General features: G+C 42.8%; 1 protein-coding gene across 1 annotated transcript; it reads right to left on the reverse strand.

Moving 5' to 3' along the window:
* Positions 1-3,307: 3,307 nt before the first annotated feature.
* Positions 3,308-109,135, reverse strand: NTSR1 (neurotensin receptor 1). The gene is made up of 4 exons (XM_048820281.2): positions 108,161-109,135; positions 34,088-34,289; positions 12,290-12,380; positions 3,308-5,491 (listed from the first exon to the last, which is right to left on the reverse strand). The coding sequence occupies exons 1-4, from the start codon at positions 108,836-108,838 to the stop codon at positions 5,242-5,244; spliced, it is 1,221 nt and encodes a 406-aa protein (XP_048676238.1). The 5' UTR covers positions 108,839-109,135; the 3' UTR covers positions 3,308-5,241.
* Positions 109,136-119,275: the final 10,140 nt, after the last annotated feature.

Here is a 119,275-nt window from a genome sequence, read left to right on the forward strand (position 1 = left end):
TTTATTCTCTCTACCGATTGAAGAATGGATAATCAAGCCTGTTTTGGCAGGTTGGTATTTACCAGGAATATTAATGATGTTTAACATCTCAAGAATGATTTGGTGCAGTGTGGGTGTTTCAAACGCACCTGAGTTAGGTTGATAAGTCCCACTGAAAGTCGACTGGACTTGTTCTAACTTCCCTAGGCACTTTTGAAACCCCACCCTTAAACTGTGCAGCTCCTGTTAGAGGTGTGGTTAAAACAATCCGGAGGCCACTCCCAGGATCAGAAATATGGGCTCTTGTCCACTAGGTCCAGAGTTCAGTCTATGAGGTTGTGACTCATCTTCCCTCTACTCAAAAAATGTAGATCTTTTTTTAGATCTGCAGGCTGAGTTTGGTGAGATTCTTCAGGGAATATGGCCACAGCCAGCGTGCACATTACTTGCTGCCATTCAGGTTATTTTTGCAGCGCTCTTAATCAGCTGGAAGCAGCTTCTAACGATGCTGGCATGGCTGCGACACATCCTGCTACTGTATTATCTCTGCCTATCCCTGGGGTAAGGCCCAGCTGCAGGCCTGGTGACATTCTGTCTACCAACACTGTTAACGTCAATGGGAATTCCATGGTAGCTAAATTTCCATGTTCTGTGCTGATTGCTGAAATTACAGAATTATTTTTGTCTGTATTCATTTTTTTCCTAAGCATTCGAGGCGAAAAGACTGATCAACTACAGGAATAGAATTCTCGTCCATGAAATGATACAGACAGACAAACAGCAGGTATCCTGCTTGGATCCTGACCTGCAACTTCTGCAGTCTGGACTTAAACAGGTCTCTTTTATGAGAGCAAATAATATCTTACTGTCAGTTATTTCTGGGTGCAATTTAGCTCCTTTAGACATTAAATTACCTGCTTTGGTAGCATAAATTATTTAAATTGTTCATGCAGCCAGAATTATTTGCAACTCGAAGGCCCAGTTAGGCTGAAAATTTGGTTCATTAGGCTCATTTCTGATCTAAACCAGACAGGTATCCATTACTGTGTGACTTGAAAATAATGATTTAAATGCAAACTTCTTTGAAGCTATATGTATTACAGACCTCACGGAAAAGCTATGAAGATTAATTATTCAGGGTTTTCAAAAGCACCTTCCAGAGTTCAGCACTCAGCTACCCATTGAAAGTCCTTATATTTCTATTGGCTAATGGGGATTTGCTTTTCTTTTCTTTTTTTGAATTGGGCCTGATCTCTCTTAGCTGCTTTTAAAAATCTCTCCCCTAATGTTTGTACATCATTTTGAAACTATAAAGCATTGTTATAGAAAGTTTCTTCAAGTCTTCCAATGGTTTTTTTTAAACTTTCATAAAATATTTTCTTACCTATAATGGTCACACTTTATATTAAGGTTACCTTTATAAATAGTTAATAACGGGTTAATGAACGATGAATGGATATTTCAATAAATGACTGATCAATTGTTAAATACTGTTACATAATCCAACAGGGCAATAGCTTGCTTATCACTTTGGCTTATAACCATCCATAACATTTTCTACTGATGTCTAACACATATTGCTCATGTTTGTAACACGCTTATAATATCTGTTGATTATTCATAAACCATTTATAAATGAAACCTTCATGTAAAGTGAAACCACCCTACCTTTTGGTTTTTCTAGGTAAATTTAATAAGTAGTGCTTCTAACTAGATGGAAGCCCACTGTATGTACAATAAAGATGCTCATTTAGAAGTAATTTTTGCACGGCTTCTGGGATTACCATGGGAATCGAATAAAAAAAGAACGCAAAACAGAGCAGCGCTCACATTTTGGCAAAGTCAAATGAAACTAAACCCAGAAAAATTTCCATTCTAAACTTAGAACCCTTGATTTTCAAGTGGATTTGTATAGCTATAATTTAATAGCCTTTTGATAGCTATGACTTGAAGCTGTGCACGCATTAACTCTGTCACCTAAAGCATATGGGACCTAATCCACAGGACACTAGTCCTGTACTAGAAAAATTCAGTGGTGGTCAGACTGACCTTTATCAATCCGGTGGGAAGTTTAATTGGGAAAGGGAGACTAATTTTCAGGAAACCTTTTGGTTCTGTAAAGTTAAAATGGTAAGCCTCTTTCATGTAACAATTAATATTGCAATCAACTGGCTAGTATATCTATGGGTGTACCTCTGCCATTTACTCAGTGGAGTCAGGGCTGTTCAGCTGTGTCTCATAGCCCCTACACTGCTATGAGCTATTGGAGATTCTATTTTATTTCACAGGATAGGGGATTCTGCTTTTGAAGCAGAGGGACATAAGTTCTGTTCTCACTGCCACAGGAAATTCTGAGTGGCCATGGTGTGCCAGCATAGCAGCACCTGTTACCACCAAGAAATAATAGTTTCTAAGTGACACTGGACTAGTTCAAGAATTAACTTTGCTTGGAATACCAGACAGTCAGCCTCTCTTTTTCTAATATGATGTGACCCTCTCGTTTTTAAGAACAAATCTGCAATTTACTTCCTTCTTATAGCCCATTCAACCCAACACAATTAATCTAAGCATCACTTAAAGACGATCAAAACTTTAGCAAATTGCACTGATTTTCCTAAGATTTAACTTTGTCTGACTGGAATTATTGGTCTGCTTGTCAGGTTTCTGATATAACCATTTGCCCAGGAGACATGATAGCCACACCTGGCAATGTAAGTGAATTTGGCTATGTGCAGGTGGGCCTGGACAGTATTGTGTTAACTTGTGCATAGGTATATACTAGAATATGATGTGGCTGATCACAAGAGCTTGCCACAAGTTGCCCAAACCCTTGTGCTTGTTCCATTTCACTCAGCTCACCCGTCTAATAGCAGAGTTACTCCTTTAGCTTATTATGTGGGGCCTGTGTTTTTGGTGTATTTTGTTGCATTAGATGGTTGGCTGGTAGAGATGGGAGCATTAATTCAAACCCTAAAGCTACACAGCCCGTTCGGATAAAAGGTTCACAAATCCGAATCTAGGGTTAGATCTGATCCAAGTCCCACTTTTCCTCTGACCATAGCTTTGGTTTGCTGCCTGCATGCAGCCATGGTTGAATACATATTACCCCTCAACAGCTGGGCTGAATGCCTGTATTAAGCATTCATTTAACCAAGAGGATTTATGCCACAAATTGGTTTGTATGTACACACCTCCTGTCAGAACATGACTGACTAACAGAGCCAGTCACCTCCTGAGCACTTCTTTGTGGCCAGAGGTCACTCTCTGGTGTCTGGCTACCAACTTCTCCCCTATTCAGGCCTGTTAATAACTCACCATTGACAGGTAATTACAGCATTCCCCTTCTGGGGTCCCATTTATTGAGTTCTTACATATTGGACCTTCTGGTCCCAACATTAATTCAGTCACACTCTGCTAGTCAGGGTCTCTAGTAGGAACTAAGCCTCATACTCCCAGGCTTTACCTGACTGAACCTCAGCCCTCTGGTTCTGGCTTCCAGGTCCAAACCCTTCTCTCAGTCAGGATCCCTATTAGGAGCCTCCGGATTACTGCTTCTCCTCTCTGTCATAGCTCCCTTAGATTCAGAGTCTTCCTTGCAGAAACCTTTCACTCACTGCCATTCCCTCTACTCCTACTCCTCTTTCTACTTCATTTTGCCCTCTTGCTGCTCTTTATAGGGCAGTCACCCTAATCTCTCCCAGGAGTGGCTCATTCTGTAATCAGGGTTGGCTAGCTCCAGCCCTTAAGAGGCAAACCATCCTATTACACTGGCCTATTCAGACCCAACCATTTTCTCGGCTGCCCTCTAGTCTGGTTTTGGAACTGGGAATCCTGAATTTAAATCATCTTGTTTTCTGTTAATTCTTCAGTTGTGTTATCTGCGGCTAGAGATTGGTAAAGACACCAGTTAAAAAATGACAGGAAATACAGATAATTCAGTCACAGAATAAGCAAATTGCACTAAAGTCTTTTGTGGCCCTTGTACCTTGGACTTGAGCTTGCCCTTTGGGATATCAGCAACCTCTCTAATAAAACAGCTGCAAATTGAGGAAAAACTGGAATAACAGTGGCTAAGAAATCAATCAATTATCTGTGGCCTGCAGAATTCATGCAGGTTGCTCTATGCCTCTCCTTCATCCATTAGCAGCCCTCACTCATCATGGTCCAGGCATTTGCTCACCTCTTGATATGGCTCAATAACTTTTTACCTTTTTTCAGTGGTAAAAATGGGATTTGGCTATGAAGCTAAATGTAAGATTGCCCTCTTATTTGTTTTTAACAATAAGATTTGCCTCGATTTTAGCATTCTAGCCTTTGTCATTATTATTATTATTATTATTTATTATTTTATGTATTTGTGTGATGACCTTGCTGAAAGGACTCAATAGGTATCGAGGCCCCATTGTGCTGGGCATTATACACACACCTAACAAAAAGATGATCCTTGTCCCTTGCTGTAGCTCACGAAAGCTTATGCTCAAATAAATTGGTTAGTCTCTAAGATGCCACAAGTACTCCTTTTCTTTTTGCGAATACAGACTAACACGGCTGTTACTCTGAAACTTGTCCCCTAAGAGCACTGAACAGTGTTTTCCAAGGTGCCATCCTAATCTAGGTAAGGCATTATCATTATTTTGTTATTTAATATAGGGACACTAAATTGGGTCTCCTGGACACCCTGGTTTAATTAATCAGAATTCAGAATGAGTTCTATAAATAGCCACCTTGCTCCCTGAGTGCTATATTCCCTATTGATTCCATTATTTTCATTCCTCTTTCTTTTATCACCTCTTGGATTACTACTCCCCCCCCTCAAAAAATATCCCTTTTCACTCAAAACTGCCTTGCTCCTCATTAACGTCTCAGCTCAGTGCCACCAAGAGAAACAATGTTGAGCTCTTCAACTTTAGCATGGCATCTCTGCATGGAGAAAAGGACGAAGCACAATATGAGTTGCCTAAGCTTGACATTTATAGGCTGAAGAAGTGCTGTGGCTTCCCAGGTTACACTGCATCTGAATCTATGCCGTACCGAAGTTACAAAAATGCGTAGACATTATTCACAAGAGGCAAGGCTGATGCTTTAAAATAACCCCAAAGTTACTGGCAGAATGAAGCCTATTTGTTCCAACAAAAATGAGACTGCTAAACACATTCGTGTTATGGTGAATTTAGAGACCATGCGTTAAGGTCGCAGAGGTCTCTCTCATGTCCTAAATCCATGCTGAAACACATTCTCCCTTCCTTTGACTTCATTCGGGTCTCAGTATGTTGTTTCCCTAGTGACTTGGCTGGAAAACGTATGGTTGCTAGAAATGCTGTTGGACTTCCTGGTGAAGCTGGGTCTCTTTTTCTTCTTCCTCCACGGCAGGCACAGGAATATGAGCGTGGAGAGGAAGATCTGGCGGAAGTTTGCAGACACCAGGTTGTAGAGGATGGGATTGATAGCAGAACTGACGTAGAAGAGGACATTTGTCAACATGTAGAAATAGTGGTAGAAGTTATAAAGGAACCTGATGGAACAGAACAAGAAAAGAGGAAATTTGAGTGCGGGAGGAGAGTATGAATAACTTACAATTGCAGGGTTAGAGAAAATGGAAGCCAGATTTTCAGCGGATGGGGATTACCATACTGGATATCACCTGTGGGCCATCTAGTCCAACAGTGGCCAGCACCAAATACTTCAGAGGAAAGTTAAAATCCGTCAAAAATCCTAACAGTAGATAGATGTGGGATAATCACCCCCTCACAAACATCTCAACCTAATCCCCTAATACTTAGAAATTGTTTTAAACCTTGAAGCATGTGATTTTTATATCCCACCACGATTTGCCTTGTCTATAGACACACCTGAAATTAAAAAGGCTAGACTGAAACGTTGCCCTACATGATGCACAAATATATGCATGTTTACCACAAAGGCTGCTTAAGTGGGGTTGTCTACACTGCAGTATCTATGGCAGAGCTAAGACATCATAATATATGCTGTCACCTCCTCTCTCAAGCCAGTGAGAACTGCATTGATGCATTGAATCAGTCTCTGTGGTAGAACGAATATATATTTTGAGGAGATACATTTTATGAGGAGATGTCATTTTATGGTTGACAATAACAGGATTTTTCAGTGAATTCTGGACATGAAAGATACAAAATAGAGTTTGAGGGTTACAAAATAGAGCTGGTTGAAATTTTTCAGTCCCAAGTGTTTTTTCAATGAAAAATGGCCTTTTTTGGAAACAAACATTTTTGTGTGTCATTAGAAGATTTCCAGATTTTCAGTGAAAGGCTCCAAATCTTTCAGCTTTCAAAACTGAAGAAATGTTTGCTTTTTGCTTGTTTTTCAGTTTTCAACTACTGGAAAATATTCAGTTTTTGATTGTTTTCAGATTTTGAAAACCAGAACATTTTTAGTTTTTCCACTGAAAAGCTAGAAAATTTCCATGAGTGTTTTTTTGGGGGTGGGACGGGAGGAGGAGGGGAGAGTTTTGTTTCTTTCAAAAAATGTTTGCGGAAAATATTTAGTGTTTTCTGTCCACCTCTGTTAAAACAAAGTTCTACATAAGGGCCCTGATTCAAAGCCCATTGACGTCAACAGAATTATTCCTATTGACTTCAATGGACTTTGGATGTGGTTCTTGGGAACAACTTTGCTATCTGATGAGGAGCTTGTATCACTGTGATAACATATCTAGTGTTGGTCAATATTTTTTGCACAATTTGTTCATTTTTTTAATGGCCTTTTTCTGAAAATGAAACTTTTTGCTGAAAAATTGACATAGAATTTTTTTTTAATTTTTCCTCAGCATTTCTCATCAATATCCTCACAGACTTTTTTTAACAAATTCTTTTCAAAATCATTCTTGAAAAATTTCATTGACCAAACCCCCACTTTTCAGTCCCAGAGTAGGAAAGACAAGGTAATATCTTTTGAGGGAGTAACTTCTGTTGGTGGAAGAGACAAGCTTTCCAGCTGCACAGACCTGAAGATGAGCTCTGTGCAGCTTGAAAGCTTGTCACTTTCACCAACAGACGGTATGTTAAAAGAGATTACCTCAGCAAACTTCTTAGTGAAATTGTCGACCTGTTTTTCAACCAGATCTAACTATAACCCATACAGGAGTTCCATCCTGTTCCCATTTTAGTCAACTGCAAAACTTCCATTGCTTATAGGTATGTAGGAACCAGACTATGGCCAGGAACTCATCAGCTTGATAATAAACAGGTGGTTTTAGTGTGATGTGCAAACACTGCAAGGGTAGAAGGCACGGCAATGTCTACAGACTGAAGAACTGTGTATAAGATACTGCACTGCCTTCTCTAATTACTTATGAGAGTTGTCATAGGTATATGCCAAACTTTGTACAGTCAGGACAGTTATTTTTAGTGGCCTGAGAGGTTGTGCACCATTCTAAGGCTGTCAACATGATAGCATGAATCCTGATTATAGGGTTTTGCTCTGTGCAAAAGGCTTTTAAGGGTTATGACACACAGACCTCCAGAGAAAACCACAGTCTATTGCAGAACCCACGTCAGTGTCTCTGATTTAATGGCTACAAAGTGCTAGGATATGGTGGCAGCTGAAGGCAGCCAGAGGTGCACTTGTTTGGGAACGTGCACATCTTCCAGACTGAAAGAGCTTGTCACTTAGTTCCTGATGGTGTTAATAATTATAAAGAAAATGTGAAATTCGAGTAGCTTGCAGTGCTGGTGCCCTTTGTTCTGGCCAAAGGAAGTACTGTGAAAGTAAGTATCCTTTCAAGCAGTTCCTTTCTAAAGATCAACAAATGTTAACTTTGGTCTATTCAGTCCTCTTAACACACTTTAATAGTTTCTTTACTGTGGTTTATCCCTACAGAAATATACAAGATTTCTGACTCATACACACAGAAAATCTTCACAGGTTCCTCTTCACTAAGGCCACAATTTTCAAGTGACTAGCGATTTTAGGTGCCTTAATTTTTGACTGCCCAACCTGAGACATCGTAAAGGGACTGTCTCAAGGCAGGTACCCACAACCAAGTCTCTTCTGGAGAAATCTTGGTCTCTAAAATCATGAATGCTGTCCAGGATCATACTTCATATTGATTCCCTTTATAAAGAGAATAATAAATGATGAATAGATGTTTTAACAAATGGATAATCAATGGTTATAGATTGCCATAGAGTCCAGCAGGACAATACGTTGCTTATAACCCTCTATAACAAATACTACTCATGTCTATAATTTGCTTATCATTTATTAACCAGTTATAAACAGCAATTTAATATGAAGTGAGAGTCTCTGCTTTGTTTTTGTTTCCGTAAACATTAACTGAAAAAGGACCCTGGTTCATCTCAGACTAGGTTCCTCTTTAGAGCTGGTTTCAGGCTGCTACAGGAAAAAGGATGGATGTATTTAGACAAGCACCATTTGATCATTCCCACAATAAACTGAATCGCAAGATCATCTGAATTAAAGGCACAATCATCGTGCTGGGCGGATGCCGCCAGGGTGCAAGCCAGGTTAGAAGAATGCTGGGTGGTGTGTTCTGACAGGGTGGAGTGATTCTTGTGGAGCAGGGGAATAAGCTGATGAGAGACAGCATTTTCAGTAGGAAGGGTCCAGCCACTGGACTAAAATCCCTGGATTACTAGGTGTGAGCAGGTAGAATTCATAGGCATAAATGGCTACGTCACACTACGAGCGAGGGGGGTGAGCCCCTTGCTCATGTACACATGTTTGCACAAGCTCAGTGAGATCTAGGGTGGGTGTAAATAGCTGCGTAGCTCAGCAGAGCGAGCACATACCTCCCAGGTTCAGAAGGGTTTGTACTCAGCACAGCTCCCTCGCGCCTCTGCTGTCACAACCAGGGCCACCGCAGCTACGCTGCTATTTATACTCACGCTAGCTCTCAGCGAGGTAGCATGAGCAGGGGAACCAAACCCCTAGCTCATAGTGTAGGTGTAGTCTAGGTAGTAGGGTACTCATTTGCAGAGGTACAGAGAGCTCCACTGATCTTAATGGGCAGTACAGATGCTCAGCATGCTTGAAAATCAGACCTTGTGCTCTTCTGCCTGATCACAGATAGACCTGTGATGTTTTAGCAACCCCAAAACACAGACCTTAAACCCTGTGTGGTAAGAATTGGTGGCCCGTTCCAATCATTACAAATACATCGTTGGTCTGTAGCTATGAGGTATTAATTCAAAAGAACAAGATTTCTCTTGTTCAGACATGGGCATATTTGTGAATGAACTTATGTCAAACCACCATAAGCAATTAATTAATCAGCAATATTGGTAGCTCACCATTCATAATATATCTGTAATTGCAGGACTTCCTTAAAATTAATCATCTCTTTTAAAAAATGTTAAACTGCAAATGGAACACATCAATCTATGTTAACTGCAGACAAAGTTGTCTATTCCTTTTGCTCAGAGCAAATGTTATTGTTACATAACTGCTTGCTGCTTTAAGTGCTTTTCTTATAGTAAAGTAAACAAGAAATAACAGTTTGCTCCAATGCATGCCTACGAGTCTATTTTCTCTATTAAATCTAAAATCCGGTTGTTACCATGGCAGGATATACAATTTGTTTTGGTGGACTGCTCTACTGGAAATCACTGTTTCTTGTGCTTGGAATTTATGACATTTTAATAATATCTTAGTTTAGCTGCATTTTAGCATTGTAGAAATGTCCTCCGCTCCCCTCCTCTCCTATTCACTGCGGGAAACAGAACTCTTTTCAGAGAAGGAGGATGTAATATTGTAAAAGAACTATCTGAGTAATGGTTAGATCCTTCGCTGAACACATCTCCTGTCATCTTCACCTCAAGGAATCTGGGGCTAGATTTTCAAAAACTTTAGGTGCACAATTGCATGTGCAAAACGTATGCTCTATTATGTACCTGTTCTGCACATGCAGTTGCCATGACTATGGAAAAAACTGGATAATTGCATGAGCATATAGCTAATAGGATGTATTTGCATGTGCTATTGTCATCTTTTATGTGAGCAACATCAGTACATGTGCATATAAACTAGGTGTGCAATTACAAGCATAACTGCCCACCTAAACTGTCTGAAAATCAGGCCACTGGCCCCTGCAAATGGATGATGATTCCTATATGTTAATTCTGTCCTTTCACTGCTAAACTTAGCAATTAACCTACTCCACTCTTCTCATAGACTTTAAGGCTAGCGGGGACCATCTTGATCATCTAGTCTGACCTCCTGCACACTGCAGGCCACAGAACCTCACCCACCCACTCTGGAGTAGGCCTATAACCTTTCGCTAAGTTACCAAAGTCCTCAAATAATGATTTAAAGACTTCAAGTTACAGAGAATCCACCGCTTACACTCATTAAAACCAGCAAATGATTCGTGCCCCACGCTGCAGAGGAAGGTGAAACACCCCTATGATTTCTTCCAATCTGACCTAGGGGAAATTACCTTCCCAACACCAAAGATGGCAATCAGTTAGACCCTGAGCATGTGGGCAAGACCCAGCAGCTGAACACCTGGGAAATAATTCTCTATAGTAATTCAGAACCCTCCCCTCTAGTGTCCCATCTCTAGCTATTTGCTAATATTTGCTAATAGCAGTCACAGATTGCCTACAATGGCCTGTGACCCATCTCATCAAAACATTCCCTCCATAAACTTATCAAGCTTAGTCTTAAAACAAGTAATGTTTTTTGCGTCCTTTACTTCTCTTGGAAGGCTGTTACAGAATTATACTCCTCTGATGGTTAGAAGCCTTTGTCTAATGTCAAGCCTAAATTTATTGATGGCTAATTATATCCATTTGTTCTTGTGCCAACATTGGCCCTTAAATAACTATTCTCCCTTCTGGGTGTTTATCCCTCTGAGGTATTTATAGAGAGCTATCCTGTCTTCCCATAGCCTTCATTTTGTTAGGCCTAACAAGCCAAGCTCATTGAGTCTCCTCTCATAAGGTACGTTTTCTATTCCTCTAATCATCTTTAGTAGTCCTTCTCTGCACCTATTGCAGTTTCAGTTCATCTTTCTTAAACATGGGAAACCAGAATTGCACGAAGTATTCCAGATGAGGTTTCTCCTTGTATAATGGCTTCCTTATCTCTATAGGAACTACCTTACGTGATGCATCCTAAAATAGCATTAGCCTTTTTCACAGCTGCATTGCATTGTCAGCTCATAGTTATGCTGTGATTGACCAATACACTCAGGTCTTTCCTCTCCTCTGTGGCTTCCAAATTCTTGTTGTTAGTCCCTAAGTACATGACCTTGAATTTTGCACTGTTAAATTTCAGCCCATTTCTATTACTTCAGTTTCCAAGGTCATCCAAATTTACTTGTATGATATTCCAGTCCTCCTCCGTATTGCAATACCTTGCAATTTTGTGTTATCTGCAAATTTTATTCGCATTCTCCCACTTTTTTGCACCAACTTCATAAATGGAAATGTTATATAAGATTGGTCCCAAGACCATTCCTTGAGGAATTCCACCAGTAACCTCCCTCCAGCCCAACATTTTACCTTTCAGCATGACCCATTGTAGTCTCCCCTTTAACCAGTTCCTTACTCACCTTTCAATTGTCATATTAATCCCCATCTTCTCCAATTTAACTAATAATTTCCATGTGGAACTGTGTCATGCTTTACTGAAATCCAGGTAGATTAGATCTACTGCATTTCCTTTATTTAGAAAATTGGTTATCTTCTCAAAGAAAGAGATCAGGTTGGTACCTTTTCTAAAACCAAGATGCATTTGTATGTTGAAATGATGCAGCTATTTTTCTGTCTGTGGATTCTCTCCTATCACCTGGAAAATGTAGCTTTTTGGAACTAAATTGTGTTTTGACATGAGATGCTCCACCTTACACCTAATGTCTCTGGGTCTTAGATGCATACCAACAATCCACTTAGGATGGATAAAAAATGATCCAACCAAGGATTTTTTAGGGACTGGCAGAGGTGAAAACTGGTCACTGTACTAGTAACAGGTGGTAATTTTGTGATTGCCAACATGAGATAATCGGATGCTGTTTGAATGAAAGCTAATGTTTCCCAGCACATACATCTTTGGGATCCAGCTGTTAAAACCTGTAATAAAAAAATCAAGCTGAAGACAATTTTGAGACCTTCTTAAGTTCTTATTTTCCCTGTAAAACTTCAGGGCCAGATTCTGATCTCCTTATTAAATATCACCATACCCACTACTGACCCCAAAGGTGCTAGTAGTTGAATAACATGGTACTCAGGTGAAGTAAGGGGAGCACAGTCTGGCCCCTAGACCTCTGCAGTGACATGGTACAATTGCATTCTACTTCAAAATAATGACTCACTCTGTCCAGTGATCTGCTGGAACATAGCAAAACATGAGACGCCGAACATGATAAGGAAGCCAGCAGACCACGAAGGCAATCACAACAGCACCTGCAAGGTACAAACATTTCCATTATTTTTTTACTGGAAATAAAAAAGCGATCAGTTTTTGTGAACGTTTAACACTGTGTTCGTTTAAAAGCACCAGAAAGGTCCTATGTGCCATTGTGCTATTAACAGCCCCAGAGGGATAACCGTGGCTTTTATCTTTTATGATGGAACAAGGGTAATGGAAATAATGGAAATTGGTTACAACCCATGGGGGAGTAGCAGGGTATAAATAGAAGAAAAGAGGTCTAATGCATGAGAAGGCAGTAAAGGAAGCCTCACATTGTCTAGTTCAGACTCTACATCAAGCAAAATCTGTCTCCACGTTGACTGTATTTATATTTTATCTAACAGAAATAACCCATAGCACTTTTTTCATCCAGCGGCACATAGAATAAGGAATACCACAACCTCAGTAGTGCATAGCACATACCTGTGTCCCATGTGTATAAAGCCATTGAATTATCAGGAGTCCCATTGTGTTACTGATCATCAAATGATTTCTAAGGATGATTTAGCTCTTTGGGGCAGGACCCATCTTTTTGTTCTGGTTGGACAGCACCTAGGGGTCCTGGTGCATGACCACAATCCAAATAATACATAATAATACTACTGATAAAATCAATAATCAGGTGTATCTCTCAATGGTAATGTTTTATTCCTGAGGGACATCTTTTCAGCAGGAGTTTGCAATACACCAGTCACCACACACTCCATTAGATTTGTCAAAGTAGAAACGGTGACAGTTCTGCTGGAAACCTTGTGACATGAATGCAGTGGCATAGGTGGAGTCTCTTTCTGATGAGCACAAAAGTCCATTTTAAGATGTGATCTTTCAATATGTTATTGTAGCAGGAATAAAATTTTTATTCCAGATCCACTGATTGACTGAGGGAGTTCTATGGGTGTAACCCTAACAGCATCCTAATGCAAGAGGCTCATTGGTATCTGGTAGGGAGTTTCAGCTGGCCTGACCAGTTCAGTGTACCTCAATTAATTAATGTCAAACTGTATCTGGTGTGTCATATAAATGACCATTGGAAAACTAATCACACTGATCATTAATATTCTTGCATGGTGTATGTACAGTAAATGCCCAAGGGACCATACAAAGGAAGGAAGGAAATGTGGAACTAAAACATGTTTATCAGACAAGTCTGGGGAGTGGGGAAACAGGTTTCTCCCAGACAAAGGACAAGCCTATTCCTCCAGCCAGGTGTCATCAGAGTCAATTAACAATCACATGGCAAGTGGCCATTTATTTGCATCTAGAGGGCAGGAACAGATCAATTTACATTTTAGCAAACACCAGCATGGAAAGAAACCAGCACAGAACTTCCTTCCCCACCAGACTCCATGTCTCCTTCCTCATAGCTGGAATGACGTTTATTTTGGGTGGGAACCTTCAGAAGAATTTATTTCAAAGGTTCACTGAACTATACAAGAGAGAGACAAAGAACCCCAAGTTGTCCTTCACCTTGGAAGACAAGGGGAACCAGCACCCTGTACTTCTGTGGAAGGTCCTAATTCAGACACTGTCAGCCAGGCTGGACAAAGAGTGATTGGTGAGAGAAACCATCGTAAATAAAGGCTGTACCTTGCTAGATTAAGTTTTAGATTTTGATGCATGTTCTTCACTTTTATTTGCTTGTAACCACCTCAACCTTTATTTCTTTTACTTGGCATCACTTAACCTATGTCCTGTTGTTAATAAACTTGCTTTGTTTTAATTGAAACTAATCCAGTGCTGTATTTGAATTGAAGTGATTATTAATCCAGTTAATGAGGCAAGCTGCTGGGTACTGACTCTTTGAAAAGCAAACAAATTATTATTCCTCTGAATGGCTCAAGAATGGGCTGGACATTGCAGAGCACACAGTTTGGGGGAACTCTGGGTTTGGGGTTTTATTGGAGTCACTTGGCTAGTAGTAACCATTGCTGGTAGATACCAGAGTGGGGCTGGGGTGTAACAAGCAGGCTGCAGGAATAAGAGCACTGAGTCAGAGCTGCTAAACACACAAACACTCAGTGCTCACTTATTTTCTGGCTGTCAGCATCCAGGCTGTGAGCCACAGCAGCAGAACATTTAAGGCACCCAGAGTCACGGGGCAGGCAGTGACACAACTTCTCACTGGTCTGGATCGCACCCAAAATGCGACAACAGTATATTACATTTGTCTGATATTCAAGAAAATGCCTCTAGCTAAAAGGGAAATCCTAACATGGAGTTTAGAACCTCTCTAGCAACATCTCTACTGATGAGAATGAAAGTATGTGTGAAAAGCCGGGGGCTCTCTACAATCAGAATGCATTTCATTATACGGTGATCTAGGGACAATTCCCAGACAAACCAAAAAAATTTCCATCAAGAGACACAATTAAGGCTACAAAGTACTTTAAAAACAAGTTTAATAGCATTTTAGGGCCTAGGTCTCCCCTCACTTTAACTGAATTACTCCTGATTTACACTGGTAAGTGGGACTAGAATCATGTCCTTGGAAGTTTTCCAAAATAAAGCAATCAGACCTTCCTGAAATTCATGAAAATTGCAATTCAGATTCCACCAGTAGCCCTGACTGTGTTCCCCAAGTCAGTTAAAAATGCTTCCATTTAGACCTGATCCAAATCCCACTGAAATCAATGGGAGTCTTTTAATTGACTTTGATGGGGTTTGGATCAAGCCCTTTATCACATGTCTGAAATTATTTCTTGACATCAACCCAGGACCTCGGTAGCTTGGTATTTTGTTTTATGAGGCACAGAGTTATGGCTGTTAGTCAGTCAGTCCGTGTTGACTGCACAAGTGCTGAAAATGACACGTTTCCTATCAGTCCCCAAAAACGTTCTTTCTTCCTACAACTTGTTTCAAGCATATGACAGGAAAAATAAACGGAGAAACTCCTTCATGCCAGGAGGATGCAGCAGTGACTAATTCCTTTGGTCTAGCACAGTTAGTTCTCCTGCTGCTTTGAAGAGTCTTCCAAAGTGGAGTTGGTCTGTCTGCAAGATGCTAATAAAGTTCTAAGGTTAACCGGCTCAGTTTTGATTCATTTGGTTGTAGTCAGAGAACCATGATCATTCTAGTGAGTCTAACCTATAAACAAGGGTAACATAAGTGTAGCTTGTGACACCCAAAAGCTTATGCCTAAATAAATTTTTTAGTCTCTAAGGTGCCACAAGTCCTCCTCGGGTTTTTTTGCTGATACAGACTAACACGGCTACCACTCTGATAAGTGTAGCTGTTAACTGAGCAACTTTTATATATTGAACAATAGGCTCTCACAGAGTGAATAGATAAAGCTGCAGGAGGGACCAGGAAACCAAAGTGGCTGGGACTGCTGGAGTTCTTGAGGGTATTTCCTCATTGAACCAACATTCTCTCCTCTAGGAGCTGAGACTGCTCCAATGGAAGCCAATGGGGAAACCCATTGACTCATCCAGAGTAGCATCAGGCCCACAAGAGCTATGGCTCAGATATCGTTGCAGTTGTATCTGGGCTATCTACAGTTCTGTCAGAAATACAGCTTATGTCTGAGGGTTTTTTCGAAGATACCTTATGGATTTAAATGCTCAACTCTCATTCATTTTAATCTCAGGCTAAATGTCAATCGTTAGGCTCTACAGTCATGACATGGCGGTGAGGGAGGCACCTACCTTTAAATGTTCTGAGCAATTGATTCAACACAGTTTAACCACTTCCAAACATCACCCTCTCCAGGCATTGAGACTTCCACAGTAGCTTCTCCTCCCCTCCCTGGTGCCAGCAATTCTCTCCAGTACTCCTCCCAGCCTCAAATCCTCAGACAGCTTTGGAGTGGAATAAGAATCACATTGCATTCCACACCTAGGAGATAACCTCTGTAATGATCAATGATAATCTTTCCCCACCAACTGCTGAGGGATAATTCAGAGGGCCTGATCCTGTCACGTGATGGGTGCCCTCCATACACCTTTTTGAGGAACCTCATCAGATGAGACACAAAAGTCAGAGGCGGAAGCTGGTAGAGCAGCTGCAGAAGCAGCTGTAGCAGGGACTGATGGATGCTGATGATTGACTGGAAATTGTCTCCCCTCTGCTGTGTGCTCCAACCCCCCTCCTTCCCAGTCTCCTCACCTCAGCCTCATTCCACACCTGCCTCTCTTATCCTCTTTCTTCCTGCCTTGGCCCTGCCACCTCCCTCTCTTCAATGCTTCCCTCCCTTCCTTTGTCTTTCCATCTACTAATCCCCAGCCCCCCGAATCATGGTACATGACATCTCTCAGTTCACTCTGCTTGTGTGTTCTTCCCCCTCTCCCCTTAATGTCTGTCCTGCCTATTTAGATTGTAAGCTCTTCAGGGCAGGGATTGATTCCTACTCTGTGTTGGGGCAGTGCCTGTCACAATGGGACCCCGATGTTGGTTATGCTCTAGTCACTAGCATAATAAACATGATTAATAATTTTAAAAAGTGAGCAGGGAAAGAGCTTCTTTTCCTTTCGAGGTTTTAGCCAAGACACAATGGAAAATAACATGCAACATTAACGAATCATGGACGATAAAGCCCAGTTGGTGGGTGGCTTTGTTAATCTAGATTATTTTAAAATCAGGGAATCAAGGGAAAGATTCTTTTCTTACAATGCATATTTCCAGCGCTGAAATGATAGGTGTCTGGCAGAATCCCAGCAGGAAACCTCAGTCAAAACAGCATAAAATAACAGCCATGGAGAAAAATCAGAGCTAAATATAGCCATCATATTGCTTTTCATCCCAAATGTGCTTTACAGATGGTAAGGGCCAAATTGTTCCTGGCCTTTATGTGGGCTCCTATGGGGATGGTAGACAGGAAAGATCCCTTTGAGGCCTATATAACAGCCAACTGCAGTCTGCAGCCTCTGTATTCAGGGAGGCACCCCTTTTCCCTGGGTGTGAACAGTGCCCCCAAAGAGTGGGGACTTGTCCCCAACCCTTTCCTCTTCACCAACAGGGCTGGTGCACAGAGGGGAATATGATGTGCCTTATGAGGGGGCATAGCAGCAGCCATGTTCCTCCTAGAGCAGTGGTTCCCAAAGTAGGGGCGCTGCTTGCTCAGGGAAAGCCCCTGGCGGGCCGGGCCGGTTTGCTTACCTGCCGTGTCCACAGGTTTGGTCGTGGTTCACCGTTCTAGGCCAATGGGGGCTGCGGGAAGCGGCGTGGGCTGAGCCCTGGAGCACCCATGGAGTCGGTGCCTATGGCTTGAGCTGGGGATAAGTTGGCCCTCAAGTATCTTCTCAGTGTATGCGCAACGGGCCTCAGGTGGCACATGACCAGGATTCATCACCGAATTTGGATCATTTGCTTCCCTAGCCCAGGACAGGTACTGACGGGGAGAACGACGTGAATGTCGATCCCCTCCCACCCCCACCCCCACTCCCACTCTTGCCTATGAGCTGGCATCAAGGCTCAGAGGAGATGATGTGCGTTGGTTGGAGGCATGTGATTTTCTTAATTAAAAGTACAGCTACATGATGCACTGAGGCTGGAAGAGGGGTACATTTGCAGAGGCTAGCTGTATTCCCCTGGGGCATTTGAAGCCCTTTCACGGATGCTGCAAAAGCCATTAATTTTGATAAGGTTTTTGGAAAAGGTAGGGTGTATGTTCCTGAGAGAAAGCTAGAGGATCTGTTATTGCTCTTTCGGCTGAATGAATTCATTATTTTGATGTGATTATTTTTTGGCTGCTGTGTGGTCACTGTTTGCAATTGTAGCTCTAATGAACTCTTAGGGCATCTAGAGCTTTGTGACTTAAATCTAAAGAAATAACAAAATTAATAAATTCAATGAGGGCCTGATCCTGCCTTACTGGATCCTGACCATAGGAGCTTTGCCATTTACTTTGGTTGCTGCAGGCACAGACCTCAAATGAGACAAGGTGAGGGAGAAGTGGGGCACTCTAGCGTCTTTTTAAAACCATCTTCAAAGTCTTGAAGAGGGTGTGAAGTCATTTCTTCACAGTGGGAGGCAACAGGTGTCAGTTCCTCTCAGCCATCCTGCAGCACACACAAGAAAAGGATGTTTGAATAGTTGCAAAGTTCCGAGTGACATTGATAACTCCCAGGGAATTCATAGGCGGACTGAGACCCCATCTTCAATTCCTGCTGTGGTAAGAGTTAAAAAAAAATCCAGTAAACACAGATATTTCTGGTTTCAGAGTAGCAGCCGTGTTAGTCTCTAAGGTGCCACAAGTCCTCCTTTTCTTTTTGCGAAAACAGACTAACATATTTATTTGAGCATAAGCTTTTGTGAGCTACAGCTCACTTCATTGGATGTAGCTCACGAAAGCTTATGCTCAAATAAATTTGTTAGTCGCTAAGGTGCCACAAGTCCTCCTTTTCTTTTTGCAGATATTTCTGTGAGTGAAAAGCAACACACATCAGCCAGACCTGCTTTCTCCTGTAGAGCTGGGGCTATTTCCCTCAGCTGTGCCTTTTCCTTTACTTAGCAAAATTCACTAAAGCATGAATCACAGTTACTGCTATGCTCCTTCAAGTTTCCCAGTCATTCTGGATGGTAGCATTCAGCCAGCAGCAGCTGTCCAGGACCAGCTGTATTGTGGACTGCCCTTCACAGAGCAGAGAGAGAATTAGACAACAGGTGTCCTCAAGGCTCATAACAAGATGGACCGAAATTCTGTAGCAAAGTGTCTGGATTCCACAACACTCTAGTGTAGCAGACTGGACGTTTTGTGACAGCTCCTCTGAATTAAAAAAATGGAGCATTTTTACTGCATTTGAAAATAAATGATTTGCTCATTTATGTATCGTCTGTGCGATTCATTTTGATATTAAATCTAATGTATTTATGCTGCCCCCATGTATACTAACACTATATATAACACCATTGTAGAAGCTGCCAGGAAGAAAACAGAAGTTTTGTAAAGGGCCTCCAAAAGGTGTTACTTGTATGTGTGCATGTTTTTACATACACACACAGTTTTCAGGTGCTAACACAGGGGTGGGCAAACTATGGCCCGCAGGCTGCATCTGGCCTGCGGGACCGTCCTGCCCAGCCCCTGAGCTCCTGGCCCAGGAGGCTCACCCCCAGCTCCTCCCTTGCTGTCCCCCCTCCCCTGTAGCTATGCCGCCGCGCGGACAGTGGGGCTGCGAGCTCCTGCCGCTCTGAGAGGCATGGTAAGGGGGTGGTGGCAGTGAACAAGTTGGGTAGGCGGTCCCGGGGGGCAGTCAGGGGACAGGGAGCGGTTGGATGGGGCTTGGGAGTCCCGGGGGGCCTATCTGGGGGTAGGGGAGGGATGGATAGGGGGCGGGGCAGTCAGATGACAGGGAGCAGGGGGGGGTTGGATGGGTGGGAGGTTCTGAAGGGGGCAGTCAGGGGGTGGGAAGTGGGCGGGGGCCAGGCTGTTTGGGGAGGCACAGTCTTCCCTACCTGACCCTCCATACAGTTTCGCACCCCGATGTGGCTCTTGGGCCAAAATGTTTGCCCACCCCTGTGCTAAAAAGTGCTTTAAAAATGGTCCCCAATAGATGCTTTTGGAGCAAGGTTTAACACTTGTGCACACACTGGTTTTATCCTTATTAAGATATTCTTACGGTTTGATTTTAAATACCAGATATGCAGCATCTCAAAAAAAAAATGTTTTTCTACTGTGCTATTTATGATGTGTGGCATTGTGCATCTCAGCTGAGAAGGCCCTGCCCTGTATTTGTCACCCTTAATACTTATGTTTCAACTTTATTATCAACTGGATCAAGAATACATAGGGTGGCAAGCCAGCCCATCTCCAGCCACTCCCTGGGGTCCAATTCCAAACAGGGGCACATGTCAATTTTCATCTAAAAAACATTGAGTAAAAAACCTCCCCTTTTATCCCCTTCTCTTTCAGAAACCTAATGCCCCTTCTCTTTTCTCACACCTTGTTGAGCTAGGTGCTTACCAGGGAAAAGAGATGGGTTGTAAAAGGAATGCTGGATAAAGTAGATATTTAAACAATTTCTGTTGGATCAAAGACAATCATTTTGGTTCATTCAGGGATTTCTTCTAGAGGAGGCAGAGACTGTTGATTACATGTCGCAGTTCAGCTTGGGTGAGCCCCCACCGTGTTGTGTTCTCAAAGAGAAATAGATGCGGTTGAGAGAGTTCATTTAATATCACAGCAGAGTAACAAGTGCTAAAGCAGAACACACGGGATGACAGTGCCCTGGGGACTGACTCAACAGGAAACATTATCTTCTGCACCATGGTGTTGATCTGAAGCCCATTAAAGTTATTGGGCACCCTTCCACCAACTTCTGTGGGCTTTGGATCGGACCCCCTGGGTGCCTACATAGGGTACACTCAGGAATAAAAGGTGGGCAGGTTTCACAGTCTTGTGGGGAAGGTGGATTACAACAACATTGAATCAGCCTGTGGGTGACCCGCAGGAATGGTGTTCACGGGCCTGGAAATGGATTTTCTCTCTCTGTCATTTTTATGTTTTTAAAGATGGTCTGTCCTTTATTCCCCAAATTGCTATTTCCTTATTGAAAGAGACCGGGCCCATTATCTCTGCCCCTGAAGCAAAGGTGCTCCCAGCTGAGTCACACCGACACAGCGAATGCCCATTTATCACATCGAAACAAGCACCAGTCTTGTTCCTAGTGAACTCAAGGGCTGCTTTTAAATTGAGTTTGATAGGGACAGGATCGGGCCCATAAAATGCAGCTATTTCCACATATGAAGACAATATGCTTCAACATCTGTAAGCAGAGCCACGGTGAACCAGAGCGGGGAGAAGCCAGACACAATCCCCTTGGAACTGAGAACGCCTGGCTTTGGCTTTTTATTTTCTTTCTACCCCATTTCTACATCTAACTTATTATTGAAAATCAGTTCAGTCCTTAAATGATTGCATCCGGGGTTTTCTGTTCTTTCTTAAACTAATTACAGCTTTATTTTTCCATCTGTTTAAAATGAATTACAAGAGTTCAGTGCTACGGCTGCTGCAATATTAGCTTTTAGCCATATTTTGCCTCTAATACTTTGGCTGATTTTTTAAAATTAAATCTGCAATTTTGAAAGTGACCTCAGGGGGATTTAGATGGCCAATTCCTATTAACATTAATTACACCCCAATCCCTTAGGCAGTTTTAAAAATCACAGTCTAGAAGTTTATTAAACCCTTTAAGCAAACTATGAGATGAACACATAAAGCATCCATACAAATCTGCATTTGACAGTCAGACTGAAGGTCTAGTAGAGTATTGTCTGATAAATATTCAGTGAATGAATGTATACAGAATGTAGCAAACCTTTGTTCTGCGTTGTGAAATCTAAACTGTTTTGAGACACAGTTATACATTCTATTCTTCATTAGAATTTTAACTTTGTAGTAGGGATGCCCAACAAAATAAAAGGCAAATATATACAGTACTAACTCACGTATCAGTTGTTCTATTGAAACATATCCTACTAGGCAGTGGAAAGACAAAATAAATGTTTAGAGGAAGAAAGCGGCAGACAAACAAAAGAAAGCATAGGTTGTTTAGTGTGCAGGAAGCCCTGCAGAGGAAGCTATGAATTTTGATGGATTTTTTTTTTATTTTGTAAAAGAAGATTTAAAAGATGCCAGTCTTGATTTTCTCAATAACATGCTAAACTAGAAATGAGGTTAATTTAGGGAGATAATTGTATTCGCTTACACACAGTATTTTATCTTAGCCTGTTTATCCTGCAGTGACAGGGAGATGGTCTAATGACCTAGCAGGGTTTTTCCATGTCTAACTTCTATGAGTACTCACAGTGTGTTAGTATAAACCTGGGAAAATCCAATGGTCTCTAGAAAGGCACTGACCGACATGCAATGGCCTCCATTCTCAGTCCGTGTGCTGAGGGCAGGAATTACAGGAGGCACTTTAAACCACCTTTGTGCTCCACGTATTCTGGGGACATTTGGGAGCTTGTGTGGCTCCCAGCACTTGTTAAAGCAGTCTTGGGGGTGCGCTAACTGATGCTCTGAACCTAAAAGGTTCACTATTGGCCCTGGGAAGCAGAGAGTTGTTGGAGAGGAGTGTGTTTGGCTGGAGCTCCTCCATAACTCACCCTGCCACTCTCAGCTCAGTTTGCCCCCAAACTTTCTGCATTGGGGGCCACAACTCTACAACCTGCTTGTGCCAGGGGTATTCCCCAGGGCTTGTTTCTGTGCTTTGACTGGCCCTTTGTGCCACCACCGCAGTATAGAGAGGCCTTAATGGACTAGAGATCCTGCCCCTAGAATTTTGTTTATTACTCTCCATTGCTGCTAATGCCTTTGCAGGAGCTCAGTGCTAGTTTTCTTTACTGATTCTGTTCAGCTGATGTTGGCAAACCCTGAGTATTTTCTCCCGATCTTTTTGAGCAGAGCGCTGAAATGAATGTGGCTGGTGGACAGTTGAGCAAAGGCAGAAGCACTTTGGCTACACAGCCATTTTTCCCAGCCTTATCTGAACTAAACATCTCAGCCTCTGGAGGGTTAGCCCGTCCGTAGCCATCCATCTCCAACACCTCTCAAGGAACGTGGACTCTGCTAGGCAATGACATCTCAGACTGTGTAATGGGGCTTACATTAGGGATTTGCTTCAATGCTGAGTTCTGGAGAGGCGGCTTTTATGTAGACCCGTTTTATATGCTCATTTAGCTGATGCCTATGGAAAGTGTGTGTTACAGGTCCCCCACTGTGCCGACCCACATGGGATATGAGTTGTTACAGCCCCCAGCTACAGAGCCGGGGCTCGTTAACTCAAGCTGTAGCAATGCATGCTTTTAGTTCTGGAGGTCCCCAGTGTGTCAGCCAAGACGGTGGCCACCATGCCATGACAAGAGAAGATGTCACACAAAGAACAACAAACGGTACCATGTTATTTGAGATAAAAGACAGTTGTAAGGATTAGTGCCAGCAGTGGCTAGGAGGTCACTGAATACCCCAATAATTCTTGGAGAAGAGGTCGCGCTAACTTTGTGCAGTACATTACATGCTTTGTGTAATATTTACACAATTATATTAATGTCTGTATGGGCATGATGCCAGGAGGAGCTGAGACTAGCAGCAGGTGTCAAGAGCTCTCAGCTCCCTTTGAAGTCAGTTGGAATTGAAGACACATGGCATTTTACAAGAGACAACCTTCTGAAGCTGCTATAGAGGATGGCTCACTGGAGTCAGCATCAGGTTTGAAACCTCTAAGTACTCTGGAGCTGCTGATTTCAATTCCAGCAGGGTCGACTCATTCCTTCACCCTTCCAAAGTAGATAAACTGAGATAATTGTTTTGCAAAAAGAAAAGGAGTACTTGTGGCACCTTAGAGACTAACCAATTTATTTGAGCATGAGCTTTCGTGAGCCACAGCTCACTTCATCAGATGTGTACCATGGAAACTGCAGCAGACTTTATATACACACAGAGAATATGAAACAATACCTCCTCCCACCCCACTGTCCTGCTGGTAATAGCTTATCTAAAGTGATCAGCAGGTGGGCCATTTCCAGCACAAATCCAGGTTTTCTCACCCTCCACCCCCCCCCCCGCCCCCACAAATTCACTCTCCTGCTGGTGCTAGCCCATCCAAAGTGACAACTCTTTACATAATCAAGTCGGGCTATTTCCTGCATAGATCCAGGTTTTCTCACTTCCCCCCCACCCCCATACACACACAAACTCACTCTCCTGCTGGTAATAGCTCATCTAAACTGACCACTCTCCAAGTTTAAATCCAAGTTAAACCAGAATATCTGGGGGGGGGTAGGAAAAAACAAGAGGAAACAGGCTACCTTGCATAATGACTTAGCCACTCCCAGTCTCTATTTAAGCCTAAATTAATAGTATCCAATTTGCAAATGAATTCCAATTCAGCAGTTTCTCGCTGGAGTCTGGATTTGAAGTTTTTTTGTTTTAAGATAGCTATCTTAAAACAAAAAAACTTCAAATCCAGACTGCAGCGAGAAACTGCTGAATTGGAATTCATTTGCAAATTGGATACTATTAATTTAGGCTTAAATAGAGACTGGGAGTGGCTAAGTCATTATGCAAGGTAGCCTGTTTCCTCTTGTTTTTTCCTACCCCCCCCCCACCCCCCAGATATTCTGGTTTAACTTGGATTTAAACTTGGAGAGTGGTCAGTTTAGATGAGCTATTACCAGCAGGAGAGTGAGTTTGTGTGTGTATGGGGGTGGGGGGGAAGTGAGAAAACCTGGATCTATGCAGGAAATAGCCCGACTTGATTATGTAAAGAGTTGTCACTTTGGATGGGCTAGCACCAGCAGGAGAGTGAATTTGTGTGTGGGGGGGTGGAGGGTGAGAAAACCTGGATTTGTGCTGGAAATGGCCCACCTGCTGATCACTTTAGATAAGCTATTACCAGCAGGACAGTGGGGTGGGAGGAGGTATTGTTTCATATTCTCTGTGTGTATATAAAGTCTGCTGCAGTTTCCACGGTACACATCTGATGAAGTGAGCTGTGGCTCACGAAAGCTCATGCTCAAATAAATTGGTTAGTCTCTAAGGTGCCACAAGTACTCCTTTTCTTTTTGCGAATACAGACTAACACGGCTGTTCCTCTGATAATTGTTTTGGTGTCTTTTAGAGAAGACCTTTGAATCCAAGGGCCCAAACCTCCTCAACCAAGGAGTGCCACTGATTTCACTGGGACTGCTGGGATGGGTAAGCTTTTGCTGGAATTGGGCTCCAAGTTGCCGTGTGGGATTATGTCACACCAAAGGACCACCTGTTCTTCCTAGCATCCTTAAACTCAGTGTCTCATCTCTTCACTGTTGTGCACTATGGGCCTGATCCAAACCCTGATGAAGTCAATAGAAAGACTCCTTCTGACATTAGTGGGCTTGGCATCAGGCCCTGTATCAATGATCTGTGTGGCTGTGGCCCATCACCGCAGAGGTAGCTGCATTTCAGTGGGGGAAATGATCCCTATACATATGCAGCTTACAAAAGAAATAATAAGTAATAATAATAATAATTAATAACCACCACTCATTGTGACACAGAGGCCCATTGGTGGTTCACTACTCTGTGTCAGCAACTTTTGTCAGACCTAACATACTCAGTACACCTAACACTCTGTTGTCATCATATATACCCAAAAGGTGGCATGTAATATATCACTGGAATACTAATAACTCACTGATCATTAATATTCTTGTGTGATGTATATACAAGGTTTGTGCAAAGAATTGTGGATAGGTGCTAGAATTATATCCTTATAATGTGTTTGGCAAGCAAAGCATAAGCACAGTTTGTCTTAGACAAAGGAGTGTGTATTTGCTTGTCTGACCAGCCTGGTCATCAGGCAGAGACAATTAACGTACATTTATATAAAAGGTAAACAAAGTCATTGAACTAGCAGTATGGGAGAATAGCCCTATCTTCATAGATAGGGGACTGAACCTAATGATAAGCAATTGAATCAACTGCTTGTATACAATATTACAAAGTGTATCAGGTAAGGTCCTTTATGAAAGCCTGTGACACACTGGTGATTAAAATCATTGTGAAATATCTGCTTTAACTCTATATGAGGAATTATAGCTTCTCATTGACATTATGCTTTAACATCGGTGACCAAACACAGGGAAAAACAGGGGGAAAGGCAGCTAACTACCTGTCTCCAGTGTAAATGAAGCAGAGTGGAACCAAAACAGAGGACACTCTATTTACATACAAATCAGCAAGGGGACGGAGACTGCATTCCGAGGAAGCCTTCCTGCCTTTTGAAGCAGGGTCAATGAATTTTGGGAAGACAGCATGGTGTCTACACCCCAGCAGCTTTTTACTTCGGCTCTGAACAGGAACCAGGTTGTGACCCTCAGGGTCGCCGTCTGGATTCTGCCCTGCTCCTGGAGCAACATAACTGCATGCTGCCCCTTAGCTTTCTGGATACTAAGGTTACCCTTCCAAGCCCACTCTGACTATGAATTCTACACCCTGGACACTGGGCTGTGTGTTTGCCCTTTTGTGGCATGCTGGTGAGTAATTACCTGATCGTGCCATTTTACCACTGACTTCACTGCGTGAAGGATCAAGCCCTAAAGGCTCAAACAAACTCTCTCCAGGGGCACTTCATCCCACGTTTGAAAATATTTTCTCATTTGTAACCATCCACTCTGAGACTTGGAATTGAAATATGATAATTTTTTATTGTGTCACGTCCACCTGCTACCTGGTTATTGTGGCATTGATAACGTTAGGAGGTCTGACAGTGTCCCTGGTTTGTTTTAAAGGGACAGGAGCATTTGCTTCATTTCTCATCCAGCCCTAATTTGGCTGCCCCCAACCTGCATGTCTAGTATCCAACGTAGGGCAAGATTTTATCTGTGTTCACTGGCATGTTTTAAATATTAGGTATTAAAATACCAGTTGTTCTTGTTTTTTAAAGCATATATTACTGTGTGCATCAGTCGGTATGTAAGTACTTTTCAAATATTGAAAACATTTTAAAATACTTATGAATGAATTAAAAAAGCAGGTACTGAATGGTGAAATGTGAGAATTATTTGGCTTGTTGCCTGACTAAATTGGCTAAATGTATTTGAAAACAATTGATGTTAATTTTTCTTTAAATGCTTGCACCCAAAGGAAACCTGCACAATACCTTCAAAAGACAAGCCTGCGAACTTAAACTCATAACACTACTGGACACCAAAACTCATGGACTCAACAGCGACACTGGTTTCATGGCTCATTCTAACAATTTGTAACAACACCTGCCTGCTAACCCCTAATAACCCACTTCAAACTCCTTTTGTGTCACTGTCCAACCTTTATTGCCTACTCCATTTCAAGTGGCCTCTACAACTTGTGTTACCCCTTATGCTTAACAATCTGTCCCAACTTGTCTGTAGCTCAGCCACTCTGATTTCCTTCCCAAGCCCTGAAGAAGAGCTCTGTGTAGCTTGAAATCTTGTACCCAGAGGTGAAAGTGAGCCGGTGCGCCCCGGTACGGGGTACTGGCAAGAGCCGGTGCACCGTACCGGGGTGGATCGGCTTCCCCAGGCACAATTTAAAGGGCCTGTGGCTCCAAGCAGCAGCTGGAGCCCTCAGCCCTTTAAATTGCTGCCGGAGCCCTGGGGTAGTGGTGGCGGGGCTGGGGCGGTGATTTAAAGGGCGGGGCGGTAGCCGCGGACGAGCCCTGGGCCCTTTGAATCGTTCCCATAGCCCCGCCGCCGCTTCCCCAGGGCTCCGGCAGGCTCCAGGGATGATTTAAAGGGCCCAGGGTGGTAGTGGCGGCCGGAGCCCTGTCCCTGGAGCCATCGGGAAGTGGTGGTGGGACTCCAGGGACGATTTAAAGGGCCCAGGGCTCCGCCCGCTGCTACCGCCCAGGGCCCTTTAAACCACTGCCAGAGCCCCCAGCTGCCGCTGTTATCCCGGGGAAGGGGAAGGAGGCACTTGCCAGTACTGGGTGGGCCAGGACTGGCTCTGATCTTCCCCAGCCCCACCCCTTCCGGGGGCCAGAGCCGATCTCAGCCCAGCCCCATACCGGTCAGTCCCTAGACGTACTTTCACCCCAGCTTGTACCTTTCACCAAGAGAAGTTGGTCCAATAAAGATATTCCCTCACCTATATTGTCTCTTTTAATGGTTTCTGTATGAGAAGAGCAAATAATCAGCAGATAACAGATGGCAAGTTTTTACACACTGCAGGCTATATATTAGGAGATGTTATGTACATATATGCATAAAAGACTCAAGTCTTAGAAGACCGTAAGCCCTGGATTCATGAACCACTTTACTGTTGGCAGATAGTGGATTTGTTTAGGCAAAAGGTTTCTTACTACAGAACAAAGTCAAATGAGCAGAACACCAGGAACCACAGCTGCACAGAAGTTTCACACTTCTTGGGACATCATTCAGTAGTAAAGAGGTTAAGCTCAGCACTATTTAATAATTAACATTAATCATAATTAATAATCAGAGAACTGGAAGGAAAATTTGGGGCAGGGGAAGGCAAAACTGTATGCATTCTATTCATGGAGATTCAGAGTGAACATGCTGACACACAGAGGCAATTACCCAGAACTGTCCTCATAAGATACTGGCAAGAAGCCAGCTCTTTGAGCTCTTTGAATTTTGATTCTCACACCCACACTGACATCTGGGTAGGACTAAGATCAGAAACCCACAAATTTAATGAATTGCCAGTCTGGTCTACATAGCAGCCCAACTCATACCTTCTTTGGCTCTGAACTTCCTCATTATTTAGGACACAACTAAAAGTAAATGTAGCCAAGAAAGGATGTAAATGCTAGCAAATAATGTGTTAATTCATGAGCTATTGATTCTGAGTGCCATTAGCCTCTTTTGGTAACATACTGCTCTAATTTATTGTGCTGAGTGAATTCAGAGCTGCCAAGTCTAGCCTATGATATTCCAATGGTTGGATGAAAACATACTTTCTGAGAGCGGTTAGGAATCTTAAAGCAGTGAAATTAGAACATAAGAATGGTCATACTAGGTCAGATCAATGGTCCATCTAGCCTAGTACCCTGTCTTCCGACAATGGCCAGTGCCAGATGCATCAGAGGGAGTGAACAGAACAGGGCAATTATCAAGTGATCCATCCCCTGTTGTCCAGTCCCAGGTTCTGGCAGTCAGAGGTTTAGGGACACCTAGCGTATGGGGTTGTGTCCCTTGACAAGCTTGGGTAATTACATGATATGGAGTTACTGTACCAATGAGGAATGGATGCTGCACACTCCTATGGGTGGTGGAGCAGGTATTTATATGAACTCTTGTGCACACTGCCCCCTGGTGTTGCTGCCGAAGCAATGCTGAAGCGCTTTGCTTCACGGCCACACTCTGATCACGGCCACACTCTGATCCTGACTTGGGGAGTCTAAACCAACGTAATTTGTACTGAAGCCCTAATCATAGAATCATAGAATATCGGGTTGGAAGGGACCTCAGGAGGTCATCTAGTCCAACCCCCTGTTCAAAGCAGGACCAATCCCCAACTAAATCATCCCAGCCAGGGCTTTGTCAAGCCTGACCTTAAAAACCTCTAAGGAAGGAGATTCCACCACCTCCCTAGGTAACACATTCCAGTGCTTCACCACTCTCCTAGTGAAAAAGTTTTTCCTAATATCCAACCTAACCCTCCCCCACTGTGACTTGAGACCATTGCTTCTTGTTCTGGCAAATGTCTAATGTGCAACAGCTTTCCTGAGCATTGGCACTAAATCTTCAAGGTGAAAATTTGCCTAGAAAAAATAATAATATAATAATTAACAAAAGCTTCTTTACTTGGAGAAAAGACCCATGTCTTACAGTGTCTTAAAGAGACACCTATTTGTGAATAAATTCTTTTATAAGGGAGTCACTCTTGGGGAATGAGAGGTATAAATTTAGTTTTTTGCATTGTTATTCATGAAGAAATCTATCTTCCTTCATCTAAAGGATACAACTCAGTGTCAGGACAAAGGTGTTGGGGCTGAGCGAGAAAAGACTGACACTTGATAAATAGAAATAGGCAGAAGTATTAAAAATAGAATAAAATATTAATCCATTGAGGTGCTGATATGGCTTCCACCCTTGTAATATCTAAATGCCTCCCAAGCATTAATACATTTATCTTCATACTAGCCCTGTGAGGTATTATTATCCCCATTTTGAGATGGTTAAGGAAGGCATAGAGAGATTACATGACTTACCCGTGGTCAGACAAGAAGACTGCAATGAAGCTGGGAACGGAACAATGCCTCCTGGGTCCCCAGTGAGTTGCTTAGCCACAGGATCATCTTTTCTCTCACTAAGTGCTAGACAAGATAGTGTTCAGAATGCCTCAGCCTCGTCTATCACAGCCTCCATCAGAGCTGTGGTGCTGCACTCATTGGGAATAATGGACCTGAAAAATCCTAGGGTGACATCCTGGCGCCATGGACGTCAATAGGAGTTTTGCCATCAATAGGGCTAAGATTTCACTCCTGGGTAGACCAGGTCGAACAGACATCATAGCAGTGAAAGCATTTCAGCTTCAACCAAGGTAATGATGACAGTGGCTGTATGGAAAACCACCAGAAAAACTGTCACACTGTACTTTATACCAGCGACTGTCACCATATAAAACAGAAGAGAAGCGTCTTTTATTAGAATGTTTTCTGTGCCTTTTTTTAACTGATTCTGTTCTATCACCTCCCAGTTTATTCTCCAGATTCCTTTGCTTTTCCCTTGTCCCATTAAGTTAAGACATCAAGTTTGCCATAGGTCAGCTCTATTTCCAGGTTCGAGATCTTTGATTTGACCTGTGTCTGAACCACAGCTCTGCACAGAAATAAAGGGAACAAAGCAATCTCTGCATTGCCTCAAATGTTATTGACTAAACCATTTTTGATTAAAATTCTGTCAGCAGTTTTGCTCTTGGCTTCATTTATAAACTCTACCACCAAGAGTGTGTACATATGAGCATATGTGCTGAATAGATTTATGGACTCTGTGTATAGAAAGCAAGAAGATAAATCGTGTTACCCACAACAATGGGCAACCAGAAACTCTCAGTGTCACTTCAATAGGCACCCACAATAGCCTAATTTCTCCAGGTAATTATCCTGAACGCCCATGCAAATGGTTGGTTAGACAACATATGCATTCTGTGACGGGGCAAGGCCAGATGGCTATAGAAAAGTAGTGGGAGATAGATATATTAGCTCCAGGCTAAACAAATCCCTGGTACCAGGTTAAGTGAAATGGAAGCTGCTCCAGGTCAATTAAGACACCTGGGGCCAATTAAGAACTTTCCAGAAGGCAGGGAGAATGCTAGGTTGATTGGGACACCTGAAGCCAATCAGGGGCTGGCTGAAACTAGTTAAAAGCCTCCCAATCAGTCAGGTGGGTGTGCATGTCAGGAGCTGTGGGAGGAAGTTGTGCTGTTGGAGAGGCTGAGTAGTACACACCATATCAGGCACAAGGAAGGAGGCCCTGAGGTAAGGGTGAAGTGGAGCTTGAGGAAGTGAGGGCTGCTGTGGGGGAAGTAGCCCAGGGAATTGTACATGTCATGTTTCTAAAAGGTCAGCTACCATAGCTGATACTATTAGAGTCCCTGGGCTGGAGCCTGGAGTAGAAGGTGGGGCCGGGCTCCCCCCTCCCCCTTTGCCCCCTGATTAATCACTGAGACTGGGAGACAACAGAGACTGTGCAAGGAAGGATAACTTCTATTCACCTCCCTCGCTGGCTTATGATGAAAATGGCTCAGTAGACTGTGACCCTTGTCTCTAGAGAGAGCAGGGTTACGTGGAAGGTCACAGTGAGCCTCTGAGGCTAGTGAAATCCACCAGGAAACGCAGGACCCACAGAGGCAAGGACAGAGCTTTGTCACAATTCCTAGTTATGGCAATGGTCTGTGCAACCGCAATAACTGTGTGTGCAAATGTGAATCCATTATTTGCCTGGGCATGTTTGCAAAAGCTGGGCCTGGATGTCTCTCTGAACCATATTTAAATTATTCAGAAGTTTGGGTTGGCTGTAGTTCACTGAAGCCCACAGTTTATTCCTGTGAATGGGTGCACAATGTGGGCTGGGGGAAAGATGCAAAATGCAGCCTCTGTGCAGCCACAAATGCAATCTTCATGCTTGCCTGAGCACATGGAGTGCTCGCTGCTCCAAAGGAATGGAAGAGGATGGGTAGGACGTGTGGTCCATTACACTGAAAAGGTAAATTCCACATGTATCCTGGGCAGTTCTGGAAGATGTACTAAGCTGGGTGCCCTCTTGGACAGCACGACTCAGGAAAATCTTCAGTGCAGGACTGTACTGATATGGCACAACTGAACCTTGAGTGGCGTTAGTGTAAATGTGCAGATGGAACCATTCCTGCTGCTCCACAATGCAGTTCCTCCTTCTCCTTGCTGACATCGAGTGAATGCTGGAACTCGGCCCAGCCACAGAACCCATTAACATGGCCTCCGGAGCAAAACCTCAGCAGCTCTTCACCACTGCCAGTGAGCAGTAAACGGAAAAGAAAATAACCCTGTCCCTCAGAGAGAAATGATAACACTGTCCAAACCCTCCCAGGTAATGAAAAACACAAACAAACTGTCCTCAGGGACTTAAACTGTCTCCTTTGAAACCAGTAGAAACCAGTGAAAAAATGGGCTACGTGTGTTCTTGGTGAAATCAGTGGAGCTGGTTGTGACATTTTAACGTTATTGTTTCAAATGTGCTGTGAAAATGTCAATTTTTGCAGGGGGAAAATATTTCATCAGAAGTTTGAAGGGATGGAAATTCATGATTTTTTGTCTGAAGTTTAGGATTCTGCCATTGTCACCAACAGAAATGGTGAAATGGCAAAGTTGAACCCTGGATCAAAGCTGTGAATATCTGTCAAAGACGAAGCGGGTGAGGTGATATCTTTTGATTCTCACCATCAGAAGTTGGTCCAATAAAAGATATCACCTCACCCACCTTGTCTCTATAGTATCCTCGGACCAACACTACATACAATATCTGCCAAAGTCTCTTTTCACACACAGATACATTTTAAGTGAAAAAACGAGTCTTCTGCACAGCTCCAATAAAGTAAAGAATATTTTCACAGCAGCTATTGACTTTACTGTGTGGTAAGGAAAATAAATTGGACTAGAAAATACCAAGGGATGGATTTTGAGAAGAGTCTCCATGCAAAAACTGAAGTGCATTTGCATGCATAATTACTGTGACTGCATACACAAACAGCGTTAATTGCACATGCAGCTGAGATCATTATGCACATGTTTTCTATTCACTGTTGTGTGCATAAGGTAGTCAAAGTACAGATCCAAATCTTTGACTATACAAGTTATCCTTAGCATCTTGCTGCTTAGCTCTTGAGCAGTTGGTAAAACCACAAGTTATAATTAAAATGGCTTCAGTATTTGGGCCCTGACTCAAGAAAGCTCACCTATTTGGGATGGCACTTTAGCACATGCTTAATTTTAAGCACATACTTCAGTGTTTTTCTAAATAAGGATGGACTTAAAGATGGACTTAAGTGCTCCCACAAATTATCTTGCAACTGTAAAACCTTAAATTTGTCATCCATTCACTAGTGATGAGACACAAGACCAGTAACATGTTCGATTAGAGTCAGTTAAAAATGGAAAAAAACAATTCTTCAGGAAATTCAGAAGTTGTTTCCACTTTAGAGTTTGAATAATTTTTTGATTATAATAATAAGTATAATAATATTGATTACTATAATAATAATTTTGATTTCCCCCCGAGGACAATAAAATAAGTGATATCCAGGAGGTTGGGTTTACTTATGTTATTCCAACTTTTCTAAACTACTCTAACTTTTGAATAGCTTCTGAGTAGCAGTCAGAGAATTTCATTTTTCTGTTTGTCACTCTTCGACTTTTCCAAGGCTGAGGATTTGGAAAAGTTAGAGTGTGGCAAATGGAAAATGAAAAAAAGAAAAAGAATGAAAAACTCCCCAAACCCTAGATAGCATTTATTTTACTGCATTCCTTGGCAAACATGGGGAAAAAAGGGGAAAGGAAAAAAGAAAAAGGGAGAAAAACAAAACAAAAAAATGAAAATTTGGGGGTCTGAGGAAAAACTGGAAAATTTCGTAAACCAAAAACTTTCTTGTGGAAGTTTTGGCCTTCAAAAGAGGCCATTTTTCATTGGGAAAAAAAGATTTGGAGAAAAACTGCAACCAGATCTACTGCTGGTGTCTGTAATTCTACCAGGTATGTCCCAGAACATGTTGCTAACTCATTCAATGTTTAACATCACAGGTACATACGCAGGACTCTCACTCCGTGCTTCAGAGCTTGCACACGGCTGGGCTCCATGGACATGCTGAGCATCGTCTGCTGCCCTCCAATAATGCAGACCTGGTTTTCTTGTGCTGCTTGCTTGAACATGATGATGAGCTGGTTGGCGATGATACTATTCAGAACAGAAATGACGACCATTGGAAACACAAAGGAGATGAACGTGTTGACCTGCAGGAGATACAAATGGCAAACCCACATAGGATTTCAATCAGGAGATCATATTTTATTTCACATGATATCAGATAAATAGCATGCAACGGAGACCTACAGGCTACACCTTTAGCTTTTGGAATGCAGGACTTATTGCACAGAGGGGAAACATAAACAAAGGTGAAATAAGTTCACTCAGGTGGCAGAAAATTGGATGCAAGTGGCTAAATCAATTTTTCTTCAGTTTATAGTGCCTTGTCCCTATATCAATGCAATATGTTGATTGAAATAAACCATTGATGTTTTTATCCACATGACCAGCAGGATACTTCTCAGCTTTCATAGTATACGGTAGCTCTTATCAATGTTTTCTGAATAATAGTTTCTTATTGTATTCTTTTCTTACCATGGGCAATTCTTGGGCTTAGTTTTCTTCTGTTGCATTCAGAATACTGACCTTTCCTTGTAGATTTAATGATAGTTTTTTGTTAGCTGGTGATCAAATTATCCAATAACCATTGTACTCTAAGAATGAAAATTGATCGGAATAAAAAGTGGAAGTTGTATTGTTTTTAATAGAAATTATTTGGTTCCTGGGGTTTTGATAAAATTAAATGGAAGATCAAATTAACCAGTGATTGCCTCAAGTGGAAGACATTGTTAACATCAAACAGAAACATTTGTGCATTCTCACTGTAGTATCTACAAACTCAGCCAGGAAGTGAGTTTAACAAGCAATAGCTTCAAGAAAATTAGAGGCATCTACATCTTGAGGATGCACTTTTAATCCATGCCAAGACTCAGTGTGATAAGGTCGCAGCCACTTTATATTGCCACTCCAGTGTCATAAAACTCTGGTTCATCTGCACAGCACAGTGAGAGAGAGAGCAAGAGAGAGTTAGGAGAGAGAATGTACACTGGCATGAAACTCTGAGCTGAAACCTGACGAGCATATATCAGACTAACAAGCCTCTTCCTCCTATACATTTGAATTGGAAAGCTTATTATGTATTTCCCACCATGATTATTATGGCCTGATTCAAAACCCATTGAGGTCAATGGGCGTCTTTATACTCCTAGACTCTGGCGACTGTACATTTGTAAAAAGAACGAGGAGTACTTGTGGCACCTTAGAGACTAACAAATTTATTTGAGCATAAGCTTTCGTGAGCTGCAGCTCACTTCATTGGAATGCATGCAGTGGAAAATACAGTAGGAATGTGTGTGTGTGTGTGTGTGTATATACACACACACATATTATATATATATACATACACACACACACATACATATTATAGATATATATATACAGACAAAGAACATGAGAAATGAGTGTTGCCATACTAACTATAATGAGAGTAATCAGTTAACGTGGGTGTTTCTCCTGCTGATAACAGCCCACCTTAACTGATCACTCTCATTAGAGTTGGTTTGGCAACACCCATTGTTTCATGTTCTCTGTGTATATATATCTTCCTACTGTATTTTCCACTGCATGCATCCGATGAAGTGAGCTGTAGCTCACGAAAGCTGATGCTCAAATAAATTGGTTAGTCTCTAAGGTGCCACAAGTCCTCCTCGTTCTTTCTGCTGATACAGACTAACACGGCTACCACTCTGAAACCTGTACATTTGTAGGAACTGAAAGTATTATAGGTCTAGCTGTAGGTAGTTAGCATTTATATTTAACCCAATATCACTGGCAGTATTGCAAGAGAAATGTGTAGTTAAGTGTCTATCACTCTTTTGAAACCTTTGTCCAGAAAGCTCAAATTTCTAGAGTGGAAAATGAGCTACAGTGATTGCAAGGAAATCATTTAACTAGCGGGTTCTGTGGACATCATAAACTACAAGAGCAGTGTCTGAGTAGTTTATGATATCCACATGGAATTGTTTCCATCTTAGTCGTCCATGAAGCACCACAAGCCATAAGCCTTAAAAAAAATTAATGGATGCAACAGTTTTAAAATTTCAAAACATTTACAATATTTAAGCCATTTACTACAAGTGTGTGAAACCATTAAAACAATTTTGTTAAGACTAAAAATTATAGGGATTTTTGCCAGAGTCAAAATTAGCATCTTAACAGAGATCATTCTAACTTCATTTCCCAAAATGGCCAGGTCTCCATCACATCTGAATGGTCTAAAACAATAAATCAAAATCCATCGTTTGAAAGTCAAATAAACAGATGATAACTTATTAAAAGAATGGTTTCGTATGCTGTTATTTCCACCAGCTGTGTCTCAATCTAATTCAGACATGGTGACTATCCACTTGGATGATGAGTACATTATAAATGTCATGAAGGAATGGATAGATAGATACACACCAATTAGTTTTATGAATTATTTATACCAGGAGCAAAAAATAAGTACTACACAAACATTTGGATAACAGGCACACTGCAGTTACAAGTATTTACCTTTTTGGTTCATAAATCTAAGAAAGATGCAAGTCTAGTTTTGGAGAAGAGAGAAAGAATTGTTGTTACCCACTTTTTTTTAGCTAGACCAAAAATTAGTATGTAATGCATAGCAGTTTGCTCCAGAGCCTGATGTACTTTAACAAAATAACCAGCTGTGTTCCATCCCTCGCTATCCATATGATGAATAGGTCTTTTTTGGCTACTGCTAGCAATAATAATGGAAAAAAGAAAAGGAGTACTTGTGGCACCTTAGAGACTAACCAATTTATTTGAGCATAAGCTCTCGTGAGCTACAGCTCACTTCATCGGATGCATAAATAATAATGGAGTTCTTCTATGGTCAATTTCTTGAGGAAACTCCTGGATACACTTCATTAAGACTATCTGCTAATCGCTTTTGTTCTGAACATTTTCTAAGCAAGACTCCTGTATGTTCTACAAAAAAGACATCTTACCTTGTTCGTACATTATACGCTGCTGGGCCTTAAAAATGCCTCATCTTTTTAAATCCACCCCAAAACCTCAAAGTGCTCTGTAAATATTAAGGGTCAGATTCTCATCTGGTCCAAACTGACACAGTTCCATGGAAATACATGGAGCTGTGCAGATTAACACCCACTGAGCATCTGGATCTACCTAGATAAACTTCAAAATACACCTCTGAGGTAGGGATAAACTTGTGACATAGAAAGGTAAAATGACTTGCCCAAATTCACACAGCAAGCCAATGGCAGAGCTAAGAGAAGAACCCAGGGGTCCTGACTCCCATTTCTGTTTCTCTAACTGCTGGATACACTTCTTCCTTACCTGATGCATAACTACTGCACTCAATAAAGGGAAATGTTAAATGCTTTACCTGCTCCCCTGTGTTTCAGCGTTAACTAACTTTCAGCTAGAAACTTTTGCCCCACCCGTAAATTGGCCACACGCCCAGCAGTCACACAGGAATCATGCAGTATCCTTATTGAGCTCTTTAAAGCCCTGTTTCTTTGCTTACACCTCATTGCTATTATACACTCTTCAGAAATCCTGAGAGACTACCTGGAAACTTATTGACTTTCCCTTTCAAGAATGTATAGTGACAAAACATGAAAAGCAGATCATGGTGGAAGGCAGTTACCTTGAAAGACTTTTTTTTTTCCTTTCTCAATTTATACCCAGGCTCTGATGATAAAAAAAATTATAGACAGAATCAATGCTTCTCCCAGAGGCAGAAGGTTTTCATTGCTGTCCAAAATTATATACAAGCACATCCCCCTGAAAGCAATGAATGCTGCTAAAAGCCCATCTCCTTTCTCCTAGCCCCAATTATTCTGTGGTTTTATTCCAATCGGGTTTCTTTTTAATCAAATTCTGTGAGCTCAGCCCCAAAACTGAGCTGAGTGGTGGCCCAGCGCCACCTGATTTTCAGGAGAAAGAATGATGGTGCTCATAATGCCCGATCCAACTCTCATTGAAGACAATGGAAAACCTGCCATTGTCAGAGATGCAAATCTGTATGTATCTGGCTAGCTCGTGTGCATGCATGTTGGGGTCTATGCATCCAAATCATGCTTTGGGCATGCATGTTGGTGCTGACACACAAGGAAAGAACCCTTTGAACATTTGGCTATAAGTGATTTAAATATTTCTACATCATCTTTAGGGGCATGATGCAAACTGCAAAGTTCTCATTGACTCCAACAGAGGTAGGATCAGCCCCAATCCATGATACCGATGAACGCATGCACAGCTCAGACTAACTCTCAGATGCATCAGCAGCATTTGTACCACCATTCCTCCAAGCTCTGTAAACATACCAGCAATTGAACTTCCATACTTCCCCACCTCTGCAAGTTGGTCTGCTAAACATAAGCACCCTTTTATCTGAGCTCGCGCAAAAGTCTCTCATCAGAACAGGAGCAAATAAAACAAGCCTGGCCTACCAAGTTTGGATCTAAATTGAATCTTGATTCAAATTTACTCCCAGCTTCAGTCTTAGCCTTGTTTTGGCTCCTGATGGAAATGTATGGTCCTCAATCTGAACTCCCTCAACATTCAGGTTTGTTTGGGTCTAGAGTTTAGGTTCACGGGCTATGCCTACCATTACCAGCAGTGTTCTGATCAGATCCTGCTCTTGCTTACATTGGTGTAAATCAGGAATAACTCTACTGAAACCAATGGATTTGTGCCCATGTGAGATCAGAATCATATCCAATGTCCCTACTCAGTACCACTCTCCTAGTGACATCTTGGCTAGAAAGTTTTCCACAAGCACAAAGCAGGTTCGGCTGATCGCAAAGCGGTGCGGGCTGAGGGATGTGCTGGCTGCCCTTCCTGAAGCTCCATTGGCCTGGAGCAGTGAACCACAGCCAGTGGGAGCCGTGATCAGCCGAACGTGCGGATGCGGCAGGTAAACCAACCGTCCCGGCCTGCCAGGGACTTTCCCTGAACAAGCGGTGGACCGGCTTTGAGAACCACTGATCTAGGGTACAACAAATTATTCTATTGAATTGTTTTCCTTCCCAAAGTTGCATTTATGGCCTATGATTTCAATGGGAATTAGGCACTTAATCTGTTTAGGAGCTTTTAAAAATCCCAGGTGCCAATTTGTATTTTTAGGCACCTAAATATCTTTGAAAATCTGGCCCCTTTTCTTCCTGTTTGTACAGAGCCTAACACATGGTGCCCCAATCTGACTGGGTCTTACTGCGGTTCAAATGGCAATGAAGTGATTTGTTTAGTCAACCCTTTGCTCCCTGACCTTTAGGTGCACTTGAAATTGACTTTTTTGATAGCTGATTTCCTTTTAACTCCCTGTTGCCAAGCAAGTTCTTAACTTCCACATAAACATCAACACATTTAACACCTACCAGCGGATTGACACAGAAGATGGATGGACTGGGTTGGGGCTTCATATGCTTAGGAGAAATAAAACAGATGGAAATGTATAAAAATTAAATTAAAAATAATTCATCAGCCCCGCACAATCACCTCAATAAAATCAGGCTTCTCTGAAGTTTCTCTGAAGTCTGTCCATGCAGCTGTGACTGTGGGTTTCATAGAAGTCACGCAGTAATGCTAACAAGAGACTCGCAAAACCACAGAAAAACTAAATCAGAGCCACATCCATCTTGAGGGAATTTTTCCTGTGATTGTTAGTGTAACTCTCACTCTTCTGTATTCAAAACAGAAGCTCCACCAGTCCCTGCTGAAGTTTATTCTGAAGCATTGTGCCTTTGCATAGTCTTCCCCTGAACTGTTCTGCTCATGTGGTCTCCCCCTGGATACCATTGAGGCAGAAGTGAATTTATTTGCAACATCAAGATAGACATATCACTTCATTTAGCAACTCTGGGGAGCGCTGAAATGAATTTTGTAAATTAGAAGCCCTGAAAGGTTTATTATGTGACACCACCCCCCCCAGTCCCAGGAGCAACACACTGTAATAGCAGGGCCACCTTGGAAGGATTCTTCATTTACTTTGGTGAGCTCCTCACACGAACTCTGTGTTGGGCTTTTCTATTTTTGAAGGAGGGGCTAAAGAAATCCCTTCGCTTGGACATATTTTGCATGCATACACATGACGGAGGGTGCAGTGGGTTACATTTCTACATCAAGGTAAAAAGCGGATGGGAACCTGATCCTGCGTTAGTGGAAACGCTTTTGTGTGGTTACCATGAATTACATACTCCTATCTGGAGGCAGGACTAAAACCTACAGGGGGAGTGTGCAGCTGAGCATCTGTCCTTAGTCATCTGCCCAGGCCCCACCCCTTTTTTTAGGAGTAAGAGAGAAGCACACAGAGGGTTTGAGAGTTTCAGCTGTTCAATCCAAATACTACTCCTAGTGCATAGCCTGACTCACAGCCACATTTAATTTACACTGGAATGGAACAACCTTGCAAAAGAACTTGCAAGACCATTGTCTCTAAACCAGCCACATGGGTGACAGCTCATTCACAAGTTGTTTGGCTGACTGCCCTAAGCAGCACGGGAACCAAGCAATGATGCGCTCCCAAGTGCGCTCTGAATAACACTACCAGGACAAGCTGTGACACAGAATGTTTATCCCCCATGACAACACTTAATCATTGGCCTCACAGGTGACTTCTCCTCTTGACACATGTATGTGCCAAAGGAAGAGAATGCCTCTGCATGAGGGAAAAGTCAAGGAGGGTAATTTTCAGGCTCTAGTGGTTGCAGCCAAAAGAGACACATTACTGTCAGCATTGAGGATTAGTCAAAACCACGGAAGAGGTCGGAATGGAAGACGGTAATTCACATAGTCACTTGTCAAGGCAATCGGTAAAGGCACCAATGGATTATGCGGTGGATTTGTTTTGCAAGATATTGTGTGTTCCTTCCTATGTGCTCAGAATCTGGTCCTAAAGAATCATATCTCCAGATAAACCTGTCCAGCTATCATATATTTTCAACTGCACTTCATTTTCCCTTTTAACAGCCTGCAGCCACAAAGCCTCTGAACTGACAATCCTGAACATTAAGCACTTTTTCCACTGATGCATCAAATGGAAGTTCAAAGCTGATATTCAAAGTGAGAGGCATTAGCAGTCAGTGGAGTTCTTGGCTTTCACCTTAAGCCATCCTCCTCTTTATTTTTGTGACGTTTGGAGACTGTTGTTGTTATTTTTAAAGAACGTCATTGTCCTGCAGCTGTTTCAGGATATGTAGAAGACCTGGAAGAAAGATTGTGATCTAATTGAGATAAGTCACCTTCTCGTTATGTTTCAGAGTAACAGCCGTGTTAGTCTGTATTCGCAAAAAGAAAAGGAGTACTTGTGGCACCTTAGAGACTAACCAATTTATTTGAGCATAAGCTTTCATGTGCTCTAAGGTGCCACAAGTACTCCTTTTCTTCTCGTTATGGAAACTTCATACCAATGTGACAACCCAAGTCGCTTGAATTGCATTTAAGTGACACATTCCAGAATCTCTTAGTAGCGATATACAGTCTTCAACAGTTCCATTGGTTTTGATTTACAATTTCCTTCCTCACAAAATGGATCTCATAAGTCAACAGACCACATAAAACCAATCGTATTTTTAAACAAAACCTTCAGAACGGATCTGCAGTTCTTTGCAAATACTGTTTGCCCGAGGACCCTGCTTATTTACAGTTCAAACCATTCTGGTGTCATTTAGATATGGAAAGCTGAGGCATTCGAAGTATGGGTGAGAAAAACCAAGAACCATGAGCATAAAAGCAAGTTGGCTTGAGCAGAAGCATAACTGAGGGATAGTTGAAAATAAACAATTGTCAAAATGGACCAAGATAGATGGCTAATTGGAGCCTCAAGTTATGATAACTTTATTCTGGCAGAGACAGAGGCTCCTATCAAGTCACAGTACAAAGTTCAAGTGTGACTCAAAAGAAAGATTTCCCTCCCCCTCCGACCCCTTGTTACATGATGAAACATGGAGGTCACAGCAGAGGCAAATATTTCATTTTTCAGAGATGCAAAAGCTATGCCTTCTAAGACAAGGACACAGCTGCTTGCCATGTCAACTGGCTGAAAATAAAAGAGGGACTAGAAGTGGGAAGTGGCCAAAATGAGGGATAATTTACAGCAGTGAGTTCTGGGACCGGGAGAAAGCCAATTTTCTTTCTTCCCTCTCTGGATGTGGGAAGTCTGATGATTGAAATCCAGAATATGCTGCAGAGGCATGTGGAAAACAGTGAGCTGCTAGGAACTGACCTGGACAGACGGCTTTTTCTATGCTCATATTTCCTCACATCAACTATCCCTTCAGGAAACCTTCAGCTTTGAGCTGAAGCACACGTCTTGAGGTGTGAGAGCGACACTGGCTTTGAAGCTCTTGATTTTCTGCTGGTGAGAAAGTTTTAGCACAGAGATTCTCTACCAATACATCAGGGAGGATGGTACAGTGGTTAGGGCACAGGGCTGTGGGAGACCGGGGTTCACTTCCTGCTCCAATCTGGTGTGACTCTGGACAAATCTCTTATGGCCTCTCCTGTACCTCAGTTTGGGGATAATAAGTGCTTCCCTACCTCACAAGGGTGTTGTGAGGGTAAATGCATTAAAGATTGCGAGATGCTCTGATACTACGGAGATGGGGCCATATAAATATCTAAGATAGATAGGCCCTCTTGAATTCCAAGAGCACCACTTGAGAAATGGTCATTAGAGACTCTGTGTTTAGGGACTTCCTGGAATGTGATGCTAGAAACTTCCAATAATCCAATCAATCATTCATATTTTGTTTCTTAGCAAACCAATTAAACCCTATATCTGAGATCTAACAATCTACCACATTCTGGCTCACCTAATTTCCAGTGGAAATTAGAAGTAAATTATTCTCCTTCTGATAGTGGAGACATTTATTGTTAGTATATGTCAATCAGAAGAGCACATTCTGCTAGATCTGCTAAATTTGACTGCTAAGAATCTTGATAATTTAACTAAATGAATTTTACAAAATTTCCAGTTCTCACTCATTAGTCATAATTATCTTTTTTTTTGAACTGGTGGTGATTATTTTTAGCCCTTAATAATTAAAACACCCCTAGCAAATTGCAATATTTCATGCTCTGACAATCAGAGTATGACAAGCTTCAGAAAAAGGAAAATTACACAGGAATTACAAAGGAAAATTCATTTGAGAGTGTAGTGATTGTCTCATCTCACCCACATAGTTGTTAGTGGGGCATTTATTGCACTGGATAAGGTACACCACATATTGTGATAGGCATGTGTAGGTCCCATTCATCTTGAAAGGTGTGTTGTGGGGCATACTGATCATCAAAGGAACTCACACAGAAAAATGATAAAAAGACAAAAACACCCTATCGCCGATGGGTGAACATTTTTCAGAAAGTGATTACTCCTTATCTGATCTCTCAGTCGTCATCCTCAAAGGAAATCTGAACAACACCTTCAAACAACAAGCCTGGGAGCTTAAATTCATAAATCTGCTAGCCTGGGCAGCGCATTGCATAGGCTGTGGAAAGCTGTGCCCCCCTAAACAGCATGGCATGGCTCTGCCCATGCTTCTCCCCGAAGCCCTGCTTGCCCTTCCCCCTTGGCCCCAGCCCAGCAGGCTGCTCCTCTTCAGGAAAGCAGTGTGCTGGGGCTAGGGCGGCCGAGACTTAGGGTGGCTGGGGCTGCCCTCTGTTAGGGGGCACTAGGTGCTGGGGCCGCGCTGCTGTGGGGAGAGGTGGGGGGTCTGGAGGTACTGGGGCTACCTACCCTGTGCTTGGGGGGCCTGGGGCCATGCACTGCCTGCCCGCCCTGTGCTTGGGGGTTGTGGGGGCCTGTGCTCTGCCCACTTGCCTTGTGGTCGGGGGCTGGGGGAAGGCTCCAGTGAGGGAAGGGAGGCTGGGCCAGCCGGGGGCTAGCCTCCTCCAACTGGCGGTTCACCCGCCGCCCATGTCTGCTAGATACTAAAAATCATGGACTTAATAAAGACATTGGATTTATGGGTTTTTACAATAATCTATAACCCACTCTCCCTCTACCCTTTTTTTTGTGCCCTGATTGTGTAGGTGTTAGTTGGCCATTTCTATGATTCTATCCTCCCTTTTGGAACAGGCACATAATTCTGCCGCTATTTTGTTGTGTGATCTAAGAAAAAACATCCAACAGCTTTGTGCCTCAGTTTCCCTACGTGTAAACCAGTGGCAATAATACTTTCCCATCTTTCTAAAGCACTTAGAGGTATAGCTGCAAAATATTATTGTTAATACAATCCGATAGGTACTAAGATGCTATAACTAAAAAAACCACATCAGTAGTGTGCATATTTTGCATCCTCCACAAGACTCTTCGGAGAGCTTGAAGTTCTCTAGAGGGATCTCGCATAGTCCAAAAGCTCTACTCTAAGGCCTGGTCTACACTGCGGGGGATCGATCTAAAATATGCAACTTCAGCTACGAGAATAGCAGAGCTGAAGTCGACGTATCTTAGATTGACTTAGAATCACTTACTTCGCGTCCTCATGGCACGGGATTGATGGCCGCCGTTCCCCCGTCGACTCCGCTTCTGCCTCTCGCCCTGGTGGAGTTCCGGAGTCGACAGCAGAGCGATCGGGGATCTTTTTATCGTGTCTACACTAGATGCGATAAATCGATCCCTGATAGATCGATCACTACCCACCAATCCGGCGGGTAGTGTAGATGTGGCCTAACTGTTTTGCTCTGGGAATGATATGCATAGACCAAGAGGGTTCAGGAGCAACTTAATTCCACCCAAGCAAAACCTTTTCAACAGAGTGTTAAATATCATCTGGAGATATTTAAAATAAAGGTTATAATGATGTGAAACACTGTTCACATGCACAGCTATCTGATGTCAAAATGTTATGGTCTGCTATGAATTACAGATGTAACCTTTGAAGTTAGCACATGACACAGCAGTGACCATAGGGGATATATGATAGCATCAGGCTACATATCTGAAAGAGGCAGGAAGGGGAAATCAGCACTAGTTTTGTTTTTTCTTATTTTATCAGTAGGAATTAGTTAAGGAACCTTCACATAATTATGCAGCAAACTTCAGAAAATGTTAAACTAAGGGCCTTATTCTCTTATCACTTACACCAATGTAAATCAGGAGTAATTAATTCCCTTGAAGTCAGTGAAATTACACTAGTGTAAAACTGATTTAAGTGAGAAGAGAATCAGGCCTCAGATGTCTACACCTCAAGCAAAGGAAACCAAGCAAAAAATATGAGTGTTCCCTTTCCCTAGCTAGATGCATCCTCAAAACTGTAGGGGTGGGGAAGCTCAGAAAGAACTGCACATTCGTGTGCTGATTCAGATCCACCTCTATTTGAACAACTCCATAGGCTTCACTGATTTAAACTGGTGTAAATTAAAGGAGCACCAGGATGAGTATGAATAGTTGTACATCTCATATTTCAACAGTGGTTCCATCTTATTTCAAATGGACATTTACAGGCCGTTAGCTAGGATTTTAACACTAGACATACTTCCTTATACTCCTACGAGGAGAGTTTGTCTTGACACAGCAATCGATATTGACAGTCACATCCCAGCCACTTCTATAGAATAACTAAACAAAGTCACAGCTGGTTGAAAGAAAGTTTTTAGTAAGATGCAACACGTGTTGCACTTCAGCACACCCTCGTGACCAGTTTGGGAATGGCATCACAGGCTCATTAGAGGCTTCTGGACAGTCTCAGCCATGGAGGAAGCAAACTGATTGTAATTTGTATTTGCACAGGGGAGGGGCAGCACAGTGGCTTAGATGAAGGAGTGGACAAAAGCCTGAAGACCACCTGCAATCTGAAGTTACTGAGTCACATCCTAGTCCCAGGGATTTTAATGGAATGACTCTCACTGATATCAAAGAGCCCAGGATTTGATCCATTGTCATGCAAATATAAGTGAAGCTTCGCCATAGGTAACTCCATTTGCCAAGTTCATTCTGCTCACAAAGAGCCAGTACTTCAGTGATGATGCAGGCACTGATGGATTGTTAACATTTTTTCCAACTGAATTTACATGGTTTCATCCGATGAAGTGAGCTGTAGCTCACGAAAGCTTATGCTCAAATAAATTGGTTAGTCTCTAAGGTGCCACAAGTCCTCCTTTTCTTTTTGCGAATACAGACTAACACGGCTGTTACTCTGAAACATGGTTTCTACCACATTAACAAGTCTCATTTGCATTAAAGATGGAACCGGATTTGATGATCCTGCTTAAAATATCTGAAGTAATTGCGGTTTTATGAGACTGAAGATATACTGTATATTCACTAAAAAAGAAAAGGAGGACTTGTGGCACCTTAGAGACTAACCAATTTATTTGAGCATAAGCTTTCATGAGCTACAGCTCACTTCATCGGATGCAGCCGATGAAGTGAGCTGTAGCTCATGAAAGCTTATGCTCAAATAAATTGGTTAGTCTCTTTAAGGTGCCACAAGTCCTCCTTTTCTTTTTGCGAATACAGCTGCTACCTGTATATTCACTCTGGCTGGTTGCTTATATTAAGATATGTTAGTCTTTTCTTGTTGGTTGATGTTTAAGTTTTATTTAGGTTTTATTTACATAAAAAAATCGATGTGTCTCTGTGGAGTTTAATGGTGTCATGCAATAATTCCAAACCTCACCTACATGCTTTAAGACCCATAGCAACTACCACTTAGAAGACAGGACATGCTGCACAGTAGGCCCTGTTCTATATGGTTGGAGATGCAGGGGAACCCTGGACTAGGGTGACCAGATGTCCCATTTTTATAGGGACAGTCCCGTTTTTGGGGACTTTTTCTTATAAGGGGGCCTATTACCTCCCACCCCCTGTCCCATTTTTTCACAATTGTTATCTAGTCACCCTACCCTGGATGGTTAAAGACTCCCTAATCTGCCATTCAGATATCTACTCTATTGTCTTCCAATTGCTGACCCTAGGCAACAGCTCTGCCTATGGTTCCCACATAGGTCAGCTCTGTAAGTGTTTGGCCAGAGTATCCAAATATTAAAGGGTTAGGGGAGTACAACAGGGTCCAGTGGATAGAGCACAGGATTGGGTGTAGGGTGAACTGGATTCCCTCCCTAGGGGTGCTTCTGAGCATCTGCAGTCTGTGACCTTGAAAGAGGCACTTTACCTCTCTGAGCTTTCTATAAAATGGGGATAAAGGCTATCGAGCTGGCTTTGTAAAGCGCGGTGAGGTAAAAACCGCAATATAAGGGCTACTTACTGTTAAATGCTACAGACACTGCTACTGTGCACATGCGTGGAGTCTGCTGTACACTCTATCTCATGGGCACAACAGCTCTCCTGAGAAGCATTTTTCATGACAGAAATGGAAGACACCATAACAGCATTAGGGCCCAATCCTGCTCCCATGGAAGCTGCAATTCAATTCACAGCATCAGAAACTGAATGCTGGCTACAAAGAGTTTGCAAACAACCCATTTGGTGTCTGTTTTCCACCTATTTGCTCCACACATATTAATTGCTTTGGGGTCTGCGTCTGATCCACTGGTGAGATCTGATGGGTCCACGTAAACTGCATTTTCATCAGTATGGCTTCTTTGTTGCAATATAGTGTTGCTTTATTGGTTACTGTAGCTTATCACTTTATACCCATGAGCCACCAAAGACGGAGTGACTGGTTGGTTCCAGATGGGATACTGTTTACGAATACACAATGTGGAGCATTTTCAAGCCCATATGCATCCTACTTGATGAGAATGCAAAACAGTTAACGATCTGGAGGTGGAAAATTAATCACCCACACATCAGGAGTTAATCATATACAGAGCAGATAGAAATGAACTGCTCTCCCACAAAGGATCCAACATGTGTCGATGATGAACACATTCTGCCAGCCTTCCCAATTGTAAGTCTCCCTTCACAGAGAAATCACTTGCCCAGATGAAACAGCAGCTGGTGCAAAACAACTTCAATGTACCTCGTGCTAAGCAAGAGATTTGCAAAGCCATCACGGCGCTGAAAGGTGGTAGCATTCCTGGGCTTGACTGCATACCTGCTGACATCATTTCCTTGCATAGCTAAGATCTTGAGGTCTGAAGTATTTCCACGCTAATCACAGGTAGTGGCAATATTATGCTAATTATTATTATTAATCATAAATGATGGTAATATCTGAGCTACATGGGTGATTAATTAAATTGACCCTATTTTGCTTGCAAATAGGAGCGAAAACTATAGGACATTTCCAATCCGTTCATTAGCCCTGACTTTGCTTCTCAAGGTCTTGTTGTTGATTTCCTTCCATTTGTTGCATCATTTTTGGCTGAACTGAAACTTACTTGAACATTTCCCCTTGGACAATGAAACCCTTTGTTGCTACAGCTTTTTCTTTTTTTTTTCTTTTTTTTTTTTTTAACAAACAGCCACACTCTAGTCGGTGGTGGGGAGGAGGAGGGAAATAAACATGAAACTTCAAATGACAAGTTGAAATTATGTTTTAAATAATATATCAATGCAGTTGGCTTTCACTTTTCAAAATCTGCTGGGATTTTGGTCTGCGCTCGCTGTTGTAAAGGGGCTGTTACTCATCACCCGTCACAATTCATTTAATTTTCTATCCTAACGCTGCTCTTTGCTTGCCATCTATATGTTTTAATAAAAATGTTCCTCCTGTAATGGCCAATGCTCATGGCATTTAAATAATCTAGTCTTACTCCACCTCCCTATGGGCGGTGGAGTCATAGGGCTATTTTACATCTTTCCTTTCTTCTTTCTTCCCTTTGAAATAGATGGAGAAAACCCGTGGCATATCAGATGGTGGCCACTTGTCAAAGAAGGAGCTAGCCTGGTTATCATGCTCCCCACGGTTCTGACTGATTCTGCTTTGCAGATAGAAACTAGTGATGCCTTTGTCAAAACTGAGAAGAAAATCATCACACTTCCTAAGCCGTTAGACATGACTGTAAGCTTTCAGTGCAGCTGACACACGTTTTTCTAGTGTGGACTTTGTAAACTGAGATTGGTTAAGAAAGTGCAGCCATTCTCGTCTTAATGAGAACAGTGCAGACTTGTTACATGTTTTAATGGTGTGCAATTGTGTAAATAAATCATAGCAGATGTTTCCTGAGGCCAAAGCAGGGATCTCTGCTTCTTTAACTTCTGCTTGGTATTCCATGGTTCTTCGATTCATGCTCAGTATATTCATTGTAGTGAATGTGAATCTATTATGCTTGAATATTTTCTCACAGAGCAAGTCTGAATGACCAGGATGCAATGACAGTCAATTATCCTTATTTTTTCTCTCTCATCATCTGGGAACATCAAATCCCTTCAAGTCCTGGTGATTGCAGCTCTGGCACTTGTATGCATGCGTGTTAGAATATTTAAAGGGCCCACACATGTGCTACAATTATAAGTCAATGTTTGTGCTGCGAAGCGAAGGAACGGAGTTTGTGCGTTCAAGCAGATGCTGTGTAGATCCCTGAACGTTAAGAGCCAGGGAACCGTTAAACTGGAGGTGATGGTAGATTTCTTTCAGAGTAGCAGCCGTGTTAGTCTGTATTCGCAAAAAGAAAAGGAGGACTTGTGGCACCTTAGAAACTAACAAATTTATTTGAGCATAAGCTTTTGTGAGCTACAGCTCACTTCATCGGATGCATTCAGTGGATTTCTGTCACTTCCCTCACTTTTTTAGAGATCTATGATAGATGCACTGTATAAAAGGCAAAAATAAATATGGACTGCACTGTGGCCATGTGGAAACATTAGGAGGAGTAAGACCTGAGTCCTGGCATTTAGGAGCAAATTGGCGCTATATACCTGCTACTCCTCACAAGGAGGAGAGCAGGTCAGGGAGTGGGGGAAGCTTTGGCTTTGCCCTTCACATGCCAGCTCTGCGGCTGAACTGGTTCGAGGTCAGGGGATGGTGGGTAGTAATCTGCTGTTGAAATAGATCATTTCCTTGGGCATACAGTAAAACCACAAGTAATTAGTAAGTAGTAATTTGCTGCTGCTGTGGGTTATTTCCTTACACTAGTTGTACAGTAAAACCACAATCTAGCCCTAACCACATAAACTTAATTATTGGTTTCACTCCCTTGTCATCCTCAGGGCCAGAATAAGGTATTATAAGACCAAGCCTAGACCCTCAGTTTGGGGAGTCACTTGATGAGATCAGAATTTCTGGATTCATTAAAACATTAACATTAAAAAAAATGTTTCTAGCTCTCAGAGCAGCAAAGAAAAGCTTGAAAACATGAACTGAAGGGTAGCCAGTGCCTGCCTGAGTGTGCACGTGACATGAAACAATCGTTTCAAGAGGTATGCACTGCCCCATTTGTCCTAACTCTGAAACTTGCTACTTCCCCAAAGGGTGAAGTGTCCTGTGTGTGTGTGTGTGTTGTGGTGGAGTGCATGAGATATGTGCCTAGATCCCTTGATTGCTTTAATTTGGCTCTGGTCAGTCTGCACTGGTATAGTAAATCAAGCTTGTGCCTAAATCCTTCTGCATGAAGCTGGATGCAGAGATGCTAAAGAGAAATCCAATCAAAGGGAGGTCCTGGTGGAGAGTTAATAAAGAACAGAAAACATAAAAATTGACACTGGGCCCGATTCTGATCTCCCAGACCCTGCTGCAATGAAGAGGTTACTCCAGTGCGATCAGTGGAGTTGCACCAGAGTCAAACAGGTATAAATGAGATAGGAAAATAAGAAAAAGGTGAGATCAACACCAACAATACCAGGGACGATTTATCTGTTGGTTTGCCTCCAGGATGAAGCATTTTGAAGCTACTTGAAATGGTTCACAGATGATTAAAAGTTACATTAATACAGCTGGTAAAATACCATCACATTAGCTTAAAATAATTAGCAGTTGACAAATAGTTTGAATTTTGAAACCACCAGGGTCTTTGGTTAACACTAATAAAGTTTGATTAAAAGCAGCTATTAATACTCAGCCTCTGTGGGGCTATACACTTTGCAACAGATATTTAGAGTTTTGCTCGACTGACCTCAGAAGTTCCACCAGTTCTTGACTGGTTTGTGTTGCCAGGCCCTGCCATAGCCAAACTGAACCTCTTTGTTTTTTTACAAGAAAATTGCTCCTGGCTTGGACAACTGGTTTTTAGATGGTGCAAAGCCATGGGCCAAGATAGGTGCGTGTTCTACTCTGAGGCCAGGCCTACACTGGAATCTTTTGTGGTACAGTCATGTAAAGGAGGGTGATTTTTTAAATATTTCTATACTGGCAAAACTCCTACTGTAGATGCAGTTATACCAGCATAAAAGTGCTTTTGCCAGTGTAGCTTATTTCATTCGGAGAACTGGTATAAGCTATACTGACAATAGCAGTCTTTTGTGGGTATAAGCTGTGTCTACATGAAGCAGGTTTGCTGGTATAGCTATATGTATAAACCTTTTCTAATGTAGAGTAGGTCTCACGACTGTGTTGAGAGCCCAGTGCAAAACTCACCTTCCCATAGAAGCCTGCCCACAAGAAATCTATACATGATTATCTAAGCCCTAGAATGGAAGAGCAGAGTCGATTTCAAATAATTTTATTCTTATCTCAATATAACTCTCAGTGCCTAGATACTGTGGTGATTGGCCCCCTATAAATACTTAAGGCAGATAGATTTTGCTACAGTATTTGGTGATTAGTTATAGCCTGGACTATGGTACTAATCACTATGCCAGGGAAATCTGTGTGTAACTTTAGGATAAGTTAGCATTTTAAAACTCTCTTAAGTCAATGTTTCCATGATAGTCTTTCCCAGGAGGATATTCACGTAACTTTTCTTGTCGGGTCTCAGCACTATTTAAGAGAGACCTGTCTTTTCTTAGAGCTGTTCCGTAGCTTTGAAAATGTAACCGGCCTCTCGAAAACAAATAAGTGCAAGTAGCATTCACTGATTGTATCTCACCTGAATTACTTTCCCACAGCTCTGCAAGTCCTGACTATGCATCTCATAACTGCAGTGATTGGATGAGCTACCAGGAAGAAATCTTTCAGATTATTGCTTGAGAAAGAGGCAGAAATTGACCTGCCTCTGTTATACTTGAACAGTGTTGTCAAAGACAAATCAAGAGGTGCTTTTTTGCTTATAGGCCTGAGACAGCTTGGTTTGCTTAATTGATTTATGAGCATGGAACTATCCCTCAACAAGGGGTCTCTGGGGCTTGTTATGCTCTTATGGAACGTAAGAACACTGCACCTGCTTCTGCAGAGTGATATTTTTGAAGGAGGAGAGTCCAGTGGGGTACTTAAATGAGTGCCTCTCCTATTCAGACCAAATCCTGCATGCCTTAGCCATACAAGAAATACTGCTGCAGTCAAGGAGTGAGTGTGGGGAGTAACACAAAACAGGGTTCAGAGGAACAGCCGTGTTAGTCTGTATTTGCAAAAAGAAAAGGAGTACTTGTGGCACCTTAGAGACTAACCAATTTATTTGAGCATGAGCTTTCGTGATGAAGTGAGCTGTGGCTCACGAAAGCTCATGCTCAGATAAATTGGTTAGTCTCTAAGGTGCCACAAGTACTCCTTTTCTTTTTACAAAACAGGGTGTGATCTTTCTGGTATATTGTGTGCTAATTGCTAACTGTATGTCTTCAGTTAATTACATTCCCTCCATCACGCTTATAAAGAGGAAAGCCGGAAGGACAAGCATAGGAATGGCATGAATTGTGAAACAGTTTGTTCTTTACTGGTCCCAGCTAGCGGATTGTTATTGGCAAGTGCATTGCTGCATTGTTCTATTACAGTACACTACATGTTTTCATGCCTGTTCCTGTTCCTGCTGACTTTAGGGGCAACTGGATTGGGCCCTTCTTGATCCAACACATTTCTAATAGCAGCTATTTAATAAACAGAACAGCAGGGAAGTTCTTAGGGGCACATCCTAGTTCCTGTGCTTAGTCATGGGATTGTTCACATGTGGAAACCACTGAGGTCAAAAACAATCGTCCCCCACATCACAGACCTTGCAATAATATCAGAGATGCTCTGCAGCTGATCCTGCATCCTCAGGACTGCAGCAGTCCCCATATCTCTTGCACTATACCCTGCTATGCATGGATGAGCAAGTTGGCCAGACTCCATAACTGCAGCATAGTTTGTAGCTGATCTTTTCTCTCTGGAGCAACATTTAATTGTTTTGCATTATTTTAGATGCTTTGTCACCCGAGCTTGCACTTTGACAAACAGACTTCGTTCAGGTTTCTCTGCAACTTAAGAGAATCAAGTTTACATTGTAACTTCCAGTATTCCAGATAGTGCAATAGTGCATTTAATGCAAAGAATGTTCTATTAGTACAGAACATACCACCGGGGCCTGTCCAGCTGAGAAGAGTCAGCCTCCGGCAAATAGTTGTTGTGATAACTGCGCCTACAAATTTACCCTAATTGTGAGCGCAATTGGAAAAAGTGAGTAAAAATTCCTAAAATGTCACAGTAACCTATAATAACAAATGTTGATGGGAAAAGGTGCAAAAAAGAGGCAGAGAGGCTGAATTAGTCCAAACAAAATGGCCTAGTGATCTGTCTCAAGGACTGTGTTATGAGTGTGCCTGGTAAACAAAAGAAGTGTGGGATCAGAAACCAGTGAACCAAAACTGGTGTGTTGGAAATTAGGCCTACTTGGTACACAAACTAACGATGGGATGGGTTATTCCATCCATCACTCCCTTCTGGGGTCCTCAAAAAAGAAACTTTGGGTAAAAAGCTAACGGACCGTGACGCTCACTGGCTGATTCAAAGAAGAGTAAGGAGTGAGCGTCACCATGATGTCTGCCACCCCCTCTGTCCCCTAGGACTGCAGACCTTCTTTATCTTAATCCTGGGAAATGTCCTGACCAGACTGTGCCAGAGAGAGGGACCCAAATGACATCACAACCTCCACCAGCTCCAGCTAAATCCCAACCACCACCTGGTAGATAAGGCTTTGCCCCCTCCATCCATGTGTCCTTTTCCTTCCCTACCTTATTTCTTCTCTTTCCTATCCTTTTGCCTTCTCTCTAATTAGAGTCTGCCTTAGACAGCCAAGACTGCATATTTTGAAACACTGCTGTAAGCCTGCGACCAGAGAGGCAGCTAAACGGTATGCCCTAATCAGCCTGATGCTTGAACAACTTTGCCAAGTCTCTGAATGGCTGATAAGACTGTTACTGGCCCTGTGTTTTTCCCAGCAGTGAGGCTGCAAGGGAAAGTCAACATGTGAGACTGATGCTGCATTTTCTATCTTTGATGCTGTTTTCTCTCCCTTTTTGAGAGTGTTTGTCCTGCTTTGTCTTCTAGGAAATGGGACTGCACTTTAACAAAAACAGCGATGACAGCTCCAGCTCATCTCTACTAACTTCTCCTTTTCTCCAAAAGGACAGTTATGACCATCTCTAATACCATCTAAGAGACTATCAAACAAAGGGCTATTTCCTTCTAACGACTCGCTACAGCAAAAGGAAAAGGGAACAAGGGATGTTATTGAAATGAAAGCCTTATTTAATACTTTACATTTTAAATACTTTAAACTGTTTCACCTTCTGTTCTTTAATAAAAGGTTATCAGGATTTTAATAGTTGATGTGTTGAATGGTGTGCCATGGTACAAAGCAGACTGGGGTCTCTGTATGCCAAACCCCTAACTTCGTTTAAAACTATTTAATGTTGGACAGTAACTGGATTATGGTACACCTTTGGCTCATATATTCCATCTAAATTAATGCAACATAGAATACAGCATGTACAATATACATCTGATGCTGGATATATTGAGAAATGGATGAGTGAGGAACTGAATATATCTTGGATATTAGAGACTGGGGATGTAATTTAAATGTTATTGTTGCTAGTGATGCACAAAGGCGCAGAATGTGCAACCACAATCTTACCAATGGATGTGGTAGGCTCTCCATCACTTGAAGTCTTTCTCAAAGATCGTTCTAGTTTAGCCACAGGTTACGGGGCTCAATGCAGAAATTACAGGGTGAAATTCAATGGCCTGTGTGATGCAGGAGGTCAGGCTAGATTGATCATTTCTGGTAGAAATGGGTGAATTACAGATTTTTTTTTTTTTTGGTTCCCTGGCAATTCCACAAAATAAAAGAATAAATCTTGTTTTGGGTTGAAAAGAAACTGAAATTTTTCAAAATCTTCGGTGAATCAAAAATTTTTTAAAAATAATTAGTTTTGTGTTGCATGAAACATTTTGTTTGACCTGAAACAAAACATTTCATTTGTAATTCAAGCATTTATTACTGTTTTAAATTAAAAACTAAATTAAAGTAAATTATGAAATGGAAAACCATTTTGAGTAAAAAAAATCACATTTTGTTTCAAAAATTTTGAAATGAATTCTTTTTTTTTTTTTAAGTTTTATTTCCAACTAAAACAATTTGGCAAAATCAACACAATTTTGTGAAATGTTTCAGCGTTGTTGAATCTGCATTCTTCTCCCATTTTATCTCCCGTTTTATAGGATTAAAGTGCAAATGGCTCTGACAAAAAGCAGGAAGGAAAGGGTGAATGCACAAGTGTTGGAGAATGCACAAGGTCCAGGTACAATTGTGCACTTATAGTTAAGTGAGTGATTACTGTGATTGAGGGTGTAAAACAGGTGGCTGCACATGCAAATAGACACTTAAGTGTCTATGTATCGTTTGCATGTGAAATAGCCCGATCTGCATATGCAACTGAGATAATTACTCATGCAAATGTGCACAGACCTTAGGCCTGCTCTTTTGAAAATGTGCCCCGTTGGTATTTTATAGTAATGTCAATGTACTCTCCACAGCTGCTCCTGCAGAACCCCAGAAGATGTCAGCCAATGGCAGGAAAACTCCTGAAGAAGCTGTGCTGCCCTAGAGATGTTTCAGAGTAACAGCCGTGTTAGTCTGTATTCGCAAAAAGAAAAGGAGGACTTGTGGCACCTTAGAGATTAACCAATTTATTTGAGCATAAGCTTTCGTGAGCTACAGCTCACTTCATCGGATGCATCCGATGCTCAAATAAATTGGTTAGTCTCTAAGGTGCCACAAGTACTCCTTTTCTTTTTGCCCTAGAGATGGGAGACAGGTTGGTTGTGTAGAGGCTTAGGATCTCCGTAGATCTTGGATTACCTACTGAATTCAGGGCCCTGAGCCCCTTCCTCATTCCGGAGCCTGTCCTCTTATTGAAATAATGAACAAGAAATTCCACAAGTCACCCTGCAGGAAAGCCCACAAATGGTACAGAATAATATGGCCCTATGATTGGAAGAACTTGCTGACTGAACTGGGGGAGCAATCGGAGTGTGCACATGCGTGCGTGTGTGTTTCAGACTCAGCAGTCTTAAACTTGGCCCAAACTGAGAAGAATATAAACTAGACAGCCAACCCAGGGCACTGGAAAATATTTCTGCTTCTCATCATGATGATGATGAGGCAGTGTTAACTGGTTAATAACCTCCTGCACTGAACAGATCCGTTCCAGTGGGAGTCAGAGCTACAGATATGATGGCTTAACAGGTAGGTAGAAAGAGTGGGAGAGGAAAACAACAACACTGGAATCCTTCTGAGGTCTGAAGGAGATTCATCATGCTTTAAGTTAGGAAAATAAATCCAATGCAAAACATACACCAGTAGCTGTATAAGGTATCATCAATTAACTGCAAATAATAATAATAAATATAAAATAATAGTAAACAATAATAAAATAGGTTTTATTCTGCAGTCATGATCCTGCTCTCATTTTCCAAAAGGAAGTGCTTTTTTAAAAAAAACATAATGCATAATTAACCCATGGAACTCATTGCCACAAGATATCATGGAGGCTGACCGGTAGGATTTAAAAAAAGATCAGACATTTGTATCCACATTATAGGATAAAACATTTATATGAGATATAAGCCCTCTTGCTGAAGGGCATAATCCAGCTATTAACTCCCTGGCATTAGGAAGAAACTTCTCCTATAGGCAGGTTAATTTTTCACTGCAGAATTTGCATCTTACTCTGAAGACTTTTTGCACCTTACTCTAATCATAGCCATTGTTTGAGATGGGGTACTAGACTGGATGGACCACCGTCTGATACAATCTGTCACTTCCTATGGTCCAATACTCCACTGAATTCAATGACAAAAGCTCAACAGACTTCAATGGTGTAGAAATGGGCTCTTGTGAGAGAAAAGGTAACTTGTTTTTCCTAAATTAATTTTAATTTTTAATCTGTTTAAACTAGAGATGGAGCAGAACTCATCCTCTGATGCCAAACACGCCACAATTTAGGCAATTTTAGAATCAGAAGCCAAACACTGCAGCTCATGCTTGCGTGGAATAGCTATCAGTGCTGTGTAAGGGCCTGGGAAGCAGCTGTAGAGAACATAAATCATCCTTTATTTCGCAAAGTGAGGTGTGACACTACACTGCATATTCTTCATAGAAATATTGTTATGAAATTAATATGGCATAACTAAAATATATTTTATGCAAGATGGGTCATGTAAGGTATCATTGGAAAGGTTATGATTTACTGAATATGATTATCCTATTTGCATACATGTATCTTTTCTGTAACTGAAGTTAGGAATATTGATTATGTAACAATTACAAGAGGGTGTGTACTTGGTGGAACACCCACCAGACAGTAAGCAATCAGCCTGAATGGGGCATTTAAGAAGGACAATAGAACTTTGAAGATACTAATCTCCCTGAGAAGCTTCCTGGGATGTTGCTTTGACACTGCAGGGTCATGTGATGTCAACCTGGTACGGAGTACCACCTTGGACACTGCTGGTATTTTTCCACTGGAAACAAAGGATTCCCGCCTTATGTAAGTCCTAATTAAGGCTGGGAAATGAGTCAAACATGGCTCTTCTCCATTGCCTCCCCGCCCAAGAAGGAAGACTGCTGAAAGCACCTGAAGAGACAAAGGAACTAAGCTGGGGAATGGCAAGGGCTGAGTCCAGGCTGAGACAGGGGTCTAGCCTGCGAAGAGAAATAACTGGAACTCTAAGCTGCAGAAACTCTGCAACCTGACTAAAACAACATTCAGGGTGAGAAATTACTATTTGTAACCTTTGGTTTCAGAGTAGCAGCCATGTTCGTCTGTATTTGCAAAAAGAAAAGGAGGACTTGTGGCACCTTAGAGACTAACAAATTTATTTGAGCATAAGCTTCGTGAGCTATAGCTCACTTCACTGGATGCATTCAGTGGAAAATATAGTGAGGAGATTTATATACACACAGAACATGAAAAAATGGGTGTTATCATACACACTGTAAGGAGAGTGTGTATGATTTGTAACCTGTTTCTTTACTGAATTAAGCTTAGGTTGCATGTTTTGTTTTATTTGCTCAGTAATCTGCTTTGTTCTGTTTGCTATCCCTTATAACCACTTAAAATTTACCTTTTGTAGTTAATAACCCTATTTTTTGTTTATTTCAAAACCCAGTTTGTGCAATTCATATCTGTGAAGCGGGGCAAAGCGCTCTGCATATCTCCCTCCACAATGAGGGAGGGGGAGATTTTTATGAGCTTGTGATGTGCAGATCTCTCTCTACAGCACAATACAATATTATTTTTGGGTTTACACCCCCCAAAGGAGGTGAGCACGTGAGTGCTGAGCAATCCCCCAGCTAAGTCCTCCCACAGGGAGCTGATCGCAGGCTCTGTGTGATTCTACAGCTGGGTGTGTCTCTGTGTGTGCGCGCTGGAAAGGGGCTTGAGAGCTTGTCACAGCAACACAGAGTAAGGGAAACTCAGGCTTCTGGGACATGTGCGTTCAGGGGGACCCCAGCACATTCAGTGGCACCCCGAAAGGGGGGTCCAAGTCGTTACATGGGATTCTGCACAGACTGCAGATGGCTGCAGTTTACAGAAGGCCCTTGTTGTTGTGTTATATAATATATAAATAAAAATAACATACTTTTTAAATACAAGCTTTAATACAAGGGCTCATCTCTAACTAAAACAATGGCTTCCCCAAAACAGGAAAATTTTGGAGTCAGAACCCTTGTGGAGAAGAGGTGACCTAGCACTATCAAGTATGCAGCCAGGCTTTCCCAGCTAATTACTTAGCTAATAAATAAGCAACCAGTTTATTTTTTAATTAAAACTAATTGTCATCTTCTTAAAATATTTGGCTTAAAGGGTGATAAGACAAAAGTGTTATTGTTCTGGGGAACTTTCTGAAGACCAAAGATGTTAATTTCCCAGTTTTATGATGGGTAATCAAGAATCATTTCTCTGATTTATCTTCTAAAGGAAGACTTTACACTATTTATGACATTTAAATTACTTCAGATTTGCAAGTCCAATATTGTCATAAATATTCATAGCCCAAAATTGTCTATTTAGGCTTTTTTTTTTTAATTAATTTATTTTCTCCAACTAACAACTAGTTTCAGGGCATGCAAATACAAAATGGAAATGCCTTTGTTTGTTGTCTTTGTTGCCCCACAACAACTAGCTCACAAACGATATTTATGGTTTTTGTTATTATGTATCAGACTGCATGCCAAACAATTGATGGTGACCATTTCCCTGATCCCCCCTTCATTAAGACCATTTGTAAAAAGCTTGTCCTATTTGGATGTTTCTGGATGGCTTCACTGTAATTTTAGTGTTTGTCAGATCCATTACTGAGGGAAATGAGAGACATTCAGTGCCAATTTCTGCAAACTACAGGTGCAAATCAACACAGAGCTGATAACAGCCAATGAAAGAACCACAGCCGCAGGCTATACTGTGGATTGCCCATTCTATTTTTTACTATTGGCCAGTGATAGCATGTTAGCTTCCTCATTTACATAAAGAGGAGGGTTTGGATTTGACAACACAGCCTCCGTGGGCACCAAATGCAGCTTGGCAAAGATGACCAACAATATTTTGGAAAATTAGGAATTGTGCCGTAGCTACGGTTACAAAAGAACTTGCAAAAGTGTCCTTAAAACCTTTGTCAGCGTAGGCTTGATGCTGAATGGTGATGAACCTTTGCATCTCCCATTAAAGTCGATGAAGATGCAGTTGCAAAGCACTGCCTGAGATCAGGACTTCTCCTCATCTTCCAAAGCGCTTTACAAACTATGCGCCCAAACCTGAACTTCTCAGGCAAAACTCCTGTTGACATCAGCAGGACTATTGCCTAGATAGGGATTGCAGGATTAGCCCATTACTGACACGGTACCCCTGAAGTACAGCCATCTCTGGAGAGGGTCTGCATTCTCCACATGCCCTAGTCTAGTTCTGTGAAACACGGCTTGGCTGGGCGGCTGGAGAAGGAGTGGGAGTGTGGCAATAGGATCTGCTGCTATCCAGCTCCTCAGGTTCTTCAGGTGTACTGGAGTGTCACTCAAGGGAGTTTCAGAGGGTATAGCTGCAGGTGCCATACTTGGACGTCGGGGCCTCAGTGAGTGGTGGGTTTGGGCTGTTTGTCTTCAGGAGGACTGGTTGGCTGGGGTTTTGGACCCCTGAACAGGCCAGGTGAGAGAGGACTGTTTGTTCATGTCTCCACATGGCTAGGATACTTGGGTTTCAGATCAGACCCAACGTTTGAAGTCCCCGAGTGGTGAATACCTCCCTGTCAGTGAGAGGGTGGAGCTAAACAGTGAGACTAAGTAAATAAACCAGTTGTCAGGTGAACCCTTTAAGAGGGGAACAGAAGCACCAAATGGAGGGTGTTTCCAAGAAGGGGTGTGATTCCTTCCATTTAGGTATGGCTGCACACCAGGCAGCAGATACGGACAATGAGAGAAAACTTGCTGTGAACTATCATGGATGTGCCAAGTTTTCCTTTCTGCTGGAAGACAGAAGAGACTTCTGGTGTATGAAATGCAAGCTGGTGGCCATATTGGAGAGAGTACGGGGCATGGAAACCCAAATTTCATCACTGTGTAGCATCTGAGAAAATGAAGAGGTCTTGGACAACCAGATTCAGAAACTGTTGCCACAGATGCCACAAGAGGAAGTATCAGTGATACAGGAACTAGAGAGAGTAGAAACTGAACAGCGGAAGGGTGATTTGTGACCAAGAGGGGAAAGAGAGCCAGGAGGCATTAAACCCAAATCATTTAATCAAATCATTATCAGATATCCAGCAAGTCAACTACAACTGGGTTTGGAGGAATGAAACTGAAAGCTACAGGGTGTCATAGGTGTCATTATGGTGCAAAGCAAGTAGCTACCAAAAGAGGTTCTTCAACTATCTTAGAAGGCAAGCAATCACTCTACACCAAGAAGAATGGACAGACAATTTAGTAAGGGATACAAAGAGGTGCTGTCTTTCTGGAACAAAAATAAAAGATAATAGTAAGATTGGGTGGGACTGTGAAGTCATCTGACAAGTCTCTACTGGAGATGATACACATTAGAACCAATTAATGGCATCATGTGGAACTACACAGACTACAGAAGACATCAGGGATCTTGGAAGGGAGCTGAAGAAGAGGAAAGTCCAAATGGGTCTTCTTCCCCTTCTAGTTCCATGAGGAAGAGAAGGCAGAAAATACTGGAGGTGACATTGCCTGCACAACTGATGTGAAGCTGAAAGGATCGGTTTTGTGGAACAAGGACCCATATTCCAATGGAAGATGGGGCTTATGAATGGGACTGTTTACATCTCACAAGGGGAGGGGCACTAATCTTCTCAATTGGAGACTAGCTAGAGAAGCCAGAAGGGCATTAAACTAACAACGCAAGGGGAGGACCCTCAAGAGGCAAATGCAGTACAACCTTCAATCCAGTCACAAACAAATTGAACCAATGCGGAAAAGAATGTGAAGAGAAGAAAGTTTCCATTTGCTTCTATTCCAATGCTAGCAGACTGTGCAACTAGCAAGATGAATTTGAAATTGTCATTGATGAGAAGAAATTTGATATAACTGGCATTACTGAATGACTGGAATGTTAAAATACCAAGTTATAACCTATATAGAAAGACAGGGTGAGTAAAAGTGGTGGGGAGGAGGGCATTTTACATTAAAGACACCTTTACCTGCTTTAGTTATTGATAACTCAGAACCATGAGATCTTTAATGCATATGAATCAATGAGCTAGTTAACAAAGCCCAGGAGAGTGTACTGGGAGAGATCTGTTACAGACCACCAAATCAAAACCAAAACCAGGAAGATTTACTCCCTAAGCACCTGTCTGTAGAATGTGGAAAGAAAAATTATGTTGTTATGGGGATCTCCATTTGAGCAACATAGGCTGGAGACCCCGGGCAGCCAGTAGTAAAAAGTCATTAGTTTCTAAAAATTATAGATGATGATTTTCTAACACAAAAGGTATTAAACAAAAACGAGGTAATTCTATTTTGGACGTCACTATGACATAAAGCTTAATTAATCACTGTACTAGAAGTTGGTGGTTGCCTAGGGAATCGTGATCATGACCTGATTAAATACGAAGTAACACGGGACAGTCCTAACTTGTAATACATATACTTGGTGCATCACAAGGACTAATTTCTCAAACCTTGATAATATCTTGATGTCTTCAAATCAAGACTGGATAACTTTCTGGAAGATATATGTTAGCCAAAAACAAGTTGTTGGACTTAATACAGAGGTAACTGGGTGAAATCTAATGGCCTGTGACACACTGGAGTGAGACTAGATGATGTAAAGATCTCTTCTGGCTTTAAACTCCATGAATCTATGAATTCATCCCCCATGACATGAGGGCACAGGAATGCCACGAGATACTACACATCCACTGAATGGTACTAGTGTTTATGCATGCAGGGACTTTAATGCCACTCCTGCGTACTCCAGGCAGGAGCGTGTTTGCAGCGTGGAGCTGGCGTGGTCAGCTGGGCAGTTGCTCAGTGAGCTCTCTACACTGAGAAAACAGGATATGGAATTTAAAAGGGGATGGGCGTGTAGCTGTGTACCTGGCCACTGGGTAGCGGAATTCAAAACCGTGACCAGAGCAGTCACAGTAGGGCATTGTGGGACATCTCCTGGAGGCCTCTAAAGTCGACATAAGTAACTTAGCATCTGCACTGACACAAAGTGCTACATTTCTCGTGGAGGTGGAGTAATTAAGACTGCATAGTGGGTGAGTTATATCAGTGGGAGCCACATTTTAATGGAGATGCTAACAGAGTTAGGATGACATTAGCTGCCTTGTGTTGACCTAACTCTGTAGTGTAGACCAGGCCTAAGTAACTAAATAGCAACTGCTGTAATCCCATGAATAATTCAGAGCTGCATTTCTGTATCTGTACTTTGACTATCTCATGCGTCTGGTATCTTCTGCACTATTTCAATGACCAGAAATGAGTGACATTTCTTATCAGAGCATTTTTAAGAAGAGTTCATTGTACGCTGGGTTATTAGAGAACTGGAGTCACTTTTCTGAACATGAAGAGGCAAAGAATTCAGACTGAACAGCTGAGATTAGTGAGATATCTGTTTAAACTCTATCAAAGGCAATCCAAGTGAACCGGCCAGGCAAATACCTTTGTACACATCTGTCTCAATAAAGTGCAAATTGGTTTTCCAGTCAACCTTTCTTCTTCTCATTTTCCTGCCTGATCATTTCATCAAACTTCATTCTCTCTGTAAAAATATCAAAATGTAATTAATTTCACTGTTTTTCTTCCCAAGAACAAGACCGGAATGAAAAACTGACTGTTTTCTTTTTCATTTATCTAAAATGTACCTCTTTTTAAAAAGGCTAATAAATTGCAAAAAGAAACAACACTCAGAGTGGCCCCTTCTGCCCTTAAACTGAGCAATGATTTCTAAGCCTAAGAAGATATTGATGCTACTAGGAACTGTCAGTGCTTTATCTAACACAAGAGACATGTAATCTAATGCCAATGTATCATAAAAACACTGCAGACTCACCATTTACCCCTCCTGTCACAAGAGGGGAAATCAGTAATGAACCACAACACGAGTGATAGACACCAGCCATCCAAATTGGATCCAGGTTTGGCTTTGGATACCGAAACTTCCAAACTTCTGGGCATCTACTGACCTGGACTTTTGGGTTCAGCCCTCCCTCTACCCAAAACCAGGACAAATTCACCTGGGGGTGAAATCTTGGGCCCACTGAGGTCAATGGAAAAGCTCTCATTGATTTCAATGGAGCCAAAATTTCACCCTGGAAGAGGCTGGCTGGCTGATGTCTGAGAACCTTTTATGAATCAGGGAAGAGTTTCAGGTGACTTTCTGATTTTGGGTGAAAAACAGACAAAATTTGGTGATTTGATCAGAATTTCACATTGGACATTTGGAGTCATTTGAACCTCAAGCTCAAAGCAAGATACAGAAAGTGAGAGTGCCACAGTCTTCAAAACAAAAAATAAAGGATGTCAATTGAGCTCTGCTGATTTACACAAGCTGAGGATCTGGCCCAGTATATACACACACAAAACAATGTAGCAGAAATAGAAAAGGTCCTGAGAAGGGCAACAAAAGCAATTAGAGGCTTAGACAAAAAATTTCTGTATGAGCAGAGATTTAAAATGTTAGGAATAGAGCAGATGAATACAGGAGAAATCTGTTCACAGCTAGTCATTGAAAAGCTATGAGAATGGTTAGAGGATTGGAAAATATGCTTAATAATAGGTTCTTCAATCTAACAGACAAAGGACAAAAATCTAACAGCTGGAAGTTGAAGCTAGAGCAGAGGTGGGCAAACTATGGCCTGTGGGGCACATCTGGCCCGTGGGACTGTCCTGCCCGGCCCCTGAGCTCCCGGTTGGGGAGGCTAGCCCCCGGCCCCTCCCCCCGTCCGTCCCCCCCGTCCTCCCTCCCCCTCAGCCACGCTGTCGTGTGGGCAGCGCTCTGGCCCGCCACTCCTGTCGGGCAGCGCAGCGGGGTGGCTGGCTCCAACATGGTAAGGGGGTGGGGAGTAGGGGGATTGAATAAGGGGCAGTCACGGGACAGGGAGCAGCTGGTGGTTGGATGGGGCGGAGGTTCTGCGGGGGGGGGCAGTCAGGGGACGGGGAGCAGGGGGAGTTGGATGGGGGTGGGGTCCTGGGTGGCGGTGGGTGGTGGTAAGTGGCAGGAGGTCCTGGAAGGGGGCGGTCAGGGGTCAAGGAGCAGGGGTGGTTGGATGGGTCAGGAGTTCTAAGGGGGGCGGGAAGTGGGAGGGGGTGGGGGCCAGATTCTTTGGGGAGGCACAGCCCTCGGGCCAAAAAAGTTTGCCCACCCCTGAGATAGACAAATTCAGACTGGAAATAAATTGTAGATTTTGAACAGTAAAGGTATTAACCACTGGAACAATTTACGAGAGTCCTGGTGGATTCTCCATCATTGGCTATTTTTAAAATCAAGATTGGATTTTTCCTTTTTTAGAGATATGATCTAGTTAAAAAATAATTACTTTGGGGAACTTCTATGGCTGGTGTTATACAGGAGGTCAGGCTAGATGATCACAATGGTCCCTTCTGGCTTTGACATCTATGAATCAAGGCATGCACTTAAGGACTTTGCTGGATCAGGGTTTTTATATGCCAAAGCAGACTTACAGTGATCAAATTAATTTGACAACTGTGGTTCAGGCTGCTTTTGATTATCTTTCAACCACAGAACTTAATGCTCCTCTATGATTTGAGGAACCATAGTGAAATGTTGACCTTTCAGATACCATGACAAGAATTGGTTTGCATGGATTGTGTCTGAACCCCAAGTTTTACTTGGAATAATAAAGACGCTAATCCAGAACTTTCAGGTTTTGATTCCACCTGTTTTTCTAGTCAACTTGTCCTATGGGTATGGAAGGAAAACAGACCCCGGATCCAATTCTGCTAGCAGAACATCACAAGACCCTTTAATTTCTGAATCAGTAAAACATATTGAGAGCCTTTCAAGTGACAAGTTCTCATAAATAATTCCACCTAATGGAAGATATTTTGGTAATTGCAGCATTTTAATTTCAACCTTCAAGTGTGGAGAATTCTCATTAGCTCATGTATTCAGAGACTAATGAATTTGCATGGAGGATATGTAGAGAATGGAGATACAGACTGAATTTATTCAGCACATTTTGGACCTGGATTTCCAACCATTCATTAAGCAAGCTTCACCACTTCCTGGGAATGAGATAAATGTTATTATCCCCCGAGGTACAGAGAAGCTAACTGAGCTAACAGAACAGAACTCGATCTGGTCAAAAACATTTTTGTGCAAAAGATTTCACAAATATTTGATCCAGTTTTTGTCAAAATTTCATTTGAAAGAACATGTTCAAAATGGTTTTAAATAGAGGAGCCCTGAGTTCCAGTGTCGTGCTCTAATATCTAGGTAACACAGTACTCCTAAGAGCAAAGATAAAGCTAACAGTTCAGAAAAAATATAACACAGGCAAGCTGGACATACAGATAACAAAAGTTGATAATGCAGATTAGCCACAAATCCGTATAAGATGCAGATGAGTATATGTAGAAGGTAAGTACCATTTCTTAAGGGGTGGCTAGAATCTGGCCTAGTCTCAATTTACATGTTTTTTAAATGAATAAGCAATAGCTCAGATTTCAGAGTAGCAGCTGTGTTAGTCTGTATCCGCAAAAAGAAAAGGAGGACTTGTGGCATCTTAGAGACTATCAAATTTATTTGAGCATAAGCTTTCGTGAGCTACAGCTCACTTCATCGGATGCATACAGAGATGTGTGAATAGCTCAGAGATGTGTGAATAAGTTCTGTTATTCTCAACATGATGTTAATTATGAAGCCTAATGATGGGAATTTAAATATCAGCATTATAAATTATTTCACTGTTATTGTGTTCAAGTGTAACCCTTCTGCCCGTCAGAGTTGGCAGCAACAAGGGCCGGGTTCAATATCTAGGGGATCCATTCCAATAACACAATGCAAACCGGCTCGAGCCCCCACCCAGTGACCTGGGACAAATATATACCACCCCCGCTGGGCGCCTCCAAGAGGCAATACTTCCCCTCTCGCAAGCACATAGTCTGAGTGTAGCAAAAAGCCTTTTAATAACAGAGAGAAACAATGTGGCATTATGTTGGGGAAACACCACCAACAGGATTCATAACACAACCCATGATCAAAAAAAACCACCCCAAGCAAATTGGGGCATGCCCCTTTCCCTTTGGTTCTTGAGTCCAGCAACCCCAAATCACCCAAAGTCCCAAAAGTCCAATGACCCAAAAGTCTCTGTCCCTGGTCAGGGCAGCCCCAGAGCTCGAAAGTTTATCTGCGGAGCTTTACCTCCCAACCTCGGTGGAGATGGGACGGGGGTAAGAGGCACCTTACATGATCTGAAGCTGACCGCCCCACAGCTCCATAGGCCTTCGCTTCGCTCCGCCAGCCGCCCCACAAACTCCTTCGCTCAGCTCCGCGGCCTACAAGCAGCTCCCACCGTTCCACGAACTGCTCGACCAGCCTGTCCACAAAGCACTCCAGCCTTCCTGCAAACTGCTCCACAATATATCTTCAGGCTCCCCCACTACTTAACACAACGCTCAGTGATTTCAGCTCTTAGTCAGTTCAGCTCTTTGGTGAATTCAGCTTGTAGCAGGGGAGCCTCAGTGCTGGTGCACCATTAGCCGAAAGTGAGCTCAGCAGCCTGTAACTAGACTCCTAATGGAATCAAAATTAGCTCTGATATTCCACAGTGGAGAGAGGAGGAAGTGCAATTAGCATGTAAGGCCCTCACCAAGGAGCCCATGCCACCAAGTATTAATACTTGTCCCCAGCCTCTCTCAATTCACAGAGTTTTAAAACCCATGACCCTTGCCTAGAGAGTGCTCCTTAGTTGATGGTGAGTCCCTCCATCATAACAAAAGGCCAAGTACAGTTCCAAGCACAGTTCCCATAATCAGGGTAATAACAATTTATTCTTCCTGCCCCAATAACAGAGACACTGGGGATCCCACAGCAGCCAAAGTGACCATTTGGGCAGCTATGGCCTCATTCTAGGCAGGGTGGGTGTACCTATGCAAATGAGATCAGCCCCTGAAGTTCTTTTCCACAACTTGCCACACCTCACCACCAGATGTCAGGGTGGAACTCATCCTGACACTGCTTACACAAGAAAGAAGAGGGCCGCTGATCAGCTGATATCACTGTATGCAGAGGGCGTAAGGAAGAAGAGGGAAATTTGTATTGTGAACACTTGTACCATCTACTGTAAGTAGCAGTGGTTTGACATCTCAAGATGGCAGGGCTGGGTTTGTGGGTGTGGCTTGTTTTCTGGGGCAGAGCGTGGGAGAGCAGCACTCCATTCTCCCCCCCACAATTCCACCCTTTCATTTAATATCATTTTGAAGGTGTTTGCCAGATCAAAAACGGAGGTAAATAAGCATGGAATTGCTTGTCCCATAGATGCGCCTACACGGGACTGGTGTGTGTCTAAGGTAAGACTAGGGGGAATGGCAAGTATTGACATGAGTCATTCCCTCTATTTAACTTCTATGGAATTACAGGCTCAGGGAGCCATGACTTTATTTTGTTTGAGACAGGAATTAAATGTTTTTGAGACTCAGCTCCCTGCTGGCCCCTTTGTTGCTAATCAGCCTGTGAGTGATATTGTCAGAGAAGAGGAAAGACACCAAAGCAAAGACAAATTTGTGCCAACCCATGGGAATTTTCCGTGCATCAGTTTTACTGCTTCTGACAGCCTATGTCTTTTAGGTGCTTTTCTAGTCATTCTACTGTCTCCCTGCTTACACATACAAAGAAGTGCAGCAGAATCACCCCACTCCAGACAACGTCACTTCAAGAGCCACTTCAAACATGTCCTTTCTCTCTAACCACTTTCCTCCACGTCCTTGATGGTCTCATGGACTTTGTCTCCACTTCCCTTTCTCCTTATCCACCTCCAGCCTCATCACTGTCCCTTTACACTGCTGAGGCAAGATCCTGCTCCTCTGCAGCAAAACTGCCACCCCAAAAAGCCTCCTTGTACCTCACCATGTCCATTGAATCTAATCTCATTTGAAAACTTCTCTCTTCACCCTGGCCTATAGCTCTGATGTGCTTTCCCCCATGCAAGGCATTGTTTAACTCTGGAACAGCATATAGGACACTGGAGCTATGTCCATTTACACCAGCTGAGGATCTGTTCCACACTTTGTATGAAAAATGTGTTGTATTTTCTTATATTGAAAGATGCATGTTCGTGGCTAGTGTCACAATAACCCCTTTCCCTGCATGCCTTCTACAATTCATGCAAATGCCTGCTCATTGGTACCCACCGGAAGCAAAGGCAGCAGGCTCTGCGGTAGCCTTTCGTATGTGATCTGAAAACTCATACTCAGAGCTTTTCTCCTCCTGCATGAAGAAATGCCTTTTTATTTAGTGTTTGCACATGCACATAATGCAAGCCATCGCCGTGATCCTGAAGTTGGAATTAAAAGCTAAATCAAAATGCATTGAAACCTTTCAAAGGCAGGAGACCTATTTTCGGCCCATCAAAAAGACATTCACAAGTCCTGCCCTACACCTCACCACTATCTGGAAACCAGGGAACATACAGGAAAAAAAGGGGAATGATGACTAATGTAACAATAGAGGTGGCTTTATCCCCCGACAATTTAAGAATAAAAATAAGGGCCTGATCCAAAACCCACTGAGGTAAACGGAAGGACTCCCACTGATTTCAGTGGGCTATGGATCAAGCTGCTTCTACTGCTGTGTACCTGGATTATAACACTTGTGCGGTGGTTTGTTTGAGGGTGTGGGGTTTGTTTGTTTTTTTTTTTGCTATGAAAAATGGGGTTTCTGCAAGGAAGAACCGGAGAACTGTTCATACTAATAAATCTCTCTAGCTTATGTATATAGTGGAGACAAGCGAAAGTGTTTGGTTGTCAGCAGTGGAGAAATATGAGCAGAGAGAGCGACACACTAAGACTGGTATTTTAAACAAAAATTAAATGACAGCAAATGCAAAGTAGATTGCCGCTAACTTTTAAAGTACATTTTGTACCTGTTGCCACTTAGTTACTCTTTTGGCAAAAATACATTGTTAAAAAAAGAACTTGACTCCCTTCCATCTTATGTTGATCTTAATGATGCAGTCCTCACCTGAGCTCTGTGATCCAGCAAGAGATGGGTGTGAAATAGACCTGCCCAAGTCTTTAGACCTATCTGTATTAGGAAATTTGTAAGGAGAAAATTACATCCTGTCCTACTGTAATATGAAGTACAAATGGGTTTGTTTATATACTGCACTGCAGGCATAAAAATACAAGACCTGACATACATCCATATATTATAAGAAATGGAGTGACCCTAACTGGCATGATTAATCGGAAGAGGAAATCTTGTGTCACCTAGATCCTGAATTGTATTGACATACTTGTTATGCCTTGTAACCCACCGGTCATACTATGGCCAGAGAGGATAAGAGTTTGTTCCAGGCACCAGCTCTGGAGGTCCCTGGTTCAATCCCTGGTGTGTAAGCCAAGATGACAGCCATCAACAACAGGATCTACTAATGGTTACTTGATAGACTGAAAACTCAGTATTCTGCCCACCTCTAGGTACGTGGAAATACTTTGGGAAGAGGTGAGAAAATGCTGACTTAGCATTAAATAGGTGTGCTGGAGTGTTAGGAACACAATGATTTTCATGGACACATAATGGCATTTCATAACCAAGCCTTTTTGCAGATTTTCCTATTGCAGTCTTGTTTTCAGGATCTCGTCCTTCATTATCTTTTGGTAGGTGACTGTTGTAAGAAGGGCTTAGATTTGGGAAGACTTACAGTTCTACTTACATTTAGAATTACCCTTTAAATGGCAAAAGGTCTAAGCCAGATATTGATTTTGGCTCTTAGGCTGTCTAGACTCCTGGAGAAATATAGAGTAAACAGACACCGCTGCTCCTCTCTACTGTGAGTACCACTAGGAAGGTACTAAAACAAAAGCCAGGATGAATTTATTTGAATACAAGGGCCAGGAAAGAGAACATTGGCAACTAGCAACAAAGTATACTAAAAGTTCAGAAGAGGGGAAGAATTCTGTGCCCCAGTTTCTGCTCTACTCTATAACAGAAATACAATGGTCTGAATTAAAATTAAGCAGACACCTCTATAGAAGCATAATGCAGGCAGATGACAGCTGACTCCCGAGTAATGATAGCCTTACAGACAATCCCGACAACCAAACAAAACAATATTATTTTATTGTTTAATAAAAAAGAAGTGGCACATTTCATTCGATGAATTTTACTGATGAAGCATTAGGTCAATTTAAAGGTATAACTTCCACAACTAGACCCTTCTAGAGGCAAACCTCCAGGATCTCAGTCATAAGCCCTGGTTGATGGCAACCCCAACTGCACCTCTCACAAAGTAGCACTGACTTACGCTAAAATATTCATGTCAAGTTTGTTTTGTTTGATTTAATTTAAAACCTATGATATATATATATATATGACATAAATGGGTGATCTATCAGTTTAGTTCCTAACAGAAACAGCACGCAAATCAAAATAATCATAATTCAAACGCCCACAGTCCAAGTCATAAAACCCACCTTCACGATTCACAGTGTCATCTGGTGTTGCAGGTGAGAGACTAAGATTTCATGGATCTGTGCATTCAACTACCTCTGCAGCTTTAGAGGTATTCTTTCGAGGAGGCACAGGGATCGGAAGCCAACAATTTACATTGATCTTTATCTGCGGTCTATCAATGTGGCACTTTTCACAGCTGCTAAAACCAATTAAAAATGAAGGGCCAAGATTTTTTGAAAATTACTGGAGAATTTAGGTGCCTCAATTTTTGGGTGCCTATGTTGAGACACATTAAGGAGACTTGATTTTCAGTGGTAAATCAATAGTGATTTCTGAACATTTTGGCCATAAAGAGGAATTAATGAAAAATAATGTTAGAAGAAAGAAATTGTGTCTGAAGTAAATGAGAAGAGAAAGAAATTTGACTTGTCCGTGTGAGGGGTTCTGAGAAGGCAGGTCCATTTGAAACTTTGTAGTTTATAGACATTATAGGGCTCAGAGTAACAGCCGTGTTAGTCTGTATTCGCAAAAAGAAAAGGAGTACTTGTGGCACCTTAGAGACTAACCAATTTATTTGAGCATAAGCTTTCGTGAGCTACAGCTCACTTCATCGGATGCATACTGTGGAAACTGCAGAAGACATTATATACACAGAGACCATGAAACAATACCTCCTCCCACCCCACTCTCCTACTGGTAATAGCTTATCTAAAGTGATCACTCTCCTTACAATGTGTATGATAATCAAGTTGGGCCATTTCCAGCACAAATCCAGGTTTTCTCACCCACCCACCCCCACCTTTTTTTTTTTTTTCCAAAAACCACACACACAAACTCACTCTCCTGCTGGTAATAGCTTATCCAAAGTGACCATTCTCCTTACAATGTGTATGAAAATCAAGGTGGGCCATTTCCAGCACAAATCCAGGTTTTCTCACCCCCCACCCCCCATACACACACAAACTCACTCTCCTGCTGGTAATAGCTCATCCAAACTGACCACTCTCCTTACAATGTGTATGATAATCAAGGTGGGCCGTTTCCAGCATAAATCCAAGTTTAACTAGAACATCTGGGGGGGGGGGTAGGAAAAAACAAGGGGAAATAAGCTACCTTGCATAATGACTGAGCCACTCCCAGTCTCTATTTAAGCCTAAATTAATAGTATCCAATTTGCAAATGAATTCCAATTCAGCAGTTTCTCGCTGGAGTCTGGATTTGAAGTTTTTTTGTTTTAAGATAGCGATCTTCATGTCTGTAATTGCGTGACCAGAGAGATTGAAGTGTTCTCCGACTGGTTTATGAATGTTATAATTCTTGACATCTGATTTGTGTCCATTTATTCTTTTACATAGAGACTGTCCAGTTTGACCAATGTACATGGCAGAGGGGCATTGCTGGCACATGCTGGCATATATCACATTGGTGGATGTGCAGGTGAACGAGCCTCTGACAGTGTGGCTGATGTTATTAGGCCCTGTGATGGTGTCCCCTGAATAGATATGTGGGCACAGTTGGCAACGGGCTTTGTTGCAAGGATAGGTTCCTGGGTTAGTGGTTCTGTTGTGTGGTATGTGGTTGTTGGTGAGTATTTGCTTCATGACACTGAGAAGGATTCTAAGCACTGTCTAAAGCCAGGGATACTTACTTTTCCATGTGATCTGCCTGCTATTCTGAGAGCAATTATATTATGTTACTATAGCATCTGTGCAGCTCCTGACATTTGTGACAACTCCTCTTACCAACTATATAAAAGCCCCTCTATAATTTCATAACTTATCTGGGGAACTTAATCAAATTTGACTGAGTTTAGTACTCATGAAAATGAGAGGCTGATTGCATGGCAACTACCGCATCTGATATAAGCTCCTTAGCTTCACCTTCACCTCCCATGACAATTTAGCTACAGCCTCTCTGTTCTTATCTTGTTTCCTTTTGCTCCATCGTTAGTCCCCATGGCTCCACCCCAGCCACTGAATTACTAACCCCTTCTATAGCCTTGTCCTATTTTCATCTCCATGCAAACTCCAATCCCTTTCCCTGAGCCTATAGCTCCTCCCTCTCCTTCATGTCCATCCTTAAAGGCTAAGAAGGAGGGAAAGGGTTCTCTTTCCCCAGGGAACAGCACTGTTCTTCTAGGTGGCTTATAAACCTGGTCCTCCACTCCTAGAAGTGTTCACAGAAATTTAAATAATGATTATACAACAATCATAGCCCTATATGGTGGTGAAAGAACACTTGAGCCTTTGTCCACACTCAGCCTCCTGCACAGCTCCCTTGGTAGAGATGCCCATAATTTCCCAGCACAGATGCAAGCAAAGCCCACCTAGCAAATTTCTGTTGCTGTATAATTAACCACGGACAAGCAATAATAGCAGCATTGGAAGGAACCATGTAAACTCTGCCAGTGCACAGGGATGAAAATCCTGGCCCTATGAAATCAATGACAAAGCTTTTGCTGACTTCAGAACCTGGGGGAAAGCCTAACCCCACCTATTTACAACCCTCAAGCAGCCCCACTCCCCCAGTTCATAGCCTCTCCTGATCTGAGACCATCCACTGTCCAAATGATCAAATGGTTTTTTTTAAAGCTTACACTGACAGATATCCAGTGGAGATAGGTTGAAACCCTCTATCTGTGAAATAATACAGATTGCATGACTGAGTAAGCTAACTCAAAGCTCACAACTTCCATAAAGCTGGTTGCAACTTTGTTTTGTCTGTGCATTCCCAGTGCATTGTCTCTTCCCACTCTTTGCCTAGTACCAAATTAAAAATAATCATTTTAAAATAGTAGTTAAAAATGGCAAACTTAGTCAATCACTGAACGGTCTCTGCAAACTTAGTCAATCACTGAACGATTCAAGCTGAGAAATCCAGCATCTTTTTAAAAAAGTGGGGAAACTGGCTGTAAAATAAAGGACATGGGTATCTAACTGGAGACCCAATAAGCTAATCAAACAGCAAGGAATTTTCGTCTCATCTTCATGTCAATCAGCAGCCAGGCAGATCTTCATTTAAGCATTTGTTCATTGCTGAGTTACTGCAACAAACCAAAAATGACAAAGGGGGGCTGGAAGACTGGTCTGGAAATGGGTTTTATTCACTGCAGGCTGATGGGAAAAGAGAAAGCACTGATTATTTCTGGCATGTGACAGTCCTGATGTTGGCTCCCCAAGGACAGGAAATAGCCTGTATTATCAAAAAGTAATTACACAATGAAGGGCTCCAAATGAAACCAGAACCTATTGCAGAGAATAAGAGAACGTCATTATGGTCCCTTAGTCAGAGAATGAAGGAAAGAGGCAGCACGGTCTTATAAACCAAGCCAAGTTCTGGTATTGAGGAACTACCAAGTCCTGCCACTGACTCCCTGTGTGGCCTTGGGCAAGTCACTCAACCTCTCTGTGCCACAGGTTCCCTGCTTATAAAATGGGGATGGATAGGATTGAAATGTCTCTGAGGGGCGCTGTGAGGATTCAACAGACACAGTGCTTGTAAATCTCAATATGAGGGGCCAAATCCTCAACTGACGTAAACTGGTGACATTTATGGAAATGTTAGAGGACTCCCACAGAGCCATGCCAATTTACATGAGCTGAAGATGTGGCCCATAGAGCGTTGTATATATGCTAAATATTGCAATCTCAGCAGTAGAGGCAGCCAGAACCCTCACACAGCAGCACCTGCCTTGGAGCTGGTGACAGACAACACCACCCACCAAAAGAATCCAGTTCCCTTCCCCCCAGCCACTCTCTCACATCACACCCATGCCAACAGGGGCGGGGTAGCTCATTACAATATTATTGGGGCTCTTAGAAACAGACTTGCAGCAAAGAAAGGTCTTCTCCTTACTCCAGCCCTTGGCTTACGGCCTACATGTTCAGACAGTGACATGAACATCTGACTGCATAGGTTGCTCCTGCATTTACCATGACTATACGCACAGCTGAAGTAATTGCATATAAAAATGACTGTTTATTGATTAGCTTTTCTATAGTGCTCATCGCCATATTGTGGTGCACCTCCCCTAAGGAACTTTGAATGTCCCAGTCTTCTCTCCTCATTTGGGCTGCTTGAAGATAAGTTTTGCTGAAGAAGCATCACAATGACATGATGATAAAGCACACCAGGATGATGATATCGCCTGCTTAGTTCAACCCATTGCTTAATAGAAGAAAAGACCCAGCTTTTGGTAGATACAGCAAAGCAAGTTTGTTTGTTCATCAACACAGGGAAGACAAAATATATGGCTGTCAATGTCCCAGAAGTAACTGTTGAAGAAGTAAGTCATTTTAACTACGTAGGGAGTAAGATGTTCTGTGATGGTGATACCGTGCTAGATGCCAAGTAACAAATATCAAAAGCAGCAAACAACTTTCATAAACTTGAAACTATTTGGAAAAGTAGCATGATTGGCAGTGACTCCGAAATTTAAATTTTTAACGCCCCCATAGTATCGGTTATTCTTTATGGAGTAGAGACATGGGACTCTACTATAGACATTTATAAGAAGATCAACTCATTCCAAAATAAATGCTTGTGTAAGATCTTCAGAGTCCATTGGAAAAAGTTTCTTGCAAAACCAGAAATACTAAGTAGAACAAACCAATTTAAAGCATCAGATATGGTAAGATGATGATGATGGATATATTGAGGACATGCTTTTAGGATGCCACAAACACAATTTCCACAGGAAGTGATAATAAGGACACCACCTGGAAAGAGGAAAAAGAGGGCCACCTAGAGAAACTTGACACAGAAGAACAAAGGAAAAAGCCAAATCCATGAACCTGGCACTCAGAAACCTGAACAGAGCAACACAAGACTGGAATAAATGGAGGAAACTGGTGGATGCTCTGTGCACCTGAGGGTGCGGAAGGATAAAGAAAGAAGAAAGAAACATGGCACTGATTTGTGTCACCCAAGAGCAGCCTCCTCTGGCTGATTAATGAGCGAAGATGATAGGTTTTGAAGCAGAGTCGTCTCCTTTCCTTTAGCAGAAAAATGAAGATCAAAACTCGTTAGACTTCAAGGACTGCAGGTGGGAAATATGAGGATCTTTGGGGCTCCAAGGTCAGGGTGAATCCGCAATAAGGAAAAAGCTCCTTCCAATCATAAGAGGGCCCAGTGGGGAGGATTTAAGGGATGAATTTTCAGCCAAATGGAGACTCCTTATCTAATCTCTGCTTGTGAGAGTGCAATTCAAGACCATGCATGAACTGCTGGTTCAGTTGCAAAGATCTGAGCCTGCCATTCATCTGCAATGCACAGTCAGTGTGCAAACCAAAAGCAGATCTGGCCACCCAAAGTTTGCCCCCCTCCAGTTCTCTATCTATCTCTCTAGGTTCTTTAGCCCGCATCAGTGTAGTTTCTACATTTCAGACCCATATCCTTCAAAAGTATGCAGAACTACACTCAAATTCAGGCACTGAAATAGGCATCCGGAGGGAATAACATTAGGACTCAGATGGCCCCCCACAGCAGCAGAGGATACAGAAAGAGGCAGATTAGGAAAGCATCCCATCATGTAATAGGAGGGCAGGACAGGACTCTGCACTCCATCACTGGCTATCTATGCAGTGGTCTATGCCAAAAGAAGCAGGCTTAAAAGAGACATGTACACAGACTGCCCTTGCTGATGGGCTCCATTGCCCTTTCCATCTCCCAGAGTGCCATGCAAAGCAGCCTGAGGTGACACAGGAGAGCCGGCTGAGCACCAGCGTGGAGGTGGTGAATAAAGAACCAGTCACCTAAAATGACAACAGAGACAGTTGAATAAGGTGCAGTGTGAACGCTGCCATTCTTGAGGTGGGTAGCTAGTATCAGCTCATTTGAATTTCTCCTTGCTGCTCTTCCAGGTGTTCCTGTAGCCCTGAAGCAGGTGTGCTTTTTATAGGGTATTTTTAGCAAGCTTAAGTTTACAGACGGTGAAAGGGAAGCAAAGCATCAGCATATGGAAGAAGTCATTCCACTTCCAGTGTAGCAGGAATAACGTATTGACTTATTCATGAGCAAAGCCAACTTCCTTCTTTTTGTGTCTGTCACCCTCTCTTTTAACACTTGCCGGATGTAGTGAAATAATTGGCGTTGTCACCAATAATTAAAACTCAGAAACTAAGGCTCTGGGAGACAAGAATCATTCTCAGACCATTCCCCTTCCCCCCCCTCCCCCCCACTGCTTTCAGAGTCAGCCTATTGCATTATTTAAGCCAATGCACATCAGTCACTTATCATGCCAAAAGGACAGAAAGGAAGTCATTTAAAATGGCATTAAGATCATCAGTCCGACCACAAAGCCTCAGGGATTCATAGTTGAGGACTGGTCCGCCACAACCAGGGCACACATTTGAATGTCAGTGCCATACTAATGTTTCCAGCCAACCTTCACCTCTCGTTCTAATGAGGAATAAAGTTTGTGGAGGTGGGGGGGGAGGAAGGAAATCTCACAGAAGCCTGGCAGTTGACAGTTAATATTCTTTCCTGCAAACAGAGTAAACTTCAAGGAGCCGAGGAGGTTGAGTGCACAGACAACGTCAAGCAATTTTAATAAATCTCACAAGACAACATCCTAATATTTTGTGCCCAGCAGAAGCTTAATCCATTAGCTGGAAGCTGCTAGTGTCGAGAATGGCAAATCTCACCACAGATGATACCTCGAAGGTGAACATATTTGAGGCACCCTGCAGTGGGTATCCGTTAAAAATGGTGGCAGTTGCTCAGCAAGCTTGAAGGATGCAGTCTGTTACCATGTGTATTGCTAGCTTACATCACCTCTGAACAGTCAATACCATCAGGAAAAAACTGCAAGAAGAAATGCTGAGAATTCCCTGTGCCACGCTGCATATAGACAAGTGGCAGGCTTTCTCTGAAATGCACTGTTGGGGAGGAGGGGTTTTGGCGTGTGTCACTCTCTGATTTGCCAAGGACCCAAGATTGCCGACCGCCCATCCTTATTTATGGATCTTACTCTTTTTTGTTTTTTATATGGATGTTTGAAAACAGTCCTGCTATCGCCTTTTTTCTATGGACAGAATTTATTGGCCCTCGGCAATGAAAACAGAGAAATAATGAAAAGAAAAAGTTAATTGATGTTATTCTCGCACCTTTGAAATGAAAACAAACCCAACAAAACTCAGTTCACTTTGGATTTGTTTTGACGATTAGATTCCTCTCTTCCTAAAAACAGCTTGAGTGCAGCTAGCAAGTGCTTCAGCAACAAGCAAGGTTGTTCTGCCTTTTTTCCAGCAGAAATGAACAAAATGAATGATTAAAATGTGACCAAGACCCAGCTCTCTTTCTCCCCCTTATTTTGCAATTTAATATCCAAGATGCGTCAAGCTAAAGAAAACACAGCACTGATGTGACAGTCTGATTATTGTTTATTCTCGGTTGATACTGTAAATTACCAATCTGATGCTATTCTTAGTCCTCAAAGAAACTAAGGACTTCAACTTCTCTCTCTTGCTTTAAAATCCCAACTAAAATGTATTCAATAATAATCTTTTAATTAAATGGAAATGAAAGGTCTACTCAAGAGTGATGATGTTTAGCTGCAGTTGGAGGTTATCCAGGCCCATGTAATTACATTGATAGATAATGCACAAAGGGAATGGTCAAGCATCACTGCTTCCCCAACACCATTTTGTCTCCTCCACTCATGCACATTGGTGTGAAGCAGGAGTGTCTAACTTTTGAAGCAAACAGCATGCCACCACTGTTAAACCGGCCTACTTGAGCTCAGAATCAGCCCCTGGCCCCATCTTTATTGTATTGTTTGGGGCTATCTGTCCATGTTCAAAAAGCATAGCAAGTTCCAGCTGTGTTATAAAATTAGTGTTGGCAGAACCCGGCACAAACCCCGGGTGCAGAAACACCTCCTAGATACTTCCTGACTGGATGAAAATTAGAGCTGAACCAAATTCACAAAAGTGGATCCCCTTCGCTGGATATGCGGGGAAATTTGGGTCAAGGTCCAAATCTGAACTTCATAGTCAGCCTCTTTCTTTATAATGGACTGAACCAACACCCTGGATCTAGTTTGACACACTGGGTGTCCATCTAATGGCTAGTCCACTTAGAAGATAAAAGCCAACAAGCGTCAGCTAAGAGTGACTCCTTTAGCTACAGGGCAGATGTTTGTGGGTTTTGATGCACAGGGTCCAGGGTTCAATCTCTGCTGACTATTCATGGCAGGGGTCATTACACAAACACTGCAGAATTGTAAAGAAGCTCATATCTGGATATATACAGTATCCAGACTTGGTAGGTAGGACCCATTGCCACTGCATTTAATGTAAAAATATGAAAACCTACTCTGAATCTTGGTAAAAATCACAAATGTTCTGCTCACAAAAGAGAAGTTCATTGACTTTCTCTCTTCAGCCAAAAGGGGAAAAAAAGGTCACATCATTACTTTGAATATTAAGCATTTCAAGTATGTCTAAACAGCACTAATAACACATAGCCTGATGTGATCTCTGTTTATTTTATCAGTGAGTTTTCACTCTGGAATTGATAATATGTCTCCAGACAATCTTGTTTTATTCACCTTGAAACAGTATAAATGTGTAGCTTTAAATAACTGGCAGCTGCGTGAGACTGGAAAGCTGGAATGAACTGCTTCCATAACTTCTTATTTGTATCGTGGTTTGGCAGAGTCTGAGTGCAGTAATCACGTACAAAGTGGCAACGTATCAATTTCTAACTGTGAGTTGCCACAGGTATATCCTGCTCTAAGTACAGAGGGAAAGCTGTGATCACAGTGAGGATAATTCCTGGCAAATGCTCACTTTTTAAATGGCAATCAATGTACTTTGTAATATTTCCCAAGCTGTATTTTTATTTTTGCAGCCCAATCAACTCCACTACAGCCAGATTTTTGACAAGTCACAGTTAGAATTATGAATGCAAGGCAAAAGCGATTCTCATTTTCAACCATATCTCTGGTCTCTCAGGATAATAGCTATGCTTTTTCCCAGAAGCCCCTGAAATGCATTCTTTGTGATTCAATACATAAAAAGCAGCTTTCATTGAGATTACTTATCTTCATGTAACCTTCACAGAATAACAAACAGTTGTATGAAAACACAATAAAAAATAAGCACTATCTCTGTGTGGAAATTAATTTTGAAAAGCTTATTCACTGGTATTTGTCAATACTAATGACAAATTACAATACTAATACTAAAACTCTGAGTTTTCTCTCCAGCTGCATCCCTGAGCATCAATGATTGCATTGCAGTACAAAGTAAAGACAATTCAGATTAATCTTCTAGTTGTCTGTATTACAGCTACCTTTACAATAATGCAGAACTTATTACTTTGGCAAGCCTGCGAGGAGATGAAGTGTCCACAAGAGGATGGATATTTTATGATTGCTACAAACTACTAGTATTTTAACAACATAAAGCTGTTTGGATCATGGACTGTCTCAAGATCTCCTAATCCATCCCCTCATGCTATGGCAGAATTTAGTGTAGTATAAATAATAAGGCAGAATTTAGAACAGTTCATCCCTGAGAGGTGTTTTTTTAACCTGTTCTTCAAAATCTCCAATGACAGGGGTTCCACAACCTTCTTAGGTAACCCGTTCCAGTGCTTAACTATCCTAATAGTTAGAAAGTTTTTCCTAATATCTCACCAGAATATTTATAAAATGAACAGACACTGGAGGAAAAATGATCTGTTACATATGGTATTCCAAAGCCTCCTTCTTAGTATGGAAGCAAGTTTTAACTCTTGGCAAGACACGCTGCATTACTGTCAGTTTTGCATTAGGCAAAATTATATAGAGAGGCCGCATCAAAAGAGAGGGAGCTGTGTTAGAGTTCGCACTCTCCTTTGAGCTCTGGTTAGAGTCAGTTCTTGAGACAGAGTTGCTCCCTGGGAACTGGGCATTGGTACTGGGCTGAGATTCCTGGAAGAAGGGATTGCCCTGCATGCTGTTTGACCACCTAATTTCAGGACTGGTGTATAGGTGTAAATAAAGCAAGTTACTTCCAGAACATACCCATATTCCATATCACTGATTTCTTCTCCACTGGGAAGCCGACATGCAAGGCCTCAGACATCTCCTACTTCCTGACACAGGGGCGAGGCTGATGTCAGAATGGGACACTGGTGTCAGACAGGCAATAATATGAATATATATAGAGGATGACTGAATAATGACTGACAGTCATGAGTACAGGCTTGGTCCAAAGCTCACTGAAGTTAATGGGTGTCTTCCCATGGATTCCATTGTAGTTGAGCAGACTCTAATCTTGGAGTGAGCTTTGTGACTGGATCCCTGGCCCTATGATTAGTTCATTGCAGGATCAATATCTTAGAGTGGTGGCTAAGGGTCACAACCTACAAATAAACACCAAGAGGAACTGTTGTAGGGAAAAATTAAGAAAGGGAAATTTTACACTAAATATCAGGGTCAGTTGCCTGCTAATGAGACGTACTGGGCTGTGGAATAATCTCCCAAGGAAAGTGGCAGAAAACCCACTGCAAAAATAACGTTGAGACCGAGGAAATGTTCTAGTCTGAAAACTGCTAAGAGGTATGTGCGTCTCAAATCCTGTAACAATTTCATGGACAACACATGAATCAATGAAAAATCCAAGCCAGATCAAAGTATGTCTTGCTAGAAGAGAGCGACTCTCTAAGACCATGATGATTGTACACTGGAAGTGAGAGAGAGAAATTTTAACCATTGGTTGGCAGGAGCCTCAGCAAGGCCTTGGAGGGGGTGTATGGGGGTGGTGAGGTGTCTTCTACAGGATAAAAGGCTAAATCTAGAGGTCATGACCTTTGGGCCATGTGAAGTCTCAAATGAAAGCCAGTGTCCCTGTGATCATCAATGTCGCTGTGAAATGTATGTACAGATACCATGTAAGGAGATTATATATATGTACACACTGAAAACATGTACTTACAGTCTGTGGCTGGGGGGGAGGGAGGGGTTGGTCACTAGCAAAGGTGAAAAACAGGTTTCCTGTCAGACAAGAGATGTATATGCCTGTTTACTTATAAGTTCAGTATTGTCTTGTTCACAATAGGTCTCCCATCACCAGTCTGAGCTGAATGCAAATGAAGGATTATGGGGACTTCAGAAAGAATCTAACTGAAAAAAAAAACCAGCAGTGAAGGAGGGAAGCCTGTACTTGCTGGACTATATCTGGGGGCAGAGAAGACTCCCGGGCAGCCTTCACTGAGGAAGGTAAAGGACAGAGGCATTGCTTCATGAAATAGAGGTCTCAGCCTCCGACATAAACTTTTGGTGAGATCAACTTCTTTAGACAGGAGGTTAATCTGTGAGTTAAGTTTAGTCCCTAGTAAGCGTATTATGATTTTGTTTTATATGTAACCGTTTATTCTCAATATTCTGACTCATTATCACTTGAATCTCTCTGTTTGTTGATAATAAGCATATTCTTCTTCTCATTATGAATGTGTGTAAGCGTTAAGCCCAGTGCTGACCCTGAGCTGAATCTTACGAGCTGGTGTACCCTGTTCCTTTGGAACAGCAGGCCTGGTATTTCTGAGAGTGTTCAGGGGCTGAACACTGCAGGGAACACTTGGAGGATCTGGGGTTGGCGTGTGCCTTTTGCTACCTGCAGAGCGAGAACAAGGCCTGAGAGGCCCTGGAAGGCAATGCTTAGGCAGCCAGAGGTTGGTGGTTTCAGGGAGCAGATCCACAGCAGTTTCAGACAAGAGAGTTTTACACTCAGGGCAGGTAGTAGTAAAGTGTCTGTCTCGTAAGCCTGTGTACCTCGCGGGAGCATAACACTCAGTTTCATTCCATTGCTCCTAATGACACCCTCTCCCCGGAATGATTTCTCTGCCTCCTGGGTGTCAACACCTTCATGTACTGGCAGATCATTATCATTGTAGCAATCTGTATGCAGCTTGGAGGGAGGAGCACAGGCTGCAGGAGGGAAGAATCAGGAGGAGGCACCAGGAACTCAGTCTGTGAGCACATGGCTTGAATGCTAAACTGCAACTGATTTAATAAAGAGACCATTTAGTTTTACAAGCATGGAGTCCTCATGTTATTACCCAGCATGTGGCCATGAAATTATCATTTCCTCCACACCTTAGTCCTTATTTACCTGCTTCTCCTTTTAACAAATTATTAATTTTTTAAATCTTTTTTCCTTAATTTCAATTTGCAGTGTACTTTGCTGACTCATCACTTTCCCCCGCCCTAAGTAGTCCAGAGAGTGTAACAGAAAGTTTCTGATTACTGCATAGGGAAAGCCCTGAGGCTCAGGAATCACAGAATGGTAGCTGAGATAGCCTCTAGGACAAGAACAATGAAATATGAACTACATTAAGTAAGGGTCAAGCAACTGCTTCCCAGTCAGTAATTAATATATGGCATTTGCTACAACAGAAGGTGATGCTAGATTGAACATGAATTAGCAAGACTCTGAAGTCTGCCTTGATTAAAAATCAAAATCTTCTGAATTAACATAATCTAGATACAGATGGGCTTTCTCTTCCTATTGTAACCACATCTTCAGTGCACTAGTAGTAGCTGAAAAACCCCCTATTTTTAAGCACATGTAATGGTGGAAAAAATCATTCACTGGGCTGAAATTTCTTATGCTTATTCTCACTGTGAGAGGGACCTTCTCCAGGGAGTGTGCATGGAGTGGTGGGCTTGCACCTCTCTACTGCATTATGGAGAAGCTGAGAAGGGGCCACTCGTGAAATGAGAGGGAGGCAAGGTCATTTGCCAAGCCTACCTCTAGCTGGAATTTAAGAATGCAGCTGAACTCTCTACCCCTTCAATAAATATCTCTATTCCCTGAATAATGTTTCTAGCATGTCCTTTTCCATTTCTTTTCTTGAGGGCTTCCTGGCCACTTTTCTCTTGGAAGGGATTAATGTCACCAGATTAGAGAGTGAACCAAAAACTTGTTCCATTTCCCTATACAAATGAATAATCTCCTCTGTGAACACTTCTCTACAAGCATGTTTAAAAGCACTATTAATGTATATCGTTTTATATATTGTTTGTGAGAGAGGATGGGGTGTTAGCACAGTAACTTCAGGCTTACTTGAAAAGTCTATTCACAGGAACTCCTGTAACAAACACTTCCTTCCTGTTAAGAGGAGCTGCCCCCCCCTTCCCCCTTTGAGAGACTTCATTTAAAGAGTGCACTTCTAACTGATTGGGGCAGGCTGAAGGAAAGAGGAAAGAGGCACTAGGATTCAGAAAATTCTGGGAAAGCAGCTCTCTATAAAAAGAAAGGGTTTTCACACCTGTTTTCAGTCTTGCTCTGACTGCTGGAGGGATTAGACAGCGCTAAAGCTAGGGGATGACTATCTAAATATAGCTATTCTGGTAACAAAGTTGCTTTATGTGTTTCAGTTGAAACAGCTGTCTTAAAATAGTTTGTTTGTGTTTGAATTTTTCACACTGGGCTTAAGTGGTAAGTTCCTCTGTTAAACTTGGAGACACTAAGCTTGTAATATTATACTAGTTAAAAACATTTGTGTGCTTTGTACTGCACCCAACAAGGACTTGTTAGGTGATGACCTAAGTTCCATAATGCTAGGATAATGGCCCCTAGAGTTGTCTAATGCTTTTTTATTGCCTTGTAAGAAAGTATCTATTGGTCATGCTGTTAAGATAACATAGGAAGAGAGTTCTCCTTTGTTGCAAGACGACCTCAAACAGCATCTAGTAGACCAGGAAGCTTTTCTGATACTTGCCAACTGTTACACAGGTAACTTCAATTCCACAGCACAGTGCAATCTAGGACACCAAGTCCACTTTGAGTGTCTGATTGGGACAGAGATCTCAGTGATTGTCAGAGCTCTACCTTTCTATCTTAGAGTGGAAGGGGAGGGGTTTCTAACAGCCTAATACCCCACTCAAGCTCTGAAGCAGTCAAGGCCCTTGAAAAGAGCCAGCAGTGGCCTGCCTTCCACCCTGAGGAGAAGGGGAGGCTACTGGTGGCCATACCCATCTGCAGTAACCCTCTGGGGAGGCTGTAGATAGCCCTGTCCTATCCAGAATAGAAGGAAACTTTTGCAGCGTGAATTTGGCTGTATTTCTCACTGGGACCCAGCTCTAATCCATGGGCTGATACTCAGTGGAAGCTTCTGTAGCGAAGACAGCTCTGACATCGACTCTGTTACCTAGCCAACTCATTTATCTTTGCTGAGCTTCAGGTTCCCCATGGAAATAATGTTTGACCATCTTTGTGAAGCATGTTTAGATCTATGGTTGAGAAGCACTGTAAGAATGCTTGGCATCAATGACAGAAATGGTATCTGCATATCTTAGGGAATGAGTGGAGTTGCTGTTCTGATTATTTTGACTGTAAGTTCTTTGGAAAAAGAACTATCTTTGTTCTGTGTTTGGACAGCACTTTGCATGATGGGGCCCTGGTCCATGACTGGGGTTTCTAAGTGTTGCTGCAACACAAATAATGGTTTTATAGAGTAATATGTGTTTTGGTTAAAGAAACTGGTTACGTTTAAACTACTGACACTGTGTGTTGGGCTGCGTGGCTCTTTATTTCAGGGCTGTATTTTGATGGGCAAAGATCAGTGACTGATGCTGAGGCAAGTATCCAAGTAAGTACCGATGCCAACATCCTAAAAAGCCCCTTTCTCTCATTCAGCCCAGTAGGGGCCCAAGGCAGACTCTGTGGGCTGGGCTGGAGAACAGTACAGCACAGGGAAGAGAGAAGCATATGGTAAGGCCATGTAAAAACTCCTTCTGTGGACTAGTAATGGATTTAGATGTGTTCCTCCCACATAACCCATTACTGTGACCAGCTTCAGCAGGGCTATTTTGCAGCACTCATGGCACTGAGGAATAAAAAGGATTAACTGGTCAAATGGGGAAGCCTACATTGTTTGCAATGCTTAGTAAAGCTTCGTCTTGCATAGCACAGTCCAGCAATTGCATTTCAAACTGTTCCAGAAATGCTGTGCTTGCTGAGGGTGCTAATATAACAGTACAAGAGAAGCAGGCTGTGTAGCAGGTGACTGAAAGCAAAGGCAGGAGGGAGGGTGAATGCAAGCACCTGTAAAGAGGACCTGATACTGTAAGGTACTGAGAACCCTCTGCTCAGTCAGTGGCAATTGAGATAACCCAGAACCTCACAGGATTGGGCCCAGGCTGGGAAGCTTCTGCATCCATCTCCCTTGCTATAGTGGCATGCTGTTTATCACGGAGTACTCACGAAGCATGATATAGCCCAGCATGGTGTCCTGGCTTTCTTTAGTTGAAAGCCACACAACAGGTACTGACAGCCCCATAAAGTAACTATCCACATACAGTCTGGCTGTTAATATGCCCCCCATAACTTAATGCCTCCATGTTGTATGGCTGTCTAGTTCCTTTTGTAAACTACTTACTAATATTGCCCAAGCTCTATAAAGCTTGACTTTGAAGGGCAAAATGCTGGCACATCCAACTAAATGACTTAGGAGAAGTGTGAGCATGGACCCTCCCCAGCTGGGACAGAAATTTTAAAGGAGGAAGTACAGCTTTAATTACAAGCATTCATGGGGACTATTAAGAGACCTATATTGTGACTTGTGCCCACAGAAAGTGGGTGTAAAATACCACATCAGACTTCTAGTGCTTTGCGCTGGTGTAAATGACAGGCAGTGGTGAATCAGACCCTCCACGCTTACTTGGAAGAAGGAATTACTTGTATACCGCAAAGCCCTGATGTGCAGATTTAGTGAGGGGGGAGCAGATAGGAGGTCAAATGCAAAAGCTGTTAATGAAACTAGAATGAGGTGCTGAGAACCCCTAGCGTTCTACCTGACAAACTCATCACATGTATGTGCCAAAGAGTAAAATCGCTCCAGATAATTGCAGGGCACAAGAATTTGTTTAGCATCATCTCAGATTAATTTTCCTGACAGCTTGTATAAAATGAAAATGGGCTATATACTTAGAGATAAAACCTACAGCGATGGCATACTCAGTGATCAGCATATTTTACTTTGTTTCCCATTTAAATCTCCCGTGGGGAAGGGCAAGGGGAGAAATTCAAGTACTTCAATTTACTGGCTAGCTTTGCTAGGTCATAGCTGGCTGACTCTATATGAGACACTGCAAGAGCACTAGCTCTTTAAAACATCTCATGCAGGCCTGGCTGAGCTGCACTAAGGCACTTTTCTGCTTATTCGGTGCTGGTGCTAACCACTTATGTGCTACTCTGAATTCCAGTGTGACCAGAACCTTCCATTAAGGAGCACTCCACTGGGTGGGGATCACCAGACACACTGTGCTCTAGCCATATCCCCAGCCAAACAGGGAGATGTACCCTATGGCTGGGAGGGGTGAGGGAAGAGTGGGTCACGCTAGCCTTGCACTCTTAGAAGAATCCTCACCTGCCCTGTTAGGGCAACTCTTCACAGTGTTGGAGTCCCAGTAAATCTCATGGAAGCTGCACTTGGCCCTTTCATTTAGATGCCTCAGTGGGGAATTAGGAGCATGATTTCCAGCACCTACATTTGGAAAACATTGGTCTAAGATCTAGGATTCTTCAAGGTGGGAATCAGTTTTTGTATCTGTCTAAAGCAGGGATTCTCACAAGACATTTTGGGGCCTTAGAGTGTGGCCGCTCTGACCATTTTTCCTAAAATACTTATTTGTTTTTCCTAAAGTTAACTAAATACACATATCCATGTCCAAATGATTGTAATTTATTTATGTAGAGTGGTTGGTTGATTGGTTTTTTGTTTTGTTTTTTTTTGTTTGCAGACTTGATGATAAAAATAACCTACAGTTGTCTCTTCTTTACTGGACCTAAACAGAATAGAAACACAACTAAGGTGCTTTGCACATTCTTATCTATTTGTTTCTTTTGCTTTTTTGGCTTTTTTTTTTTAAACTTGCTAACTGTTAAAAACTGATATGTATATTTGTATGTATCACTTTTCACACAGACTTACTTGCTAGCTGGGAGGCAGTGAAAAGTGATAAATATATAAATATTGCTGTTCAGAGCAGACTTATGCAGCCCTGGCAAGCCATGGATGGAGAGGTGGGTAGGGAGGCAGTGGGGGGCCAGGGGCGATGGGGGGCGAGCCCAGGGCTGGAGCCTGAAGCCCCCTGGCTGTGAGGGTGGGAGGGGGTATGAAGCCTGAAGCCCTGTGGCTGGCACCTGCCGTCCCAGGGCTGAAGCTGGAAGCCTGAGCCCCACCACCCCTGGGAAGGTGGGGAACTCACACCAGCTGCCTGCTCCTCTGGCATTTGTGGGCCAGCTCCTGATGGCAGCCCTGGGGGAGGGGCCCCTGCTTCTCTCTCCTCCTCCCAATCTCTGCCCAGGAAGCTGCAGCCACAAGAAAAGCCTCTGGTAGCTCCATGTGGCCACAATGGCCGCATTTGAGAAACACTAATCTAAAGCAGCATGCATATAAATGGCACTAACAGCAAGGCTATAAGTCTTATTTTTATAATCTCTGTAAAGTATTTTTCAGCAGTGACTTTTCACCTGCATGTTCACATTAAATGATAACAGAGATGGATGTGCAGGTTTATTAATAAACTAGGAACCACAGTTTTAAAACCTCTGATTTTGTTCCTGCTTTGATTGCAGGGCTCTCATGTGAGCACTAGTAATGTGGGATGTAAACAGCAGGGCTTAGTTGTTTACCCCAATTGCTGGGGAGTTGGGTCATCAGATGCATAAGTCCCATCACTTCTGCATACATGCAATTGATTGTAAATTAGAAGCTGCTGTAATATGTATGTTCCTCTGAATTCCAGACACAGCTGTTGATGTATTGTAAACAGCAGGAAAAAACTTGTGTTTTACATATTAAATCTAAATATCTATTTATACAGAGCTGTACCGAGTCATTCCATGTTGCTAAGAGCAATCCATTGATGCAGTTTAAAAAACAAACAAACTGCATTCATATGAATTTATTGGCTATGTTAGGTAAGTAAGGGAAAATGCTTTTGTCCCCTGAGTATATGAAGCAACAAATAGCTTTGGTGAGTGGTTAAAGGTCAAATAAAAGCTGAGGCATTGATTAATGTTGGGGTGGGGAAAAAAGGCTGGGTATTCCTGCACCAGGAAGCTGATCTTCCTAGAACAAGACACAAAAAATCCTTTAGAGCTGGGGTGGGTGCAGGGGGACTGAGCCTTCCTCAGGCTTTCTGGTGCCCTCATGGAGGTTGAGGTTTAGATGAAGAACTACCTGAAGGAGTGGCTTTTGCTGGAACAAGAGCTGTGACTGGATTCATTCAGGGCCAAATACTACTCCCTTACGCTTCCACTTAACCCCTCGGAAATCAATGAGGTTGCACTAGAATAAGCAAGAGAGGAATTCGGCCTGTAGTCTCCATTTTGGGACTCAATCCTGAGGTGCTGAGCCCCCCTCCCCAATTCCTATCAAAGGCAGGGGAACGTGGTGCTTGAGAGGGGGTAGGAAAGCTACCCCCCCCCCAATATTAACCCTTTCATCTAATCTACATTGTCATGGTTTAGGGCCCTGATATCTGGTGAATTAGCATGATGGGATGATTGCTATATCTCCGTGAAAAGGAGTGTCCATGCTCTCCAGTGGAATAAGGCCTCTGGTTTTTAGCCCTAATGGTTCTTGAGATATCAGTCCTTCAATCTTTCACTAGTCCAGGATAAGTAGTAGCTTATCTGGGATGTCAGACTAGTAAAAGTTTGGGGTGGGGGTGAAAAGTGGGAGAGCAGAGGAGGGATTTCACATTTGGGTGAATAAAGGAAACCATTTGTGTCAGGCTGATTTGAAAAAAACAGCAGCAGTGAGAGCCATGGGATCTTGCAGGTAGCCCTGGAAATACTGGACTAGGGGTCAGAGTAGAGATGTGCTCACTCTGTCTCCCCACTCATGCCAGTATGTCAGCACAAGCCTTTGGCTGAAGGTGGGTGATCACTGGGGGTTTTCTCCCATAATAATGCATGTCAGTGCCCTACTGACCATCTCACTGTGCTCAGTCCATTAATCCACCTCTAAATCCCTGAGCAGCTTTCAGAAGCTGCTGGTTTGTTTTGACCCAGCCTGTCAGGGGAAAAAGCTTCCTTTTTTTATCCCCACTATGTGGAATTTCCCCACTCTCTCAGGTATATCAGTCAAGTAGCATGGCTTCTGTCTTTGTCAATAAAATAAACTCCAAGAGGATAAACAGTGCAAAAAACAAACCACCTTTGAAAGGGGTCAGAGTCTTTATTAACTACCCTATTTACACACACTAGTCCTATTAGTGTGGGTGGCTCTCTTCTTTTTCCCTGATTCTCTTCCCTCTCATTTGCCTGAGACAGCGGGGGGCCTGTTTTTCCCTCAGCATAATTCAGAGCAGTCTCAGCACTGTTTGCTACTAGAAGATTGCTTATGAGTAAGGTTACAATTTAGTCACAGAGGTCATAGATTCCCATACTTTACCAGACCTCTGTGACTTCTAGGGCTTCAGGAGGTGGAGGCAGGACTATGTGCCCTTGCTCTGCAACTGGGCCTGGCTGGAACCAGGACCCTGCAGGCCCAGCCCTGCGGCTTCTACTCCCCAGCTCCCTGGCATGCCAGGCTTGGCGTGGGCTGCAGCTGGGGCCACGCACTAGTGGGGGCTGTACGCCTGCCTTATGGCTTCCCAGGGCCGAGTGCCCCAGCTGTGGCCAGGACTTGGCAGCAGCTTCAGCCAGGGCCGCATACCCCTCGCCCACAGCTGTGCCCCGCTCCAGATTAGGGACTGTGTGCCCCCCGCTGCAGCTGTGCCCCTTGCCATGATGGGAGGGAGGGCTTAGCCTGTCAGTCCCCTGCCCCATGGGACTCCATTCCCCCCATACCTAGCCCTGCCCCTCTTATTTTTAGTAAAGTCACGGACAAGTCAAGGGCTCTGTGAATCTTTGGTTATTGCCCGTGACCTGTCTGTGACTTTACTAAAAATAACCGTGATAAAATCTTAGCCTTGCTTCTAAGCATCACGTACCTGTCGTGCATGTGTCTTCTCTCCTACACCCCACCACAGGAAGTGGTGGTGTAGAGCAAGCTATTGTGCCTCCATACTAGCCAGGAATTCTCCATGCTGGGAAAACCTTATCTGTTCTAGCAAAGGCAGCTTCACAGCCCTGCTGTGGTGCAAAAAGGTGGATGCACGTGCCAGAATTTCACTCTACCGTCGTCTGTTACTTGCAGACTATACATGCAATGTATGCATTACACACCACCCATTCCTTCCACCTTGAGACAGCTGAGCTTTATTTCTCTTTCTTTCTAAGGACAGAGAGGGCCTTATCTTATTCCATGCACATCACAAAAGATCAATGCCAGGTCTCAAAGGGTAACTCAGTTTCAGAATTTTCAGTGTCAGGACAAACATCTGTGATAAATGGTATCACAGGAACAGGATGGAGTGGCTATAAAATGAAACCCGCGGTGAGACTTTTCCAATCAGCTTTTCTCCTCAGAATGAAATGAGTAAATGATAATGGTCAAACTATCTTCGGACGGTGAAATGATACCTCCAGGAAGAATCATTAAAGGAACATTAGCACTAAATTATGCTCTTTCAGAGTCAACATGAGTTGCATTTCATAAAACAGTTTCCCAAAACTCTTAAAGCAGCAGACAAAACAAAATCATATTAGTATTGTTAGCATCACACACTCATATTAATGTAGTTATAGACTGATTAAATTCATACTTAGCATGGGCAGGATATTTTCCCTGAAAGGATATACCTGATATGAGATGAGACTTCATTTAGTTATTTATTCAGCATCATATGTCTGTATTCTTCTTATAGTAGCACCTTGGAATCCCAATCAAGGACCAAGTCCCATTGTGCTAAGTGCTGAGTAGACACTAAAGTCCTGTTATGCTGGGAGAGGTTAACGGCTGCCATCAAGCAGGTCTTTGACCTATAGATCAATCATAGACCTGTTTAAAGCAGTTAAGCAGGCAAAGTACCTTTCTTTCAGCCTAAATGGTATGAGCAATTAAGCCTCTTTAGGGAGTGAGATAGCTGGAAATGGTAGAAGCCCCTGCCCAAGTCAATGGGCCACCATACATGGCCTGATCAGAAGCTGAGCCATGTGGGCTGATATGTTCCCCGATTGCAAATGTTGGGGCTAGGGAAGAAAAGTGAGCAAACAGCAAGAGAAGCAACTGTGAATGAGGACCTCAGAGAGAACTGAGACCTCCATGGGGCACAGACTTGGAAGTTGAGAGCAAAGAAACTGCCTCCTTCTATTTGACTCATACTATGTTCAGAGAAACAAGACTTTTTATACATTCTCTGTAAATAAATAGCATTGTATCAAAGACTATACCTGACTCATATCATCCACGTCTCTTCATAATGGAAACAATCTTGCAAGGCCAAAATATTGGCTAACTGCTTGTGCCAAAGGGGTGATAGCACTTATATGGCCCACATAACCATAGTGTCTGACCGCATCAGTGTTTAATGTATGTAACCTGACAACACAAATGTGGAGGGGATAATCTCTCTTCCCTTCATTTTACACGTGAGGAAATGAGGCACATAGAGGTTAAGTGACTTTACCAAGGTCACACAAGAAGTCTATGGCAGAGCAGATACTTGAACCCAGCTCTCCCAAGTCCTAAATGACTGTCCTAACCACTAGACCAATGATATTCAGACCACACTGATTCAGGAACAAAATTAGTGATCAACATTACCCAAAAGAGAGACAGTCGTGTGAATTAATTGTTTCATTTACTATAGTACCAGTACTGTTTTTATGTCATGTGCTGCAAAGAGCTGCAGAAGACACAGTAAAGAGCCACTCGCGGCTCGAGAGCCTGAGTCTGAATATCGCTGCACTAGACCATCCTTCCTGCCCCACCGATCAGTCACATCAGTCAGGACGCAACTGATGTCATAACCAGGCATATGGCTTGAGAAGATGAAGTCATAAAACACACTGCAGCAGAAAAGCAGAATTCCCGGCTCTCCAACTGTCTAAGCAACGCATCCAGTGGATGGCTCTTCCTAAAAAATAGACAGAGAATTTGAAAACATAACTTGCCTAGAGAAAATGACTGAAATGGCAACCTTCTAACCTTGCACAATATTCTCAAAAATGCAAAAGAGTGAAATTCTATCTTGGAATAGGAATTGCCCAACTGGGATAGACTAGTGGTGTATTCAGTCCTCTAACCCCTCTCTGGCACAGGTGCTGTCAGAAAGGTGCAAGATATCCCAGAATGGACAATCCTGGAGTAACTTGCTCATAAGGGAAGCTTCTTCCTGATCTCAGTCAAAGATTCATTGGTTTATGCCCTCAATCATGTATATTTATTATCCAACCTAATTACTCTTATCCCATCTAATTAACTGACTGATTAGCCTGAAATTGCCAATCTTCTTTTTTTTTTTAACCTTCCTGGTCTCTATTACACCTTGTGGCAGAAAATGTGGATTATGTTGCATAGAAAAGCATTTCCTTTTATGACTTTTGAATGGGTTGCCTTTCAGTGTCATTGAATGGTGTAAATGACTACACAAGGTGCAAGGCTTGGGAAGAATTGAGTCCACATATGTCCAGAATCCATGCCAGAGAAAGCCCCCACAAATTGCTTTGAAGGTTTAGTGAGTTGTGATCAGCATACAGTAAGCCACAGCATTCATTTCAAAGTGATAGTTAGACTCAAAGGGCGGCCTGTAGGAGGAGAAAAATCTTCTAAAGCAAGGTAGAATCATTTCCCACTAGATTATGTGCTGGCCCGAACAGCAGTGGCCCTAGATGCAGCCTGTGTTATCCAAGGGGAGTAATCGTAAGTGGAGTGCACAGGAGGGTATTGTAGAGAGAGGACAGAAAACGCTGCAGATCCCTCCCAGTCTGGTCTAGGATGCCCGTTCTTCGATTTTGTATACTTATAGAAATGGACTTGGCAATGTGACAGCTGGAAGCTCTTTATGAAAGAAATTTACTGCAGAAGATGCAGTCGCGGAGAAATGTAAATCCACTGGCTGAAAGTGGGGAGAATGCAGGCAATGATGCTTCCAGTGGAAATGGTTTTTCTCTTATAACAATTATTCAACAGCACAGGTCCTGTGTCTCTTGTCAGCTACAACCATGTAAATTATGAGGAACATCACTGAAGTCAATGAGACAAATCCTCCCTGTAGCCCTACAAGCGCCACGGAGCTTTGATTTACACCCGCTGAGCATGTGTCCCACTGGTTTTATGTTCAACACTATGTTTTACACCAAGATCGGCTTGAAACATTTCCATCCAAACACTTGACAGAAAATAGCCTGTCTAGGAAATGAGAAATCTCGTGAAAATTTCCAGAGTTTTCCCTGGAAAACCCCAAACCTGACACTTTTCAATGAAACAAAAAAGCTTCAGGTTCAGAAAACTGGAAACAAAAATTCAAAGAAACTTGACAATCGTTAAATCAAATCTTTTTTTTTTCCCCAGAGGAAACTTTTCCTCCCCAACCAGCTTTGCTCACTTTATCAGCACTGAAATTAATGGAATTACACTGGTGAACTATCAGCAGGAGAAAAGAAGCAGGCCTAGAGTATTTATGCAACTTGCAGAGGATTATTGTATGATCAATTCAATCTTAGTACTCTCCACCACCAAATGTCTCCCTTTCAGAGTGATACAAGATAGAGCAGTAATCTCTAGCTTTTATACCTGTCACATCACTATATATCCCAAAGAATCATCTTTCTAACTTTCCCAACCCTTTAGGATGGCTCCATGCACAGTGGTGAGGGCAGAAACTGGTTAAGAATGAAGTGTATAAAGGATGAGTATCTAACTGAAGAATATTTTGGTTGGAAGGGAGCAGAGGATTTTGGGCAGCAGATGTCACACCACCCACCATGGAGGTGGAAAATGTTTGAGGATAGCACCTTGTTAAAATTCTGGCAACACAAAATTTACCAAATGCATCTGTTATATATGGAGACTATTACTTTAACGATCAAATATGAACTGCCTTCACCATCACTGTGATTTTCATGCTACTCTTAAAGCTACATGAATAAATGGTTTGGAGCGCTGTTGGATTTGTTGAGCTGCAGAGAGCTTTCAGCTAACTGCAAGCCAGAACCTTACTTCTGGATCTGTCAAACAATGAAGGCAATGGAAAAGTGTCTATTTCAGACTCTGAGAAAAGTGGATGGCAAGCATGGTAAAGGAGAGCTGCAGCTAGGAACCAGCCAGCACAGAACACAAGAGATTAGCTTCTTGAAGTAGGACATGGAGTATTCCCGGAGTAAAGAGAAAGTGGCATGTAATTCACTTACCTCACTAAGTCGCCATCAGCTGTGAAAAAATAAACTTGTGTTGACTTGTGCTCCATCGAATGAATGAAAATCAATGGACTTTATTTGCAAGACTCTATGTACTGAACACAATGCCGCAGAAGTGGCTTAAGACAGTGTAGGGAAGTGAACTGTTAACTCTTTCCTCCCTGCAAGGTAAGTCTGGATTTAGTTTCTACATATGCCTTCAAAAATATTAACACAATCGATTGGAAATTGTGTGTTGAAATAAAGGGGCTATGGGGGAGCTCCTTTTGCCTCTGTCCAATTTTATGAGGTTCAGCAGAGCACGTGTGAGGAGTTCCAATAAATCCACCTTTTTATGTGCCTGTCTCCCTCCATTAGTTTTAAGGTGGTGAGGGTGGTATGGGAACCTGAAGAAAAGAGAGCCACACACAGAAAAAATGGATCTAGAAGGGTTCCTTTTCAGTCTGTATGAAGTTCTAAGATAAATGATAATTCACACCTGGGCTGGATTTTTCACATGGTCATGTAAAACTGCATGTGTAATTGCACATGTAAATGACCAGTTACATGCCTAACTGGCTATTTGAATATGTAAATTATGCATGTGCAGCTGCACAAACAGGGATGGATTCTCCACTGCCTTGCACTTTGTGTTGCCATTTACAAAGTGGACAGAAAAATTGTACCAGATCAGACCGAGTTTTACACTCACTTTGGAGGGCATAAGTGGTGATACAAAGAGCAGGGCAGAGAAGAATCAAGCCCAGAGGCTCTCAGAAATCTGACCCATTGGTTATTTTTATTTTTAAAACCCTGATATTATTTGACTTTTTTTAAAAAAATCATTGTGTTTGAATCGATGAAAACCTTACAATCCGGATTCAATGGTCAACGTATCCTCTGAAAACGCAGCTGTAAAATGTGCACTTCCCATGCAATAAACCTGCAACTGTGCATGCAAACAGGCCATAAGAAGAAGTTTTATGCACACAAAGGGATGCCACATGCAGATGTGGCCACACGAAAGGGGGGGGGGGGGCTTTGGAAAAATGTCTCCCTTACACTATCCATATTCTCATACTATTATTTAAAGTCTAGAAAATGGTAACTTTTTGGGCTACTAGTGCAGACCAAGCCTAATCCCACACGGTAGACACTGACTTCAGCAAGTTGCCTGATGGGTCTCAAAGGGTACTAGGATACAAATGTAAAAATTACATTCCACACAAGAAAAATATCAAAGACACCCAAAAGCATACAGAATCTTTGATGTTTAATGTCCTAGAATGTAGTGTTAAATTTTGCCCCCAGATGAACATCTTTCCAGATGCCTAAGTACAAGGAAAACTCAATGAGAGTTTGGCCAGAGCAAGAAGTGAAAGCTCCTTGGGGCAGGGACTGTGTCTTCTTTTGTATTTGAATGGGGCCTAGCACATTGTGAGCACTAGCAGACCACTAGGAAGCTGTGAGAAACATCAATGAAAACAGAGGCATGGGGAGCCATCATCTGGTCCGCCTCCTGCTGAAATCAATGGAAAGACTCCCATGGAGTTCAATGGGAGGTGGATTATGCCCTTGGCAAGGGGGAAGCGTCAAAGGACACATAGACGACAGCCCGTTATTGTGAAGTCATCATACTGGACGGATAGCGGTAAGCTGCTAGGCAGCAGCATTCCTTTAGAGGGCAGGGAAGGGGATTAAGTGTGACACCTGCTCATGCAATACTGGGCATTCAAGACACTCGGGAAGGTTGCTTAACAAAATGCTTCCAGATGCAGAAACTGTAGCCCATCACCAATATCATCTGAATAATCACCGCCCCCGGGTACCCCTGCCGTGACTGACTCCATGGCTTCGCTAAGGTAGTAAAATTATATGAAAACTGCCACAAACACTTGAGGTTCAAAAGGCCCCTTTCTCATCCACTGCAGAGCCCAAGACGTCTATGTTCTCTGCTGGGATAGACCCTGCTGTGTGGAGAAACGGATGAAAGTTAGAAGCCTCTCGAGCTGAACATGGAGAGTGGGCAGCCCCTTCTTCCTGACCCAGAAAAGAAACAGAACATGAAAGATTTCAATATGCTGTTCAAAGCAATGCTAGAGTGATGTTTAACAGGAAGAAGTGGAAAGATGGCAGTACTGGGATGCAAATGTAAAATGTAAAAATTAAAGGGCAATTAAATATCAAAGATCCCAAAAAGCTTTTCCCTGCCAGACATAACACCAGCGTTCTCCATCATCGCGACTGCCGGATGGAAGTGAATCCAGCACCATATCATATCTGTACAGATCAAACCTGGTGCATGTCAGGAATGTTACCCCTTTGATAGGCATCAGAACATGCCCAGGGCAGAGGAAACAGAGAAATATTTCTAAATGTCAGTAAGTGAAAGTGCCATCTGTTTGGCTCAAGCAGATGCTGTATAGAGACCATAGTAAAATCCTTTCAGGGAGGGGTGGGGGAAAGACAATTAAATAGCTGTTTTAAATTATCCAGAAGAAGATTAAAGCCAACTACAGGGTTTTCTTTCCTCTGTGCAGAGGAGCCAGTAGATTAATTTAGGTTTTCCCCTTACCGACCATTTGCAAAAAAGTGGAAAAGATTAAGAACTAAATTGATCTCCCACAACATTTCCTTGTTCTTTTATTCCCTACAGCCGACATCTCAGAAAAGAGAAATCAAATGCATTAAAATCAGTATAAAAATATTGTGGAAGAACTGCCACAACACAGCAAACCAAGTGGTTATGTAATGCAACGAAAGCATGAGCTTATTTAATTTAGATCCAGCTATAAGGATGGCTGCAGCGCAGAGGGGCTAGGATTAGTCATTCTTGGCTAATGCAGCACATGGCAACCAAGATCAGCTGCCTTTGTTGATGCGGTTGCTTTGAGGAGCTGACATCTCGCATGTTTAATTCTCCGCTTAACAAAAGTTTCATTATCAAAAGGAAGAATTCAAATCACTGAGCCTGATTCTCACTGTCCTGCATCTTGCAGAATGGCTTACACCTGCAAGAGAGAGTGCAAAATGCTAACATATCAGAATTCTCTCTTTGTTTGTATCAGTGATAGCATTTTACCCCCATTCTGCACTCGCTGCATACAGGTGGAATGCCCCAGTTCAGGGCTCCATCCCTATTCAGCACAGCAATTGAGCATTTACATAAGTCTCACTGAATTCAATGAGACTTAAGCATGTGCTTAAAGTTAAACAGGTGCTTAATCGCTGTGCTGGAGTCTACATGACCACATAAGATGCAAGACAGTAGAGAATCAAGCTCCCTGGTTTGCATACACAAAGAAGTTGTACCACTTCACCTGCAGCAGACTAGTTCAAGTGTGCAACCCCTTTAGTTTGGACATGTTATATATATAATGGTGCTTTATATAGCTCTTCCCATATGGGAAACTATACCAGTATAAAGATAGCTTTATACCAGTATAACTGCATCCACTCTAGGAATAGAAAACTTTTCTAAAACAGGTTTAGTTTCCCAGTGCTGCATGTAAGAGTGGTAAGTAATTTACCTTTAATAGCACTAAAGTTTTAAAACTAAAAGTTATGCTAATCCAAAGACAAGACAGTGGGTGCATTCACCTCAGTTACACTGGTGTAAATCCAGAATGCCTGTACTGAAGTTATAGAGTCACTCTGGTTTGACATAGGTATAAACACAAGTAGAAACTGACCATTTTGTTTTAGTGGTCTGCAGAGAGCTTCCGTCACCAATTGATTGTTATTTATACAGTGCCATAGATTTACTTGTCCCTTTGCCAACAAACAGAAGAAAATGGCCAGGAACCTGCCCTCTGTGAGGGGAGCTTCTTGCTGTTCCACCAGAGTGAACCTGCCTCACCCAGCCTCTAAAGGATTCCTCTTCTAGAAGAGCTATTCAGGTGGTGTAGAGTGGAGCTCATTGGGAATTTAACAACAAGGTTTTTTGATGGAAAATGCCATTCGTGAAAAATGAAACTTTTCAAGGGAATTTACTGGTTGTGATGAAACTTTGACAGAGGAGGTTTCTCGGGTCCAGGATGAATTGTCAGGGAGCAGTGGCAGGAAGGAGATAGGAGAAATACACCCCTGCCTGATTCTTACCAGGGGCTTGAACCTGGGTCTCCCATATCTAGGAGAGTGTACAAGCCACATGCTATTGGCTATTTTGGGGAGAGTGTCTCTTTGCCTCTCCGGTTTTTCACTGAAAAATTTCCAAAGGTCTCAGCTTTATCCTGATGCAGAATAAGATTTGTTTAGTTATTTAAATTGCAATAATTCTTATGGGATGGGGAAAAAGTGACCGCAGCTGGTCTTCAAGACACCCTCTTCTGTGGGACATGACAAGGGAAAAAGGAGGAATGATTGGGACTCCCTTGCACCCCGGTGAGTTCTGGCTGCTGGAATGGCCCCTCTGGGCTGAGGGCAGTGGGCGTCAATTGCCAAAATCACCACTTTTGCATGCACACACTCATGATCTCTGCTGAACATTCCTGTGTCAGCTCAAGATCTAGGCCAGTACCCTTCCCTAGGAAAGAATACAACGTAAGGGCTGCACTGAGGTCAACTGCAGTGCTCGTAATATGGGAGGACTGAGGTTTATTTGTAGACCTCACAGAAGAAATACATTTATAAAAGTGAGACTTGAAGGATGGAGGCGCGGTAGCATTTGGGCTAGGCAGTAAGCTCCAGGAAGCAGTGAGTTTCATTAGCAATAAGGGATGCAGCAGGTGGGCAGAGCTGCAGACGTCATAACTTTGATGAAAACACTGAGAGTCCACTGGCCCAGTCTTGTATTTCTGATTCTCTAGTCTTTCACCCATCTAGATGTAGAGAAACTGGAAAGGATCCAGAGGCGAGCGACAAAGATGATCAAAGGGATGGAATGCCAGCCATGTGAGCAAAGGCTAGAGGAACTGGGTAGGTTTAGTTTGGAAAAGAGGAGATTAAGGGAGGATATGATAGCGGTCTTCAGATCCTTGAAAGGCTGCCATAAAAAAAGATGGAGAAAAGTTGTTCTCTTTTGCCACAGAGGGCAGGAGAAGAGGCAGTGCGTCCAAACTACAGCAGAGCAGATTTAGATTAAATCACAGGAATAACTTCCTAGCTGTAAGAACAGTAGGACAATGGAACAGACGCCTCGGGAGGTTGTGGAATCTTCTTCACAGGAGGTTTTCAAAAGGCAGCTGGGTAGCCATCTGTCTTGGATGGTTTAGACACAACAAATCCTGCATGTTGGCAGGGGGTTAGTCCCTCGCGGTCCCTTCTAACCCTATGATTCCAGCATGAAACCTAACTCACTTTTTCCAGTTCCACGCGTTAAGTTCTCCTGAGGGCACTCTGGAACGGGCCTGACGTTGAGAGCAGGTGGAAATAAAACAGAATGGTTAGTTATGAAGCCTGTTCTTTCATACGAAGGATTATGTACTGTACCAAGTACCTTAACAATCTGCAGACACTGTGACACATAATAAACAAGGGATTTGGAGAGATAGGAAAACAACTTCCATACAAGGATCGTGGGACTAAGAACGGCATTACTATAACTGCCCGCCAAAACCTTTGAGGAGTCACAGAACAGCTCCCTGTATTAGAAACAGGTGGTAAGAAACACGCGTGCGTTCTGAGAGGTAGAGTCCCACCGCTTCTGTCTCAGAGCAGACGAGCATTTCGAAATTCAGCTTTTTGCCCCCCGTTGCACAGAGCTCTGCACTTGGAACACAGCCACTTTGCCTGACACCTTCTCACACGTGCTGAGCCCTTTCGACCCTACAAGAGGGATGTGGCAAAACTGGAAAGAGTCCAGTGGAGGGCCACAGAAATTATTAGGGGTCTGGAGCACATGACTTATGAAGAGAGGCTGAGGGAACTGGGATTGTTTAGTCTGCAGAAGAGGAGAATGAGGGGGGATTTGATAGCTGCTTTCAACTACCTGAAAGGGGGTTCCAAAGAGGATGGATCTAGACTGTTCTCAGTGGTGGCAGATGACAGAACAAGGAGTAATGGTCTCAAGTTGCAGTGGGGGAGGTTTAGGTTGGATATTAGGAAAAACTTTGTCACTAGGAGGGTGGTGAAGCACTGGAATGGGTTACTTAGGGAGGTGGTGGAATCTCCTTCCTTAGAGGTTTTTAAGATCAGGCTTATCAAAGCCCTGGCTGGGATGATTTAGTTGGGGATTGATCCTGCTTTGAGCAGGGGGTTGGACTAGATGACCTCCTGAGGTCCCTTCCAACCCTGATATTCTATGATTCTATGACACTGCCAAGCATAGGCCAGATCCTTAAAGTCGATGGAGCGACACCATTTTACTGCAGCCATGTATTTTAACAAGGGGACTTGTGCCAGCTGCTCTGCAAATAAATGGCATATCCGCATGCATCAGGTACTATATATACCTGCCCACAGTGAATTACAGTCATCCCGAAAGGAAGAAGCAGGCTGAAGTCAGTACCGAGGCTGAGAAGAGGTTCCCATCACTCAGGACCTGCAATGCTACATTTGCCCTAAAAACCCATTGATTTCTCCTGCATTGGAACAATTCGGGGATTTTTTTTTAATCAAAGCGATTATAACTTCGGTTATACCATGAGAGCAGCTCTACGTGCTGCTGTCCCCGAAGTGTGCATTCATTGACCAAGATATATATGAGGGAAGCAGAGAGAGAGAAAGAGAGCCATCTGTCCTCTCTCTACCACATGTGCCCCACCCATCTCCCTGGTCAGCTGGGAAGGAGCAGGACTCTGGGGCAGTGCTGTGGGTTTAGAGATTGCACTGCTGATTTTACCATTGCGATAGGTGTTGCAGCCTCATGTCCTCCTTTGGCCAAAGATTTTTCAATTTAGTTTTTAGGGGTCTCCCCCTTGTTGTGTATAGGAATAGGGTAGTATCCCTTGACATTGTTTCTGAGCCCTATAGCAATGCCCTCCATGTTCTATGTTTTAGAATCAGCTAGAAATCATCCCGAGCAGCAGGATATATTATACAGAGCCAGGCTTGGTATATTTGTGTACAGTGAGTAAACACAGTTATTTGGAATTCAGCTGTGCCCGTGTGGTTTCTTCACATTCCTGTTGCTGTGCAAACAGCATAATACCGCTGCCCACCTAAATGTGAAGAACTGAAAGTGGGGGGTATTTTCCTGACAATAACTGGGGAGATGGAAGGGAGGGAACAGCCCAGGTCCAAGACGAGAGATGATCCCGGGCAGCACGTACCTATGTGATGGAGGCCTGGGGAAGGGTCTGCTGCTAGCTGAAATAACGGCTCTCACAGCCAGCTCAATAAGCGTGCACAGTATCATGGGAGAGCTGTCCTATTGTGAGGAGAAATGGAGCCTTCTTTTATAAAAACTGAAGGCAAAGTGGTTTTGAAACTATTGCAGCACAGGTAAATACAAGGCCTGATTACTAGTTAGATGCACAACTGCATGTGTAAAAATGTTTGTGTCACTGTGTCTAATTTGCACTTGGAGTTAATGATTAATGCATGATTTATACAATTGCTCATCGAGTGTGACTACAAGTTTGCATGCAGTCACACCGGCCATGCCTGCATTTGGCACACAGTTTCACTTTTTCCCTATGCAGTTACATGTCTCCCTTTTTTGACAGTCAGACCCACAGACAATAGCAGTGCCATGAAATAGCCAAAAGCACACTGGGTATTAACATGCAAAAAGAGCAGAACAAACATCCCACTCAAAAACTCTTCTGCCTGTTACGACCACGGTGAGTAACTTTAAAAACCTACTCCAGCTGACGTGGCATCCAAACATTAATTTGCCTTTGTGGAAATGGCTTTGAGAGGTGCTTTAGTTTATGTGAACAATTGGCTGCAGTTTCAGTTAGAGAATGACTTTCAGTTAAAGTATTAAACAGAGTTAAATAACGTAGCTCCAATGTACTTAATGCCTGTTGCCAAATTCAAGACTGAGGCCAAAATACAAGCCAGATGCATTGGATTGACAACTAGACTGAAGGCTGGTCAATGAAGATACAAGATAGATTATAAGCATAAGCAGATGCAAAGATGGTGATATACAAAACCGGGAAACATCACTATTCTGTAAAATTAAACATCAAAGGCTGTCCAGAGTTTACCCCTTCAAGGCATGATGCAGTAATGAGTTTAAAGTCCTGCATTACTGCTAATTCAACCCCCCTGCCCACAGTTATACCAAACAGTTTATCTAAGGTATTGTTTTTACTGCATTTACTATTCCTTAGAACTTAAAGAGAATTTTTGAATTACTATTAAAAGATTAATTAATTAACCTTCAGTAAAGCCTTCTTAATTAAGAAGCATTAAAGCAAAGGGCATATGCTAGAGACCTGCCATGAATATTGGTTCAATTTATAGACTCATACTTTAAGGTCTGAAGAGACCACCGTGATCGTCTAGTGTGATCTCCTGCACCTTGCAAACCATAGAACATCCCCCACTCACTCCTGTAATAGACACCTAACCTCTGGCCGCGTTACTGAAGTCCTCAAATCATGGTTTAAAAACTTCAAGTTACATAGAATTCACCATTTACACCAGTTTAAACCTGCAAATGACCCATACTCCATGCTGCAGAGGAAGACGAAAAAAGGCCCAGGGTCTCTGCCAATCTGAGGTCGGGGGAAATTCCTTCCCAACCCCAAATATGGCGATCAGTAAGACTCTGAGCGTGTGAGCAAGACCCACCAGGCAGATACATGGGAAAGAATTCTCTGCAGTAACTCAGACCCCTAGTGTCCCGTCTCCAGCTGTTTCATTATGTTCATTAATATGAATATTTAATTGTGGGAATGTTTGCCAAAAACTGCAAATTTTAAGCAAATATTGACAAATATTTGCAGACAGCAGATTTTAAATACATACCAATATTCACTCCAGAAATTGATTCTAGGAGGTATGTTCATCCAATCGGGGAACAGAAGCAATACCGTGTACCTAGGTGTCCAATCAAAGATATTCAACACAGCTTAAACTGGTTTCTGACTCTGGAATAGTTTCAATTAACTACTTGCAAACCAGATGCAGAACAAAAAACTATTTACAACTAATATTTGATAATTAATTGAATCATGAACAAATTCAAGAAAATCATAACCTGCTTGCAGACAACCTGCAAACAGGAAAAGTGATTTATTTAAAAGTATTTACCCAGCTCTGATAAATGCAATATCATTATTTCCATTGCATGTGTGGAAAACTGATTCACAGACAGGTTAATTGACTTGCCCAAGGCCACAGACTTGTATGCTGTGAGAGAATTCGTTGTCACATTCTGTGCCACTCAACTTGATTAAGGCACTGCAAGTCAGGCTTGAAGTGATCTCTACTTGTTCAGTCCTGGGTTGTTGTTTTTTTCTGTACTAGCTTCATATAGTGAAGAACTGCTGCTGCTTTATCGTGTGTTTAAAAGGAACTAAACAGCCATTAAACCAGCTTGTCGCATGAGCAAATCAGCACTTAAGTCGAGGTCTCCAGTTAGGGAAAGCCGCTGTGTTACATAAATGAATACCAAACCTGCTGCTGTTTTACATTACAAGTTACCATTATGTCCTCTGAGTTTTTTCAATTAGTGCACAAGTGAAATTAGAAAACCACGAGACAAAATATACGTTTTTCTACACTGGTCAGTCAGAGCACACAAGGTGATGCATTTCCTATTGTGTAATAAATTAATGCCCCTGCACTTTCATGTTTGGAATAATACAACACTGATATTCCACAGCACTGAGATATATATTAAACAATGATGATTAAAGATGCTTAGAAATTGGCGTCATCTGTAATCTCTGAAGATGCATATTAGGAGATAAACCCACCTCTTCAGCCCCACAGCCAGCCACTGGATGTCATTTTAATCCTAAACAGAAGATGATTTGAAATACAAGATACCTGGACCTCAATTGCGCTGGTCTCCCATTAGGGATAGCTTGCATCTCCTCAGAGATGAGAAAAGTTTGGATAAATACACTGGGCAGTAACTGACGTCAGAATTTCACAAGATTCCTAACCAAAAAAAAGGGGGGGGGCTGCTTGATCTGAAGTTGAAAGTTAGGTAATATACTCCATCTTCTTCTCAGCGTACATATCTCAGCCCTCTTCATCGGAAAAAAGGGTGATGATTTGCTTCCATTTAACTGTATAGAATTCCCTCTCTACAAACTACTCTGAGGAGTATTTAAGAAGAAAAGATTTCATGTTCACCCTGTTATATACTCTTTTAAACTCTAATTGGCTAGAGATTAACTCCCACCCCTCTGAAAACTCATGTCGAGAAGACAAGACCCCAAAAAGTTCTCAGATCTGAGACTGGCATCAACAGGAAAAACTACATAGACTGACTTCTCCCTTCTTCCAGTTCATGTCCGGTTCTCTTACATTTTCAAGCCTATTGCTCCAGTACATAAATATCCTTGAAAAGTTAAAAATTCCATCAAAAAGTAAAAGTAAAATGTGCATAAGAAAACAGAACACTGACTAAATGGTGTTATCCTGCATTCCGTTCCACCCACTGTATAGTGTTAGAGCTTCAGTTTGTGTAGTTGAAGGAGCTACTCTGATTTATTCCAAGCAACGATTCATGCTTAAATAGCAGCTCTTTGCCTTGCAAGTTCGTTCATTTTTATTTGTATTGTGACATGAGCCATAACTTTGTGAAATTACATTCTGTTGCCATAGGAAGGAAATACAATAATATCAGCAGAGAGATGTAATTTGAAGATTGGAAGAAAGGAAATCTATGTTTCTTTGATACCATGACAAGTTGAGAGCAGGTGCAAGACAAATATATAGAATGCAGAAAAGTCAGATTAAAAGGGTGGGATTGTATTTATTCCAGTGGTTAACTGCTCCTGTAAAGTGAAAACAGTAACATACAGGACACAAGAGTCCAAGTCCTCATCCAATGGAGTTTTGCCAGTTTACACCAGCTGAGGGTCTGGCCCCAACTAAAATGACAGCATCGAGCACTGGAGACATTATTAAAATGGGGAACTGGCCTTGTTTCCCCCTGAATTTACAGAGAGTAAAGTCACCAGTGTCTACTTTAGAAACCGTTTCTGCTACTTGCTGAAGTTCAGTGGAGAGATGCTCGTTTGGCTGAAACAGATGTTGGACTTTATTCCGATCTCACAAACACCTGGATTTGCCTGGGTGTAATTCCATCGGCTTCAGTGGAGTTACTCCTCATTTACACCAGTGCAAGATCAGAATCAAGCCCCATGACAGATCAGAAAAGACCTTTGCTTCTTTTATGCACAAAAATTGCACAGGATGGATGGATGTGTTTGTTCCCAGAAGTAATCTGACTTATAAATAAATTACATTGTTGAAGCTGGAAAGGGATCAGTATGTTAATCCTTCTCCTCCTCCCACTCTGCCCCCCTCTTTGGCCAGGTGGCAGCCTGCAATAAAAGTAAGCACATGTTCACCTGGAACACCACCACCTTCTGCTCTCCAGAGACCATTTCACGGGACTTACCCTTGGTCATACGAGTGCAAAGGATGACTAATGCTCAGGCTTGCACAGAGCACATCTACGAAGTTTTTCTGGCTTATTATGTCAGCTAGAACAGTGGTTCTCAGCCCAGGGTATGTGTACCCCTGGGGGTATGCAGAGATCTTCCAGGGGGTACTCAACTCATCTAGATCAGTGTTTCTCAACCTGGGGGTTGCAACCCCCGGAGGGGTCACGGGATAGGTTTAGGGGGATCACAAGTGCAGGGCCAGCATTACGGAGTGTCAAGCCTGGCAAATGCCTGGGGTCCCACACCACAAGGGGCCCTGCGAAGCTAAGTTACATGCGTCGGACAAGATTCACAAGTGAAAAAACAGGCTCAAGTACAATATTTATATTCCAATCCATTTATTTTATAATTATATGGTAAAAATGAGAAAGTCAGCAATTGTTCAGAACTAGTGTGCCCTGACACTTTTGTATTTTTAGGTCTGATTTTGTAAGCAAGTAGCTTTTAAGTGAGGTGAAACTTCGGGGGAGGTGAGACAAATCAGACTCCTGAAAGGGGTACAGTATTCTGGAGAGTCTGAGAACCACTGAGCTAGATTGAGCACTGGCTTGCAACACAGCCAGGTCTGCAGGAGATCAGTGAGTGACAGCGGTCAGCTGTTGTTCTCTATGAAAGCTAGCAGCTGCTAGGTTAAAAAAAAAGTCAATCAACCAACTAATTAATCAATCAAAGCACCTTACTGATCACTGATCTCTAGTTTCAGAGTAGCAGCCGTGTTCGTCTGTATTCGCAAAAAGAAAAGGAGGACTTGTGGCACCTTAGAGACTAACAAATGTATTTGAGCATCAGCTTTCCTGAGCTACAGCTCACTTCATCGGATCTCTAGCGTGGCTACATGCAGTCAGCTCTTAGCATGAATACAAAGGAACGCAGGGGAAACTCACCTGAATGACAGTCTTAAGCGTGGAGGCTTCCACAATGGTGGTACAGATCAGAGAGTCGGGCTGCTGGTCCCTGCCGTAGATCTCGCCCATGGTGAAGATCATGGGGATGGCCAGCAGGAAAGAGGCAACCCAGATGCAGCTGATGAACTTCTTGGTCCTGCTCCTGGACATGATGCTCTTGGCTTTGAAGGGGTGGCAGATGGCCATGTACCTCTCCACGCTGAGGCTGGCGATGTTGAGGGCGGTGGCGTAGGTGCAGGCGTCTCTCAGGAAGTAGTAGCCCTTGCAGACGGCGTCCCCGAAGGCCCAGGGGTGGTGCACCCAGATGAAGTTGTACAGCTCGATGGGCATGCACAGGAGGAAGATGAGCAGGTCGGAGAAAGCCAGGCTGGCCAGATGGTAGTGCACGGTGCTCTGCAGGTTCTGCAGGGACTTCTTGCGCACCAGCGTGTAGGCGGTGATGGAGTTGCCGACGGTGCCCACCAGGAAGAGCCCCAGGTAGATGACCGTGACCATGACTTTGGAGTAGATGTCGGTGTTCACATCCAGATCTTCCTCGCCCGGCCCTTGGGAGTACGGATCCGAGCTGTTGGAGACGTTCCCCGCCGCCCAGTCCGTGGGCTGCAGGCGCGACGGACCCGCGTGCTGTTGCCACGAAGACGTTGCGTTCAGCTGCATGCTCCGCGGCCCAGGGATGCTCGGCCCGAGCGGTACCCAGCGCTGCCCACGCTCCGCCCGGCTGCGAGGGTGGAACGCTGCCACTCCGGAGCGGCGTGGAAACTTGGCTCGTTTAAATGCGTCGGGGAAGGCGGCGCCCGGAGGGGGAGCGAGCGCCCGCCCAGCTCGATTCACAAAATCCGCGGGAGCAGCCTCCGGCGGCACAGGGGCTGCGCCTGGCCCTGGCGAGCCGCTCTCTCTTCCCCCAGCCCGCGTCTGCTTCCCCAGAGGCGACCGGCACCAACGGGCTGGCAGCAGGGCGATGATCGCTCTCACACACGTGCCCGTCGAAGCTGGGGAGCTAGTGGTGGGTGATGTGAACGAGCTGGGGAAAGGTAAAAGCCGGATCGAGCTGGAGCCTGGCGGATCCTGCTCCTTTCCCCCCACCCCGGGCTCACAGGCACCAACGGAGAGCCAGGCTAGGTGCTCTTGCTGGACCACTATTAACCCAGACCCCGATGTACCCCCCGCCCCCCTCGAGCACACGTGCCGCAAAAACCCCGGACCCAGCGCGTGGATTGCTCCTGGATCCAGCCACGTTTGGACCCCGAGCTACCAAATGCTAATTCCTAAACAGTCGGGTGCACCAGTGCCCGTAAAAACCTGGACCCGGCCCCAGGATCTAACTGCAATCTTTGGCCCCAAGCCCGACCTCCTACAATCTAAAGAGGAAATGTGTAGCCACAGTTAACTTTACTGTAAAAATCTGGACCCCCCCCCCCCCGCATCCTGGCCCCGGTAGTTGGTACCCGGAGCCCGTCTATTTTTCATCTTAACCCAAAATTCTACTGTCTAAACAGAGGGGGGAATCTCGGGTCCTAGTGCAGCCAAAAACCCCAGCTCCTGTTGCAAACTGGAGCAGCACCACAAAAACATGAGTCCAGTGGGGTCTGCAGGATCTTACCTTTTAAAAACAATTATTTTGCTCCCAGATTCCAAAACTGGGCACTTGTTGGTGTTCCTACTTGGCCAGAAAAATCCAAACTCCAACACATCCTAGTGCAAGAGCTACACAAATACACCTATAGGGCACCTGGATCTTACTGGATCTGGCACATTTTTGCCCAGAAGTCTGTTAATTCTACTGGGTAAAGAGATCAAGTGTTGCCACCCCTAGCCCTGCAATTTAAAAGGTAATTCATTGATTAAATATCAGCAGGACCCCGTCGATCCAGCTTTTACATTTCTCCAGATAAACTCGCCCACCTGTGAATAATCCAGCACGGAGAAAAGATGTGGGTTCAGTTCCTGCAGCCAGCCTTTTTCCCAAGGCATCCTGGCTTGGGACCTATTGCAAAGCCTAGCTGGCTAATTAACTGGAAGGAATTGTGGGGGCGGAGGGGGGGGAAGGAATTGTGTGGGAGAAGGAATAGAAACTGTTGATGCTGTAGATCACCTTTGGAAACAGAGAAGCCTGGACTCTAGGGCCACAGCACACAGTGTGATGGACATTCAGCAACCAAAATCATTGTTACAATGGAAAAATTATTAACAGAACAACCAGGGCCAGGCAAAGGATCTTGTGGCCAGTGTGTCTGCCCACACTTTCCCGGCCACACAAGGCTGAACCATCTGCTGCTTGGTATTTAGTGGGAGAGGGAAAAAAAGGGAAGATAGATACAGAATCAGTGGCTTTTGACTTATTGGAATAAACACTGTAGCACGACTCACGTACCTGGGGTATGTGCAAACATCACTCAGAAAGAACGTAAATAACCAATCTGTCTGAGGCTGCCCACGCGTTTGGCAAAACTACTCCATGAGGAGAGGGAGCCAAAAATATGGTCTAAAAATGGTTGCCTCTGTTGTGTACAGTTATGATGTATCAGTTCAGCACCAGTGCCATAGCATAACTAGCCTACACACACACACACTCGCTCTCTCTCTCTCTCCCTCCCCATGTTTCTCCCTATTCTATATCCTCCAGGTTCCAGGATTTACAGTGTGAGTCTCCACCTCTCTCCAGCAGCTCCATTTCAGCTCCAGGCTTGTGGAGAAACTAGACTGAATAAGGTGCTAGAGGCAAAGTCTCCTCTCATGATCTGCTTCATGCAGCAAACATGGCTGTCGGCAACAGTTTGGGCTAGTATAGCAATTTTCAGCAGTAGGAAAGTCTAGCTCAGGGATTCTCAAACTGGGGAGTCATGACCCCCTGAGGTGGTTACATGAGGGTCAGGGGCTGACAGCTCCAAGCCCGGCCATGTGCGGGGGAGAGTGGGGATGTCAGTCCTGAGCCCCAGTTAAATGAAAATTAAATTATCCCACCCCCATTTTTAATTTAGAAGGGGTGTGTGTGCATTCAGGGGCTTGCTGTATGAAAGGAGTCACCAATACAAAACATTTGGGGACCAATGGTCTAGTGGATAGCTCTGTAATGGGGTGACTTAGCTTTTCCACTCAGAAATTCCGGAGAAGGCCAAGGCCTTGCAAGTTGGGTATGATCCATGATAAAACTGATCTTTGTAAGAGCAGCGAGTCATTTTTTCAGCAAACTTTGCCTCAGCTTACAATTTTTTGGACTAATTTCAGGAAGTTATTATTGGAGAATGCTGCAGTACATCAGGAGGCCGCTCCTGGTTGCCCATATTAAATATTTGATTTGCAACTATTATCGGCTTGTCTCATAGGCCACATGGTAGCATTTCAGTTACCTGACTGGATCAGCATGGATAAATTCCCTCCATAAACTCCCAAGGAGCATTCCACAGATATTCTCCACCATTCACTATAAATTCAGTGTTTCCACCAGCTTTCCTCCCACTGAGGTCAATTGACAGAATAAAATAAAAGGGAGGAACCAGCTGAATGTGTATAAAACATTCACGCAAACTGGTGGGAACTGTTTTGTAGCACTCAACTCTAGTGAAGCATATTGGCCAAAAGGGTAGACAATATCCCTTTAATTTTAACATTTTGGAGTCTTTTATTATGAAATCTCCATGAAGAGGAAAATATCTTTTATTCCCTGGGGTTAGTCTGTCATGGGCTGGTGCATCCATCATCCACAACCACCCCCCCCCCCCGATCATTTTCTTCTGGCTTCCAAGGAGAAGTTTCCTGGGTGACTTCTCAAGCTGCATTTGGAATGTTTAAGAGGAACTAAGGAAGGCAGAACATGAAACAAATTATAATTTGTTTCATCAGTTGCAACCTTCCTCCACATCAAATAGTCATTCTAATCAGTCTGAGGCATTTAAAGACATAGAACAGACAGACAGCTCAGATGATCTAACAAGTGAACATTTCAACCAGTGCAATATTATAGGGAGAATGCTGTAGCATTCTGGGGCCCACCTGATGATCACTTTAGATAAGCTATTACCAGCAGGACAGTGGGGTGGGAGGAGGTATTGTTTCATATTCTCTGTGTATATATAAAGTCTGATACAGTTTCCACGGTATGCATCTGATGAAGTGAGCTGTAGCTCACGAAAGCTCATGCTCAAATAAATTGGTTAGTCTCTAAGGTGCCACAAGTACTCCTTTTCTTTTTGCGAATACAGACTAACACGGCTGTTACTCTGAAACCTGTAATTTCATGTTAACCATGAAAAAGTGATGTGTCTCCCCCAACTGCAACTCACACATCCATTGGGCTACATATGGTTTGAAATTTCTGAGAGTATCTGCATGCATGTATAAAATTCTCGGTTTTGGAGTGTGTTTTAAGTTTCTATGCACAGCCAATCGCAAATATTTTGGATTACAACCAAAAGAATACCATCGATCACACACAACTGTCACTGGGAACTCAGAGCACCAGATCCTGTGTTTTATCTCAACTCTGAATACCACCCGGCCTTGCAATGACAATTCTGAAAGAGATGGTTACAGAAACCAATTGCTCGTACTGAAATATCAGCCTAGCTGGTTCAGTTGCACCATCTCAACGGTACCCCTATTGCTGTTGATTTAAAATCAATAGTTGTCATAAATATAAAGGGAAGGGTAAACCCCTTTGAAATCCCTCCTGGCCAGGGGAAAGCTCCTCTCACCTGTAAAGGGTTAAGAAGCTAAAGGTAACCTCGCTGGCACCTGACCAAAATGACCAATGAGGAGACAAGATACTTTCAAAAGCTGGGAGGAGGGAGAGAAACAAAGGGTCTGTGTCTGTCTGTTGCTGGGTCTTGGCCGGGGATAGACCAGGAATGGAGTCTTAGAACTTTTAGTAAGTAATCTAGCTAGGTATGTGTTAGATTATGATTTCTTTAAATGGCTGAGAAAAGCATTGTGCTGAATAGAATAACTATTTCTGTCTGTGTATCTTTTTTGTAACTTAAGGTTTTGCCTAGAGGGGTTCTCTATGTTTTGAATCTAATTACCCTGTAAGGTATCTACCATCCTGATTTTACAGAGGTGATTTCTTTACTTCTATTTCTATTAAAAGTCTTCTTGTAAGAAAACTGAATGCTTTTTCATTGTTCTCAGATCCAAGGGTTTGGGTCTGTGGTCACCTATGCAAATTGGTGAGGCTTTTTATCCAACAGTTCCCAGGAAAGGGGGGGTGCAAGTGTTGGGAGGATTGTTCATTGTTCTTAAGATCCAAGGGTCTGGGTCTGTAGTCACCTAGGCAAATTGGTGAGGCTTTTTACCAAACCTTGTCCAGGAAGTGGGGTGCAAGGTTTTGGGAAGTATTTTGGGGGGAAAGACGCGTCCAAACAGCTCTTCCCCAGTAACCAGTATTAGTTTGGTGGTGGTAGCGGCCAGTCCAAGGATAACGGATGCAATATTTTGTACCTTGGGGAAGTTTTGACCTAAGCTGGTAAAGATAAGCTTAGGAGGTTTTTCATGCAGGTCCCCACATCTGTACCCTAGAGTTCAGAGTGGGGGAGGAACCTTGACAATAGTCTTACAGGCCGTTACAGTTCATTTTCATTTCTAGAGCTTTCAGTTCATAAAGGTATATCAGAGGAATCGGTGTCTCTTAATTAACAGCTGGTGCACTCAGAGCATTCTCTTTTAAAGTCAGCAAATGCCTCCATAGGATGTTTCTAAGTTAATTGATTTAATATATACTATTAAATACTGAGCAAGTCTGCTCCAGCCATAAATGGCTGAGGCATTTTTGTTAGTATAAACAGAAGCTCCCGCTTTACAACCAGACCCTTGCATCTCTTTTACAAGGCTGGGGCTATCCCAAATGCTGGGGTGAAATACAGCAACTCTCATCAATTTATTTTGGGGTTGGGGGAGGGGGAAGAGTGGTCCTGAGGTTGTCTAGTAGGTCAGGAAATGTGAAATAACCTCAATGTCTTGAATGGAAGTGCACAGTTTCCTTTTGATTTCTTTGTAGGTGGCAACAGATCAGAACGAATATTTGATATGAAAGGAATCTGGAACTGACCGTGTTAGTTATAAGGAGTTATATTCTCCTGCCACCTCAGCACTTCAGGGAGGGACTCTTTAATGCAATGTATTTGTACAGCAATGGGGCCTCGATTTAGCCTGTGCTAAGATACCAAACATACCTGCCTTTTTAAAAAAATGCTCCAAATGCAGCTCTGGAACAGACCCAGCCTTTAGCTTATGGCGTCCAAAGCAAGAGAGGAAGGATCCAGGATGAATGGATGCTCAAAGTATAGGCCCTTGACAGACTGACTTGGGGCGTTACTATTTATTTTCTTCTTTGCTGATATTTTATAACAGAACTTTATAACACATTTTGTAACCAGTGTTTATACAAAGACTTTAAAGGGACACTCTGGCTTCTGGAGGCATTCGTCCATACAAACTATGGCAGGAATGAATATTGAACATCAAAGTGGAGTTGAGACACCTTGATGGAGTACATAGTTAAACAGGCCTACTTGTAAAGATTGCACTGCCCGACAAGAAACCCCAACAAAGCTTCTCTGAGCCAAACTCAAGATATAAGACTTGGCCTGCTTCAGCCAAATGAAAATAAAGGTCTAAGGTGGACTCCCTTCATTTAAAAACAAGAGTTAAAGAAGGCCAGGAAGCCCTCACTATATAGAGAATGAGAGTACGAAAGCTCATGCTCAAATAAATTGGTTAGTCTCTAAGGTGCCACAAGTACTCCTTTTCTTTTTGCGAATACAGACTAACACGGCTGTTACTCTGAAACCTATATAGAGAATGTGAGTGCTCATCCCAGAAATCCTGACCCTCACCACCAGCTTCCACTGCCTCTTATCACATCCCTCTTATAGCATCTTGAGTGAATTAATTAATTCCCCGCAGCTGGTGCAGACCTGAGACCCAGCAAATCCCTGCACTCAGTGCAAGCAGCTGTGGTCCTTTCTCTGGCCAGAGGGAGAGAAAGTTAACCCCTTCTCTGCAACACTCTGCATATCATCTATTGAAAACACCTTAAAAAGGCACCAGAGTTCTTTCATTGCTAGGAAGCCAAATGAAGAAGTTGGCATAGAAATGCACTGGGCAGGGCATTGATCAGGTTTCTTTCAGGTGAAAGGATTCTGAAATGAAGGGGAAAAGGGCTCTTTCCTGTTCTTCTTTTCCCATGTCCTTTTAACCATGCAGTCTCCATGCAAAGGAAGCCGAGAGGATTTGAAATGAAATGTTCTCTCCTTGCACACCTAAACCTCGACCCTAAATCCCCACTGTTTGTTTCTGAACTAGACGACCTTTCCGCTAAGCTCGCCTCGTTTTAGTATATTTTGTGTCTGTGTGTCTGGGGCTTAAAAGAAAAAGAATCATGAAACCAAGAGATGACCAACCTCAAATGTTACAGCAAGGCATTTACTTAAATCATTCAAGAAAATGTCACCCCAAAGACCTTGTCTAATCAATCTACCTGGGCGTTAAGCAGAGGTCCCACTGAGCCTGAGAGAAGAGCCCACAGATTGTCAAAAGAATCCTCCCAATTCCCTTTTATGTTGATCTAATGTGAAGCAATAACAAAAAATATCAGAACCCATCAGGAACTTTTCTGATTAACCCTCCTGCAGACTGATTTCCCCAGGAGTGCCCTCTAAGGAGTCTACAAGATGCAGAGGCAAAGCTGTTCAGGGAGTTGGCCCAAAGAGAACAAGGCTAGTATCATTTTCCATTAAAGTAGTAGCCTATAAGCCATAAACACATACCTGGCAGATTTCTGACTCATAAGGATGGACTGATTTACAGCTTTTAAATAAATTTGCAATGGGACATCTCTCCCTTCTCCAAATGTCCCTTCCTTGATTGCAGGAGCTTGTGAGCTAACTTGGATTGTGAATTCACGCAGGGTATGTTGCCGGAATACTAGATGTGTGGAGTTGGCAGTGAAAGAGGAAGGGGTGGGGGACACTGGCACATCGAAATGACCAATGCTAACGGTGTTATTGGATGTTTCATTATGTATGTGCTTGAAAATGCCCCTTCCTCCAGCATATTGAAAAATAAAATAAGATCTATCACTCTGGATGGGGAATAAAGATGTACAGTTGTGTTGTATCTAATTATTTACTAGATTAGACTGAAATGATTCACGGAGAGTATTTTAAAGGAAAACCACTGACGGGGGCAATATTTATGGGACTTGACTTTCATACCAGACAAACAGTGTGATTGGAATCCTTTTAGTTTCAAAACTTTGCTGAATAAAGAAGCAAAGAGGATTTCCCATCTCAAAACAGAACAGCTGTCCATTTCGTCCAGTATCCTGACTCCCAGGGTGACCAATGCTGAATGCTTCAAAGGAAAACACACCCTACCTGCCTACATCCCCCAGTACACACACACACACACACACTCACACTCCCTCTGGAGAAATGCTTCTCTCCTCTCTGCTCATGATTAACTTAGGTCCTGATTTGCATGTGGCAACCACACGTTCATGCTGCTGTTCAATGAAGGATAAGTAAGATGCATGGTGGAAGCTTGTAAATATTGCACTTGCTAGACCAGATTCATCTGTGGTATAACACTGTTGAAATCAGAGGCATTGCAGCAAGGATGAATTTGGCCCCTTCTGTCAAACTAGTTATGTGGTTGGCTGATTTAATGTTTCCAGGCGTTCGGTCAAACGACAGAAGATATGGACTTGATTCTAGACTGATGCCGATGCAGATTTTGATAAAAATAGGTAACGAGTCAAAGCAGAGAGAACTGAAACATACACAGTGATGCTGGCAGCAGTTACACTAGAACGCACGTGTCTTCCTTTTCAGTTGCTGTGGGCTTCAAGGCTCTCTCTGGACCAGCTTTATCTTCCACTTGAGACTGCGAGGGGACTCTAAGAGCAGCAGGAGATTTTTTTGGCTCCACTCATGCTCCACGGGAGTTCTGGACTGGAGGCAACCAACCCCTGCAGCTGTAAGGTAGGAGGACAGAAACAAAGAGAGGACCCTGCCAAGATCTGGGAGGAGGAGTATGAATTCCATTATTTTCATCTTAAAAAAACACCCCTATGTCTTCTGACATGCTGGGATTTTTGCACATGGGAGGGTGGGTGGGTCCGATGGTAACAGCTGAATAATTTTCAAGAAAAAAAATCTAAAGTGCTACCCATTTAAACCCTGAGCCACACTGGGAGCGAACAGAGAGCAGGAATGTGCAGTGATGCTGCACAGACACAAAGGACCAGACCAGTGAACTCTCAATCAAAGCTTTCATTCCCTCAGGAGTGGTGAGGTTTCTTCCTCCCTCATATATTAAAGGATTTTTAAAAGCTTCCTCCTGAACCCTGATCAGCCATCCCTACCTCCCACGCCCTCACAGTACAAAGGACAGGATTTAACCCTTAATATGTAGTGATTACGCACATTGAAGGTCACACTACGGGCTGACACAGAGATCCTGGATTTCTTTCACAGTAAAATGCATGTGTGAACCTAAACTAGTCACTGCGACACCTGAAAGGGGGACTAGGTGCCTCAGGATAATTGCAGCTAGTCCTGATCCAATCCTCAACCAGGCAAATCTCCTCTGAAAATGAATGGAAGTACTGGTCAACTAGAGGCTGCAGTATTTGGCTCAAGATTTCCATGTGGCTACTGAAATGTGGATTTAGACACTTACGGGTAGGCACTCAAATTTGAAAGTTGGACACACCATCAGTTTCACCTGCCTTGGTTTTCATCGGAAACAGTGATTTCCAGGTCCCATAAATTGTTCAAGTAACAGGCAAGAGTCAGATTCCTTGTGGCAGCCAAAGCAGCTTGAGGGCACAATATAAATGGTTGTGTGCTGTGCGCACCCCCCTGCCCACCATTATGTCTGGCAAAATTGGAATAGTCAGTTTTACCATAGATACAAACGTAATGAAGAGGAGTGAAGAATTCCAACAGGACAGGGAGAGTTTCATTGCATTCAAATTGCACCCATGATTACAATCCTATAGGGTGCGTGCACTACTAGAGATTAAGATGGTAGTTTTGTGTGACTGCTAATAGTTGTGTTATTGCATGTTGCCATTCAGTGGAAATGCCCATAAGTGTTTCCTTCCTTTCCAAATTGTTTCCTTTTCTTTTCTGATTCTCAGTCTTGGGCGATTACCTGTGAGAACCCTGCCTGCGTTTTTGTTGTAGACTGTCAATAGCACCACTTAGTGGCTTGTTCCACAAAACACATCATGGTCCATCTACTGAAAACATTCATATTTCGAAGGCACTGGGTTTCTCATGCGTGACTTTCTCTCATATAACCAGAATTTTCACCAGGGCTCAGCACCCACAACTGTGGCCTGATTTCCGAGAGCGCTCAGCTCCCATTTAGGCACCAAAATAAGTGGTTAGATTTCAGCACCCAATGTGCGGAGTTCTTTTGAGAAGCTGGCCATAAGTGTCACCGTGGGAGTGGCTGGGTGCTGAATACTCTTGAAATCTGGCCCCATATAACTTTCTAACGTGTATGAAGTACCGCAATTAGCACAGACTTCTGATAGCAGTAGTGGGGGCAAACAACCTAACTAGTTGTTCTTCACTTTGGGGAAGGATTGTAAAAGAATTTATATTAGGGTGGTGTGAGGTCTCCTATAGACCTCCTGCCCCTGGGGTCTGACTTGGATATGGACAGAGATCTCTCTAATATGATGAGGGAGATAAATACTTTGGAGAATTGTGTCATAGTGGGAGACTTTAACTTCCTGGATATATTGGAGAAGAAATGCTCTTAATAGTGGTAGGGCCCTGGGTGTGATAGATGACAGGTTTCTTCATCATCACCGAATTGCTGGGTGATGTTGTTGGCCTGTGATATACAGGAGGTCAGAGTAGATGATCTGGGGGTCCCTTCTGGCCTTAAACGCTATGACTCTAGTTTTAAGATGCCGCTTGATAAATTTATGAATGAAATTATATGACAGGGCTGCCTGAGATAGCAGGGGCATGGATTCAAAGACCCAGTAGATTCCTCTGTCCCTAAGTGAAATCATTATGAAATATTGTCCCGTTTTGAGGAAGTTTATACACCACGAGAGTTAACATGTTTTTCTTGTGT

The sequence above is a fragment of the Caretta caretta genome, chromosome 13 (genome assembly GCF_965140235.1).
Source record: "Caretta caretta isolate rCarCar2 chromosome 13, rCarCar1.hap1, whole genome shotgun sequence".
Lineage (NCBI taxonomy): Eukaryota > Metazoa > Chordata > Testudines > Cheloniidae > Caretta > Caretta caretta.

Excerpts from the sequence above, each read along its gene's own strand:
- NTSR1 (XM_048820281.2), bottom strand. The coding sequence starts at position 108,838 with ATGCAGCTGAACGCAACGTCTTCGTGGCAACAGCACGCGGGTCCGTCG. Across the intron at positions 34,290-108,160 it reads CGCTTAAGACTGTCATTCAG|GTCAACACGTTCATCTCCTT; the intron begins GTGAGTTTCCCC and ends TATCTCCTGCAG. Across the intron at positions 5,492-12,289 it reads CCAGCAGATCACTGGACAGA|GTTCCTTTATAACTTCTACC; the intron begins GTGAGTCATTAT and ends CTGTTCCATCAG.